The 144,179-nt window shown below is 38.1% G+C and overlaps 1 long non-coding RNA gene and 1 pseudogene across 1 annotated transcript; one reads left to right on the top strand and one right to left on the bottom strand.

Annotated features, from left to right (window-relative positions):
- Window positions 1-55,639: 55,639 nt before the first annotated feature.
- On the top strand, window positions 55,640-143,418 carry LOC149196602 (chromatin remodeling protein EBS pseudogene; annotated as a pseudogene).
- Window positions 128,295-128,810, bottom strand: LOC149196603 (uncharacterized). Its single transcript, XR_016254145.1, has 3 exons — window positions 128,785-128,810; window positions 128,652-128,696; window positions 128,295-128,567 (listed from the first exon to the last, which is right to left on the bottom strand). It is a non-coding gene; the product is annotated as an uncharacterized LOC149196603 (long non-coding RNA).
- Window positions 143,419-144,179: the final 761 nt, after the last annotated feature.

Below are 144,179 nucleotides of genomic sequence, written 5' to 3'. Positions count from 1 at the left end.
CACCGAAACTCCAAACGATTACCATGTGTAATTACCTTCCTTAAGGATGAAATTTATGTGAAGGGATGCAAATTTTGATGAGGAGGAAGCGATGCGGTGCTCTCTTGAGAGGGAGCTTCAGATGCCACTAGAAGAGAAGACTTTAGCTACGAAGGAGGAGCCTTAGGTAGCTGTGGAACAATCACAAAAAGAGGATAAGAGAGGAGGCAGAGTGGAGACATCCACTCAATCATAACCACCCAGAGAAAGTAAAAAAGGAACTAGGGAAGTTGATAGATTAGTGCAGGATGTGAGGGAGAATGTGGGAGCTCCTTCAAATTTGTGCAGGAAAAGAAGGTCACCTAAGAGGTACACTAGCTACATGGCTCTAATGACTGAGTTGTAGAGACTGAGCCATCCTCTCTTGGAGGAAGTTGAGAAACTTGTTTGGGTTGATGTAATGGGGGAAGAATATGAATCCATCATCAAGAACAGTGTTTGGGAAGTGGTCCCAAGACCAACACATAAATCAATTGTAGGTTCAAAATGGATCCTCAAGGTTAAGCATGCAAAAGATAAAAGCATAGAGAAGTATAAGGCCAAATTTATGGCTAAATTATTATCTCAAGTCGATGGAATTGACCATGAGGAAACATTTGCTCCCATAGTAAGGTATTCATCCATTAGATTAAATCTCACACTAGCTACACAAAAGGGGTGGAAAATCCACTAGATGGATGTAAAAATGACATTTCTCAATGGTGTTATTAAGGAGGAGGTGTACATTGAGAAACCATAAAGTTTTGAAACATTTGATCAAGATTTTAATGTGTACAGCCTGAGGAAATCATTCTATGGTCTCAAACAAGCACCCTGTGCTTAGTACACCAAGATCGATAGTTATCTCATCGGTTTGGGATTCACCAAAAGTGAAGCAGATGCGAACCTTTATCATATCTTGGTAGAAGGTAAATTTCTTATCATTGTTTTATATTTTGATGATTTAATATTGACAGGTAATAAGCAAGTGTTCATCTCTTACAAAGAAGACCTTGCCACAGAATTTGAAATGAAGGACATGGGTCTCATGCACTACTTCCTCGATCTAGAAGCATGGAAATATGACGGGCGATTATTTGTGTCTCAACGAAACTATGCCATCGAGATACCACAGATATTTCACATGGACAGTTGTAAACCCATGGGGACTCCTCTAGTGACCAACTAGAGGAAGGAGATTGTCATTTCAGGTGAAGAGGTGGATGCTACCATTTATTGTCAGTTAGTGGATTAACTTATGTATCTTGTGAACACATGACTAGATATTTGCTATGCAGTCAATTAGTTGAACCAAGCTATGGTTAGGCTAACTAAATTATATTGGAAGGAAACTAAACATGTTTTACAGTACCTAAGAGGCACTAGCCATGGATTATGGTACAAATAGACAGAGCGAGTGAAGCTATGTGGCTTCACATATGCATATTGGGTAGGGAGTCCATCTGACCGAAAGTGTACATCAAGTGGAATTTTCAATGTTGGGTACACAACAATTTCCTAGTATAGTAGGAAGAAAATATTTGTGGGGCTCAACTCAGTAGAAGTAGAATACATGGTTTCAATTCAAGAAACATGTGAGGCAATCTGGATGAGAAAGATACTCTTGGGACTATTTTTGCAAATGATGGATCCAACTGTGATCTTTTGTGATAATCAAATTTGAATTAACTTGTCTAAGAATCCTGTGTTTCACGATCGATCCAAGCATATAGATATTTGGTATCATCACTTACGGGACTATGTGCATAGGTAGATAATGTTGCTACAATATATTCTGGCAGAGGAACAAGATACATGCACCTTGACAAAGGCTTTGTCATGGGGGAAGTTGTAATTCCAAAAGTGCAGGATATGGGTGGTTGATAATCCCTTTATTGCTAAGAGGGATTGTTGAAAAGTTTAGCAAGAAAGGCTCAATTTGACTTTTCGTTGGTCAAATTGAGAAAATTTTAATTTCCACATCAGCAGACAACTTGGAGGCAATTAACTTTGTTGAAAATTGGATAAACCAATGCACCCCATGTGTTGTGTGACATGAACTAACCACCTATCGTGGATCCTTATCTCTAGTGATGCAATCGTTAACTAATTCCTTCGGGTTTTGGTCTAATGACAATCGTGATTCCCAAGAAATGGTATCAAAGCATAGGTCACGAGTTCGATACACACTTGGCTCGCATTCCGGGGAAGATTGTAGGAAATTGGATAAACCAATGCTCACCATGTGTTTCGTGACATGGAAAAACTGCCTCTCTTGGATCCTTATCTATGGTGATGTGATCATTGATTATCACCTATGGCTTTTGGTCTAATGACAGTCGTGATTCCTTAAAAAATTGTGTGACATGGCTCTTGTCACTCAATTAGCTCAGTAAATTTGAGTTAGAGGGCTTGGAGTTTAATTAAGCGTGTCTGATTGCTAAATTTTAGTAATCCAATTCAAATATGTATAGTTGTGTTCAGTTAAAATAGTTCTAATAGTTAAAGGAACTAGTGGAAGGTCAGTTGTGCAATGGGACAAAAGTCTAACTCAGTAGTCATCCAATTAACTGATGAATCAACCAAAAATGACTAATGCATGCAGAGAATTCGAGTTCCCAACTGTGGAGATTCCAAGGCTGTTTAACATGTAGTTGTAAACTAGTTTAACTGTACAAGCATTGCATGCAGTCAGGTGAATAATCCTTGGGAATTGTGCAATCAACTGGATGAAAATTCCTAAAAATAGGGGCTAATTCTTCAAGATTTGTGCAAGGAAATATGGGCTCAATAAAGGAGGAAATTGACTAAGTTTGGATTAGAGCTTCTCAGTGAATAGAGAGAAAGGTTATTGATTTGAAGGTTGAGCTCAATGTGGGCAAGAAATTATAATACACTATTTATTCATCTAATTAATTCAAAGAGGCTTGAAGTGTATTCCCTTGTTTGGTTCCCCTAGAAAAATATTTTTCATGTGTGTTATCTCTTATTGCATGTTTGTGAATGTTGTTCTAAATTGTGAATTAAATTTCGCAGATCAATAGAGTAGAATTGTGTCTCTTGATTTTAGATTAAATTTCTTGAGAAATTGCAATTCTATCACCAAATTTCTATGGGTCGGGGACTTAGAGCCTTGCTTCTTGGTTGATTTTGTCTGACACTCATGGTACCTCTATGAATTATTGTTTGTGCCTCTTTTTCAATATGTCATTTTCAGCTCTTAAATGGTATGTGGTTTGTGACTTCTTCCTGGATGATGATTTGAGGCTCGTAGCTGCTTAGTGGTTGGTAACTCCTCATTGTCCCATGGCTCATTACTCCTTAGTGGATGATGGTTCATTTCTTCTTGCCTGGGATTTGTGGTTTCCTGCTCGTCCCAAATCATATTATCATCCACTGTTGTCTCAATTAAACATTGTTGGTGTGCAAGATTCTGATAGATTGGAAATTTGTGACACAATGGCAAACGAAGACCCAAGTAACATCGTCCCTTTTGACAACACCCATGAAGTGAGTGAAGTATCACTAGAGACGATAATTGGTGACTTCCAAAACTAGGTTTCTACAATCTAATAGGATTTTCTTATGACTCACAACACACTACTCTTGACTAACACATGATACAATGGCTAATTGTTACTACACATTGCACATAGTGTTAAACCTGTTTACCCAAGCCACAATGCAAGTCCGCATCAATTATGTGTGGTATATGACACCATATACAAACTCAATTTATTGAAGGAAGAGTCAACAATGAACTCTCTCAACTCTAGTATTAACACACAACATTAATTAACACATGGACTCACTAACATTCAATTGTCCCTTTACACCCATTCAAAAATATTAAGCCCATAAAACATTATAGGTCCATAACAGATCATGTCATTGCCATACACAACAATTCCATAGCATACCATTAACGTAAACATTGAGTTTATAAGCCAGAGTTAATAACCATCAACTTATCACAAATGATAACGTAAACTAACAACAAACAAAAAAACTCACACTGATATGCAACAAAAGGATAAAGTAACTACACCAACCACTGGTTTATATTCATATTAGCAGAGAGGCATGCTATCCAAGATTACATATGTTAACTCAACCAGCTTGTCAGTCTTCCATGATAGCTCTAAATACCAAAATTAACTAGACTGTAACCATCAATACTAAGATCATATAACCAGAGACCAAAACCATTACAACAGAGTTACGATTCAACAATAGACTTAACTACATACACACAAGTTACATCTAAAATAAACAGGTTTCACATACAGATTCTATGACTCACCTTATTTTATGCTCAGATGTCCAAAAACCACTCAACATTCCACTACCCTCCAATGTTGCTAATACTTCTGCCCAACCCCTTCTTTGTCTTCAACAAGCTGTCTTATAGCTACTTGGAACCCTCTTGAATCCATTCAACTTCCCGCCTAATCATTCCATTTTTCCTAAGAAACTGTTAAGATATTTCCTTTGTCCCCCTGAGCTATCCCATGCATGTTAACCATTGTCAAAAATATCTCTTCCACCATTTGGCTCCACTCCACTCTGTCTCTTCCTTATTCAAAATTATCTCTAACCATGTGCTCATCACAATCTCCCTAGTCGAGTCCATCCTTTGCAAAACCATAACCATCAATATTCATTTTCATGCATCCCCCTTCCTCAGGTGCCATTGTCACTTTTCTATGTGGCGTCTATCTTTTTCATGCCCTACCTGGTGCACCAACCCCATGGTATGCTCCATTCACCATGCCATCCCTATGTTGCACTTTATCTTGTCCATCCCATTCTCCTCATCCCTGCTACACAATCCTACAATTCCAAAAAAAATAAAAAAATTTATGGGCTTCAATAGGTCCCTAACATAAAAATATGGCTCGTCCTTGAGCCACTCAGTCCTTATTTTAACCTCATGGATCTAGGACCTCCAATGTCACTAAGGTTGTCTCCTTTCCTTTGGTACTGCAACACCAAGAAGAAACATAATGCTTGATCACCTTGTATCTCTTAAAACAACCGAAGAGGCGTCAACCATGTTCCCCTCCCCCACAATAGTAATCTTAGAAAAAGAAACTTGGTCATCATTGTTGCTTCAGGTCTAATATTTATGTCTATCCATAACATCTATCTCATTCATGTAGTTATACCCATTTTATCCCTCGACGAGTGGAAAATACCTTGAGTTAGTTGTCTTCTTCATGATATAAGCCTCAACCTTATCCTTGGGCTAAGACGTGGGAATTTTCCTATGCGTATTCATGCTTCACTATCATGCACCGAGACAAAATATCATCTTACTTCTACTCCTTTTGGTGTGAATTGTAGTGAAACCATCCTTCCATATGAGGTTACGAACTAACTAGTCTGTCTATATCCTTATGTGAGAACCATCCTTATGAGTGACGAGGATTATCCCTTGTCCAGAGTCCCTAAATGAAATCCTTCCACCTCTCTGTACTTATATCTCCCATTCCCATTTTTCTTACATAGGCCTTTTTTCCATAATCTCATTTTCCATACCCACATCATATTTTCAACATTCATGCCTAGGATTGTTCCTTCCGTCATTCCTTGAACTTCCTTTTCTCTTTCTTTCATGTTATCTATGTGTACCTACAACTATCCTCTCTTCATCATGCTACCCTTACATGATTTTCTCCTTTCTACTTCACATTTCTCCTTACTCCAACTATTCACCTATGATTCTCAAACTTATCCTTAAACTCTTGCTTGTTCTCCTTAAGGCCCATGAGTGGTAACTCATACAATTTCTCCCTCCCACTACATCGTCACGTGTCGTGGTGATTTCAACCTAGTCATCATAGGTTTCTGATCTGAATCACCTCAATTGGCATCAACCTATTCCATGGTCATTTCCAATCTTAGACTTATATGATGGTTCACATGAGTGATATGACACACTAGTCAGTCCCAAGTGAGTTAGATCTCTTCACCTCAGTACTAACTCTCCTTGACCATCTTTCCCCAACAATCCATTGGTGGATTGATAGTTTGTAGGTTGTCTCCTACCACCAAATGAGATTTGGTGATCTGTTTAGTTGCTTTCTTCCCTTTCCCCAAATATTTCCTTAAGTGGATTGGTCATTCCAGTGAAAGTTTTATCTTGCGACCTTGTCCTTCATTGATGTCTCTAAGCTTTCACATGCCAATCTACATTGTCATTAATGCTTGGTATGAAAACTCATTTTCCTTCATGACTTTTTCACAATATTATTTGTTAACAATCTTTCCATCAACATAGTGCATTGCCTATCTCTGACCATACTCATGTAACTTATGGCTTAGCCTCCTTCTTTCCAACACATTGGATAATTTCGCCCCTCTTCTCCCTAACAACTCCAGAATGAATTTAAACATTATTCGTATGCATTTTGAATTTATTTATATAAATCTTACATATGTACATAAGGAATGTCAGACCCCTCCCCCTTCCTGCTGTTACTTAATCATTTAGCTTGCTTCTTCAAAGGTGTGGTAGCCACAAATCGTTCCCATCCTTTCCCCGTACATAAGCATTCTTCTGGCCTCCATATCATTGACCTAGGCTTCATCGGCGCTTCCCATTCACCTAGCATCACCAACAGCTTGATCCCAATACAATGAGCCTGTAACCCTTTTAATGATATTGTTGTTCTAGTAAATTCACAGTAGCCAGCATGTTGGTACTTTCTTTAGTCTTCATATTTACCTTCCTTGCCTTGATTGGTTTTGTATACTCCTTGAACAGCAATGTCAGTCCCTCCACTGTGTGCTCACCTTCAACTTCCATAGTTTGAATATTTTATAGATCATCATTGTCCTCTTCCTCTTCTTCCACATTGTATCATTCCATTAAAATCTAGTACCTACTGCGAGTGTTAATGTCCGTCACATAGTGGTCCATCCATGGTCATGTCTAGATCAACAATAGAAAATATATTTCCTCATAACACATTTAGAGATTCCTCCAATGTTGGATAATCTACTTCAAAGTTAAATGTCACCCTAAAATTTTGCGCCACTTCATCCTAATCTCGTGTTCCACTGCACACCTCCAATTATATATACTAGTTTGCTCGGATAACATCTAGGGTGTGAATAAATCAATGTGGCCATTCTTACTATGGTACTCATCCCCTAGTTCATGCTAAGACACACTATTTCAAATGGAACCTAGGGAAGTTTGTACATGAGTAATTCTCCCTAGGGACCCCATAGTTAGTCTTGAACTTGACTTTCAAAAGTTTTTTATATTGTCTCTGTCCCACAACTTTCTCCTTCTGTGAAACCCATCATTTGGTTGTTGTAGCACACAACAAAACATCTAGCACAAGACTCCTCATACTCTTAAACATAAATATCTACGTTGATAGCCCTTAAAAGCGACGTGGATTATGCATGTCAGTTCCTATACATTGCACCATCCTCGTAACATGTGTGCGTCTCATGGTGTTGACTTCATGCAGTTGATTCTCCCAATTCTCCAAGGCTTCTTCTGACTAAGAGGCATAGGACCTAATGATGCATCATCTCAACACTCTATCAGAGATCATATTTACATAGTCACTGGTCGAGCTTTGAAATTATAAATATTATCCAGGTTCTCTCAACTAAGCTCACCTATCACAAGATCGACATATTGATCCCCTTCACATGGTTCTAGTGGTGCAATGACTGAAATGTCTCTAGCCTTGAATATGATCTACCTCCTCTTTAAATTGATAATTACATAGTTATCAAAGGCCTGGATGACCCCCAAAAGGTTCAAATATGGATTGATATAATTTACAATTTTGATCACCTTGAAATTTCCAGTGGTTGTCACCTCATAAATGTCCATAGGCACTCCTCAAAACCATTTGATAGGAAAAATATGATTTTTATTGGCCAATTTAAGAGGGGGACTAGGTACTTCCCTGTTGGTGCAAATTCTTTAACACCTATTGCTAGGAATGCTAGCAAAAGAAAATGCAAAACTTAAATCTCCATTATGTAACAACCACCAAACATTGAAAACAAAACAATTTTAGAAATACAACACAAATAACATCTACTCTTAGTAAACTAGGAATAAGCTACATCACATAGAACCTACTATAACTTAAACAAAACATAACCACTCTCAATAAAACAAATAACTGCAATAAACACAAATTGACATAAGGTACAACCATCCCTACATGGTCGCAAGCAGGCTACATTTCTTTCCACCCACTCCTTCTTCACTTAGACCTTACGCAACCTCTAGAAAAAATAAGACAAACCTGAGATATCTTGAATTCTTCTTACATAATCCATAACCCTAGAATCGAGAGGGGAATATTTTAATCATTTCCAGGAAATATATTCTAACAAACTTTCCCTCCATTCTACTTACATCACGTGTCATTTAAATTTCATCACATTTCACATTTACATTTATTTTCATAATTAATCTTCTAATTAACACTTAGGCTCCAACAAAGATCGATAATATCTCCTAGTTTTGATATTGTCTAGCTAGCTATGTTGAAAAGAGTCAGTGCTTTTGTAACTCTCTGCATAATAGCTTCAGCTCTAGTCATCTTTTTGTTGTGTCAGAAATTCTTATCAAGAGAAACACTTGTAATTTGAAGCAGCTCAATCCCTGTTACTGGGCCGGTTTCCCTACTGGGTGGTCTGTAAGATAGAGGTAAACTATATGTAATGTTTTGAATCAATAATAGTTTGGGCTCCTACCTTAGCCAAATATTCAACAAACCTAAGCAGGGTGGACTTTGTAAACCACTCATGCAACAAATCATTAGGAAACTTGGTTTTAAAGAGACATCGTCTTCTTCTCCACTCATGAATATGATAAAAAAACATGGGTGGAGGTGTCCTGATAGAAGTTAATGAGAATGTCGGTTCTAGTTTCATACCTAATAGGAAGTTGATAATGATTAACAAATTCTTGTTCTAAAGATATGAATTTATCATAAGTGATTCTCTCTACATCAAGGTACCATTTGGAGGCACCACTAGTAAGAGTCCTCTAGAAAATATGAAGCCTAATTCTATAATCCATGAAAGAGTTGGATGAGCACCATAAGTGGTAAGTGGTGGTATGAGTTCTAAGGTCTTATTTAAGTTTACCATTAAACTTGGGTATGCATGCTTGCAATTTAGGTGGGACCTGGCACCATGGATGATTGTGCTTAATGGGATCATTCATCAACTTTGAAATATCAGGTAGTGCAAGGGTTTCCAAGCAGGGTGAATTGAATGATGCATTGGGTGGGGCGGGGTGTAGGTTGCCCCTATGACCTAGGTGGAGGAGGTGCTCCACCCATAGCATGGTTTCTAGTGGTGGTTTGACTCAAGGAAGTGGGTTGACTAGAGGTGTTAAATCTAGCACCCATGTAAACATGATGAAGGTTAGTGCCCCTAGTAGAAAAATGATTCTTAAAAGGTTATTGACCTCCCGTGCCAAAGGGTGTGCCAAAAGGTTGATAAAAAATATTGGTACCCAAAGGATCAAATATGTTGTTAGGAAAAGTGTTCCAAACCCCGTGGACATTCCAAGGATAAGGTATGCTCTCTTAGAATTTAGATCCCCTTAGTGGTTGATTTCCCCAAGGAGGTGTGAATACACTAGAAACCAAGGTGCCCCCAGATGTGTTAGGGAATGGAATGGACTAGTTAAAATGACTCCAACCAAATGGAAACCCACCATTGGATATGAACATACTCCCTATTGATATGTCAAAACCAATAGTGGGCACTGAGGACACATATGTGAATGTGGAGTTCAAACCTATGACTTGTGAAATAGGTATGATACTCATAGTAGAGATAGATCCTCTACCAAATATGAATGGAGGGGAATGGTCAATGATGTGGAGGTACCTGTAGTGGATGTACTAAGTGGAGGGAAAAGGATCTCAGAATATTCTACCAGAAGGAGAATATATTCTTAGTGAACACAGTGTGGATAGGAGTTGTGGTCATAGAGGATAGTGTAGTAATAGTAACAATACGTGTGGACACACTAGGTTCTACCATGGATGTGGTACTAGTCACAATGGACTCTAGGTAAGGTATGTGAAAAATCTAAACAAATCTACACCCCCACCTGAGGAGATGGCTTATAAGGTATGAGTAATGGGAGGATGAAGATGACGTGGAACACTTTCGTCACCACCAAGTGAAGGAAAGGTTCAACCCCTTGATTATCACCCAAAGTTACCCTTAACACAAGTGTGTCTATGGTGGTGGAAGGGTTAAGTCTATGTCTATGGGTAAGAAAACCATCCTCATGAGGAGTGTCAAACACACACATGGCAATAATAGAATATTAAAGATAAGCAGGAGATTCCATCTATTATTTGACAATGATATACATTTATAGTACATTCGTGTGACCATTGGGTTCCACATCCCAAGGTCTCTTGGACTCTCATGGTTGTTCACATTCTACACCAACCCATAGAGGATTAGGTGTCCAACATTCCCCCCCTTAATCCCAAGGGGTATGTATGAGTCCAAGAAGGGAGATGTAATACAAAATGTTCAAAAATGCATGGCAACACTAGGATGAATGTGCTCTCTGAAATGTTGGTATAAGGGAGTTGGTTTAAGGATGACCACCAACACTAGAATTCTTAGTGCAGTTCCTAGAACTCTTCCAAGTATGGCATGAAGCTTAGGTCTTCTGCTAGATGAAGTGCTCCTGATGTTTTGAAGAGGGAAACCTTCAATCGATAAAGGGAGGTCTCTCCCCACATAAATTGGAGAACCTCAACTTGAAAAGGGAGATATCAACCTGTGATGGTTTAAGTATGACCAACAACTCTAGAATGCTTAATGCAATTCCTAGAACTCTTCTGAAACTAGCAAGAAGTTGAAGTCTTCTGCTAGAGGAAGTGTCCCCAATTCTTTGAAGAGGTATCACCGACTGAAGGCATGCTCAGGCTCGCTTGAAGTGGCTTTGAAGCTTGTAGATGACCATCATTTCCCCCCTGTTAGATACAAGGTGAGATGATGGAGAAAACTCAACTGCAAGACTGTTCAATACTCTAGAACAAGTTCTGACATATGACTGGAATATCTTCTTAGTTGTTGATACCCATTTCCAAGAATCGATCCATCCAAGATGAATATTTGTTCTTGCTGGAAGTTTGTTTCTGAAGCATCTGTTTGAAGAATGACTGGTTTTATGATAGTTTTTACATGGATGAAGATCAAAACAGTGATCTTTCATATGACCAACTCGGTCACAGTGTTGCCATTTCACAATTTGTTGTTGTTGCTATGGAAGAGGGGCAGAAGCTGAAGGTGCACTGTCATGAAGGAATCCAACACTCTGAAACTGAATGGGCTTTGAGTAGTCTGGAATGTGAAAGGACACATCCTTGCCATATCCAAGACCAGTTCTGTGCTTGTTGTGGACAAGCTCTTCCCAAGGTCTGATGATGGGCTTGGGAAGTGACGACTAAATTTCTGCTTCTGTATGAAAATCTGCTTCTGAAATGAGCACTTGATCTGAATCAACATTATCGACTTGATGACTTGCTGGCTGCTAATAGGATCCTGTTTCAAAGTGAGATAGGGATTGTTCTGAATAAGAACAAGTTCAGAAAGATGCCTTTTCTGTTGTAACTCATCTTGCTGAAGTTGAGACTCCAGTTGCAAAAAATCAATGTTTTCTTGTGCATTTTGCAAACTATTTTTAATGTCAGAAAGAACGTTTTTGCACATCACTGTAAATCAATTCCTTGTCTCTGCCAATCACAATCTATGCAATCGACTTCTTATGTCCTATTAACAACTTGTTTCACCAGCATATCTTTGAGTTCTTTCCATCCTCAAAATGTCAACGCACCAAGGATGCACCAGAATTAGCTCCAATACATTTTAATGCACAAAGCCAGTCAATGAACTCACTTCAATAGTCGTAATGATATTCACTTAAGGATTTGGTATATCTCACTGGCCCCTTCAATTAAGGATTCTGGTGGAAACAATCAATAACCACTGGATATTGTAAAACCAACATTCATACCTCGCACTCGCAAGAAGAAGAGTTGAGATTTGGTATACCTCACCACCTTTACAAAGTTCATATAAGAGTTCATGTCTACCGTAATCTTAGCCACAAACATGAAATTTCGATATGCCCCAATCAATAACATAAGTAAAACAATGACACAAGTATTAGGAGTCAATTCTTTGGAAAATCCCAAACGTTAGACTATATAAAATCATTTGAATTCTTTTGTTGTCATATCCATGATCATTCTATAATAATGCTACCAAAAATCTTCACAGCACAAGCCTACAACGAACCTGGTTGCTCAAAGCCAAGGTAATTAATACTATGAGTAAAAAGGAGACCGGGCGCAACAACTCGTGGACGTAAAAGAATATAGAGCTCTCAATAAGTCGTGGAGACAAAGGTAACAAAGACATTATGTCAGAGCTAACAGGCTAGCCAGAAAAAATTTCTATATATTCCAAACTTCTACACCACATCTTGGAGAAATCGAAGGTCTTAGCGGAACTTGATGAGCACTTCCTTTCAGGGATTCCAAAGAAACATGCAATTACAAATGGATTTTCCTTCCCTATCTCATGATTCTATGTTTGTTTTAGGGGCCTTGGATAGTTTACCTCATCAACCTATTCCAAGGCTTTAGAACCAAAGAAATTGTGGGTCTGTTACTAGAGAAAAGAAAAATATTGAATTATTTTTACTATGCATTGATTTTAATGGTTGCTGATTAAGTCAGAGGTAAACGGTGTGAAACTTGTATGGTGTTTGTGACTTGTCTTAAAGGAAAATAGTGCACAAAATTCTCATGCAATCTCTTCTTTTCAATGAAACCTACATAAAGGAAGGTAAGATCTTTTTTAAATGTAGATATGAATACAATCCTTACACCCTCCCATTGATTACTTAGACATACAATGTAGATTACAACCATAACTGCAAAAAAACAACAATAGAAACCAAAGGAAACACGTAAATGCCTACTCAAAACCAAAACCCTCGGAGTAGATAAGTATGCACTAAAAGGAAATATCCAATGATTTAGACACACTTACAAGCAATCACAAAAGAAAAGAGTAGTAGGAAAACAGTGAAAAAGAGTTATCTATCCTCCAATGTCCCATTTTCTTCAATTTCCATATTTTCCTCCATTTCCTCCTCACATGCAACTTGTGACCTTTCACCTTCCTCTTATCCTATTTTCCATTATTTGTATAAATACATGCCAATAAATGCCACTTTGCATTTCCAAAGTCTTTACCATTTCCTTTGCCAATTTCCATAGCCTTTAATTAATCACAAGTGATCCCCATCACTATGTTTTTTCCCATCATTCAACTTGGAATGTGTGTCCCATGACCATGGTTATTATTTTTCCTTTATTAACTTTATTGCATGGATTTTTAACCAGGGATGTTACATAGAGAATGGGGGCTTAATGAAAGAGAGAGAGAGGGATATAGGAGTGAGACTTAAGGATAAAGAGGGTATGAAGAGAGAGAAAAGGTTAAATAAGGGGGATGGAAGGGAGGCAAGGTGAGAGGGAGAAAGGATGGAGAGATAGGGAAAGAGGAACAAAGATAGACCTAACACATTGTTTTCAAAAAGGGGTCAAATGAAACATTAGAAAGTGAGTTTGAAAAGCAAAATATAAAACTCACTCACCTATAAATGACTTCTTGGCTTCAAACACACCTTCATTTACCTCTTAGCACTCATTGAGCAAACCCCAAGAGATCCTTTTCATAGTTCTAGGCGAAATCAGCAGAAACAGGCTAGGTGTTGCGCATTTCCTTTGGGCGTTGCGCATTCTCTTTTGGCGCTATGCATTTACCTGGCACTGCATGTTTCCTTAGGGTGTTGTGCATTCCCTTAAGGTGTTATGGGTTTTCCTGAGGCACTGCATACTCTACATTGGCGCTGCGCGTTTGTCCAGAAAGGCTACAGTCACCTCCTCAACTCCACCAAAGTGCATTCGACCTCCAAACAAGTAAGTAACAACTAAGGATAGTGTGTTTGTTCCTCCTCAAGTCACTCCCTAAGTGTTTGAAAGAGTTAATTGAATATTTGGTTTAAGTTTGTATCTAAACCCTAGATCTGCACCCCCCCAACCCAAAAAAGAAAACTTCCTTACACTCTCAATCCCTTTCATACACTCCCCTACACCTTCCTTCCCTTTCCGTAAATCATTTTATCCCAGATAACCTCTAACCCTTTTTCCCAAAACCCCAAGTCCTAGGTGATACAACCACCTGGGCTCACAAACACCCTATATTGCAAACGATTTCCCCCATCCCCAAGCTATCATACTACCATATATCCCTCTCCAATACATATATCCCTTTACCCATCATCTTCACATTTTCTCTTCCCCATACACCATATTTCCTAAAAACTACATTCCCACTACCTTACACATCCCTAGGCTTTGATACTAAACACCATGGAAGATGGGGAATAAAAACCACACAATGAGGAAGAGGAAACTAATAGAGAAGAAACAGAGGTAAAGAAAGCTCACAAAGGAGGTTGGATACACAGATTTGAGCCCACAGATGTTAGGGAACTTGTTATGAAACCAGCTCAAGGAAAAGATAGAAAAGATAGATCAATGCCTTAGAATTCAGCCTCTTCGAGGGGGAAACCTCCTTTACATTACATAAATGAACAATTCTTGGATGATTCAAATGAAAAAACTTCCTTTCTATATATAGGAGTCTAAGGAGTCACAATATAACCCAACCAACATAACAATAATAATATAAAGCCACAAAAATAACAATAGAGGGATTCTATGGGGCACAGTAATAACAATATGGGGACAATAGGGGCACAACAATATTAATAAGGGATACAACTACAATATTTTTCCCCTGGGAAAAAGTCTTAATTTTTATTAAAGGTAAGAAATTACATTTTGTATATGCCGAAGCATTCAAGTACAGGCAGTTGTGCCTACCATGATCAGTCTGTAGTAAAATATAAACAAAATTTGAACATGTTGTCTCCTCGCAGGGAGCTGTTCCATAGCTGTTCATTAACAGAGTTCAAAATAGGAGTCCATTGCTCTACGCAGAGAGCCATATATAACAAAAATAAAGTGCAGTAAATATATAGAGTTATGTACATTTATAGACAAAAATAAGCAAGTGAAAAAACTGTGGGTGGGCTTTTATAGCCCATTGTCCATCCGATCATCAAAGGGTCTATGATAATGCTGGTAGTAAGACCCTTCAATCTCCTCCTGTATCAGCCAGTTGTCTCCTTGTCTGTGCGCTGCCTCTTTGGAGAGTTGATCTGCAATGGTGTTTTGTTCCCTGTAGATATGACGACAAGCAAAAGAGTCAAATGATGAGATCAGCCTCTTTGCCTCATCTAATATGTGCCTTAATGAAAATGCATGACATTGTGATGCATCAGACAGCCAATTGCAAACAATTTTGGAGTCACCAAATAATTGGAGATGTCTGCATTGTTTTTGAATGGCATAGTGTATAAGGTGCTTGGCAGTACAGAGTTCAGCATAGTTGTTCGTGCCTCTGCCAAGGTTTATTTGAAGTTTGATGCAATGTGTTTCATTGAGGTATAGGACTGCTCCTCCCCCACAGCCCGTCTCTTGTGCAGAACCGTCAAAAAAAGCCCACGGCTTGGTCTTGTCAATATCTAATTGTTTGTGGATGCGGACAGGACCTGTGTGAGTTTCATCAGGAATCATGTTGTAATCTGCGATGGTGTGGAGTAGGATGGTAGGCCAGTGGGGAGCTCTGAGGTTAAAAATGGCCTGGTTCCGGGCAATCCAGATTGCCCAGCATACAAGAAGCGGAATATTGATGGCTTTTCCAGAGTGTTCTTGGTTCCAGTTCACCCATGCCTCCATGATACTCTGACCATGCCAGGTCTTCAGATGCGGGAGTTGTGAGGAGAGGTCGCGCCAAAATTGAGAAGTAATGCTGCAGTTCAGAAATAAGTGTGTAGTACTTTCTTCCTCCTGGTGACAGAGATGGCAGCGGAAGGGTCCATAGAAGGATCGTTTCATGAGATTGGTGCCTGTTGGTACTTTGTCAAAGATAATGTTCCACATGAGCAGACGTGTACGAGGAGCAGATCTGAGTTTCCATAGAGTCTTCCATGTGGGTTGTATAATATGAGGCTTATGTGACTCCATGAGCTTCAGGTAGCCAAGCTTCGGGGTGTATGCACCATGCTTTTCATATGCCCATATGATTTCATCGGGTCCATCAATGAGTCTAATGTGCGCCTGTGTGAGCGCGTCCGTGTACTCAGCCCATTCCTCATGCCACTGAGCCGGAATATCTAAGGCTTGTGCGCTGATCCATGCTTGCTGGAGGAAGGTAGAGTTTGCTTGGTCACCAATATGCCTGATGTGTGTGATACCTCTACCTTTAAGATGTTCAATGAGACCCTCAGACAGTCTGTGGGTGTTCCCACATCCAACCCAAGGATCCAGACCTATACGGACTGCATTACCCGCCTTGATGCGCCAAGTTAGTTCTTCTCGCAATAAGGGAAGTGTACCAATGACAGCCTTCCATATGATGGAATTGTTGTGATTATTTCTTGGTTGACTGCATAACCAATCCAACACGTTCATAGGTCTGATGTATTTTGCATATGCAACTCTGGTCCAGAGACCTTCAGAGGTAAGGAGTTTCCATCCGAGTTTGGCAGCCAGAGCTCTAGAGAATAAGTCAAGCCTTTTGATGCCCCATCCCCCCTAGCACTTGGGTTTTGCAATAGTATCCCACTTCACCCAGGCAAAGATTCTGCCAGGCTGGTGGCCCTTCCATAAAAATTTGCTGCAGATGTGTTGTAATCTGTTGAGTATACCCCTGGGAATCCAAGTAAGAGCCATCCAGTATACTGGAGTGGCTTCAATCACCGCTTTTATCAATATCAGTCTGCCAGCTCGAGAAAGGTATCGATGATACCAAACCTGAAGTCTCTTCTCTACCTTGGCAATAAGCCATAACCAATCAGCTATTCTGTACCCATTAGGTTTCAGCCTGAATCCAAGATATTTTATACCTTCTGATAAGGTCAAATTGTTGTAAGGAAATCGTTGATTGGCATATGCAATTTCATTGATTGTGCATCCAAAGGTAGTGATGGTAGATTTTTGTACATTGATCTTCATACCAGTAGCATGTTGAAATAGAAGAAATGAGTTATGGAGAGTCGTGGCATCTCCAATGCTGCCATTTAGGAAGATAAGTATATCATCTACAAATAAAAGGTGAGTGAGGAAAAGATGGTCTGCAAGTTTGATACCAGATAACTGGTGTCTTTCTCGTGTAGATGATATAATTCTACTCAATCCTTCCATTATGAGTAAAAACAACAGAGGGGAGAGAGGACATCCCTGTCTGAGTCCTCTTTCTGATGTGAAGAAAGAGGATGCTTCTCCATTTAGTAAAACGCTATAGGATACATCAGTAATACAGCTCATGGTCCATTTGATGAAAACATAAGGGAAGCCCAGGTGAGTAAGCAATAGCCGTAAGTATAACCAGTTTGTTCTGTCAAAGGCCTTGGACAAATCCACCTTGAGAATCATTCCTTTTTGTTTTTTGATCTGCATAGTGTGCATGAGCTCTTGAGCAGTAGCAATGGCCTCATGGATCTGTCTGTGGTGCAGGAAAGCAAATTGTTCAGCAGAAATATGATGCGATAGGATGGGCTTGAGACAATTGGAAATAGTCTTGGCAATAATCTTATAGAGGCAGTTGCAGAGTGATATCGGCCGGAAGTCATCAAAAGAATTTGGTGCATTTGATTTAGGGATAAGAGCAATGAATGTGGTTTTGATCGCTGAGGAGATACGTCCTATTCTTCTGCTGTCTTCGACTATATTGAGGAGATCATCGCCCAAGAGATCAAAGAAAGCAAGATAAAATTCAATGGTCCATCCATCAGGGCCAGGGCTCTTATCCTTTTTGAACCATTTCAGGGTAGCTTCTAATTCTGCCATCGTCACTTCTTTTTGCAATTCCTCGGCATCTTCTTGTTCAATGAATCTGGGAAAGAGCTCGGCTACCCTCATGACTTCCATGATGTTAGCTTCTTCAAGTGCCTTGTATATGCCTCTAAAGTGTTCTGTGGCCAACCTGGCTAGATTCCGCTGGGTGGAGACTGTGTTCCCTTGATCATTCTTTAATTCCCAAATGGTGTTAATGACTTTGTGACCATTTGCGAATTTGTGATAGAATTTAGTATTTGCATCTCCTTCAGTGAGCCATATAGCTCTACTTCGAAGTCTCCAGCTCTCTTCCCTTTCCTTTAGGATTTGAGTACATTTGGCAATTAGGGAGGTGTAGTTCTCCTTGCTTTCAGGGGATAGGAAGGTCCCGTCTGATGCATCCTCAAATTCAGCAATGACCCTTTCAGCCTCTTTAATAATCTGATCATCCTGAAGGCGTTTTTGGTGAGCCCAGGTTTTAGTGATCTGCTTAAGTTCGGTGAGTTTTCTAACGAAACCCACAGATATATCCTCTCCTTCCCTGATGGCATTGGATTGCCAGTAATTATGCACCAACTGTATATATGAGGGATCTTGTAACCATGAGGCATTGAATTTAAAGGGACTCTTAATCTTCTGAGATAGGTCTTTAGCTTCCAAGTAGATTGGCCGATGATCTGAAATGCCTCCCGTTCCAACCCACTGCCTCACTCTAGGGAGAGCATTCACTAGGGGCTCCTTAATAAGGAATCTGTCCAGTCTTCTTGCCAGGCTTTGGTCCCCACTTCTATTGTTTGTCCATGTGAATTGGAGCTTGGCAGACGGTATATCGACCCAGTGATGGTCCTCTAGGAGGCTGGAGATAGTATCAGTGAGGGAGTCCACCTGGGCTAAGTGTCCCCATGACTCACTATATCCAAGCGAGAAATTGAGATCCCCTCCAAGAATGATGTTGTCAGCCTGGAAAAGCTCAGATGCAAGTAATGAGCTCCAATAATTTGCACGGTCTGTACATGGCCCATATACGTTGATAATCCTGATGTCGTTTACAGCAGAGTGGGCACAGATGTCAAGACCGATAAACCCTCTTCCTCCAAATGCATTTTTGATCTCTGCGATTTTATTATTTACCCCAATGGCCATACCCCCAGATCGACCAGATGCATCCAAAGCATGGAAGGTCCAGGATGGGAACCAGGCTGTAAGAGTGTGGATGAGGGGTTCTGCTTGACAGAGGGTTTCTTGAAGAAGAATGAAGTCCATCTGAGATGTGAGGAGTAATCCCCTCAGAGCTAGTTTTTTGGCTGAACTAGCAAACCCCCGACAGTTGAAAGAGAGGAACTTCATTGGGGAAGGGGGGCTGGGCCATTCCTCGCTCTAAGGGCCCGGAAAATAGTCTGTTGTCGCCCATGGGCGACTTCTTCATCAGCGGTATGCCTAGCCTTGGTAATGCGGGAGGGTCTGCCTCTGGAGTTCTTGAGGGTCATAGGCATACGGGTCAAATCGAAACCAACAGCATCAGGGCCCCTGTCCTTCATGCGGGGGCGGAGAGAGTACCGAGGGGGAGACGGAGATGAATTGAGAGAGAGAGAGGCTAGAGTCGAAGTGATTCTGGATGGTGGTGCCACAGGTGAAGGAAGAGGAATGGTACAAGAGAGTGAGTGGCTGATGTGATTATTCAGTGGGGGCGATGCAGGGGATGCCGAGGGAAGAGTTGTAACGATGGATGCAGATGCAGTGCAATGAGATGATATGCCAATCGTCATGCATGAAGGAGAAAAGGATGGAGAAACGGAAGTGTGCTTACCCGAATGCTCCAAGTCCTCTCGATCAGGTGCCCGATGACGAGGCGGTGAGGCCGAGGGCGGATCAGAAGGATCCCCAGCATTTGTAGGTGCCCCATTTGACTCCGGCTCCGCCACGTTCTGAGGGCGATCCAGCTCTTCTTTAGTCTGCGCGGGCTGAGACTCAGGGGGATTATTCTGCGGCTGTGGGATAGCTTCCTCAGTGCCATTCGGAACAGATTTCTTGAGGAGCGGGCAATCTCGGTAAAGATGAACAACTTGGTGGCATCTGCGGCATCTGTATGTTACTCCTTCATAATCAATGATTTGCTTGCATTCAGTATCCCTCCATTGTATAGTGATATATTCCAGAAGGCCACCTCTTGTGTCCAGATTAATGAGTATTCTGGCGTATGCCATCATTCCTGACTGCTGGTAGGATTTGTCGTAACCCATATATCCGCCGATGGCATTACCAATCCTCTTAAATATGTCCTCAGACCAGTACTGGAGTGGAAGCCCAGGTAACCGAATCCATACCGGTCCAATGCCGATTTGTTCCGTCTCTGGGTCGAATAAGGGCGTCCATCTCTTCAGTAGCACCGGAGCTTGGTCAAAATGCCAATATGATGAAAGGACCCAGTTAGTATGGTCTGCACGCGCGAACCGTAGAGCAAACCATCCCCGCACGAAGGTCTGCACAAATGAGATATCCACCAAGTGATGGCCCCATACGACAGCTGCCCATTGTTTCAAACGTTCAGCCGTATAGTTCCGGCCCCTAATGCGACCGACCAGAACACGATCCGCGAAATCCATGGCCTCACCCTAGCGGATGTCTTCTTCCAGTCGAAGAAAGACATTCTCCTCCCGTGATTTGAAGCACTTGTATTTGCGCTTAGGGCCCCGAGGAGGGGGCTGGCGGAAGGGATGTGCAGATGAAGGGGGGGGGACTTGCTGCGTTGCTTGAAATCCGGTCTGGTGGGATGGGCCGGGAGGGTCAAATGGCAAAAGAGGTCCAGTAAGAGGAGGAACCGCGGTGAAACTGCCGGAAGAGTGACGGATGGTGTCAGGAAATCCGATGGAGGGTCCGGGAAGTGAGGGGTTTTGATAGTGAGTGGGTAAAGTGCCCGTGACCAGAGGGAGTGACCCAGGGTTAGAGGAGATGCAGCTCGATACAAACCCTAGGGTGGCAGGGGAGTGAGGAGGCGTTGAAAGAGCAGGCCAAGTCGGCGGGTCGTCCGGGAGGATAACCGGGGGGTGAGTATGCGGTTCACCAAACGGAAATGGCGAAAATTGAACAGGAAAATCCGAGCTGTACATACCTCCGGATGATTCTGCTGGGGTGTGCCAGATGGAGACCCCCTCCAATGGGTCCGCAGAGTAATCGACGGCCTCAATGTCCTCCATTGACAGCTGCTCCCAGTAACAGCAGACACCTCGGAATGGAGTAACAGTCGGGGAAAACGACAGTAGCGGTTGAGAAGAGAAACGGTCCGTGAAGCTGCGGAGTCTCCGTCATAGGATTCGTCGTTAGTCGCGGGTCGGGGCTCAGATGTCCAAGAAGTTACCAGTTGCGATGCAGCAGCTCGCGGTTAGGAGAAAACGGAAACAGGGTTGTCGGATGCGGCGCCGGAACAGGCTCTTGACTGCAGAAACCCTGAATGCCCTAACCGAAGCCCTCTCTAACCCTAGTTCGCATGGACGCCATCTCTCCCAACTTCGATACAACTACAATATTAATGGGGTAATCACTAGTATTATAGGGACCCAACATGCCCCTCTCCTTCAAAAAAAATGTTGTCCTCAATGCTTGAGTAGTTCTAGATGCTTATGTATAAAATTCTCATCATCCCATGTGGAATCTTCAACGGATAAGTTCTTCCACTTGATTAGATACTCCAAAATTGATCGATTTTGTAGCTGTCGAGTTCTTGTTTTTGTGACTGCTTCCGGTTCCAATATAATTTTTCCTTCCTCTTCAAGTTCTGGAAATATTGTTTGAACTGGGAGCTTGTCACCTATAACCTTCTTTAAACATGAAACATGGAAAACTGGGTGCAATCAAGAAGCTGCAGGAAGCTCCAATTTTTATGCCATAGTACCAATCTTTTGCAACACCTTGTATGGACCATAATACTTTGGTGATAATTTATTATCCTTCTTAGCTTGCTTGAGGGACATTTGCTTATATGGTTGTAGCCGCAGGAATACCCAATCGCTTACATCAAAACTTCTTTTGCTGCGATGTTGATCTGTCTATTGTTTCATTCTATTCTATGCCAACACGAAGTTATCCTTTAAGAGTTGGAGGACTTGTTGTTGATGTTTGATGTGATGTTCCACTTCTTGAACCTTAGAACTTTCTCTTAAATATGATGTGATGGATGGTGGCTGATATTCATAAAGTGCCATAAATGGGGTCATTTTTGTTGTTGTATGGAAGGAAGTGTTATACCACCATTCAGCTAGAGGCAACCATTTGACCCATTGTGTCTGTTTATCAGATACAAAGCAATGAAGATATCCTTCCAAACATTTGTTTACTATCTCAGTTTGCCCATCAGATTGAGGATGATAAGATGAGCTATGAGCTAACTGAGTACCAAGACAAGAAAATAATTCTGTCCAAAAATTTCCAGTGAAAATGGGATCTCTGTCACTTACAATAATCTTTGGGTTTCCATGTATCTTTTGAATTGTTTCCATAAATGCAATAGAAACTGTACTAGCTTTAAATAGATGTGATAATGCACAAAAGCGTGCATACTTGATAAGTCTATCAACTACCACCATGATGACACTCTTTCCCTCAAACTTGGGTAAACCTGTGATAAAATCCATTGAAACCTCGTCCCAACATTGGCTTGGAATGGATAAAGGTTGTAATAGACCCGATGTCTTAATTGTTTCAAATTTATTTTGTTGGCAAACCAAACATTCCGCAACAAACTTTTGAATATCCGATTTAAGGCCATCCCAAAAAAATTCCTTCTTAACCCTGTGGTAAGTTTTTAAAAATCCTGATCATTTTGCCAGCTAAATGTATCAAACGTACTGGAATCTTGTTGTAACTTTCAAATAAGTGCCCACACTTCTTCGTCATTCTTCCATTCCTCCCTTGCTTCATTTATCCAATCTGGTTGGATAATAGAAATGGTGCACAACAATGCTCCACATCCTCATTATTTCTTGAGAGTGCATCTACCACCACATTTTTCTTCCCTTTTTTGTAGATGATTTCAAAGTCATAACCTCACATCTTTGTGACCCACTTTTGTTGCTCTTCAGAGGATAATCTTTGTTCTAAAAAGTATTTAAGGCTATCATGATCCATTTTTACCTTGAAGTGTCTTCCCATTAGGTAGGGTCGCCATTTATTAAGTGCATGGAGTATTGCCAACATTTCCTTCTCATAAATAGCTTTGTGTAAAAACTTTCCCTTTATTGGACGACTTTCAAAAGCAATGGGTATTTCATCTTGCATTAAAACAACACCAATCCCATTTCCTGAAGCATCACATTCCACAGAAAAGGTTTTTGTGAAGTCCGATGTAGCTAAGACCGGTGCTTGGCACATTGCCTCTTTAAGATGTTCGAAGGCGTTTGTTGCTTCTGGAGTCCATGAAAATGCATCTTTCTTTAATAATGTTGTTAGAGGTGCTGCTATTCTCCCATAATTATTAACAAACTTGCGATAATACCCTGTTAACCTAAGAAATCCTCACAGATGCTTTATGGATGTGGGGATTTTCCATTCATTAATGGCTTTAATTTTGCTAGGGTCTACCTTAACTCCTTGATGAGATACGATATTACCCAAATATTCCACCTCTTGTACTCCAAAGAAACATTTGGATCTTTTAACATATAATTGTTTCTCCTCCAATAGTTGTAGCACCCCGTCAACATGTTCAACATGAACCCACTTGTTGTAGATTAGTATATCATCAAAAAATACTAACACAAATTTTCTAAGGAATGGTTTGAAAATGGAATTCATCAAACCTTGAAATGTTGAAGGTGCATTGGTAATGCCAAAAGGCATGACCAAAATTTCATAATGACCCTCATGAGTTCTAAACGTTGTTTTTGGAATGTCTTTAGCCTTCATTCTGATTTGACGATATCCTGAACGAAGAGCTAACTTGGTGAAGTAAATTGATCCATGCAATTCATCTAGTAATTCATCAATGGAAGGAATGGGAAACTTATCTTTAATAGTGAGCTTGTTGAGCTCCCTATAATCTGGACACATGCGCCATGATCCATCCTTCTTGTGCAACAATACTACTGGAGCAGAGAAAGAACTTTGACTCAGTTGAATTATACCAGCCTCTAGCATTTCTGCAACCATATGTTCAATTTCACTCTTTTGGGCATAGGGATATCTGTACGGCCTGATGTTTGGAGGAACACTTCCTGGAATCAGATGAATAGCATGATCATGATCACGAATAGGTGGGAGACCTTTGGGAGTCTCAAATACCTTGGAATGATTGTCCAAGGCTTTTTGGAGATCTGGAGAAGTATTCCAATGTGGAAACATCTAGCAAACATAATTGTGCAATTAAACCTCTTTGTTCCTTTTTTAGAAGCTTTGTCATACCTTTAGAGTTGAATATCTTTCCCGGTTTCCCTGCAATACCCCTTAATTTAACTTCCTTTCCTTCCACAAAAAATTTCATGAAAAGTTCTTGAAAATTAAAAGCTATTGTACCCAAGGATTATAGCCATTGGACTCCTAGTATAACATCAGCACCTCCCATTGGAATGGAAAGCATTGAGCTAGTCAATGCATTTCTCCCATGGATAGCTTGATATTATGGCACTTTCTAGAGAAATTTATTGTTCCTCAATTTGCAGCCATCACTTGACACTCTGGTGCGGGATATAAGAAGCAATTCAATTCTTTTGCTACCTTACAATGAATAAAATTGTGGGTACTTCCTGAATCAATCAACACTATTACCTTTTTCTTCTTGATTTGTCCTTCTATCTTAATTGTTTGAGGAGCGGTAATTGCCGCCAATGCATTACAAGATATGGTTGGATTCATTTCTTCTTTATCTAGGCTTTGTTCCTGGAGTATATCCTCTTCTTTTGACCTTTCTTGTTCCTTTTCTTCTTCCTCTTCACAATCTATGTAGAATAATTTCTTCTCAACACACTTATGACCTTTAGTGTATTTGCTATCACAACAGTAACAAAGCCCTTTTGCTGTTTTTTCTTCCAATTTTTGTGGTGTCAACCTTATAGGTTGTGGAAGACTAGGGGCAACAACACTTCCATCTTTATAGTTGTGAGTGGTATGCTTCCTGGTTGCCATAATTTTGCTTTCCATTTTTCTTGCTAACCTGAATGCCTTCTCTAATGAATCAAGTTCCCAAAGGCGAACATCATGTTGGATATTATCCTTTAAACTCCCTATGAACACATCAATCCTATGCTCCTCTGGAATATTTTTTACCATTATGTTCAATTTTTGGAACTCCTCAATGTGCTCCATTATTGAACCCTTTTGTTTGAGACTTATCAATTGGCTAAAAAAAGTGTTGCTTTTTGTATCCTCATAATGTGCTATCAATTCTTCCGTAAAAATTGCCCAAGTGATAATTTGTTTACGAGGGAAAATCCATTAATACCATACAAACTGATTTGGTTCCAAATATAAAGTTGCAATACGTACCTTTTGTGTGTTTTGCACATTTTTGAGATCGAAAAATTGCTCCATGTGTAATATCCATGTTGCTGGATCCTTGCCATCAAACTTCCTTATAGCGATTTTTGGAATATGGTCGGTCTTCGATCCCACATTAGAGTCTATGAAATCATGATTAACATTTCTTTTGTTCGCATCATGAGTTTCCTTTACTACCTTTTCACCATTAGTAAGTATTTCTTGTAGAAAATTTGTCAAATTTGTCTTCAAATCTGCCATGTCTGTCTTCAAATATGTCTTCAAATCTGCCATGTCTCTCTTCAAATCTGTCTTCAAATCTATCTTCAAATCATCCATCTTAGCTTCCACACCCTTTATCTTAGATTCCACGCCATTTATCTTAGCTTCTGTTAGCTTTTGTGCAAGTGACACTTGTTGCACTTGGTCTTGTAATTTTGATATATCATGTAGCATTTCTTCCTCTTCTTCATGAGTCATGCTAGAGCTTTCAGGTTGCTTACTAGGTGTTTGCATTTTCTTTCCTCGGGGAATCAGTTACTGATAATAATGCTCTACTATGCCCTTTGAATTCCTTCAAAATAAATTTTCAAACCAAGCTTAAGCAAAAATTTAAAAAAATCTACACACCTTTTTTCACTTTGTAGGAGCTTGATATTGTCTCTGATCATCTAGCTCTAAAATTACAACCTGTAGTAGCCCTCTAGGTCCTCTTTCCAATGCCACCAGTCTGATCCAAATTTGATTCTCCAAGGAAGAGTTATGTGAAATCTCCCACAGCGACCTGATTATAGACTAGTTTAGTAGAATGAACTTGTACAATGTGCCATGAGTCACTATTTCGACCTTTGGCTCTAAAAAATATATAAAAGAAACTATAGTCCGTCCTCTTTTTGTACCTTCTTACAAAATTTCAATCTAATGCTCAGAGAGAAAGTTATGATGATTTTCCCCAGGTCACCTATTTGGAATGTAATTCAGGAGTCTGCAAAAATACCAACTTCCTCAAATCATATCTCCGCAAATATAGCACAAAAAGCTCTGAAATTCAGATTCGAGGTTCAACAAGATTTATTCTCAAATGGGTTTTTTGTTTAGCTTCTGAAACATTGCAGAAAAAAGTTATAGTGAAAATTCCACGATGACCTAGTTGGAGCAGGGAAACCCTAGAATCCAAAGCTCTGATACCAAATGTTATGAAACCAGCTCAAGAAAAAGGTAGAAAATATAGATCAATGCCTTAGAATTTAGCCTCTTCGAGGGGGAAACCTCCTTTACATTACATAAATGAACAATTCTTGGATGATTCAAATGAAAAAACCTCCTTTCTATATATAGGAGTCTAAGGAGTCACAATATAACCCAGCCGACTTAATAATAATAATATAAAGCCATAAAAATAACAATAGAGGGATTCTATGGGGCACAATAATAACAATATGGGGACAATGGGGGCACAACAATAATAATAAGGGATACAACTACAATATTAATGGGGTAATCACTAGTATTATAGGGACACAACAAAACTCTTAGCATCCCCTATGACTGTGGCCTCCTTCAAATGGCTAGGTTGTTATGATTTCTGTGAGCAAGTTCAGGCAATCCAACACAATCCAAAGTTGACTAGGCTCTTCATACCTAAACTTCAAGACAACCAAGTCACTCTAGCAGGTATCACTTTCACTTTATCTACTGCCATTATATCAGCTCCCACCGGAATCCCAGATGTTGGGGAGAAATGGTTTAAGCAAGGTGATTTGGAAAGGCATTATTATGAGCCTTACATGAAACCAAGGTAATGAAATGAAAGAAGGGGCTATTTTCCTTTTTCACACCTCCTTGATAGATATGCCCCAATGGTGAAGATTATTATGAAATATTTTTCATGTGAAGGTAGCTTTTCTAGGCTCTATTCTTATCACATCCGGCTTTTAATGCATTTCACTAGGGTAAAAATGCTCAATGTACCCTACTATATTTTTCGGAGTGTTGAGAAGATGGCCCACATTGCCCAAAAGAGGGAGTATAAATATCAAACGAAGAGTCTCTTTCATCATTCCCTCATTAAAACTATAGTCCTTTATCATCTCAAGGAACTCAACATTGCTTGGAGTACCTTCATAGCTAATCCGATATTCACTCATTGATCTACTCAAAATGTTCAAAGAATCCCTTCATCATCTTATCCTTCCACCTCCACTCCTCCATCTCATCCCATAGATCATTCATCCTCATCTAATGAGTCAGCCTCACCATCACCTCCATCTTTGCCATTACATGAGCATATTCATTCACCTAACAGAGATGAAATTAGAGAGCAAGAGCATATTGAACAGGGTGAGGTCATCAAGCTTAAAGGGGCTGATTTGGGAACTTTGACACATACTTATTAGAGGGGGTATAGGCAAGTGTTTTACCCACAGATTGTGGGAGGGGCCTTGCCTTCTTCATCAGCAAATCAGGTACATAAGGGCAAGGAAAAGATGATAGAGATAGAGATTCAGCAGCAGGAGGAGGACGTCCATGAGACAGAGCTAAATTTTCACTTAGTTGACCTAAGTGAGTATGATGACAGTGAAAACACAAGAATTATCATCAAATAAAATGATGCACTCATAGGGGAACTCTAGGACAACTTGTAGATGGAAAAATACATCATTTCATACTATGAGCAGGAAAACAAGCAGTATGAGACCAAACATGAGCTCATGGAGACTCAGCTCATCAAGGAAAAGAGGGGGGCTGAAAAAGCTAAGGCTTTACTTGATGAAGCATATGGGGAATATAGTGATCAGCTAGAGGAACAGGTACGAAGAAGAAGGCCAAGGACTAGAGGCCTAAAAAGAGCATTGGAGCTAGAAAAATAGAGAGAGGCTGAACTAGCTAATGAGCTCACCCTAAGTGAACAATTTGCCAAAATGGTCAATGAGAACCGGGAGCATTGGCTTGAGAGGGTGAAAAACCATCTTTAAAACCTCCTAGACAAGGCCAAAAGGGACAATAACATTCAGAGAAAGACGACAAAGTATTATTTCCGAAGAAATAAAATAGCCAGGGCGAAGCTCAAGGCTACCAATGTAAGAATTGAAGCTTATTTTGAAAAACAAGGGAATTTTTGGAAACTAGACAGGATAATATTTCCAATGAGTTATCCTGGGCTAAATTTGGACAACATGAAGGCAGGTAAAAGTCAACTTGAAGATGGCACTACGTGTTTGACAGTTAGCCGATTTTTTCACCGTTTCTCTCAAAAATTGGTTTTTACGTATGGGAAATCATTGTTTTACTGATGTAATTGATGTGGTTTATGTCATTATTATGTTTTTACTTTTACCTAGAGTAAATACATTAGGTAAATGGCCTCCATGGCTTGTAATGCATCAGTTTTCTTAAGTTAGGGATGAGTCACTTTGACAACCCTACACTCTAGCTATGAGTTCAGTTTTTGTTTTAGCTGCTCCTCCTCTCCTGGATTCGACCCATGAGGTTAGAATGAGTTTTTTTGAGGCCTATATCATGTAATTTTTCAATCATTCTATGGGTTGGACTCAATTGGATGTTGTATTAGTGTTTCAAACTTTAGCATGAAATATATTGGATGAGTTGCAGTTATTTTGGTGGGATTCCTGTTGCATGGTATTTTGATATTGTTTCCTCTTTAGTTACATATGTGTGAATGTTTTGTACCTTTCATGATCCATTTCACTTTAAATATCTTTGATTTTCAAGGTGTGATAAGCAGAATTCATCTTCTATGCTCTCTTTTGGGAAAATCATCCTAATTTGTTTTATTTCTTCAGTTTAAAAAGAATACATGATTTTCATGCTCTTTTTAGTACCTCACCAATCTAAACCATTTCATCACTATACTACAACGTGTTAAAGTAACTTGCCTACCTTGCCCCATCAGATGTCTGCAATTATGATTCTCTTTTGCCCTGACCTAGTTCACTCTCTGACCTAATTCACTCATCTAGTGACTACCCCAATCAAAATCAAATCAAACAACCCTCTGCACTTTATATCTAGCCTAGAACCCTAATCTATCCAACCCTCTTGGTTGTGATCCTTTGGAGAGAGCCCTCTCCAGCCTGGTAGGGCTAGCTACCAAATCAAAAGATTGGTCTGTGGTTACCTCTGTTGGATTCTTCCTCAGCCTTGGAGATCCAAAGGAGTGATAATAGTAAGTATGCACTAAAAGGAAATATCCAATGATTTAGACACACTTACAAGCAATCATAAAAGAAAATGGTTGTAGGACAATGGTGAGAGTAGTTATCTATCCTCTAGTGTCCCATTTTTTGACAAAGCTATGAACTGATCCTCATAAGCCTTTTTTTAATCAATGAAGCCTCTATTTTCTTCAATTTTCATTATTTTCCTCGTTTCCCTCCTCACATGCAACCTGTGACCTTTCACCTTCCTTCTAGCCTATTTTCCATTATTTTTATAAATAGATGCCAATAAATGCCACTGTCTTTCCAAAGCATTTACCATTTCCTTTGCCAATTTCCATAGCCTTTAATTAATCACAAATGATCCCCATCACTATGCTTTTTCCCAACATTCAACTTAGAATATGTGTCCCATGACCATTGTTATTATTTTTCCTTTATTAACTTTATTGCATGGATTTTTAACCAGGGATGATACATAGAGAATGGGGGCTTAATGAAAGAGAGAGAGAGGGATATAGGAGGGAGATTTAAGGATAAAGAGGGTATGAAGAGAGAGAAAAGGTTAAAGAAGGGGGATGGAAGGGAGGTAAAGTGAGAGGGAGAAAGGATGGAGAGATAGGGAAAGAGCAACAAAGATAGACCTAACACATTGTTTTTCATCCAGTGCTAAATTCCTTGAACTTTTAAAGACATTTCTCTTATTACTCGAGAAGTATAGCCAATTATATATGGAAAAGTAATTAATGAAATTCAAGACATTGTTTGCATCAATGAGTCTAATTAAGACTTTGTTCTCCAAGACTTTCCTATTTGAGAGGCATCCCAATGATGCTTACCAAGTATACATGTTTCAAATACTTCATTTGGAGGTGCAACCTTAGGTGGTCTAGTAACCATGTTATGTTTCACCATCAATTTCACACTCCATTCATTTGGATATTCGAGTTGTTCATGCCAAAATTTGCTAGAAATATTGATTTAAGTCATAAATGGAATGGGTATTAGATCTTTCTTGGGAAACTCTTATAACTTATAAAATAGTATGCTTAGGGTAAATAAACCCTATTGACACCAATAAATTTGTTGTAAGTATCTTTTACAAGAAATCAACTTGGTAAAAATTCTATTTTTTTGCCAACCCCTGGTACAAGCAACAAACTGAGAGGCGAAACACATGAATAATCATACAATTTTAAAATTCAAACTTGCTACAACAAACAATAGTAATTCCACATCATTTACTACAAAAATTTAGAATTAAAAGTATTTTTACCCCTATAGTATATGTAGATATATATGAATCATACATTAAATTTAAATAGCAATTTTATTTATAATTATAAAAATAACTAAATATTTTTCAATTTATTAAAATTAAAATGATTTATTTATATTTTAAAATTAAATTTGTTTTTTTATAAAATTGCCAATATAATAAATTAAAAAATGTTATATTTAAAATAATTATTTAATAAAATTATAAATTTATTTTAAATATAATATATATATATATATATATATATATATATATATATATATATATATATATATATATATATATATATATATATATATATATAATAAAAAAAAAAAACAAGGGATAATACGGTTACAATGTAAACTCCGGGAAACAAATAATGATATACTTAATCATAAAATTGCCAACCAAGAAAACACAGAATAAATACGAGAAATCATACTAATTTTGTTTTAATAACTGAAAAATACAGTGACAATTGTAAACAGTAAGATGAAGAGTCACAATTGTACAGTGGCAGGAGCCTACAAATATAGATTCAGTGCAATGGCAGAAGCCTACAGGAGCGCACAAACTAACCGGCGGGCTGCTAAAGCACTCGCCCTACAGGTTTTGAAAAATAAAAGATCATCTAGTTTAGTGGGCCAACAACTCCCAGATTTACAAGTTGTTTATCAATACAACACTAACGAAAAGCAGGCTAACTGTTAAAAGTTCCCAGCCAAAGCTTTTTCATGCAAATTTATGTTCCTGCTAATGCATGTCAGTTCCTATACGTTGCACCATCCTCGTAACATGTGCGCATCTCGTGGTGTTGACTTCATGCAGTTGATTCTTCCAATTCTCCAAGGCTTCTTCTGAGTAAGAGGCACATGCCCTAATGATCCATCAGCTCAACACTCTGTCAGCGATCAGATTTACATAGTCATCCGGTCGAGCTTTGAAATTATAAATATTATCCAGGTTCTCTAGACTAAGCTCACCTTTCATAAGATCGACATATTGGTCCCCTTCACATGGATCTAGTGGTGCAATGACTGAAATGTCTCTGCCCTTGAATATGGTCTTCCTCCTCTTTAAATTGATAATTACATCATTATCAAAGGCCGAGATGACCCCAAAAAGATTCAAATATGGATTGATGTCATCTACAATTTTGATCACCTTGAAATTGGGAGTGGTGGTCACCTCATCAATGTCCACATGCACTCCTCAAAACCATTTGATAGGAAAAATATGATGTTGATTGGCCAATTTAAGAGGGGGACTACGTACTTCCTTGCTGGTGCAAATTGTGAACACCTATTGCTAGGAGGGCTAGCAAAAGAAAATGCAAAAATTAAAATCTCCATTATGTAATAACCTCCATACATTGGAAACAAAACAGTTTTAGAAATACAACACAAATAACATCTACTCTTAGCAAACTAGGAATAAGATACATCACATAGAACCTACTATAACTTAAACAAAACATAACCACTCCAATTAAAATAAATAACTGCAATAAACACACAATAAGGAACTATTGAAACTAACCCAAATAACATTAGAATTCAAATTCCTTTCATTGACTGGAACGCAAATTGACATAAGGTACAACCATCCCTACCATGGTGGCAAGGAGGCTACGTTTCCTTCCACCGCCTTCTTCTTCACCTAGACCTTATGCAACCTCTAGAAAAAATAAGACAGGCCTTAGATATCTCGAATTCTTCTTACATAATCCCTAACCCTAGAATCAAGAGGGGAATATTTTAATCATTTCCTAGAAATATATTCTAACAAACTTTCCCTCCATTCAATTTACATCACTTGTCATTTCAATTTCATCACATTTTACATTTACATTAATTTTCATAATTAATCTTCTAATTAACACCCAGGCTCCAACAAACATGGATAATATCTCCTACTTTTGATATTGTCTAGCTAGCTATGTTGAAAAGAGTCAATGCTTTTGTAACTCTATGCATAATAGCTTCAGCTCTAGTCATCTTTTTGTTGTGTCAGAAATGCTTATCAAGAGAAACACTTGTAATTTGAAGTAGCTTAATCTGTGTTATTGGGCCGATTTCCCTACTGGGTGGCCCGTAAGATAGAGGTAAACTATATGTAATGTTTTGAATCAGTAATAGTTTGGGCTCCTACCTTAGCCAAATATTCAACAATCCTAAGAAGGATGGACTTGGTAAACCACTCATGCAACAAATCATTAGGAAACTTGGTTTTAAAGAGACATCGTCTTCTTCTCCACTCATGAATATGATAAAAAAAAGTGGGTGGAGGTGTCCTGATAGAAGTTAATGAGAATGTCGGTTCTAGTTTCATACCTAATAGGAAGTTGATAATGATTAACAAATTATTGATCTAAAGATATGAATTTATCACAAGTGATTCTCTCTACATCGAGATAATATTTGGAAGCACCACTCATAAGAGTCCTCTAGAAAATATGAAGCATAATGCTATAATCCATGAAAGAATTGGATGAGCACCATAAGTGGTAAGTGGTGGTATGAGTTCCAAGGTCTTATTTAAGTTTACCACTAAACTTGGGTATACATGCTTACAATTTAGGTGGGACCTGGCGCCATGGATGATTGTGCTTAATGGGATCATTCATCAACTTTGAAATATCAGGTAGTGCAAGGATTTCCAAGCAGGGTGAATTGAATGATGCATTGGGAGGGGGGTACGTTACCCCCATGACCCAGGTGGAGGAGGTGCTCCACCCATAGCATGCTTTCTAGTGGTGGTTTGACTCAAAGAAATGGATTGACTAGAGGTGTTAAATCTAACACCCATATAAATATGATAAGGGCTAGTGCCCCTAGTAGCAAAACGATTCTTAAAAGGTTATTGATCTCCCGTGCCAAAGGGTGTGCCAAAAGGTTGATAAAAAATTTTGGTACCCAAAGGATCAAACATGTTGCTAGGGAAAGTGTTCCAAACCCCCTAGACATTCCAAGGATAAGGCATGGTCTCTTAGAATTTAGATTCCCTTAGTGGTTGATTTCCCCAAGGAGGTGTGAATACACTAGAAACAAATGTGCGCCTAGATGACTCCAACCAAATGGAAACCCACCATTGGATATGAACATACTTCCTATTGATATGTCAAAACCAATAGTGGGAACAGAGGACATATATGTGAATGTGGAGTTCGCACCTATGACTTGTGACATAGGTATGATACTCATAGTAGAGATAAATCCTCTACCAAATATGAATGGAGGGGCATGGTCGATGATGTGGAGGTACCTGTAGTGGATGTACTAAGTGGAGGGAAAAGGATCTCAAAATATTCTACCAAAAGGAGAATATATTCTTAGTGAATGTAGTGTGGATAGGAGTTGTGGTCATAGAGAATAGTGTAGTAATAGTAAAAATAGGTGTGGACACACTAGATTCTACCATGGATGTGGTACTAGTCACAATGGACTCGGGTAAGGACTGTGAAAAATCTAAACAAATCTACACCCACACCTAAGGAGATGGCTTATGAGTTATGAGTAATGGGAGGATGAAGATGATGTGGAACACTCTCGTCAATCACCGGGTGAAGGAAAGGTTCAGCCCCTTGAGTATCACCCAAATTTACCCTTATGTGTGCCTATGGTGGTGGAAGGGTTAAGTCTATGTCTATGGGTAAGAAAACTATCCTCATGAGGAGTAAGGTCTATAAGGCAACAAAAATGACACAAAGTAAAATCTTTCATGGTGGCGAAAGGGGCTATGTACAACTATGTAAAACAAATATCCTAAGGCCACTAGATGTGACTAAACAACAAACACCTATCAAATCTAAGGATCAAACACACAAACTAATCATCAAAGGGACATTCCTACAACTAAAGCTTGGTGAATCAATGCCCATGTTGATTGTGAAAATATGGTTCAACCACTTGAGTAACACCCAAAGTGATCCCTGACATAGGTGTGTTTATGGTGGTGGAAGCATTAAGTGTATATCTAGGGGTAACGGGACCATCTTCATGAGGAGAAAGGCCCTCAATGTGACAAGAATGACACAAAATAAACTCTATCACAACGGTGAAAGGATTTGTGCACAAGTACTTAAAACAAATATCCCAAGGCCATTAGACATGGCTAAACAATGCACACCAATCAAATCTATGGATCAAACACGCAAACCAATTATCAAAGGGATATTCATGTAGCTAGAGCTTGGTTAATCAATACCTAAGTTGATTGTGAATATATGGTTGGAACAATTCTGTTGGCCTCCTTCTTAACAACTCTTATGCCCCCTACAAGTACGCTTAATTATGTGCAGGAACCCTCCAGGAAAATTGAGTGAGTATTGATCAACGTCTACCTAAGTAAATCAAGGACATCCCCCCCACTCTCACCAATGTAAGGTCCCTAATATTACGACCACTAAGGTTACCACATATAGTTACTTGAATTTGGGAACAGCTATTATTTGAGTCTGCTAAAAAGGGCAAGGTATCGAGCCCAAAGCCTCCCTAAAAGGACCCCTCCCAAGTACGTGTAGACCAATGTCACCAAGACCTAGTGAAGTAGGGTAGATCCCTCCACTAGCACCAATATCATGTCGTAATTGACCCTTTTGTTAGAAGGGATTCAAAAGAAATATGCAACTACAAATGGATTTTCCCTCCCTATCTCACGATTCTATGTTTGTTTTAGTGGCCTTGGATAGTTTACCTCATCAACCTATTCCAAGGTTCTAGAACCAAAGAAATTGTGGGTCTGTTACTAGAGAAACGCAAAATATTGAATTACTTTTACTATGCATTGATTTTAATGGTTGTTGATTAAGTCAGAGATAAATGGTGTGAAACTTTTATGATGTTTGTGACTTCTCTTAAAGGAAAATAGTGCATAAAATTCTCATGCAATCTCTTCTTTTCAATGAAATCTACATAAATGAAGGTAAGATCTTTTTTAAATGTAGATATGAATATGATCCTTACACCCTCCCATTGATTACTTAGACATACAATGTAGATTAGAACCATAGGTGCAAAAAAGCAACAATAGAAACCAAAGGAAACACGCAAATGCCTACTCAAAACCAAAACCCTAGGAGTAGATAAGTATGCACTAAAAGGAAATATCCAATGATTTAGACACACTTACGAGTAATCATAAAAGAAAAGGGTTGTAGGACAATGGTGAGAAAGAGTTATCTATCCTCGAGTGTCCCATTTTTCAACAAAGCTATGAACTGATCCTCATAAGCCTTTTTTTTTTATTATCAATGAAGCCTCTATTTTCTTCAATTTCCATTATTTTCCTCATTTTCCTCCTCACATGCAACTTGTGACATTTCACCTTCCTTTTATCCTATTTTCCATTATTTTTATAAATAGATGCATATAAATGCCACTTTGCCTTTCCAAAGCCTTTACCATTTCCTTTTCCAATTTCCATAGCCTTTAATTAATCACAAGAGAGCCTTTTCACAGTTCTAGGCTAAATCAACAGAAACAGGGTGGGTGTTGCGCATTTCCTTTAGGCGCTATACATTCTCTATTGGTGCTATGCGTTTACCTGGCACTGCACATTTCCTTAGGGTGTTGCGCATTCCCTTAAGAAGATACGCATTTTCCTGAGGTGCTACACACTCTACATTGGCGTTGTGCGTTTGTACAGAAAGGCTACAGTCACCTCCTCAACTCCACCAAAGTGCATTCTACCTCCAAACAAGTAAGTAACAACTAAGGATAGTGTGTTTCTTCCTCCTCAAGTCACTCCCTAAGTGTTTGAAAGAGTTAATTGAAGATTTGGTTTAAGTTTATATCTAAACCCTACATCTCCACCCCACCCCCCCCTCCAAAAAAAAAAAAAAAAACTTCCTTGCACTCTCAATCCCTTTCATACACTCCCCTACACCTTCCTTCCCTTTCCGTAAATCATTTTATCTCAGATACCCTCTAACCCTTTGTCCCAAAACCCTAAGTCGTAGGTGATACAACCACCTAGGCTCCCAAACACCCTATATTGCAAACAATTTCCCCCCATCCCCAAGCTATCATACTACTACCATATATCCCTCTCTAATACATATATCCCTTTACCCATCATCTTCATATTTTCCCTTCCCCATACACCATATTTCCTAAAAACTGTATTCCCACTACCTTACGCCTCCCTAGGGTTTGATACTAAACACCATGGCAGATGAGGAATAAAAACCACACAATGAGGAAGAGGAAACTGATAGAGAAGAAATAGAGGTAAAGAAAGCTCACAAAGGAGGCTAAAAACACATATTTGAGCCCACAGATGTTAGGGAACTCTTAGCATCCCCTATGACTGTGACCTCCTTGAAATGGCTAGGTTGTTATGATTTCTGTGATGAAGTTCTGGCAATCCAACACCATCCAAAGTTGACTAGGCTCTTCATACCTAAACTCCAAGACAAGCAAGTCACTCTAGCAAGTATCACTTATACTTTATCTACTGCCATTATATTAGCTGCCACCAGAATCCCAAATGTTGGGGAGAAATGGTTTAAACAAGGTGATTTGGAAAGGCATTATTATGAGCCTTACATGAAACCAAGATAAAGAAATTAAAGAAGGGGTTATTTTCCTTTTTCACGCCTCCTTGACAGATATGCCCCAATGATGAAGATTATTATGAAATATTTTTCATGTGAAGTTATCTTTTCTAGGCTCTATTCTTATCATATCCAACTTTTAATGCATTTCACTAGGGTAAAAATGCTCAATATACCCTACTATATTTTTCAGAGTGTTGAGAAGATGGCCCACATTGCCCAAAAGAGGGAGTATAAAGAACAAATGAAGAGTCTCTTTCATCATTCCCTTATTAAAATTATAGTCCTTTATCATCTCAAGGAACTCAACATTGCTTGGAGTACCTTCATAACTAATCCCATATTCACTCATTGATCTACTTAGAATGTTCAAGGAATCCCTTCATCTTGTCATCCTTCCACCTCCACTCCTCCATCTCAGCCCATAGATCATTCATCATCATCTGATAAGTCAGCCTCACCATCACCTCCATCATCACCATTCCATGAGCATATTCATTCACCTAATAGAGATGAAATCAGAGAGCAAGAGCATATTGAACAGCCTGAGGTCATCAAGCCTAAAGGGGCTAATTTTGGAACTTTGACACATCCTTATCAAAGGGGGCATAGGAAAGTGTTTGTCCCATAGATTGTGGGAGGGGCCTTGCCTTCTTCATCAGCAAAGCAGGTACATAAGGGCAAGGAAAAGATGATAGCTCGACAAAGATTCAGTAGCAGTAGGAGGACCTCCATGAGACCGAGTAGGATTTTCGCTTAGTTGACCTAAGTGAGCATGATGACAGTGAAAACACAAGCATTGTCATCAAAGAAAAGGATGCACTCATAGGGGAACTCCAGGTCAACTTGCAAATGAAAAAATACATCATTTCATACTATGAGCAGGAAACAAGCAGTTTGAGACCAAACATGAGCTCATGGAGATTTAGCTCATCAAGGAAAAGAGGGAGGCTGAAAAAGCTAAGGCTTTACTGATGAAGCATATGGAGAATATAGTGATCAACTAGAGGAACAGGTACCAGGAAGAATGCCAAGGACTAGAGGCCTGAAAAGAGCATTGGAGCTAGAAAAACAGAGAGAGGCTGAACTAGCTAATGAGCTCACCCTAAGTGAACAATTTTCCAAAATGGTCAATGAGAACTGTGAGCATTGGTTTGAAAGGGTGAACAACCATCTTTCAAACCTCCTAGACAAGGCCAAAAGGGACAATAACATTCAGAGAAAGACGGCAAAGTATTATTTCCGAAGAAACCAAATAGCAAGGGCAAAGCTCAAGGCTGCCAATGTAAGAATTGAAGCCTTAATTCAACAAGGAGAGAAGAAGAAGCTTGATATACTTGCAGAGGTTTCACTCCATGCCTAGCAACATCAAGCATCAGCTTCTTTCCTAATTCTAAAGACTTTTGGCTCATTTTTTGTAACTCTGTCTTTCCTATCTTTTTTCAGGCAATTTCATTTCAGCAGTTTGGTTAAACGCACAATGTCGTAGGCACTATGCACTTTTTTGAGGCATTTTTTGGAGGAATGGAAACCACCAATGGATTCAGAGTGACCAAGACATCCATGAAAATCATGTTTCCAGCCCTGGAAAGCAAAACTGGTAGGTGAAAAAGGTAAAAAAACCACCCAAAAATCATGTTTCTGCCTCTTCTCTAGACCAAGCACTGTGCGTTTGAGTAGTCTTGGTAAAATGAAATTTTGAGGGGGAAAATCAAGCACATTTTGAAAAACAAGGGAATTTTTGGAAACTAGACAGGATAAGCTTTCCAATGTGTTATCCTGGGCTAAATTTGGACATCATGAAGGCACGTAAAAGTCAACTTGAAGATGGTGTTATGTGTTTGACAGTTAGCTGAGTTTTTCACTGTTTCTCTCCAAAATTGGTTTCTACCTATGGGAAATCATTGTTTTACTAATGTTATTGATGTGGTTTATGTCATTATTATGTTTTTACTATTACCTAGGGTAAATAAATTAGGTAAATGACCTCCATGGCTTGTAATGAATTAGTTTTCTTAAGTTAGGGATGAGTCACGTTGACCACCCTACAATCTAGTTATCAGTTCAGTTTTTGTTTTAACCACTCCTCCTCTCATGGATTCGACCTCTGAGGCTAGGATGAGTTGGTTTGAGGCCTATATCATGTAATTTTTCAGTCTTTCTATGGGTTGGACTCTATTGGATGTTGTATTAGTGTTTCAAACCTTGGCATGAAATATATTGGATGAGTTACAACTATTTTAGTGGGATTCCTGTGGCATGGTATTTTGATATTGTTTCCTCTTTAGTTACATATGTGTGAATGTTTTGCACCTTTCATGATCCATTTCACTTTAAATATGTTTGATTTTCAAGATGTGATAAGTAAAATTCCTCGTTTATGCTCTCTTTTGGAAAATCATCCCAATTTGTTTTATTTCTTTAGTTTAAAAAGACTTCATGATTTTCATGCTCTTTTTAGTACCTCACCTGTCTAAACCATTTCATCACTATACTACAACGTATTAAAGTAACTTGCCTACCTTGCCCTATCAGATGTTTGCAATTTTGATTCTCTTTTGCCCTGACCTAGTTCACTCTCTGACCTAATTCACTCATCTAGTGACTACCCCAATCAAAATCAAATCAAACAACCCTTTGCACTTTATATCTAGCCTAGAACCCTAATCTATCCAACCCCCTTGGCTATGATCCTTTGGAGATAGCCCTCTCCGGTCGTACAAGCAACAAATTGAAAAGTGAAACACATGAATAATTAAACAATTTTAAAATTCAAACTTGCTACAAAAAACAATAGTAATTCCACATCATTTACTACAAAAATTTAATTTTCTGTAAGTTCATTTATTAATGAAAAAATTAAAAACATTTTTACCCTTTAATATATGTAAATATATATGAATCATACATTAAATTTAAATAGCAATTTTATTTACAATTATAAAAATAACTAAATATTTTTGGATTTATTAAAATTAAAATGATTTATTTATACTTCAGATTTTGAAAAATAAAAGATCATCAGTTTACAACATTCAGATTTCACAGCAGACTTCTCCATGCAAATTTTTGCTCCTCCCAATAATTGTGCTTCTCCGACGTGGGTACTTTAGCAATTGGCAGCAACAGCAAATCCAGATCCAAATTGATCTCCTCAGGCAGGTGCAGTAGGAACTGTAACAATTCTTCAAAAGGCAAATTCAACAAATCATCTTCAAAGTGCTTTAGCAGTGCCAAGCCCACTCTGAAAAGAGTCTTTTGCAGGCCCTCAGAGAACAATGCATCCCAGATCCTAAGAGTGAAGGGAAAAGGCAAATATGCAGAAAACAGAGTCATAAACCATCCGCTGGCATAATTTACTGTTTATATATATATATATATATATATATATATATATATATATAATATTTTAGAACTTAATTTTTACATTTTGTCATTTTATAAGATATTTTAGTATGTTGAAATATCTTGATATGCATTTCTATATTTTTTTATAATCATATTGATGTTTTTCCAAATTTCCATTTCATCAAAATATTATAAAAGAGAAACATTAACATGTACTTACTTAACAATAAAAATTAATATTTATATCAAGTGCAAAATTACTATTCTACTAAGATTGAAAAAAATAAACATTTTATTAATAAATAGCTTTAATCTAGGTATTTATTTTATGTTGTTGCCATAGATAAATTATGGAATATTAAAAAGTAAATACAAATGATATGCATTATGGAATTAAAATGAAGAAATTAATAATTACAAAAGAATTGGTGTGTTAAACTATTGCTTATTATTTTTTTTGTTATACATGGACAACATTGTTCTATAGGAATAATGGATAACTAAAAAATGCAACTTTCAAAACATGGTTATATTTCAATATTGTTTTGTATAATTAGTTATTGGACATTCATAACATTTAGTCATAAAGATGTAAATTTTAGAAATTCATTTTCAAAATATTGTTGTATTATCTGGTCCCTAAGTTTATCAACTCTTAGCTAGACATTTTGCAAAAATACTAATTAATTATAGAAATAGAAAATGAAAAATATTTAAACTTTAAAATCTTAAGTTTAATTTGTCATGATTACCAATTTTGAACTATAAATTATGAAAAAATTAGAATAAATGATATTAACTAATAAAAATTAAAAAACTCATCCTCAAAATACAACTATATAAATGAACAATATTTAAATACAAAAATAAAAAAAATAAAAAAAAATTATATTTTTAAAATTTATAATATATTTTTATTATTACTCTGGCTTCAATTGTGCATTGGATGGCTGAATTAGGCATCCAGAGCATGTTCAGGAGGCAATTGGTGGTCAAATTTGGTTGCAGAGGCTCAGGGTGGTGCATGAAAGCTTAGGAGGCTTTCACAAAGCAAATGAGCAAAAAGGGTGAAAATGGGTGTCTTTTGCCTTTTAACTGGAAATAGTTAGAAATTGGTGGGGAATTTCATAATGAACAGTGATGGTTTTGGGCTTTGTAGGGGAGGTGGTTTTGGGGGCCATTGCACCACTTTTGGCCATGAGGCGGTATTTTCATGAGAGCACGCGAAATAGTGTGGAGCTACCATGTAACCAAAAGGGGCCCGAGCAAAACCATCCATTTTGCGTGCTATCGGGCGAGTAAAGGTCAATAAGGAAATCAGCCATATATGGATGCAGGTCGTCAGATTTGGGGGTAGTAGGCCAGACGACTGTCTAGCGGTGGAGCTGCACGGTGGGAACTCAGGCAGAGATATGCGGGCCTCAGGGGTTAATTACAAATGATTTGTAATTAATTTAATGAATAAAGTGTGGGGTTTAAATATAATGTGGGTTTAGTTAAATGGAACTAGGGTTGTATGCGAAGTTAATTAAATAAAGAGGAAGGGAGAGAAAACTTAGAGTAAAGGGATTTTAAGGGGTAAAAGGGATTATATCAATAAATATAGGAATGGGGGAGTTAATAAAGGAATGCGGGGTGGGAAGGGGGGCAATTTAACCATAGGATAAAGGTTTCTAGTGGATTTTTAGGCAAAATAGGGAAATTAATAAAAGAAAAGTGGTTTCTTCAAAGGGGAAAGGGTTTCACACTAGGGAAGGGGGGTTTTTGGATAGGGGGATGAGTTTGGAGGGTAAATTGCTAGGGAAATGTGTGAAACCAAGGGGCAAGGGTGAAAATTAAGGGAAAAGGGTATTTTCTTAGGAAATGATGGGAATATGGGGAAATTAGTAAGTATTTAGCGGGGGGTGAAATGGAATGATGGGAAGTTAGCCAAATCAACTTGTGACCATCCTTTCAATTTCCTAACTGTTCCTGCACACTGAAACATATGATTAAGCATGATAAATGTGTTTTTTCTTTTAATCAACTTTGTACTTCTGCAACCTTTATTCTAATTACCCTTTACTTACCCTAACATTTTTTCTTCACTTTATTGGGTGCATTTAAGCTAGCAGACCATTTCTTTCCTTTTTCTTTTGAAAAGTAAGCTATCTAATTCTAACCTTATATCTTCTAATGGCTCAGATTAATCTTATGAGCACATTTTATTTATCTACCTAACTTTTGATCTGCCAAGATGAAACAATTTGGCTAGATCTTTATTCTCTATCTATAAACATGAAATTTAAAGCATGAAGTGGTCAAGATTAAGCAGTTTGACTATCATGGGTTGTGGCATTTAAGACAAGTTGCACACAACCATTATTTTGGACAATAAAGTAAAAAGTAGCGGCACTTAGACTTGCACACTTTCATGATCCATTTTTGTTTAGGTTTGTATATTTTCACTTTTTTGATCTTTTCTTATTCTTTTTGTCCTTTGATATTTGTTTTAGGACATACCCTCTTTACATTTTTAAAATTTTTAATATGGAAAACATTAGTAGAAAAGAAAAGCTATGTACAATATTACAAGATCAACCACAGTCAATTTAAAATTATGAATCCTATTAATATAGGACCCTAACAGGGCCAAGCATTCACAGATGGTCGAGCTGAAGGCTTCTGAGTTAGATGCATCTTCTGACTTTGAGTCAAAACCAAAAAAGGGGAATGACAAAGGGAAGAAAATCATTTACGCAGAACCCAGTGCCACTATGGCCACCACCAAGATCCATATGATTGAGCCTGAAGATCTAGAGGAAGGGTAACACCTATTCCACTCACATATGTGGGTGAAGGGTTCTTCGTTGTAGATCATTGTCGATAGAAGGAGCCAAAATAACCTCATTTCAGCAGAGGTCGTGAAGTGGTTAGGCCTACCAACTACAACACATATAGAGTCGTACACCACTGGGTGGCTTCACCAAGGACAAGATCTTTGCATCAATGAGCAATGTCGCCTTCCCTAGAGCATCAAGCCCTTCACAAATGAGGTACTATGTGATGTTGTTCCTCTTGAAGTTTGTGATGTATCATTAGGAAAACCATACTTGTGGAAGTAGCATGTTGTATATGAATTTAGACCCCACTCTATTATTACTTCTTTGGGTAGTAAGTTATAAAGGATACCAAAGGTATCCCTGCCTACCACCATCTCTTTGATCTCTGCTAAAAAATGCAGTAAGATCATTTCCTAGCCAGGGAATTTTTTTTCTTTCTAATTCCTTCTTAAAATAAGGGGAAGATCGTAGCCACATCCATGGCCCTAGGGAAGGGTTCCTCCACACAGTAGAAGTAGGTGTATATGGTCTTGGAAGAATACAAGGACATATGTATATGGTCTTGGAAGAATACAAGGACATATTCTCCTCACACATAGGGGTACCCTTGTAGTGTGAGGTCAAACATTCGATCAATATGACTCCCTGAGCACCTCTACCCAATGGGTCGATATATCTTCCCTCCATTCTAGAAAATGAAGAGATCAAGCAGAAAATTGAGGATTTGCTGCAAAAAGGGAACATCTGACCAAGTTCCTCACCTTGTGGGAGCTCAATTGTACTTCTACAAAAGAAGGATGGGACCTGGAAGCTCTACATTGATTATTAGGCACTAAATAAAATCATTGTGAGGAACATGTATCCAATCCCACAGATTGATTACCTTCTGGACCAACCCAAGGGGGACAAGTATTTTAGCAAGATCGATCTGAAGTATGGCTATCACTAGGTTCCAATAGAGCCTATCGATGTTTGGAAGACTGCATTCAAATCCAAGGAAGGCCTTTTTGAATGGTTGGTTATGCACTTCTGGTTGACAAATTCCCTACTACTTTTATGAGGCTAATGGATGACATCTTCTGGCCCTTCACCAACTCATTCATGGTTGTTTATCTAGATGACATCCTCATCTTTAATAAGAGTTGGGACAAGTAATTCAAACCCTTCGACAACACAAATTGCGTGCCAACTTAGAGAAATGCAACTTTGGCGTGAGCCATGTCCAATGTTTGGGTTACATCATTGATGAGCATGGCGTGCATGTGGATTGACTAAGATTCAAGTCATTCGGGATTGGCCAGCCCCGACCACTCTAACGAATCTTCGTATCTTTTTGGGTCTTGCAAATTTTTATTAGAGGTTCATGTTGGGATTCTCCCATATCACTTGGCCTTTGAGTCAGATTACAAAGGGTGGGGCGAAAGCAAAGTTTTCTTGGTCTAAGCCCCAACAGAAGGAATTCGTTGAGTTGAAGCACCAACTCTTCTCTACATCAGTACTCACATTGCCAGACTTGCAACAACCGTTTGAAATCAAGATAGATGCCTTAGAATATGTTATTGGTGCATTCCTCACCCAACACGAGCATCCAGTAGCCTATCGTAGTGAGACACTTTCTAATATAATTTAGACTTATGATCTGAAATGATCATAAGTTAAAACTGATGTAGAATTGATTATCCATTATTGAATTGATTGTTAACTGCAAGTGCGAAAATCAAGGAAACTGCTTGAGAAGAAAGATTTTACGACATTGATTAAACATAAGTAAGATACATAACATAAGTGAAAATAGTAAAAACATAGTGATACCAGACAACCAAGTTCATTACGAAGTTTGTCCCTGATGGACTACGTGTCTGGGTCTGCTTTCAAGATGGGCGACCGCTTTATTAGGATTGAAACCAAGGAGTTCTATTACACAAAGAATAGATGAGGTTGAATGTGCATGCAGGCACTTTTGGTCACTTTCAAAGGATAGATCTCTGAACCATCTTTCCAACGCCTATCACATTTCCCAATTCTGACTCTAGATGCTCCTGTTACATTGAAAACAAAACTACCTATAACCTCCAGAATCAGCATACAAAAACCAAAATCACTCTCCCCCTCTTCAATGAACAAAAACTACCCCTTATAGGCTTTCAAGTACATGTGAACTCCTTTGGGCTAATCATGGCATGAATTTACTGAATTTAAGGGTTTTAGGTTTCAGTCTAACCATGAAATGACACTTAGGGTCATTAGGCATGGTCCTCGAATTAACATAACCCAATTTAAACAATATAAAACCCAAAATAGACTTTGGGTTATCTTGGTGGTTAATAAACAATGTGTTGGCTTAACTACCCATGTGAACAGTTGTTTCTTCTTGGCAGTCGATTGTCTAACTGCCACCCAGTGGCTTATCTGCTTAGCAGTTATGGTAGTGATAGTTGGCTTATCCAACATGTGTCCACTTACCTCTGACCATTGCAGTTCCGAAACAGTTATGTGCTGGGGTCACGACTAACCCTAACAGTTATTCAAACTCTATTTCACTGTTCACATTACAATGGTATCTCCACTGCGGTGAACTCTAACCTTCACTAGCTGACTCTGCTGACTAACACTGCCTTTGTTCACATGCCTCATGGCCAAGGTTTTCTTCGATGCAATTAGAGGTTGGCACTTAGGGAGTTGTGGTATGTATTTATATTGTTTATAACATATGCTGAGAGTATTAGTTAGGGTTTTAGACTTAGGAAATGTATTTTTAATACATAGTTTTGTATTCGTAATATGGTTAGGGTTTTGAACTTAGGTTTAGGTATAGCATAGGGTTTTAATGGTTTAATGTGTATTTGTTAACACATAGTTTGATACCATCTTGATTCATGGGTTTAGGACTAGGACTTATGATTAGGTTTAGATGTTTAGTTTTGCATTAGGGTTTGACATTAGGTTTTTAAAATACCCATTTACGATCTAATGTCACAAAGAGACATTAAAAACGTTTTTCACATGATGACAAACCCATCGACATAAAAACCTACGAGTGGACAACAACATATGTCGATGAAAAATCCTGTAAAGTGGATGACAACATCATGTCGACAACCCAGATCCTACGAGGCAAACAACAAACACATGTTCTTGACCAAATCCTAGTGGAACTGATGACAGGCACATGTCGACAGCTATGTACAACACCACAGCAACTAAACACCATGAAAAACCATAAACATCACTTGAACAACCTGAACCATAATCAACACTGTCGAAACTAAACGACATCGGATTGAATTGCTGTCAATGAAACTGAATACTAACGATGACCTATGCAATTGATCTGATGAGATCCTCCTGGATCACAACCCACCTATGATAACAATATGTATTCCATCGTGTAGGATTTCCAAGAATAGAAGAATTACATTCTGGGGAAGGAGACGATCATCCACACTGATCATCGGCCTCTTAATTTTATACAGACACAAAGGAAGTTGTAGAATGATCACCATCAGAAGTGGTCTACATATCTGTAAAAATTCCACTTGAACATTAAATACAAAAAGGTTAGTACCAATAATGTTGCAAACTTCCGTAGCTGACCCCCTGTTGCAACATTGACTACCATTCTCAACTTGTGGCCACGAGACCTCTGGTTGGCTTCAACTATAAAAAAATGATCCAGAGTTTTCCTCCATATAAAAGCATAGCCATGTCCATGGATTCAATAGAAAACCTCATAGATTATTAAATCAAGTAGCTAACCAACAAAACTAATAAGCAATTTGAACGATAATTTACATTATGTTGAAGAATATATAATCTATTACCTGGTCTAGATACAATGGCCAATCTGGTGGTGAATGGTTTAAAAATAGAAAAACGTCTTTAAAAAATAGCTGAAAATACAAAATCTAGAACTTACCCTATGTTGTCTGAAAGTGACACTGTCACTCACTTCTTCTCGCCTTCCAGTGCAGTGGCTTAAGCTTATGCTGTCTGAAAGTGACACTTCATAACAGAGTAATATTTTTCTTGGGTCTATATCAATGTTTGCTTGGCTTATCTAAAATCAAATTATATGATTAAAAAAAATAAAATTTCTTAAGTCTAAGATGGAAGTATTATAATTAATATGATTAATGAAAATATCAAAATCTCTTAATTTTAAGAACTAAGTTTTATAATTAACATTATATAGTGATGCATAAATTAACTATCTGTAAATTTATTTTAACAAATTTTACCATTTAAATAATAAACTAACATTTTAATACAAACATATATGTTTATTATCTTTTAAATAAAAAGAAATAATTTATTGTTAAAAAGAATATAATTATATATATGTGTATTAAATATTTTAAAACTTAATTTTTACATTTTGTCATTTTTAAGATATTTTAGTATTTTGAAATATTTTGATATGCATTTCTATATTTTTTTATAATTATATTGTTGTTTTTCCAAATTTTCATTTCATCAAAATATTATAAAAGAGAAGCATTAACATGTATCTACTTAACAATAAAAAATAATATCAAGTGCAAAAGTACTATTAAGATTGAAAAAAATAAACATTTTATTAATAAATAACTTTAATTTAAGTATTTCTTTTATGTTATTGCCATAGATAGATTATGGAATATTAAAAACTAAATACAAATGACATGCATTATGGAATTAAAATGAAGAAATTAATAATTACAAAAAAATTGGTGTGTTAAACTATTGCTTATTGTTTTTTTGTTAGACATGGGGAACATTATTTTATAGGAATAATGGATAATTATAAAATGCAATTTTCAAAACATGGTTATATTTCAATATTGTTTTGTATAATTAGTTATTGGACATGCATAACATTTAGTCATAAAGATGTAAATTTTAGAAGCTCATTTTCAAAATATTGTTGTATTATGTGGTCCATAAATTTATCAACTCTTAGTTAGACATTTTGTAAAAATACTAATTAATTATAGAAATAGCAAATGTAAAATATTTAAACTTTAAAATCTTAAATTTAATTTTTCATGATTATCAACTTTGAACTATAAATTATGAGAAAATTAGAATATATGATATTAACTAATAAAAATGAAAAAACTCATCCTCAAAATACAACTATATAAATGAACAATATTTAAATACAAAAATAAAAAATAAAAATAAAAATATATTTTTAAAATTTATAATATAATTTTATTATTTTATATGATGATGATGATGATGATGATGATGGTTAACGTCCGCTGAGACCAAACAATGGTCTATCGGACCTAAAGAAACAACTTATTTATTTTGATTTAAGATTTTATTCCTATGCTCAAAAAGCTTGGAGAGAAGCCTCCCGAGCTCACTATAATTTTGACATTGTAAAAGGCTAGGAAGGTCAGTATTGTTACAAAGCTTGTGAAACTGAGATCTAATGTGGTTGTACGCGGGGCACTCTAAGAGGAAGTGGTTTTCATCCTCGATGTTCCTATTCTCACATATATGGCAGATCCTTTCCATCCATGGCGTTTTAGGAACTGCTCAACGACCTGTTTCACTATGGAGCTCATGAGAATTCGTTCTAATCTTTGCTATACTAATTTTATTCTTTGAGCTAGTTAAAATAGAGAGATACTTTTGATCTTCTAGGGTGGGGTTGATGACCTTCTTATAATAACTTAATTTTCTTTTAGCTGCTAAATCTTTCTCACACCACATTTTTTCTTTGAACTTAGAAGTAACAATATCTTTAATGTTATTTATGTTTTGCAATGCATCATTTTCGTTGGTCTCCCAATAGTTTAACCAGGCCCTTGTGTCTTTATGCCACCCTCGATTGAGCCTTAGGTGGTTTTGGCTAGAATTTAAAGCTAGCTTAGGAAGTCTATAATCATCTATGTTATTGATTTTATGCTTGTACAACAGAAACCTAAGCATAGCTAGGCTCTCAATAGTGGAAAGACCTGCTTCTATAAGGAGAATAGGATAGGGTGTATTACTTTTAATTTTCAGGTTATAAGTTATAAAACGCTTCTAGATTTGCTCAATCTTTCTCCATGATTCTCTGGAGATGCTACAACCCCAAACCTCATAGCCATATAAGATAACAGGAGTGACTAAAGTTTCAAAGATGAACTTCTTTTTATCCCACATTACGAGGTTTGCTATTTTACAATTATTTTCAAGACCAAAATAAGCTTTCCACCCCCCATTAATCCTTTTCTCAATGCTATGGTTCCAGTTGAGCTTGTGATGAATATCAATTCCTAGGTACTTGTAAGAATACACTTCCTCCAAGTTATTATTGTCATACATAAAATTAGCGTAAGTGTCCTTCTTGGATTTGATAATCATAACTTTTGTTTTGTTAGTGTTAACAGTCATACCCATGGTAGAGCAGAAATCCTTAAGAAGCCTGAGTTGCTTATCAAGATCAGATGGGCACCTTGCCAAAAGAACAATATCGTCAGCATAAAGAAGAAGGATGACAACTATCCCAGCTAAGATCGTGCCATCACATCCTGCTTCCTCTAAATAGCCTTCGAGCTTATCGATGTAAATGCCAAATAGGGTAGGGGAGAGGGGGCAACCTTGTTTAACTCCGATGTTACACTTAATATCTTTCGACCACCCCTCATTGCTCTTTAGCTTGGCAATTACATTCTCGTATAACCTTATAGTGGCAGCTCTCAACTCGAGAGTAACCCTTAGCTCTTCTAATCTATTCCAAAGGTTGTATCTAGGAACCGTATCGAAAGCCTTTCTAAAGTCCACAAAGCAACAAAATAAATTGGATTTATCATTACGACATTCCTCCGCAATGATCCTAAGCATAAAAAGGTGGTCTGTTGTTGAGTGATGCCTTCTGAAACCTACTTGGCCTTTAGCCCGCTTACCTTCACTTTCAAGCCATATGCTTAAATTCTTTTCCAAAATACTACCATATAACTTGGCTAAGAGAGGGCTGATCATAATTGTTCGACAATTAGAGGGGTTATTTGTATCCTCACTTTTAAAAATAGGGATAATGAGGCTCTCAGTCCAAGGTTTAGGGAACCCTTGCTTGACTGCTTGATTGAAAAGCTTGTGGATGTGGCGGATGAGGACATGACCTCCAATTTTTAAGATTTCTGCTTGGTAACCTTCAATGTCCTTAGCTTTCCCATTAGCGAGGCGATTAACCCCAAACTTAATGTCTTCTAAAGAGAAAACTTCTTTCCTTGTGAGAAGGGTTTCCAAATTATCCATGACATTTGGAGATTCATAAAGCTTTTTAAGATAGGAATTCCAATCGTGAAGAGCAATTTTATTATTATCCTTAGTCTTCCTAGTTAGAATCTGCCTCCAAAATTTCTTAGGAGCTACCTTAGAGAGGTGTAAGAGATTCTCCTGTCTTTAACGAATGTAATTCCTCTTTTTCCTTTTAGTTAGGGCTTGTATATTTTTATCTTTTCCATTTTAAGAGATTCATCAACAGCTTCCTTAATTTCTCTCCTCGCACTTTTACAATCTTTGTCATACCATGGATTGGTTTTGCTATTTATTTTATTATTTGAAACTTCAATTGAGAACTTGTTAATAGAATATGAGAGGGTTGTAGTAAAATTATGATAGAGGTCTTCTATGTTGTCTATACTAGATAAAGGAAGCAAATTAGTTTTTAATTCATTTAGAAAGAGATCATTTTTATTTCTATCAAATATTAAGTTATTTTGGCTATAAGTATTATTTTCTATGGGAACTCTATGCATGACAAAATTGAGAGTTATAAGTAAAGGCCTATGATCAAAGTCAGGTTCGTGGTCGTTTAAGATGTCAAAATTTATTATTTCGTTGTATAATGGGAGATCGTAAATAACGGAGTCTACCACACTGCTACCAAGTCCATGGATGCATCTTGCTAGAATTGGGCCACTTCTTTATACCGTTGCAAATTATGAGAACTTGAGCACTACAGAGCTTGACTAGCTCTGACCCAAACAAATTCTCCCCGAGGTCTTCAAAGCTCCTTTTGTACCTGCTAGCCAAAGTAGGGTCTTCGTCTAACCAAAGAGGATTAGAGTTGGAATGATTGCTTAGAATAATAGCTTGGTTGTTTGAAGTTCGAGCATTAAAGTCACCTATTAAAAGGATATTACCGTCATTCCTTAGGCTAGAAATATCATTCTCTAAACCACTGTAAGGGTTAGTTTTATCTAGATTCTTCTTCTTATAGAAGTTAGAATTAATGGGGGGAAAATAACATATTGCTATGTAGGACTTTTTATTATTAATGTCTTTGATCTCTATCCAACTATATTGGTTGTGAGGGTCATTTTTATAAATCCTAACATGGGGGGAGATGTTCTTCTTAATGTAACAAGTTATTCCCCCAATGCCTCTACAGGAGGATCGCTTGTTCCAGGTAGACCATAGCGTAAAGCCATCTATGTTAGGGACCTTAGATTCTTCGTGCTCCCATGTTTCAACAAGCAAAATAATATCAACATCATTTGAAATCCAACTTAGCTTGGGGCCTTTGTTCGACGGGAAGCCCCGACAATTCCAAGAAAGGATCCGGAGCATGTTTAATTGCTATTGATTACTATCTTTTTGTTTTCTATCTCGAATAAAGGCTTTTCTATTTCTAATTATTGCCTATTTTCCTTCCTTTCTAGCTTCTTTTACCTTTTGAACCTCCTTTCTTAATTCTGCTTGATCTTATGGAATGAGATCTTCATTTATGAATATTCCCGTTCCTTTTAGACTTGAGGTTTTACTAAGTATGTCGTGCTTATGATCAATGGAGCTCAACTTTATGTGGATTAGTCTTCCTTTATTCTCGGTTAATTTCCCCAACCTTGTTGCTTCTATGAGACACATTGTTTCAATTTGTAATCTATTATGTAGTTCTGTCTGGGCTAAGGCTAAAGTATCCTAATCTACTTCCTCTTTTAAACTGAATATTATAAGGTTTAAGGCCCTTTTGTTACGTTCGTGGTCTAATTCTATTAATTTTTCATTTCATCTTTAATTGGTTTGATATCTAACTTATCTACCACATTATTTAGGGTGAGGCAGCTATTAACTTTTTCTTCTAGTTCTTTAATCATGTCTTTCTGATTTTAAGACTCTCTAAAGTATCATCATCTCCTTGCTGGGATGGTTGGTTAGTATCTTGGTTTTGTTTTTTTATAACCTGCAGTCTAGTCTCCATTGCCTCCATTTTATTCTCCAGTAGTTCTATTTTATTTTCTATTTGTTTTTGGATCGTGTCTTCAAGAGATGCAAATTTATTTTCCAGCATGGCTTCTAACTCTTTTTGTAGCTTGGCTTCTCTTTCTTCTCTACGTTTCTCTAAAGACTCTATATACTCATAAAGGCCTTGTAGAGTAACTGTGCTAGGTCTTCCCTTGGTAATCTTTGGTAACTGTGGTGAAATATTCATACTTGAAATTATATGAGCAAATATGTATTAGAAAAAGAAAAAGATAAGGAATGTGTGCACCTGATATCAGCAAACCTAACTGCAGATCGCCCGTCTGCCCTTGGTAATCTTTGGTAACTGACTGCAGATCACCCGTGCCCACCGCAGCCCGCAGACTGAAGAATATATGCGAAGAATATATAGAGTACGTTTTTAATTCTTTCACTGAGCCTTAGAACTCTTTCACTGAAGAATATATGAGAAGAATATATAAAGTACGTGTTTAACTCTTTCACCGAAATATATATAGAGTATGTGTTTAACTTTTTCACCGAGCCTCAGAACTCTTTCACCGAAGAATATATGCGAAGAATATATAGAGTAAGAATATATGCCAAGAATATATAGAGTATGTTTTTAACTCTTTCACCGAGCCTCAGAACTCTTTCACTGAAGAATATATGCGAAGATCAATATATAATAATATTGATCTTAGTTATACAAATAACAATATAGTATTATTACAATAATAATAATAATAATAATAATTGTTACATCTCAAAATTATATTTTTTTATACCCCGATTGGGGTGGAGAACTACGGCCAATACAGGGCAGTGATGGGATGGGGAGGTGGTCGGCAAGCGTCATACAGAATGACGATCATTAATAGAGCTGAGGTGAAGGGTGGTGGAGCAGTACGCAAACCAAGGAAAGGAGCGAAACAAATCATGGCAAGGGCAGGAGAAAGGTCCGGCGGCGATTATCTGCAGCTTCAGATGCTAGGTGGCGAAACTCATTTAAGAAGAAACGCAGGCGGAATGACAGATAACCGGAAGGCAGGGAAGGTGGAGAGGGAAGAATTAGTCTGGCAGAGAGACGTAAATCAACGACTCAGACGCTGCCTAAGTATTAGGATGGAGGGAGGAAGAAGGGGAAGACAGGAGAAGGAGGGGGAAGGGAAGACCACCGGGAGAGAGCAGGAACATATGACGGTGGCGACCGATAGCTCTGATGAAAAGGATATGGAGATAGGGAAGGAGGATGGCAGGGTGAGAGTGACCTTTGAAGTCGGGCAGAGCAGTAGAAATAGCAACAGAGGTAGGCCGGGTAAAAGAGGGAAAGGAAGGAGACGCAGAGGGCGAGGGAGAATGAGGCAGGAGGATTATGGTGGAAGGGAAACTCCAGTTTCTGATCAGCCGAAGAGAGGACGACGCTCTATCGGGCAGGCAGCTCAGGCAGCGGAGGCAGCCTACAACAAGGAAACAAACGTAGACGTAAGGAGGATAATCGATGCGTTGGAGAACAAAGTGTTGGAAGAACCTTCGGACCCTGAAATGGAAGAGTGGGATACCCTGCTGCCGAACCCTGGGAACACGAGAGGGAGATTAATGTTGTACAAGCAGGCATTACATATGTACTGGGTAATGAAGCATCTGCTTGCCAGGGCCATGGAGCAAGTTGCAGTTGAGATGACAGAGATTTCCCAAGGGGTGCCGGACATGAAGAAAGAGATGGCCAGCCTGCAGTTTATGACTCGGAAACAGGACATCAAAATAGAGGAAATAAGAGGTATGCTGAAGGATCTGATAAAAGCAAAGTGAGAAGAGGAGCCCAAGCAAGAAATTACGGTAGATTGAAGTGTCTGCCCAGTCTCTCTTTTTGTTTCTTGCATGCTGTTATAAACTGTAGTGTTCCTATGTTTAAGGTAGCTTGTCAAGTCTCTGATTATAGACAGCTAGGAACAAATTGCAGACAGAAAACTGTAAGGATTTTTGGATAGACGATGGTTTTATGTGGGATAAGTAAACAGCTCCAGACAATATTTTTGAGGGACCAACAGACCTGGTTTCCCTTCGAGGCAGGTTGAGGTCGTCTTTGCATGTATATTTTATTTTCGATGTATATAATAGAAATGGAAACGCCGTAGCTTACAAAAAAAATTATATTCATTTAAAAATTATGATAATGACTTATCAATTTTGTTTATATATTTTGATTTATGTGTATGATAATTTTTTAAATTCAAATGATATAGTAAATTTAGATTTATTAACAATTTTCCTTGCATATAAAAATGTATTTAAATAAAATTTAAATAACCATTTTTAATTTAAAAAAATAAAATTTTAAAATGATTAAATCATTACTAAATTATTAATATTATCAAAATTAAAAAGATTTATTTATATTTTAAAATTATATCTAATACAAAATCATATCAATAAAAATGAAAATTTTAGTTTAAAATAATTATTTAATAAAAATATAAATTTATTATGTTAGCTAGGAGTTAGGAATGGAATTATTGCACCTAAGTTCAATTATTGTAAGTGATATGAAACATAAATATCACTTTTGAAAAAAGGAAAACAATTAATTGTAAAATATATATATTAAAAAAATAAAATAATATATCTATATATATATAATTCAATTTTTTGACTAAGTGTTTCATGGGTTCTTGATAATGGTTTGGAACTACCAATGGTTTGCTCTGAGTTAAGATATTCAGGGATGGTTTTACATAAAGGAACGTGGGTTTTACAGAGTATTATGGATAGGCGCTAATTATGGTAGAAGCGACAGTAATATGGCTAAGACGCAACCTACTCAAAAATCCTTGGATGCGTATACCATCAAGGGAACTAAAAAGTCATCAGAGCGCGAGATTTGCTTATTGAAGCACATGTCGCATTCCAATAAGCCTTTGTATGTAGTTAGAATCGAGAAAATCAAGAGCAATATTTGGAATAATTTTTGTGGTACTATTTAAAAAGAGTAAGTTGTTTGGTGCTTTTGGTAATCTCTTTGTAAAATCATACAAAGTTCTTATGCATAAAAAAAATACTACACGTGTGTATGTGTATATCTTGCTAAGTTTTTAAAAATGCTGGCTTAGTTTATGCACAATAAAAATATAAGTTAGGGATGTTTTTATGCACAATAAAAAGATAAGTTAGGGATGTTGTTTTCTTTTAAGGAAAACATAGATAAAAATATTAAATAAATCATGATATTTTTTATGAAAATAATATATGTAAAGTTTTCTTATGAAAAGAGAAAGAAATAATCTATTTCATTAAAAAACTATTTCCAAGAAATTATGAGAGAAAATTAGATTATTAATTTCCTTGGAGATATTAGCATGATTCCTATTACACTTAACATCACAATAATAATATCCATTATATTTGAATTCTTGAAATGAATTTCTATGTTAATTTGTGAAAAGGAAATATTAATTGCATGCATCATTGTATTATATTTCAAAGTGAAATGTCCTTGCATACATTATCGTATTAGACTCTTGGATCAGGGAAAATATTTTGCATACATTATTGTATTAAATTCTTGGAAAATAAGAATGTGTGGTTATGCATGAAATAATGGTGCTTTGCATTAGGCCTTTGAAAAAATATTATTTAGTGAATGCACAAAGAACAACCAATGTGTTATAAATATATGTATTTACATACAAAGAAAATATTGATTGTGTGTTAGAATTCTTGAAACTGAAACTTGTGTTTAATGGCTATTATGTTTAAACTCTCCTTTTGAGAACATAGACGTGTATTTGCATGAAAAAATAACAATAGTTGATGAATTGGATTTCTTGAAAATAAATATGTTATTTCCTTGCATAAAAAATAGAAATATTGTGTTTGATCTCTTAAACGGAAATTTGATATTTGCATCCATGAAAAGTACAGGTAGGATGTAGGATCCTTGAGAAGAAATATGCATGGAAAGGAAATAATTATTGTGTTGGACCCTTTAAGGAGAAAGATGGATTTATGTATATAAAAAGAATAATTATTATGTTAGACCTTGGAAAGAAAACAAGTTATTGCATGTAATAAATGCATTAGCTTTCCTTTAGAATATCCACATACAAGAAATAATAACTAAGACATTAGTTTTATTTTAAGAAGAAAGCACATAATTGCAATTACAGTAGACATTATAAATAGCCCTAACTTGGAAAAGATGTTTTTTGAAAAAGGGACCTCCATTTTCATTCATGATAATGGTGTCTATTATGAAAGGTATATGCAGGTCACTGTTTCCCTACCAAACATTGAACATTCAATCATAAACATAACAATGTGTAACATTGGGTAATAACTATAACAACAATCATAGTAACAACAAGTCAAGTCTTGTAGAATTTCTAACTGTAGATCAACATATTATGCAGTATACTAAAGCAAAATACCATATCTACTTCTACCACAAACTTGTAGAAGCTTAATCGATTATGAGAAAGATAAAATAGAACCCATATAATTTAGAATGAGAAAGAAATCACACATGAAACACATAAGAATACTCTGGGGAAAGCCTCAGCTAAAAACCCCGATCTTTGTAATATCACACAAGTGGAAATATCTCAGGATTACACAAAGCTTTAGCTCATAAGATATCCAACTCTCAGTACAATCCCTCAATGTTGCTCATAGACTGAATAGACACAACATATGCCTTCCCTTAGTCCTCCAAGCCTCCTATTTCCTTGCGCAGTTTCTCCTGTGTCCTCAAGCTGCCACTGTGTGTAATAATCCCTCACACACTGCTCTCACCTCTGAAATAACTGCACAAACTTGAAGGAGATAATTCCTTCTGCGTGGATGAGTTTCCTTTATAGGAAAATTCCTCCAACTGAGAGTACACTATCCCTACCTCTGATCTCAACTAGGTCCCTAACTGAATTGACATGCATGCGTTATTTATGAGAGAATATCCAGTTATCTGAAGTGCAGCAGTTACATGCATGCATGCATTAACTAACTGAACTCGCAATCAATTCCACAAACTGTTGGAACTAATCTAACTAGACTTAACTAAGATAACTGAGCTAACTAATTACAACTCAAAGTACAACTCATCTTGATCTCCTTAATCAAGGGATAACTTCCTCAATCAATGGAGAAACTGTTGCATGTCTTGACATAGACTTCAAGTTTGATTTCCTACAACTAATTAACTCAAGATGAATTAATTAATTATTTTACAAATAGCTACTAAGATCAAATTCAAATTTTACTTGTCAATTTTAGTTCAGGGACTAACTAAAATTGGAATCTAACCCAAAATTCTATTTATAGCAATGCTATTTTTAGCATTTCCATTTTTCATTCCTTGTTGTTGTGTCTGACACTAGTACCTGAAATGATATTTATAGCAATCTTATTTATAGAATTTCTATTTTTAGCATTTCTTGTTTCTATTTTCAACAAGTCTCACAACAACACACTGATAAATCATTTCACAACAAGGAAATAATGCAACAGAAATAAACCTACACACACAACTAATCCAACAATGTTTGGTCAGGAGAGTGGGCCCAACTACCTGATCAGGGTTGTGGCAATATCAAGAACTATGAAATGCTTAGAAGATCAGAAATTGCATTAATCAAAATAAAATTACATAGGTATGTTGTTACAACTCATAATTCTCATGTATCTCTTAGCAGTGGCTTTCCCAGCCCCATAACACTACTTATAAATTTCATTTAACAACTGGAAATTCCTAAGATTATGGTAGATGTATGCCTACAAATACATAGCAATTCTCAAGATACAACATAATATAAAGATAGCACTTGTGTTGGTCGATAAGTTGAACCACTGTTGCAACTGATATCCAAAGATAGTGCTACTAGCTCGATAGTCATCATACGCTGAATCATGGTCTTGATCATCATTCCTTCGAATTTGCAAGGAAACGTAAGTTAACAAGTCGATTTAGGCAATAATCCCCTATGACTACGCTTCATCAATTAATAATTCACAAAGACATAATAATAGGTATACCTTTGTTGTTTAGAATACAAATTGACCAACAAGGACATGAGTTGAGTACACGAAAGGGATAAAAAGGTAGGTAAAAAGTAGGAAAATTTAGCAACCAACAACGACATGCTCAGGTTTAATATTAGGGTGATGGGTTTGGGCTCAAAATGTCATTCAATTCAAAATGTTTGGCAATTATGAATCATGGAGTGGTTTTATGACATGAGTTGTTGGCATTATGCTTACTCTCATTATCCATATGAAAAAAATGGCCACTCAAACACAACCGAGATATTATGGCTAGAGGGAATTGCATCCCATCAAAGGCACCATCTGGCTCACAGGTTGCTATCATTTATAGTTGGGCATCTTTGAAATAATTCAATGTGGTTCTCGATGGAGAAATTTTGGCATTCAAGTGCAACAAGTGACTCGAGACCTCATTTCAAGTAATGCTTCACATGGTCTTGTTGAAAAGTGTAGCAAGAAAGGATTAATTTGACTTTGCCTTGGTCAAATTAAGAAAATTTGAATTTGCACATCAACAGACAACTTGGAGGTAGTTAACTTGTGTGACATGGCTCTTGTCACTTATTTAGCTCAATAAATTCGAGTTACAAGGCTTAGAGTTTAGTTAAGAATGTGTCATTGCTAAATTTTCATAATCACATTAATTTATATCCAGTTGTGTCTAGTTAAACTATTTCTAACAATTAGAGGAATTAGTGGAAGGTTAGTTGTGTAGTGCGACAATAGTTTAACTCAGTGATCATCAAGTTAGTTGATCAATCAACCAAAAATAGCTAGTGCATGTAGAGAATTATAGTTCCCAACTGTGGTGGAGATTCTAAGGCAATGTAACAAGCAATTGTAAAGTAGTTTTATTGTACAGGTATTGCATGCATTCAGATGATAAATCCTTGGAAATTTCACAAACAATTAGAGGAAAATTCCAAAAAAATAGGAGCTAATTCTTCAGGATTTGCGCAAGGAAATAGGGGCTCAAGTAGAGGCTGAAATTGAATAAGTTTGGGTCATAGCTTCTTAGTGAATAGAGAGAAAGGTTATTCAGTTGCATGTTGTGCTCAGTGTGGGAAAGAAATTGTAATACATTATTTGTTCATCTTATTAATGCAAAGAGGCTTGATTTGTTTTCCCCCAGTTGGGTTCCCATAGAAAAATATTGTGTATGTGTGTTATTTCTTATTGCATGTTTTTTAATGTTGTTCTAGATTATGAATTAAATTTCGGAGATCAATAGAGTAGAATTGTGTCTCTTGAATTTAGATTAAATTTCTTGAGTAGTTTCAATTCTATAACTAAATTTCTACATGGTATAAGAGTGAGATTCACATTAGAAAAAGAATTTCGACGTTGTTTCTCAGGAGGTTCGAATTTGAAGCTTCAATGTAGCATGATCTCTTCAAGGTTGGGAGAATGGACTTCAATGGATTGAGACTAGAGTATGCCTTCGAAGGCAGCTCTAATTTCATTGCATGGAAACATAACATGGAGGTGGTGCTTTGATGATAATGGCTTGCTGGAATATGTGAAGAAAAATATTCCAAAACCAAGCTCAGTTGGTGCCAAGAATCGAGCCCAATGGAAGAAATATGTCACCAAGGTGAGGAGAATTGGATAGAGTGCAAAACTACATTGTCTCAAACCTCCATGAGAAAGAAATTCCTTTCACAACTTGCAAGGAACTAATAGAGTTATTCGAGAATAAAAGTGACCACAGAAACCTAGTCCTCAAAGAAAAACTTCAAAACATCAAGATACAAAAGAATGATACTATTCTAGAGTATCTCACCAGATTTACACAAGTTTAGGATGAGCTTGGAGGGGTTGGTGTCAATGTTAGAGAAGATGACTTGCTAAGCCTAGCTCTTCTAGGCCTTCCCAAAAGTTGGCATAACTACCAGGACTCGTGAATGGGAGGGAGAGAATTACTAAATTGGGAATGCTTGTTGTCTGATTTTGTACAAGAAAATATTAGGCAGAATACCAGAGATGGAAGTTCATCCAAGGGGGAGGATGAAGAAATTTTTTCATTGGTTGGAAAAGGAAAGAAGGGAAAAGGGAATAAGTCTCAAACCAAACTAGAATCTAGCCAAGGGGATAAGAAGAAAGACTTGTCCAAAATAAAATCCTTCAATTGTCATGAATTTGGGCACTATGCTACAAAATGTCCACACAAAAATTTTGGAAAGAATAACTTAGGAGGAGAAGTAGGTGAGCCATTCGCTTCATAGTTTGAGCTAGTCTTTACCCTTATCACATGCATGGCCAACACGATGATGGGGAGTGTGTGGTACTTGGACTCAGTTTCCTCGTTCGACATGGTAGGGTGTAGATTTTTTTCAGTGACCTAGAGGAGAAAGATATCCAGATGTATACTGAGCTTGGGGATGACAAAAGGTAGAGTGTTGTTGGGATTGGTACAATAACCTTTAAGAGGGTATCGAGATCCCCTCTTCAGCTCAAAGATGTCATGTTTGTGCCAGGACTAAAGAAGAATATCATCTATGTAGCATTTTGGGAAGACCGTGGTTATGATGTGATCTTCATGATTCTTCTATGTAGCATTTTGGGAAGACCGTGGTTATGATGTGATCTTCAGCAAACATAAAGAATTCCTAAGACACATAACCACTACACAGGTGAAGCAGATCGAGGTTTGTGAGAAGAACCTATATAAATTTGATGTGGAATATTGTGATGCATTAAACAGTAAGGAAGAGAAAATGCAGAGTCGCGATGTCAATGGACTTTGGCATAGTAGATTGGGCCATTTACATCATGGCGCCCTGAAAATTATGCAAAAAATAACCACTAGCCTCCCTAAAGGAGCACTTGTGCAACAGGATTTCTGCATAGGTTGTACCTTATGGAAGTATGTGAAATACACATTCCATGAATGAGAGAACAAAGCACATGTAGTCTTGGAAAGAGTCCACTCTAATGTTTTTGGACCTTTATCGACAACCTCTACTATCAGACACAAATATTTTGTTATTTTTATTGATGATTTCTCAAGGAAGTGTTGGATATTCTTTATGCAGAAGAACGATGGGACATTCTCAAAGTTTGTAGAATTCAAGGCACTAGTTGAGAAAGAGACCGATAAGAAGGTGAAGGATCTTAGGAGTGACAATGGAGGTGAGTATGTTTCAAATGAATTCAAGGAGTTCTATGTGAAATAAGGAATTCAAAGAGAGCTAGTAAGACCCCACAAACCACAACAAAATGAGGTAGCTGAGAGGAAGAACCGAAGCATTATGGAAGTTTCGAGCGATATGCTACATGACCAAGGCCTGCCACTACATTTGTAGGTAGAGGCATGTAACAAATTAGTCTACTTGAAGCACCAGAGTCCTCATCAAATTCTTGGTATGATTACACCAAAGGAGGGTTTCTTAGGGAGAAAGTCGAATGTGTCTCACTTTAGGATTTTTGGAGCCTCTATTTACTTCCATGTCTCTAGAGATTCGAGGAAGAAAATTGAGCCGACAACAGAGTTGAGAGTTTTTGTGGGTTACACCGAAACTCAAAACGATTACGATGTGTAATTACCTTCCTTAAGAATAACATTTATGTGAAGGGATGTAAATTTTGATGAGGAGGAAGTGATGCGGTGCCCTCCTGAGAGGAAGCTTTAGATACCACTGGAAGAGAAGATTTTAGCTACGAAGGAGGAGCCTCAGGTAGTTGTGGAACAATCACAAAAAGAGGATAAGAGAGGAGGCAGAGTGGAGACATCCACTCAATCATAACCACCCAGAGCAAGTAAAAAAAGAACTAGGGAAGCCGATAGATTAGTGCAGGATGTGAGGGAGAATGTGGGACCTCCTTCAAATTTGTGCAGGCAAAGAAGGTCACCTATGAGGTACACTAGCTACATGGCTCTAATGACTGAGCTGTAGAGACTGAGCCATCCTCTCTTGAAGGAGGAAGTTGAGAAACTTGTTTGGGTTGATGTAATGGGGGAAGAATATGAATCCATCATGAAGAACAGTGTTTGGGAAGTGGTCCCAAGACCAACACATAAATCAATTGTAGGTTCGAAATGGATTCTCAAGGTTAAGCATGCAAAAGATAAGAGCATAGAGAAGTATAAGGCCAAATTTATGGCTAAATGATTATCTCAAGTCGATGGAATTTACCATGAGGAAACCTTTGCTCCCATAGCAAGGTATTCATCCATTAGATCAAATCTCACACTGGCTACACAGAAGGGGTGGAAAATCCACTAGATGGATGTAAAAATGACATTTCTCAATGGTGTTATTAAGGAGGAGGTGTACATTGAGAAACCATAAGGTTTTGAAACATTTGATCAAGATTTTAATATGTACAGCCTCAGGAAATCATTCTGTGGTCTCAAACAGGTACCCTGTGCTTGGTACACCAGGATCGATAGTTAACTCATTGGTTTGGGATTCACCAAAAGTGAAGCAGATGCGAACCTTTATCATATCTTGGTAGAAGGTAAATTTCTTATCATTGTTTTATATTTTGATGATTTAATATTGACAGGTAATAAGCAAGTGTTCATCTCTTGCAAAGAGGACCTTGCCATGGAATTTGAAATGAAGGACATGGGTCTCATGCACTACTTCCTCAGGCTAGAAGCATGGAAATATGACGAGCGATTATTTGTGTCTCAACGAAACTATGCCATTGAGATACCACAGATATTTCACATGGACAGTTGTAAACCCATGGGGACTCCTCTAGTGACCAACTAGAGGAAGGAGACTGTCATTTCAAGTGAAGAGGTGGATCTGCTACCATTTATTGACAGTTAGTGGATTAACTTATGTATCTTGTGAACACATGACTAGATATGTGCTATGCAGTCAATCAGTTGAGCCAAGCTATGGTTAGGCTAACCAAATTATATTGGAAGGAAACTAAACATGTTTTATAGTACCTAAGAGGCACTAACCATGGATTATGGTACAAATAGACAGAGAGAGTGAAGCTATGTGGCTTCACATATGCATATTGGGTGGGGAGTCCATCTGACCGAAAGAGTACATCAAGTGGAATTTTTGATTTTGGGTACACAACAATTTCCTAGTATAGTAGGAAGAAAATATTTGTGGGGCTCAACTCAGTAGAAGCAGAATACATGGTTGCAATTCAAGAAACATGTGAGGCAATATAGATGAGAAAGATACTCTTGGGACTATTTTTTCAAATGATGGATCCAATTGTGATCTTTTGTGATAATCAAATTTGAATTAACCTCTCTAAGAATCCTGTGTTTCATGACCGATCCAAGCATATAGATATTTGGTATCATCATTTACGGGACTATGTGCATGGGCAGATAATGTTGCTACAATATATTCTAGCAGAGGAACTAGATACAGGCACCTTGACAAAGGCTTTGTCATGGGGGAAGTTCTAATTCCAAAAGTGTAGGATATGGGTGGTTGATAATCCCTTTATTGCTAAGAGGGATTGTTGAAAAGTGTAGCAAGAAAGGCTCAATTTGACTTTGCCTTGGTCAAATTGAGAAAATTTTAATTTCCACATCAGCAGACAACTTGGAGGCAGTTAACTTTTTTGAAAATTGGATAAACCAATGCTCCCCATGTGTTTCGCGGCATGGACTAACCACTTATCATGGATCCTTATCTCTAGTGATGTGATCGTTAACTAACGCCTTTGGGTTTTGGTCTAATGACAATCGTGATTCCCAAGAAATGGTATCAAAGCATAGGTCACAAGTTCGATACACACTTGGCTCGCATTCGGGGGAAGATTGTAGGAAATTGGATAAACCAATGCTCACCATGTGTTTCGTGACATGGAAAAACTGCCTCTCTTGGATCCTTATCTATGGTGATGTGATAATTGACCATCACCTATGGGTTTTGGTCTAATGACAATCGTGATTCCTTAAAAAATTGTGTGACATGGCTCTTGTCACTCAGTTAGCTCAGTAAATTTGAGTTAGAGGGCTTGGAGTTCAATTAAGCATGTCTGATTGCTAAATTTTAGTAATCCAATTCAAATATATATAGTTGTGTTCAGTTAAACTAGTTCTAATAGTTAGAGGAACTAGTGGAAGGTGAGTTGTGCAATGGGACAAAATTCTAACTCAGTGGTCATCCAATTAACTGATGAATTAACCAAAAATAACTAATGCCTGCAGAGAATTCAAGTTCCCAACTGTGGTGGAGATTCCAAGGTAGTTTAATATGTAGTTGTAAACTAGTTTAAGTGTACAAGCGTTGCATGCAGTCAGATGAATAATCCTTGGGAATTGTGCAATCAATTGGATGAAAATTTCTAAAAATAGGGGCTAATTCTTCAAGATTTGTGGAAGGAAATATGGGCTCAATAAAGGAGGAAATTGACTAAGTTTGGATTAGAGCTTCTCAGTGAATAGAGAGAAAGGTTATTGACTTGAAGGTTGAGCTCAATGTGGGCAAGAAATTGTAACACATTCTTTATTCATCTAATTAATTCAAAGAGGCTTGAGGTGTATTCCCTTGTTTGGTTCCCCTAGAAAAATACTTTGCATGTGTGTTATCTCTTATTGCATGTTTGTGAATGTTGTTCTAAATTGTGAATTAAATTTCGCAGATCAGTAGAGTAGAATTGTGTCTCTTGATTTTAGATTAAATTTCTTGAGAAATTGCATTTCTATCACCAAATTTCTATAGGTCGGGGACTTAGAGCCTTGCTTCTTGGTTGATTTTGTCTAACACTCATGGTACCTCTATGAATTATTGTTTGTGCCTCTTTTTCAATATGTCGTTTTCAGCTCTTAAATGGTATGTGGTTCGTGACTTCTTCCTGGATGATGATTCAAGGCTCGTAGCTGCTTAGTGGTTGGTAACTCCTCATTGTCCCATGGCTCATTACTCCTTAGTGGATGATGGTTCATTTCTTCTTGCTTGGAATTTGTGGTTTCCTGCTCGTCCCAGGTCATATTATCATCCACTGTTGTCTCAATTAAACATTGTTGGTGTGCAAGATTCTAATAGATAGGAAATTTGTGACACAATGGCAAACGAAGACCCAAGTAACATCGTCCCTTTTGACAACACCCATGAAGTGAGTGAAGTATCACTAGAGACGATAATTTGTGACTTTCAAAACTAGGTTTCTACAATCTAATAGGATTTTCTTATGACTTGCAACACACTACTCTTGACTAACACATGATACAATGACTAATTGTTACTACACATTGCACATAGTGTTAAACATGTTTACCCAAGCCACAACGCAAGTTCGCATCAACTATGTGTGGTATATGACACCATATACAAACTCAGTTTATTGAAGGAAGAGTCAACACTGAACTCTCTCAACTCTAGTATTGACACACAACATTAATTAACACATGGACTCACTAACATTCAATTGTCCCTTTACACCCATTCAAAAATATTAAGCACATACAACATTACGGGTCCATACCAGATCATGTCATCGCCATACACAACAATTCCATAGCATACCATTAACGTAAACATTGAGTTTATAAGCCAGAGTTAATAACCATCAACTTATCACAAATGATAACGTAAACTAACAAACAAACAAAAAAACTCACACTGATATGCAACAAGAGGATAAATTAACTTCACCAACCACTGGTTTATATTCATATTAGCAGAGAGGCATGGTATCCAAGATTACATATGTTAATTCAACCAGCTTGTCGGTCTTCCATGATAGCTCTAAATACCAACGTTAACTAGACTGTAACCATCAATACTAAGATCATATAACCAGAGACCAAAACCATTACAACAGAGTTACGATTCAACAATAGACTTAACTACATACACACAAGTTACATCTAAAAGAAACAGGTTTCACATACAGATTCTATGACTCACATTATTTTATGCTCAGATGTCCCAAAACCACTCAACATTCCACTACCCTCCAATGTTGCTAATACTTATGCCCAACCCCTTCTTTGTCTTCAACAAGCTATCTTATAGCTACTTGGAACCCTCTTGAATCCATTCAACTTCCCACCTAATCATTCCAGTTGTCCTAAGAAACTGTTAAGATATTTCCTTTGTCCCCTTGAGCTATCCCATGCATGTTAACCATTGTCCAAAATATCTCTTCCACCGTTTGGCTCCACTCCACTCCGTCTCTTCCTTCTTCAAAATTATCTCTAACCATGCGCTCATCACAATCTCCTTAGTCGAGTCCATCCTTTGCAAAATCATAACCATCAATATTCGTTTGCATGCATCCCCCTTCCTTACGTGCCATTGTCACTTTTCTATGTGGAGTCTATCTTTTTCATGCCCTACGTAGTGCACCAAACCCATGGCATGCTCCATTTACCATGCCATCCCTATGTTGCACTCTATCTTGTCTATCCCATTCTCCTCATCCCTGCTACACAATCCTACAATTCCAAAAAAAATCAAAAAATTTATGGGCTTCAATAGGTCCCTAACATAAAAATATGGCTCGTCCTTGAGCCACTCAATCCTTATTTTAACCCCATGGATCTAGGACCTCCAATGTCACTAAGGTTGTCTCCTTTCCTTTGGTATTGCGGCACCAAGAGGAAACATAATGCTTGATCAACTTGTATCTCTTAAAACAACCGAAGAGGCATCAACCATGTTCCCCTCCCCCATAATAGTAATCTTAGAAAGAGAAACTTGGTCACCATTGTTTCTTTAGGTCTAATAGCTATGTCTATCCCTAACATCTATCTCCTTCATGTAGTTATACCCATTCTATCCCTCGACGAGTGGAAAATACCTTGAGTTAGTTGTTTTCTTCATGATATAAGCCTCAGCCTTATCCTTGGGCTAAGACGTGGGAATTTTCCTATGCGTCTTCATACTTCACTATCATGCACCGAGACAAAACCTCATCTTACTTCCAATCCTTCTGGTGTGGATTGCAGCGAAACCATCCTTCCATATGAGGTTACGAACTAACTAGTCTGTCTATATCCTTATGTGAGAACCATCCTTATGAGTGACGAGGATTATCCCTTTTCCAGATTCCCTAAATGAAATCCTTCCACCTCTCTGTACTTATATCTCCCATTCCCGTTTTTCTTACATAGGCCTTTTTTCCATAATCTCATTTTCCATACCCACATCATATTTTCAACATTCATGCCTAGGGTTGTTCCTTCCGTCATTCCTTGAACTTCCTTTTCTCTTTCTTTCGTGTTATCTGTGTGTACCTACAACTATCCTCTCTTCATCATGCTACCCTTACATGATTTTCTCCTTTCTACTTCACAGTTCTCCTTACTCCAACTATTCACCTATGAGTCTCAAACTTATCCTTAAACTCTTGCTTGTTCTCCTTAAGGCCCATGAGTGGTAACTCATACAATTTCCCCCTCCCACTACATCATCATGTGTCTTGGTGATTTCAACCTAGTCATCATAGGTTTCTGATTTGAATCACCTCAATTGGCATCAACCTATTCCATGGTCATTTCCAAGCTTAGACTTATATGATGGTTCACATGAGTGATATGACACACTAGTCAGTCCCAAGTGAGTTATATCTCTTCACCTCAGTATTAACTCTCCTTGACCATCTTGTCCCAATAATCCATTGGTGGATTGATATTTTGCAGGTTGTCTCCTACCACAAAAATGAGATTTGGTGATCTGTTTAGTTGCTTTCTTCCCTTTCCCCAAATATTTCCTTAAGTGGATTGGTCATTCCAGTGAAGGTTTTATATTGTGACCTTGTCCTTCATTGATGTCTCTAAGCTTTCACATGCTAATCTACATTGCCTTTAATGCTTGGTATGAAAACTCATTTTCCTTCATGACATTTTCACAATATTATTTGTTAACGATATTTCCATCAACATAGTGCATTGCCTATCTCTAACCACACTCATGTAACTTATGGCTTAGCCTCCTTCCTTCCAACACATTGGATAAGTTCACCCCTCTTCTCCCATCGTTCCCATCCTTTCCCCACACATAAGCATTCTTCTGGCCTCCATATCTTTGACCTAGGATTCATTAGTGCTTCCCATTCCCCTAGCATCACCAAGAGCTTGATCCCAATACAATGAGCCTGTAACCCTTTTAATGATATTGTTGTTCTAGTAAATTCATAGTAGTCAGCATGTTGTTACTTTCTTCAGTCTGGATATTTACCTTCGTTGCCTTGATTGGTTTTGTATACTCCTTGAACAACAATGTCAGTCCCTCCACTGCGTTCTCACCTTCAACTTCCATAGTTTGAATATTTTAGAGATCATCATTGTCCTCTTCCTCTTCTTCCACATTGTAGCATTCCATAAAATCTGGTACCTGTTATGGGTGTTAATTTCCGTCACATAGCGGTTCATCCATGGTCATGGCTAGATCAACAATAGAAAATATCTTTCCTCATAACACATTTAGAGATTCCTCCAATGTTGGATAATCTACTTCAAAGTTAAATGTCACCCTAAAATTTTGCGCCACTTCATCCTAATCTCGTGTTCCACTGCACACCTCCAATTATATATACTAGTTTGCTCGGATAACATCTAGGGTGTGGATAAATCAATGTGGCCATTCTTACTATGGTACTCATCCCCTAGTTCATGCTAAGACACACTACTTCAAATGGAACCTAGGGAAGTTTGTACATGAGTATTTCTCCCTAGGGACCCCATAGTTAGTCTTGAACTTGACTTTCAAAAGTTCTTTACATTGTCTCCATCCCACGACTTTCTCCTTCTGTGAAACCCATCATTTGGTTGTTGTAGCACACAACAAAACATCTAGCACAAGACTCCTCATACTCTTAAACATAAATATCTATGTTGTTAGCCCTTAAAAGCGAGGTGGATTATGCACGTCAGTTCCTATACATTGCACCATCCTCGTAACATGTGTGCATCTCATAGTGTTGACTTCATGCAGTTGATTCTTCCAATTCTCCAAGGCTTCTTCTGAGTAAGAGGCACATGGCCTAATGATGCATCAGCTCAACACTCTATCAGCGATCATATTTACATAGTCATCAGTCGAGCTTTGAAATTATAAATATTATCCAGGTTCTCTCAACTAAGCTCACCTTTCACAAGATCAACATATTGATCCCCTTCACATGGATCTAGTGGTGCAATGAATGAAATGTCTCTGCCCTTGAATATGATCTACCTCCTCTTTAAATTGATAATTACCTAGTTATCAAAGGCCTAGATGACCCCCAAAAGGTTCAAATATGGATTGATATCATTTACAATTTTGATCACCTTGAAATTGCCAGTGGTTGTCACCTCATCAATGTCCACAGGCACTCCTCAAAATCATTTGATAGGAGAAATATGATGTTGATTGGCCAATTTAAGAGGGGGACTAGGTACTTCCCTATTGATGCAAATTCTTTAACACCTATTGCTAGGAAGGCTAGCAAAAGAAAATGCAAAACTTAAATCTCCATTATGTAACAACCACCATACATTCAAAACAAAACAATTTTAGAAATACAACAAAAATAGCATCTACTCTTAGTAAACTAGGAATAAGCTACATCACATAGAACCTACTATAACTTAAACAAAACATAACCACTCTCAATAAAACAAATAACTGCAATAAATACACAATAAGGCACTGCTAAAAATAACCCACATAACATTGGAATTCAAATTCCTTTCATTGACTGGAACACAAATTGACATAAGGTACAACCATCCCTACATGGTGGCAAGCAAGCTACATTTCCATCCACCTACTTCTTCTTCACTTAGACCTTACGCAACCTCTAGAAAAAATAAGACAAACCTGAGATATCTAGAATTCTTCTTACATAATCCATAACCCTAGAATCAAGAGGGAAATATTTTAATCATTTCTAGGAAATATATTCTAACAAAATTTCCCTCCATTCTACTTACAACACGTGTCATTTCAGTTTCATCAAATTTCACATTTACATTAATTTTCATAATTAATCTTCTAATTAACACTTAGGCTCCAACAAACATGGATAATATCTCCTAGTTTTGATATTGTCTAGCTAGTCAGTGCTTTTGTAACTCTCTGCATAATAGCTTCAGCACTAGTCATATTTTTGTTGTGTCAGAAATGCTTATCAATAGAAACACTTGTAATTTGAAGTAGCTCAATCCGTGTTACTGGGCTGGTTTCCTTACTGGGTGGTCTGTAAGATAGAGGTAAACTATATGTAATGTTTTGAATCAATAATAGTTTGGGCTCTTACCTAAGCCAAATATTCAACAAACCTAAGCAGGATGGACTTTGTAAACCACTCATGCAACAAATCATTAGGAAACTTGGTTTTAAAGAGACATTGTCTTCTTCTCCACTCACGAATATGATAAAAAAACATGGGTGGAGGTGTCCTGATAGAAGTTAACGAGAATGTCAGTTCTAGTTTCATACCTAATAGGAAGTTGATAATGATTAACAAATTCTTGTTCTAAAGATATGAATTTATCATAAGTGATTCTCTCTACATCAAGGTACCATTTGGAGGCACCACTAGTAAGAGTCCTCTAGAAAATATGAAGCCTAATTCTATAATCCATGAAAGATTTGGATGAGAACCATAAGTGGTAAGTGGTGGTATGAGTTCCAAGGTCTTATTTAAGTTTACCATTAAACTTGGGTATGCATGCTTGCAATTTAGGTTGGACCTGGCACCATGGATGATTGTGCTTAATGGGATCATTCATCTACATTGAAATATCAGGTAGTGCAAGGGTTTCCAAGCAGGGTGAATTGAATGATGCATTGGGTGGGGCGGGGTGTAGGTTGCCCCTATGACCCAGGTGGAGGAGGTGCTCCACCCATAGCATGGTTTCTAGTGGTGGTTTGACTCAAGGAAGTGGGTTGACTAAAGGTGTTAAATCTAGCACCCATGTAAATATAATGAAGGTTAGTGCCCCTAGGGAGGATGCCCCTAGTAGAAAAATGATTCTTAAAAGGTTATTGACCTCCCGTGCCAAAGGGTGTGCCAAAAGGTTGATAAAAAATATTGGTACCCAAAGGATCAAACATGTTGTTAGGAAAAGTGTTCCAAACCCCCTGGACATTCCAAGGATAAGGCATGGTCTCTTAGAATTTAGATCCCCTTAGTGGTTGATTTCCCCAAGGAGGTGTGAATAAACTAGAAACAAAGGTGCCCCCACATGAGTTAGGGAATGGAATGGACTAGTTAAAATGACTCCAACCAAATGGAAATCCACCATTGGATATGAGAATACTCCCTATTGATATGTAAAAACCAATAGTGGGCACTTAGGACACATATGTGAATGTGGAGTTCAAACCTATGACTTGTGACATAGGTATGATACTCATAGTAGAGAGATATCCTCTACCAAATATGAATGGAGGGGCATGGTCGATGATGTGGAGGTACCTGTAGTGGATGTACTAAGTGGAGGGAAAAGGATCTCAGAATATTCTACCACAAGGAGAATATATTCTTAGTGAACGCAGTGTGGATAGGAGTTGTGGTCATAGAGGATAGTGTAGTAGTAGTAAAAATAGGTGTGGACACACTAGGTTCTACCATGGATGTGGTACTAGTCACAATGGACTCTGGGTAAGGACTATGAAAAATCTAAACAAATCTACACCCCCACCTAAGGAGATGGCTTATGAGGTATGAGTAATGGGAGGATGAAGATGATGTGGAACACTTTCATTAACCACCAAGTGAAGGAACGGTTCAACCCCTTGAGTATCACCCAAAGTTACCCTTAACACAAGTGTGTCTATGGTGGTGGAAGGGTTAAGTCTATGTCTATGGGTAAGAAAACCATCCTCATGAGGAGTGTCAAACAAACACATGGCAACAACAAAATATTAAAGATAAGTAGGAGAATACATCTATTATTTGACAATGATATACATTTATAGCACATTCATGTGACCATTGGGTTCCACATCCCAAGGTCTCTTGGACTCTCATGGTTGTTCACATTCTACACCAACCCATAGATGATTAGGTGTCCAACATTCCCCCCCTTAATCCAAAGGGTATGTATGAGTCCAAGAAGGGAGCTGTAATAAAAAATGTGCAAAAATGCATGGTAGCACTAGGATGAATGTGCTCTCTGAAATGTTGGTATAAGGGAGTTGGTTTAATGATGACCACCAACACTAGAATGCTTAGTGCAGTTCCCAGAACTCTTCCAAGTATGGCGTGAAGCTCAGGTCTTCTGCTAGAGGAAGTTCTCCTAATATTTTGAAGAGGGAAACCTTCAATCGATAAAGGGAGGTCTCTCCCCACATAAAAGGGAGAACCTCAACTTGAAAAGGGAGATCTCAACCTGTGATGGTTTAAGGATGACCAACAACTCTAGAATGCTTAATGCAATTCCTAGAACTCTTCCGAAACTAGCAAGAAGTTGAAGTCTTCTGCTAGAGGAAGTGTCCCCAATTCTTTGAAGAGGTATCACCAATTGAAGGCATGCTCAGGCTCGCTTGATGTGGCTTTGAAGCTTGTAGATGACCATCATTACCCCCCTGTCAGATACAAGGTGAGATGATAGAGAAAACTCAACTGCAAGACTGTTCAATACTCTAGAACAAGTTCTGACATATGACTGGAATATCTTCTTGGTTGTTGATGCCCATTTCCAAGAATCGATCCATCCAAGATGAATCTTTGTTCTTGCTGGAGGTTTGTTTCTGAAGCATCTGTTTGAAGAATGACTGGTTTTATGACAGTTTTTACATGGATGAAGATCAAAACAGTGATCTTTCATATGGCCAACTCGGTCACAGTGTTTCCATTCCACAATCTGTTGTTGTTGCTGCAGAAGAGGGGCAGAAGCTGAAGGTGCACTGTCATGAAGGAATCCAACACTCTGAAACTAAATGGGCTTTGAGTAGTCTGGAATGTGAAAGGACACGTCCTTGCCATATCCAAGACCAATTCTATGCTTTTTGTGGACAAGCTCTTCCCAAGGTCTGATGATGGGCTTGGGAAGTGCAGACTGAATTTCTGCTTCTGTATGAAAATCTGCTTCTCAAATGAGCACTTGATCTGAATCAACATTATCGACTTGATGACTTGCTGGCTACTGATAGGATCCTATTTCAAAGTGAGATAGGGATTTTTCTGAATAAGAAAAATTTTAGAAAGATGCCTTTTCTGTTGTAACTCATCTTGCCGAAGTTGAGACTCCAGTTGCAAAAAATCAATGTTTTCTTGTGCACTTTGTAAACTGTTTTTAATGTCAAAAAGAACGTTTTTGTACATCATTGTAAATCAATTCCTTGTCTCTGCCAATCACAATTTATGCAATCGACTTCTTATGTCCTATTAACAACTTGTTTCACCAGCATATCTTTGAGTGCTTTCCATCCTCAAAATTTCAACACACCAAGGGATGCACCAGAATTAGCTCCAATACATTTTAACGCACAAAGCTAGTCAATGAAATCACTTCTTTAGTCGTAATGGTATTCACTTAAGGATTTGGTATATCTTGTTGGATACCTATACCAATAGGTTTCATATTTCATGATTGGCAAGAGAAAAGCCAAATATGCTCTGCTCTGGTATCCCAAAGATCCCATATTTCCTAGAAAGCAAGAGCTGGGTAAAGTGTTTCAAGTATTGAGGACCTTATTTCAAATTTTGTGGATGATTCAACAGTCTAAACTGGATCATGCCATGTTTCAATTTTGAGTTGTAGAATAGAGAAAGAGGTCTGTCCAAACAGCTTAATCTTGGCAGACAAGTAGTTCAGGTAGAGAAGCAAAGGTTCCCAAAAGTTTAATCTGGGACCTTGGAAGACATAAGGGTAGAAGTAGATAGAGAGAAAAGGAAAAAGCCAAAGAAAAGAAAAGGCAATTGAGGGTTGCAAGTCCAAGTGCCCCTCCAAGAAGAAACAAAAAATGCTAGGCAAAATAGTTGGGTAGGCAGTTGTGGTTGCAGAAAGAATATGATCACCATTACACAGGTATCAATAGGTCTCTTGCCAAGGCAATAAATCTATCAGCAAACAAAGTGGTGAATTCCATGAACTCACAGCAAAGAGGATCACTAACTTCTTTTTTTTTTTTTTTTTCCCTCTCTAGTCCATCACTAACACCCCCTTTCTAATTCCCCTCCTTCATTCATATAAACTCCTAATTCTACTATATAACCTCCCCTATCTTACCCCCACCCCTAATAATACTAACACTAAGGTGTATAAAACCCCAAATCTTATGTATATTCCCTCCCCTAGGCATAATAGCCGTGTATTTTTCAAAAGGGACCAAAATGGCATCTGGCCACTTTGGTGAACCTATTCCACTCTATTCCCCCTTTGCTGCAAGCTAATTTACCCTCAAATCACCTCTGCATTGATAAAACCCCCTCTCCAAACCCCTTTTGCCTATAAAAACCTTTGCAAAGGTTAATACCCGCCTCTGGCACGTTCCCCAATCCTACCACATTATTGGTTAAGCGAAAACATTTGAAAAACCCATAAAAACCCACAAACTTTAATCTTTTCCGCCCGCAGTATGAAGCGCGCATCTTTCTCCTCCGCCAGCCGTCGGATCAAGCCCATCAGATCAGACGGTCCACATTAATATCGGAGCGCATCCGTTGGCGGCACTTTAACCTCCGAGAAAGTGACGTTGCGCCTTGTCACGCCTCCTCCACGCGTCAATCGATCAACCATCTCGGAGCCGAGTCTTACAGCTTCTGCGCCGTACCTAAACCGCCCCGAGAAACCGCGGCGGTTAAGGCCTTAACCGTGACCGCTGCGGTTTGACTGCCACCTACCCGTCGCTGACTCGCCGCCACGTCCTTATCTGCTCGTACCTGCCTTTGTTATTGGTCCACCTCACTGCTGACTGGGTTGCCACCTCACCGCCCCTTTGACCAGTCACCCACTGCCACGTCGCCCGATGACGTCAGCAGATAAAAGCGCCAAATTGGTAAAATAACCCATATTAACCAATTTTCCCGTGTTTTTTACCACTTTCACTGTTATTACTGTTGGACGCTCTGCATGACCGTTTTCACTCTAATTTTCGCCAACCAGTCTATTAGCCCGGGCGACCTCCTCAAGCAGCAACTGTGCACCTTTGCTTCAACCTCTGCTCATCGAATTACAGGTATTTAGACCGTTTTGCCCTCCATACGACCTTCATTAAGCTTGAAATTGCTCAGAGGGATAGTAGAACCATAAAAACGGTATTTACACCGTTCATTTCCATTTGTTCATCAACCATTGTCATTGTGAGGGCCAAGAAGTACCTGCAGAGCTTTAGAAACCTGCAATTCACATAAAACCACTGTAATTCTGCGTTTTCCCGGCAGAGTTCTTAATAGATATAATTCACCCGATTGGAGAGTTCAGTTAGACCACAGAGAAGTTCTGTCACTAGACTCCAGTAGTATTTCAATTGCTATTGAGAGAATTCCCCTTGGATACTCAAAACATCAACTGTTTCCACAGAGAACTGCCTCCAGACTGTGTTTTTACCATTCCACCTGTCCACCTGCAATTCTTGCAACTTGAAGAGCTATGGAGACCCCTATTGCACTGAATACTAAGCCCATCAATGCTCCTCACCAGGAATTAGCATGGAAAGCCCTGGGAGACATGGACTACCAAATGCTGGATTGGTTCCCCATGGGAACCACGTACAATATTCAAATGTTGAATGAATTAAGAGCCCAGCACCTCAGTGGGGCAGATATCTTGGGGATTTGGGAGTCAAATTTGCCCATATACAACCTTCCCCAAGTCAATCCTATGCCAGAGCTCATTTATAGCTGCCAGGAATGCTATGACCCCAGCCAAAGAGCAGTCATGAGCCCCACAGGCCTAGTCCTGTTCCAGATCACCCCAGAGAGCATAAACCAGATGCTGCGCTTCAAAACAGCCAAGAAATTGACCCCTCTATCCATGCAGAATCTGATTAACAGAGGGATCAAGTTGTCCAGTGACCAGATTATCAAAATCAACCAACTGTTTGTCACACCAGGCTCTGAAACAGTTAGAACCCCTCCTATTGGGTACCAATATCTAAATGAGTTGGGCAGAATGTTGGTGGATCTAATTGGCTATGTCCTAGGATTCAAGGGGTTGGAAGATGTAGATGACAGCATAATGGCAATGCTGTCTATATTTGCCCCTGGTAAGCCTCCAGCTGTGCAGTATGATTATGCAACTTACATAGCAGAGAAAATCCATGAGCAGTTCATGAATTTGAAAAGGGAGAGACTGTTCAGGTACACCTCCTATATATATCATTTATTCCTTTTCAACCAGCCAGCTACCTTCTCTGTTCCTTTGAGGCCACTCAATGCCCAAGGAAGCCCAAGATCAGTTGTTTTCTGGACCTCTGTTTTTCATTCTACCTCAGTATCACCCTATACATACTGTGAGTTTATTGATTTATTTGTTCATCTAGCCCTAACAGCGCTGCAAGGTACTCCTCCTCCTAGATTAACCGATGATATGAAGAGGATTCTACATTTGAACAAATCTTACAATATTGGCAACTGGTACTTCTACCAGAACCACACAGACATTAGGATATATGGCTGTGAATTGAACCCATTTAGGTTGCCGAGGTATGTCCCCATGAGGCTTTTTGCCTTAGAATATTTCAGGCAGTTTGGGAACTCAGATTACCTTCACTTTCAGAGTAGAAACAAGAAGTCACAATTGAAGGTAAGAAACCAGCTAGGTTCCTTCCTATATAACAGGAAAGAGGAAGGGTGGAAAGAGGCAGACAGCATCCTGGAAGGCCTCAGATTGCAGACCAGTTTTGAATGGATTCCCTATGACCCCAATCATTCTATCTCCCTCAGGAGAATTAGATACAAATTGGGCAACTATGCACATAAAAGACAACCTGAAATTGAAAAGTATGCCAATGCACTAGATTGGGAAGAGGGTACACTAGTAGAACAAGTCACTAAGGAAGAATTACTTGAGAAAGAAGCTAGGAATGTGCAAAAAGAAGCTAACTTGGAAACTTGTGGACAGGTGCCCCTCTCCTACAGAAAGCAAATTGGAACAGCTGCTAAATCTTCAGCAGCACAGCAGCAAACTACTGAGAAGACACCCCAGGCAGCAAGCAAAGACAAAGGAAAACAGGTGGAACAGCCACCTATATTGACAGAAGAACAAGTTGACACCTTGCTACAGCAGCAAGAAGAAATGGAACAGCAAGAACTGGGGCAGCAACAAGAAGAAGCACAGTCCAGTGAACAACAGCCCTTGCAGCAGGAAAAGGGGACAGATCTACCTAGTTACACTGAGCAGCAGCCCCAAACAGAGGTGCCTCCCAGGACAGACACCAATGTAGACACCTCAGTCCTCCAAACACCACAGAAGGAGGACTTGACCAGGAAAAGGGAGAGAGAGACCCCCCACACCTCATCCTTCATCAGAGGAGAGAAGAGACAAAGACTGAATGACTCCCAAGAGGAGGACATAGCAGTAAGGCAAGCCATGGGCATGGGCCCACCCAGTGGAGAACTTTCGGCCAGCTCATCTCAGCGTGGACATGACATGACTATGGGAGGAGAGGTCAGCTCCTCCGGTCAACATAGAGAAGGGCAGTCAAGTATAAAGCAGCAATTCATTGACATCAAAAGGAGGAGTGATCCCATAAAAGTGCAGCTGTATAATCACTTGTTAAACCTAGCTCCTAGCAACCAGCAGAGACTCATGTCTGCTTTCGATGTGAGCGAAGGCAAAATGATAATGAGCCACTTCATGCCCACAACTTTGCATCCTCAGTCCACCTCGGACTATCTAAGAACCAACATGGAGGTTCTTGCCAAAGACATACACCCTATGGACAAGATTGAATTACATAAACAAACTGGTGAAATGGTGTATGCCTCCCTGGCAGATGAGACATTGGAGAACTACAAACTAAAGAGCAGCCTGGATAACACAGCTTCTCAGCTGGAATTAGAAAGAGCATCATCACAAGCCAAGGACAATAGGATCAAGTCCTTGGAAGAGGTAATTATAGATATAGGGCATGATCCTAAAGATGTCAAAGGCATCCAAGAACTCCTGAAGATAAGGGATGCAGACATGGCGGCCCTAAGAAAGAAAATCAAACTCCCGGCCACCATCCATCCACAAACAGATGAAGTTGCCCAGCAAAGGCAAGAAAAGGATACTACAGACCTGCTGGTATCCCTATACAAAGAGCTGGTTAGGACTCAAGACCAGCTAGGACAAACTGAAGCTGCAAAGGCAGCACTACAAGAAGCACTGAAGCAAAGAGAAGAGGGCCAACCCTCCCAGCCTCCTCCTGTGATAATAAATCTTGAGGAAGTCCCTCCAAAGACTACTCCTCCTCCTCAGCAAACAGAAGCTACAGCACCAACTACAGCGCCATCCACAGCAACAACAACTACAACATCGGAACAGGCTACTAGTTTAGACATGCAAAAGCTGCAAGCTGAGATCCAAGCCATGGAATCTCAAATGAAAGAGCTGGATGAACTTAAGAAAACCTTGGCTAAGGTAAATGAAAAGTTTGACAAGAGCAAACAGAATGAGGCAGCCAAGGAGAGAGAGGTAAGAGCTCTTAAGAGGAGAATTGCTGAACTAGAGAAAGAGCTTGCACTAGAAAAAGTGACAGCTCAAATGAAAGCAGTGCTATGGAGCAACATTGGGCGGTCCATTGCCAACCAGTGGCAATATATTGAGACCATGGATGAGCAAATGGTGCTCATCACTAAAGCAAACAGAGAAATACAGAGAGCCAGGGCAAGCCTTGGACACATGCCAGAAGCTGCTACTAGGATGATCAATATTCTGAACTATAAGACTAGCTCTCAATTAGCTGTCATGGGAATCACCAACAGGACAGAAACAATTGCTGTAGCCAAAAGAGTCATAACATTGAGGAACTTGGTTGGAACACTGGAGAGGAGGACACAGGATATGCAGACTGAAATCAACAGATTCCTGGAAAAATTCGTGGCACTACAGAACAGAGGCCTCCCCAGCATTTTAAGCAGTGTAGGAAGACTGCTCACCCTAGACAATTACAATAAGAGAATTGATGCCCATGCAGTAGCAGAGATTGCAAAACCGCCCAGCACTTCAGCAGACGCAGGGCCAGCCACCGGGCAGACTATGTATGACAGGGTGGAGAACCTATTTTTCCTCATGAATGAAGTTGAGCATTTGTTTGATACACCACCTAACTTCTTCAAATTCACAGAAGCAGATGAAACTCTAGGGGCAATCTTAGCACACCAACTGCCCACACAGGATGTCTGGAGAAATTTGACACAGACAATTTTGTCAGGCCAGAATCAGTAGCGCTAATTCTCCAGGCAAATGAGCATACATGCGCAGGCACAATTTTGAAGAAAGATATCTACAAGGAAGAGGCAGAGGCTGAGCCAACTCAGCAGGACCATTGACTCACCACAAGCAGCAGTCACAATCACAGGTGACAAGTCCAAGATACAGCGTACAAGCCTTAAAGACAGGTCTTCCAGCATTTATTCAGAATATCTCGACCGACTTAGCTGTTTCCAAAGGCTAAAATATCTTCTGACAGAGCATTAAAATGCCTGTACTCTGTAATCAATGCTGTATTAAATTTTGGTCATAATATCTTAAGTGGTTGGTAAGAATGTAAAATCTGAGATAACTCAGAACTCAGATATTTTGTAAATCACCGCAAGTATATATTCACCCTTCACAGCAGTTGAAAAGGGTTGTTGTAATTTTCCTTTGAAGAGCTCTCGCTCGTTGTAAAATTCCCAGAGAGAAATAATAGAAAAGGAGAATGGAATTTCCAAAGCATGGTGTATCTGGTGCGTTGTGATGAAGGGTGAATGTTGCAGGATTCCAGTTGTTTCATAAAACAATAAGTCTTCTCATATCTCTGTATTACATGTTTTCAAGTCTTTGTTCTCTTTTATCGTTTCAGATATTTTACACTTAATAGCAAAGTAGAAGAATAGTTCAGGACTTAATCCATGATTACCCTGAACTCAAACTGAGCTATTATCTATGTTTTCCTCAGATATAGTAACAGAAGTGTAATTCTTAGTTGCTGCACTTTGAATCTATATCTTTCACTGTGATAGACATTCCCAGGGATTCAAAGTTTGCCCCTGTGACATCTGTCTTTTCTCGTAACCAGTTTGGTGGAAACAGTTAACAACGAGTGAAAATTCTTGAATGCTTTCATTTGTTTGCCTTACCTGTTTCCTGTTTTTAATCAAAATTTGTTCTATGAAACATCCAAATGGCCCTGTAAGTTTCACCAGTTCATCTCAAAGTTTCTAGACACCTATAGCTACAGACTCCATTGCCCAATGATATTTGACTCTCTGAAAATCACATCACAAGAGATCTGAAGGATATTCTTCAACCAAAACATAAACAAAACCAGTGCATAATAGCTAGCCTAAAACCCTATCATAAACAGTTACAAATCATAAAGAGAGAGCGCTCTCTGATCACAGTTTGGCTAGAAACAGTGATCCAAAGATTGGTTAGTGGTTACCCCGGCCGTATTCCCTTGGGAGTCATAGGGAACAACCTGGGTGTTAACATAATTGGCGACTCCACTGGGGAACTTAAGATTTTTTCAATTACTATCTATTTTCAAAAGCTACCATCAAGCCTGAAACTAGCCAAGAGGCCTTGGACTGTTTCTGTAAACACAGGGACAGCTTTAGGGAAGAGCTAGCTAGGGAAACTTCATCTTAGCTTTGAGACCTATATAGTCATTCCAGAATGCTTGTTCAGTCCTTGTACACAAAACCTTCTGTATAAAGTTCTAAAGGCTACTTAGAAGCTGGCTCCCAAAAGAAACCCAAGGCACACTAGGGCAAACCCTGACCCTGATCAACCCATCATTGTTGATAATCCAAATATCATTCCAAAGAACATAAGGAGACAGCAAAAGCAGGAGAAGCCTGCTGATTCAGATATAAGTTCAGACCAACCAATCCTCATTCCAACTCCTTGTAAAGTCCTTTTCCATTCCACACCTAATTCCCCTAGTTCATCATCAACACCTCAAAGCCCTCCTCTCCCATCTTCACCATCTGCACTTACTCTTTCAATCAGTTTCCCGCTTGTTACCCCTGTTATACCTGTGATCCCAGCTGTCCCGTTTGTTCCTATTAACCCTATAAATCCCATAAACATGGCTAACAGATATGCACCTCTGCAGATACCAGCCAATGCACCGGCTCTACCTCAAGACTACCAAACCAAATTCTCATTTTTTGACTCCCAGGGCCCTTTGACAGCTGCCCAGCATGCTAAGAAGATGCAAGATCACTTTGAGACCTTTGAGATAGATGATGACAGTGTCAGGATGAGAATTTTTGTCCAAAGCTTAACCGGGGATGTCAGAACTTGGTTTAGATCCCTGAATGCAAATTCCATTGCAACCCCTGAGTTCCTGTACCAAGAGTTCACCAATAGATGGGAGAAAAAGAAAGATCCTCTACACATACTCGGTGAATATAACACTATCAAAAGAGGTCCCCAAGAAACAGTCTTGGAATATTGTGCTAGGTTTAACAATGTATATAATGCTATCCCCCAGAACTTAAGGCCCCCTCCTGATTTGGCCCTGTATAACTTCCCTGATGGTTTTGACTCTGATATGGCCTATCAGCTGAAAGAAAGAGATCCTCCAACCCTTGCAGAAGCTCAAAGAGTTGCAGTCACTGTAGAGGCCAACCTAATTGCCAAGAGAAACAGGGCAAAGCTGGAAAAGAAGGTTGGTTTCAGAGAAGAGCCCTCAGGCTTTGATCAAAAGTTGGATGCAATACTAAACAGCATGAAAAGACTAGGTGAAAGAGTGGAATCAGTTGAAAGAAAGTCATCATGGGAGGCACCACAAAACAACCCTCCTAGAAACCCAAATTTTAGGAGAACACAGAACCCAAATATAGGAAAAACAAGTGCAGACCAAGATATCAGACCCCCTTTTCAAGAAAATTATGCAGAAACTTCCTCAGCTAATCAGCTCAATGAAGATCCTGAGATCAACTTAATAGGTCTGGATGGTAAAAGCCAGGTTTTCTTAACACAAGAAGACCATGAGGAAGATGAAAACAAAACATTCCAAACACAATCAGGAGAATCTTTTGACTTTAAACAAGGGTATGATACTGCTGTCTATGAAGTCCATAAACAATACAAACTAAGAAGTCGGACTGTAAATGCAAATCAGCCTGAGAAGGTAAAGGAGAAACAGCAATCTAAAGAAACCTTAGTCACTGAACCTAATGACAAAACAAACTTACCTACAAAAGAAGTAGTGGTTGAGGAAGTCACTGAATTACTGTCCACACCACAACAGCCCACGGCAACCTCATCCTCCCACCCAAATCCGAACATTACCCCTCAAGACATGGGCATGAGGGGCAGGTTCCAAAATCAAGATGAAATCCAACAAGAAGATTTAATGAACAGAGAAAGGACTGCTATCCGTGACTCTAAAATTCAGGTGGACAAACCCTTTGACCTAGGAGCAGAGATTGGCAAGTTAAAGATAGCAATTCCCCTTTCAGAGCTAGCCAAGCATGACATATATAAGCAACAGATCAAAAAATCCCTTCAGCTCACCAACAGCAAAGATGATGTAAATGTGCTAGATGACACTCCAGAATTACTGTTTGGCCCAGAGGTAGATGGAAAAACAGTAGTCACAGGGGTTTTACCTTTTTATGTCAGCTTGCATGTTCATGATAAAATACTGCATAATGCAATGTTTGACTCAGGTGCCTCTCACAACCTTATGCCAAAAGCTGTCATGGAAAGATTAAACTTGGATATAACAAGACCATACAAAGACCTGTTTTCTTTTGATTCTAGTCAAGTCAAATGCTTGGGCCTAATTAAGGATTTATGTGTGTCCTTGGTTCAATTTCCCAACAAAACCATTTTAATGGATGTTGTAGTTGCTGATATCCCACCCAAATATGGGATGCTCTTATCAAGATCATGGGGAGCCAAACTCCAAGGCTCCCTGCAATTAGATATGTCATATGCAACCATTTCTGTATTTGGGCAACCAAAAAGACTTTATAGGGAAACACTCATGAAGTATATGGTCAGCAGTGAAGAGAAACCCCAAAATTTTCCAATATATGCTGTCCATTCGGACATAGACTCCTTCATCCTCTTCAATGACAGCGCAAGCTTCTCAAACAATGACATTAAGACCGAAACACTCATACAAGAACAAAACATTGATCAAACAAGTAGCACCTGCCAAATTTCAATCAGCCCAACAATACCCATTAACCCTCCTCTAGTTGTCAAAGATTGTCAAACAAATGATGAAATTATCCTAGAAGACAAATGGGAAAAGAAACCTCAACTCATGCTCACATTGCCATCCCATGACAAGAATGTTAAATCCCCTATTCAGCAAGATAGTCTGTGGGTCCTAGAGTTTGATGGCTCAGTTAACAAGTTAGGGGCAGGAGCTGGAGTATGGATACATAACAAAGAGAAAGGCTATGCAGAAGGCAGGGCTTACAGATTAAAGTTTAGATGCACTAACAACATAGCAGAATATGAAGCGCTGCTATTGGGTCTAAAGCTAGCAAAATCACTACAAGCTCCTAAACTCTCCATCATGGGAGACTCTGATCTAATAATTCAACAAGTGAAAGGAAATTTTGTTACCAATGACAAAAGATTAAGGTCCTATAGGTCTGCTGTAATTGAAATACTAGAGACTTTCTCCGAGTTTGTTATCACAAAGATTCCAAGGGGCCACAATCTCCATGCTCACAGCTTGGCAACATTTGCCAGCACCTTCAAATTCCCACTACAACCCAACAATTGTTTCACAGCAGAGGTCAAATATAGGCCTTCTATTCCAAACAATGTCAAAGAGTGGCAAGTATTTGAGAATGACATGCAAATAAACAACTTTTTAACCTTGCAACAAGAGTTTACAGGATTAAATATTGACCTTGAGACAGCAAGTCAATCTCAAATAGTTGATGGAGCAAGTCAATCACAATTACAGTTTCAACAGTCTGCCCACCCAATGTCACCTAGAACAGCCAAACAATTACTCAGTCCAACCATTTTCAACAAAGAAAACATTCAGCAAATTCACCAAATTGACTGTGAAGAGGTGAGCAACGCTGAAGATGAAATCATACAACTCAAAGACAATCTTCTTCCAGCAGGCCTTACCCCACTAGAGGATATTTTTGACTCAAATGATGTCCCCAGGAAACCAAAGATGCAGCCATTAGATGCAACAATTGAAGAATGTAACATTGGTACCACTGACAAGCCTAAAATAATAAAGCTATCTGCTGCTTTGCCCCCTGACCAAAAACCCAAATATATTGATCTCTTTAAAGAGTTCCAAGATGTCTTTGCCTGGGGTTATGAGGACTTGAAGTCTTATGATACCTCTGTTATCCAGCACACCATTCCCCTCAAGCCTAATCAAAAACCATTCAAACAGAAATTGAGAAGAATCAATCCTGTGCTCCTTCCTTCCATTGAAAAGGAATTACAAAAAATGTTCAAAGCTGGTATCATAGCACCAATCAGGTTTTCTGAGTGGATTTCAAATTTGGTCCCTACAAGAAAGAAAACTGGTGAGATTAGACTTTGTGTAGACTTAAGGAATTTGAACCTAGTGTCACTCAAAGACAACTACCCCTTACCCAAAATGGATCACATCCTTCAGAGGGTAGTAGGGGCTTCAAGGATATCACTGCTTGATGGATTCTCAGGCTTCAATCAAATCCTGGTACACCCTGATGATCAAGACAAAACTGCATTTACTACCCCATGGGGAACTTTCAAGTATGTGAAGATGCCCTTTGGATTGAAAAATGCAGGGGCAACGTTTCAAAGAGCAATGGACATTGCTTTTGCAAAGGAAATTCATGATTTCTTGGTCATTTACTTAGATGATCTTACACCCTTTTCAAAATCTGACCAAGAACACTTGAAACATTTAAGACAAATCTTCATAACATGCAGAAAATATGGCATTTCCTTAAACCCCAAGAAGTCATTATTTGGTTTGGAAGAAGGGAAACTTTTAGGACACATCATTTCGAAAGATGGCATAAGAATTGATCCAGATAGGATACAAGCTATCCTACAAATGCCTCACCCAAGGAATGTCAAGGAGCTGCAAGGATTCTTAGGAAAAATCAACTTTTTGAGAAGGTTTATCCCAAATTTAGCAGAGTTAATCAGATTACTAAACAATATGCTAAAGAAAGATTCAAAGGTCAAATGGACTGTTGAAGCAAAACAAGCTTTTGAAAGTATAAAATTGGCCTTGACTCAAACCCCAGTGTTAACTAACCCTCAGTTTGACAGAGACTTCATCATTTTCTCCTTTGCTTCCCAACATACTATTGCTGCTGTTTTATTACAGAAAGATGACCAAGGGAATGAAAAGCCCATTGCTTTTTTCAGCAGAGCTCTTAGAGATGCCCCCCTAAAGTACCAAATAATGGAGAAACAAGCCTATGCCTTGATCAAAGCTATCAAAGACTTTAGGATTTACATCCTTTACTCCCATGTTGTGGCTTATGTACCAAGTCCTATTGTCAAAGACATTCTCACACAAGAAAACTTAGAGGGTAGAAGAGGAAAATGGATTGCAAACATACTTGAATTTGACATTGAAATAAAGCCTACAAAGCTGATAAAAGGGCAAGGTTTGGCCAAGTTAATGACAGAAGCAAATTTCCAAGCCTTAGATATCAACCAACTGGACAGTGAAACAGAGCTGGCGACTCCAAAGATCAATGTAGCCTTTGAACAATCTCCTTGGTATTCTGATGTCTGTTATGTATTACAAAACCTGTGTGCTCCCCCAGGACTGTCCAGAACTAAGTCTAGGTTCCTAAAAATGAAAACATCTAAATTTTGTGTGATAGATGAGAATCTACTCTGGAAAAACCATGAAGGTATTTTGCTGCACTGTCTTCTTGAGAGTGAAACTGACAATATCATGCAAGAATTCCATGCTGGAGACTGTGGTGGACATTTGTACTGGAAGTCCACTGTAGACAAGATATTAAGGGCTGGTTATTACTGGCCCACTATGTTCTCTGATGTGAAGAAATTCACAACATCATGCCACAAGTGCCAACTGTTTGAAGGCAAAAGACAGTTGCTGCCACTTCCTTTGAGGCCCATTGCAACAGAGAGACCTTTTCAACAATGGGGCTTGGATTTCATTGGAGAAATTCATCCCTCATCTTCAGGACAACACAGATGGATCTTGACAGCAACAGACTACTTCACCAAGTGGATTGAAGCTGTCCCATGCAGACAAGCAAATGATTCAGTAATCATTCAATTTTTGGAAAACAATATACTGGCTAGATTTGGCTGCCCAGACAAGATAATAACAGACAATGCTGCTGCCTTCAGATCCAAGAAAATGGTGAACTTCTGCCATAAATTTCACATTACCCTGGGCCATTCTACAGCTTACTATCCTCAAGGAAATGGTCTTGCTGAATCATCAAACAAAAGCCTGATAAACATCATAAAGAAAGTGCTGGAAGAGAACAAAAAGAACTGGCATAAGAAACTAGTAAATGCTTTATGGGCAGACAGATTAACCACTAAAAGATCAATTGGGACCAGCCCATATGAGTTAGTCTATGGATTAGAGGCCAGATTTCCTTCATCACTAGGAGTGCCGGTTATGAAACTTCTGCAAGAAAGTCAAGCAGAGCCAAATAATATGCAAAGAAGGATTAACCAGATAATCTGTTTACAGCAGACCAGAGAACAAGTTTTCAGCAGAGTGCAGATACTACAAGAGAAACTAAAAAAGGCCTTTGACAGAAGAACTAAAGCAGAAGATTTCAATGTAGGGGACAAAGTTTTAAAGTGGGATGCAAGAAGAGAAGAGAAAGGAAAACATGGGAAGTTTGATTCTTTATGGAAAGGACCATTTTCTGTCCAAGCAGTACAAGGTAATAACACCTACTTCCTAAAAAGTTTGACTGTAACTGAACTGGATGAAGGTCCTGTCAATGGCAGGATGCTGAAGCACTATTTTGACTGTTCACTATGATAGAAATTCAGAGGTTCATTGTATATATGCAGCCTTACATATTATCTTCTATTTTAGAATGTAAAAAGAGGTTTTCCCAAATGCTGCACCTAGCAGCAACAGGCAGATAGAATCAGAGGTTCTCCAAGAAAGAAGCACACTATTTTGACACATTCATGCAGCAGATTTCAAAGACAAAGATGGGCAGTCAAGGAACAAGGCAATCTGACCTGCTGTTCTTGGTCTTTCAAAAGAAAAACCATCCCCATGTGGAGCCACTGTTGGATACCTATAGTAATAGGTTTCATATTTCATGATTGGCAAGAGAAAAGCCAAATATGCTCTGCTCTGGTATCCCAAAGATCCCATATTTCCTAGAAAGCAAGAGCTGGGTAAAGTGTTTCAAGTATTGAGGACCTTATTTCAAATTTTGTGGATGATTCAACAGTCTAAACTGGATCATGCCATGTTTCAATTTTGAGTTGTAGAATAGAGAAAGAGGTCTGTCCAAACAGCTTAATCTTGGCAGACAAGTAGTTCAGGTAGAGAAGCAAAGGTTCCCAAAAGTTTAATCTGGGACCTTGGAAGACATAAGGGTAGAAGTAGATAGAGAGAAAAGGAAAAAGCCAAAGAAAAGAAAAGGCAATTGAGGGTTGCAAGTCCAAGTGCCCCTCCAAGAAGAAACAAAAAATGCTAGGCAAAATAGTTGGGTAGGCAGTTGTGGTTGCAGAAAGAATATGATCACCATTACACAGGTATCAATAGGTCTCTTGCCAAGGCAATAAATCTATCAGCAAACAAAGTGGTGAATTCCATGAACTCACAGCAAAGAGGATCACTAACTTCTTTTTTTTTCCCTCTCTAGTCCATCACTAACACCCCCTTTCTAATTCCCCTCCTTCATTCATATTAACTCCTAATTCTACTATATAACCTCCCCTATCTTACCCCCACCCCTAATAATACTAACACTAAGGTGTATAAAACCCCAAATCTTATGTATATTCCCTCCCCTAGGCATAATAGCCGTGTATTTTTCAAAAGGGACCAAAATGGCATCTGGCCACTTTGGTGAACCTATTCCACCCTATTCCCCCTTTGCTGCAAGTTAATTTACCCTCAAATCACCTCTGCATTGATAAAACCCCCTCTCCAAACCCCTTTTGCCTATAAAAACCTTTGCAAAGGTTAATACCCGCCTCTGGCACGTTCCCCAATCCTACCACATTATTGGTTAAGCGAAAACATTTGAAAAACCCATAAAAACCCACAAACTTTAATCTTTTCCGCCCGCAGTATGAAGCGCGCATCTTTCTCCTCCGCCAGCCGTCGGATCAAGCCCATCAGATCCGACGGTCCACATTAATATCGGAGCGCATCCGTTGGCGGCACTTTAACCTCCGAGAAAGTGACGTTGCGCCTTGTCACGCCTCCTCCACGCGTCAATCGATCAACCATCTCGGAGCCGAGTCTGACAGCTTCTGCGCCGTACCTAAACCGCCCCGAGAAACCGCGGCGGTTAAGGCCTTAACCGTGACCGCTGCGGTTTGACTGCCACCTACCCGTCGCTGACTCGCCGCCACGTCCTTATCTGCTCGTACCTGCCTTTGTTATTGGTCCACCTCACTGCTGACTGGGTTGCCACCTCACCGCCCCTTTGACCAGTCACCCACTGCCACGTCGCCCGATGACGTCAGCAGAAAAAAGCGCCAAATTGGTAAAATAACCCATATTAACCAATTTTCCCGTGTTTTTTACCACTTTCACTGTTATTACTGTTGGACGCTCTGCATGACCGTTTGCACTCTAATTTTCGCCAACCAGTCTATTAGCCCGGGCGACCTCCTCAAGCAGCAACTGTGCACCTTTGCTTCAACCTCTGCTCATCGAATTACAGGTATTTAGACCGTTTCGCCCTCCATACGACCTTCATTAAGCTTGAAATTGCTCAGAGGGATAGTAGAACCATAAAAACGGTATTTACACCGTTCATTTCCATTTGTTCATCCACCATTGTCATTGTGAGGGCCAAGAAGTACCTGCAGAGCTTTAGAAACCTGCAATTCACATAAAACCACTGTAATTCTGCGTTTTCCCGGCAGAGTTCCTAATAGATATAATTCACCCGATTGGAGAGTTCAGTTAGACCACAGAGAAGTTCTGTCACTAGACTCCAGTAGTATTTCAATTGCTATTGAGAGAATTCCCCTTGGATACTCAAAACATCAACTGTTTCCACAGAGAACTGCCTCCAGACTGTGTTTTTACCATTCCACCTGTCCACCTGCAATTCTTGCAACTTGAAGAGCTATGGAGACCCCTATTGCACTGAATATTAAGCCCATCAATGCTCCTCACCAGGAATTAGCATGGAAAGCCCTGGGAGACATGGACTACCAAATGCTGGATTGGTTCCCCATGGGAACCAAGTACAATATTCAAATGTTGAATGAATTAAGAGCCCAGCACCTCAGTGGGGCAGATATCTTGGGGATTTGGGAGTCAAATTTGCCCATATACAACCTTCCCCAAGTCAATCCTATGCCAGAGCTCATTTATAGCTGCCAGGAATGCTATGACCCCAGCCAAAGAGCAGTCATGAGCCCCACAGGCCTAGTCCTGTTCCAGATCACCCCAGAGAGCATAAACCAGATGCTGCGCTTCAAAACAGCCAAGAAATTGACCCCTCTATCCATGCAGAATCTGATTAACAGAGGGATCAAGCTGTCCAGTGACCAGATTGTCAAAATCAACCAACTGTTTGTCACACCAGGCTCTGAAACAGTCAGAACCCCTCCTATTGGGTACCAATATCTAAATGAGTTGGGCAGAATGTTGGTGGATCTAATTGGCTATGTCCTAGGATTCAAGGGGTTGGAAGATGTAGATGACAGCATAATGGCAATGCTGTCTATATTTGCCCCTGGTAAGCCTCCAGCTGTGCAGTATGATTATGCAACTTACATAGCAGAGAAAATCCATGAGCAGTTCATGAATTTGAAAAGGGAGAGACTGTTCAGGTACACCTCCTATATATATCATTTATTCCTTTTCAACCAGCCAGCTACCTTCTCTGTTCCTTTGAGGCCACTCAATGCCCAAGGAAGCCCAAGATCAGTTGTTTTCTGGACCTCTGTTTTTCATTCTACCTCAGTATCACCCTATACATACTGTGAGTTTATTGATTTATTTGTTCATCCAGCCCTAACAGCGCTGCAAGGTACTCCTCCTCCTAGATTAACCGATGATATGAAGAGGATTCTACATTTGAACAAATCTTACAATATTGGCAACTGGTACTTCTACCAGAACCACACAGTCATTAGGATATATGGCTGTGAATTGAACCCATTTAGGTTGCCGAGGTATGTCCCCATGAGGCTTTTTGCCTTAGAATATTTCAGGCAGTTTGGGAACTCAGATTACCTTCACTTTCAGAGTAGAAACAAGAAGTCACAATTGAAGGTAAGAAACCAGCTAGGTTCCTTCCTATATAACAGGAAAGAGGAAGGGTGGAAAGAGGCAGACAGCATCCTGGAAGGCCTCAGATTGCAGACCAGTTTTGAATGGATTCCCTATGACCCCAATCATTCTATCTCCCTCAGGAGAATTAGATACAAATTGGGCAACTATGCACATAAAAGACAACCTGAAATTGAAAAGTATGCCAATGCACTAGATTGGGAAGAGGGTACACTAGTAGAACAAGTCACTAAGGAAGAATTACTTGAGAAAGAAGCTAGGAATGTGCAAAAAGAAGCTAACTTGGAAACTTGTGGACAGGTGCCCCTCTCCTACAGAAAGCAAATTGGAACAGCTGCTAAATCTTCAGCAGCACAGCAACAAACTACTGAGAAGACACCCCAGGCAGCAAGCAAAGACAAAGGAAAACAGGTGGAACAGCCACCTATATTGACAGAAGAACAAGTTGACACCTTGCTACAGCAGCAAGAAGAAATGGAACAGCAAGAACTGGGGCAGCAACAAGAAGAAGCACAGTCCAGTGAACAGCAGCCCTTGCAGCAGGAAAAGGGGACAGATCTACCTAGTTACACTGAGCAGCAGCCCCAAACAGAGGTGCCTCCCAGGACAGACACCAATGTAGACACCTCAGTCCTCCAAACACCACAGAAGGAGGACTTGACCAGGAAAAGGGAGAGAGAGACCCCCCACACCTCATCCTTCATCAGAGGAGAGAAGAGACAAAGACTGAATGACTCCCAAGAGGAGGACATAGCAGTAAGGCAAGCCATGAGCATGGGCCCACCCAGTGGAGAACTTTCGGCCAGCTCATCTCAGCGTGGACATGACATGACTATGGGAGGAGAGGTCAGCTCCTCCGGTCAACATAGAGAAGGGCAGTCAAGTATAAAGCAGCAATTCATTGACATCAAAAGGAGGAGTGATCCCATAAAAGTGCAGATGTATAATCACTTGTTAAACCTAGCTCCTAGCAACCAGCAGAGACTCATGTCTGCTTTCGATGTGAGCGAAGGCAAAATGATAATGAGCCACTTCATGCCCACAACTTTGCATCCTCAGTCCACCTCGGACTATCTAAGAACCAACATGGAGGTTCTTGCCAAAGACATACACCCTATGGACAAGATTGAATTACATAAACAAACTGGTGAAATGGTGTATGCCTCCCTGGCAGATGAGACATTGGAGAACTACAAACTAAAGAGCAGCCTGGATAACACAGCTTCTCAGCTGGAATTAGAAAGAGCATCATCACAAGCCAAGGACAATAGGATCAAGTCCTTGGAAGAGGTAATTATAGATATAGGGCATGATCCTAAAGATGTCAAAGGCATCCAAGAACTCCTGAAGATAAGGGATGCAGACATGGCGGCCCTAAGAAAGAAAATCAAACTCCCGGCCACCATCCATCCACAAACAGATGAAGTTGCCCAGCAAAGGCAAGAAAAGGATACTACAGACCTGCTGGTATCCCTATACAAAGAGCTGGTTAGGACTCAAGACCAGCTAGGACAAACTGAAGCTGCAAAGGCAGCACTACAAGAAGCACTGAAGCAAAGAGAAGAGGGCCAACCCTCCCAGCCTCCTCCTGTGATAATAAATCTTGAGGAAGTCCCTCCAAAGACTACTCCTCCTCCTCAGCAAACAGAAGCTACAGCACCAACTACAGCGCCATCCACAGCAACAACAACTACAACATCGGAACAGGCTACTAGTTTAGACATGCAAAAGCTGCAAGCTGAGATCCAAGCCATGGAATCTCAAATGAAAGAGCTGGATGAACTTAAGAAAACCTTGGCTAAGGTAAATGAAAAGTTTGACAAGAGCAAACAGAATGAGGCAGCCAAGGAGAGAGAGGTAAGAGCTCTTAAGAGGAGAATTGCTGAACTAGAGAAAGAGCTTGCACTAGAAAAAGTGACAGCTCAAATGAAAGCAGTGCTATGGAGCAACATTGGGCGGTCCATTGCCAACCAGTGGCAATATATTGAGACCATGGATGAGCAAATGGTGCTCATCACTAAAGCAAACAGAGAAATACAGAGAGCCAGGGCAAGCCTTGGACACATGCCAGAAGCTGCTACTAGGATGATCAATATTCTGAACTATAAGACTAGCTCTCAATTAGCTGTCATGGGAATCACCAACAGGACAGAAACAATTGCTGTAGCCAAAAGAGTCATAACATTGAGGAACTTGGTTGGAACACTGGAGAGGAGGACACAAGATATGCAGACTGAAATCAACAGATTCCTGGAAAAATTCGTGGCACTACAGAACAGAGGCCTCCCCAGCATTTTAAGCAGTGTAGGAAGACTGCTCACCCTAGACAATTACAATAAGAGAATTGATGCCCATGCAGGAGCAGAGATTACAAAACCGCCCAGCACTTCAGCAGACGCAGGGCCAGCCACCGGGCAGACTATGTATGACAGGGTGGAGAACCTATTTTTCCTCATGAATGAAGTTGAGCATCTGTTTGATACACCACCTAACTTCTTCAAATTCACAGAAGCAGATGAAACTCTAGGGGCAATCTTAGCACACCAACTGCCCACACAGGATGTCTGGAGAAATTTGACACAGACAATTTTGTCAGGCCAGAATCAGTAGCGCTAATTCTCCAGGCAAATGAGCATACATGCGCAGGCACAATTTTGAAGAAAGATATCTACAAGGAAGAGGCAGAGGCTGAGCCAACTCAGCAGGACCATTGACTCACCACAAGCAGCAGTCACAATCACAGGTGACAAGTCCAAGATACAGCGTACAAGCCTTAAAGACAGGTCTTCCAGCATTTATTCAGAATATCTCGACCGACTTAGCTGTTTCCAAAGGCTAAAATATCTTCTGACAGAGCATTAAAATGCCTGTACTCTGTAATCAATGCTGTATTAAATTTTGGTCATAATATCTTAAGTGGTTGGTAAGAATGTAAAATCTGAGATAACTCAGAACTCAGATATTTTGTAAATCACCGCAAGTATATATTCACCCTTCACAGCAGTTGAAAAGGGTTGTTGTAATTTTCCTTTGAAGAGCTCTCGCTCGTTGTAAAATTCCCAGAGAGAAATAATAGAAAAGGAGAATGGAATTTCCAAAGCATGGTGTATCTGGTGCGTTGTGATGAAGGGTGAATGTTGCAGGATTCCAGTTGTTTCATAAAACAATAAGTCTTCTCATATCTCTGTATTACATGTTTTCAAGTCTTTGTTCTCTTTTATCGTTTCAGATATTTTACACTTAATAGCAAAGTAGAAGAATAGTTCAGGACTTAATCCATGATTACCCTGAACTCAAACTGAGCTATTATCTATGTTTTCCTCAGATATAGTAACAGAAGTGTAATTCTTAGTTACTGCACTTTGAATCTATATCTTTCACTGTGATAGACATTCCCAGGGATTCAAAGTTTGCCCCTGTGACATCTGTCTTTTCTCGTAACCAGTTTGGTGGAAACAGTTAACAACGAGTGAAAATTCTTGAATGCTTTCATTTGTTTGCCTTACCTGTTTCCTGTTTTTAATCAAAATTTGTTCTATGAAACATCCAAATGGCCCTGTAAGTTTCACCAGTTCATCTCAAAGTTTCTAGACACCTATAGCTACAGACTCCATTGCCCAATGATATTTGACTCTCTGAAAATCACATCACAAGAGATCTGAAGGATATTCTTCAACCAAAACATAAACAAAACCAGTGCATAATAGCTAGCCTAAAACCCTATCATAAACAGTTACAAATCATAAAGAGAGAGCCCTCTCTGATCACAGTTTGGCTAGAAACAGTGATCCAAAGATTGGTTAGTGGTTACCCCGGCCGTATTCCCTTGGGAGTCATAGGGAACAACCTGGGTGTTAACATATCTCACTGGCCCCTTCAATTAAGGATTCCAGGGGAAACAATAAAAAACCACTAGATGTTGTAAAACCAACATTCATACCTCACACTCGCATGAAGAAGAGTTGAGATTTGGTATACCTCACCACCTTTACAAAGTTCATATAAGAGTTCATGTCTACCGTAAGCTTAGGCACAAACATGAAATTTCGATATGACCCAATCAATAACATAAGTAAAACAATGACACAAGTATTAGGAGTCGAATCTTTGGAAAATCCCAAACCTTAGACTATATAAAATCATTTGAATTCTTCTGCTATCATATCCATGATCATTCTATAATAATGCTACCAAAAATCTTCACAGCACAAGCCTACAACGAACCTGGTTGCTCAAAGCCAAGGTAATTGATACTATGAGTAGAAAGGAGACCAGGCGCTACAACTCATGGACGTAAAAGAATATAGAGCTCTCAATAAGTCATGGAGACAAAGGTAACAAAGACGTTATGCCAGAGCTAACAGGCTAGCCAGAAAAACTTTCTATATTTACCAAACTTTTGCACCACATTTTGGAGAAATCGAAGGTCTTAGCGGAACTTGATGAGCACTTCCTTTCAGCGTTCGAGAGCAATTATGAGGTGATACCCAAATCAGTTAATAGATAAATATGCCAAAGGATCTTGAGTAGTCCAATAATTTGGTTTCATGCAATACTAGGTGTTCCAAATGAGCAGCAATCATAGGATTTTAAGAGACAAATATCTTAATGTATAAAGCTTGATAAAAAGAGAAAGGGAACAATGCTTCGAACTATGGATTCAAAAGCTCCATCGATGCAATGGAAATGGGCAAAGCGACATTTGTGATTTCTGTGCTCTTTATACTTTTCTGTGGCATTCCTAATAGTTTTGAGTGACAGGCTTCACTGAATTCAACAAGATTAGCAGAGAAGACCTTCATCCTGACAATCACATATATTTATGGAGGACAACCATCCAGCGAAACTCATACTGTCGGATTGTGTATGCCACGTACCATCGTTTGAATGAAGGAACACAGAAATTCATTTGTTATGCATCCTCCTAGACTGCACAACATCTATAAATAGCAGAAGTGCCCAACGTTTCTAAACTTTAAAGCAAGGAAGGTAGATATATATGCTTCAAAGGATCTAACATGACGATGTTCCGACCCTACATTCCCATACTCCAATCAAATTCTCCTGGAACAAGTAACATATTATGATACACTGACCTCCAGAAAATTGTGCAAAATGCTTGTTGTCTACTGTTTAATTTAGGTAAGGGAGAAACCCTCGCGACCTTGGAGAAATTCCAATGGAGCTCATAGCTCGAAGCAAGAAACCCTCGAACCAAAAAAGGTCCTTTGTGGTGAACAAAATTGAGCGCTTCGGGGCTCGATCACGAACAAAACGACTCCGAATTTGAGATGGCAATCATATGAAGGAACTGGAAAATGATATTTCAAGGACTGGAATGGCTCCGGAACTAATAAGAAAACCATGCTTTCACTGTATCTAGATATCTGAGTTTTGAGATTTTATTTTTCTTATCCCTCTCGCTCTTTCCTTTGAACCCCTCCTGTTCTTGGTATATAAAGAGTTCTTTAACTTGGGCAGAGGTAGCAAGTGAAACATTCAATAATAGTGTTCAACCTTGGCCTTTGTACCCTTCATCTTCACCATATATGAACAAAATCTAAGAAGACAATAGCTTAGGCATTTTGAAGCAAGTGGTAGAGAAGAAAGCTGCAAAGCAGAAGCCTGCAACCGAGGCCCAAGCTCAACGGAAAAATGATTTAGTTATAGATTTGCAGGAAGGAACTGTGGAGACCTGTTACGATCCCCTGAATTGCATGAGTGAGATGGAACTTTATTCTGAGTATAAAGATGCCTTCCTTGAAATGCATGGTATGGCAACAACAAAGGGAACCGCATATGGAAAAGATAGTGTAGTGAGAAGGCGTGTAAGAGGAGTTTACCAATGGAGACACAATGAATTTACCAACACACCATCTTGCAAAGCAATGTCTCAATGCAACAATACATCTCCTTCATCAGTAAGATTATTGTTGAATACAACATGCAGTAATGCACTCAAGGCAAAGAAAGGTTTCAGTCTGCAAAAGATGCACAACAGAGGGACAAATATGATAGGAGTTATAGTACAAAAAATTAATTTGAGACCTACGCACTTGGGTATGAGGGAAAGATGTCAGTTTTTCTATATCAGGAAAATGGGCAAAGTTGCAAGAAAAGCATGCACAGAAGGGCCACAAAAACAAGTGGTTCACAATTGAGCAAGGCAGGAGATTTCCTACTCTGGTACCATGTCAAAAACACACATGGCAGTAACATAATATTAAAGATAAGTAGGAGAGTATATCTATTATTTGATAATGATATACATTTTTAGTACATTCATGTGACCGTTGGATTCCACATCCCAAGGTCTCTTGGACTCTCATGGCTTTTCACATTCTACACCAACCCATAGAGGATTAGGTGTCCAACAAGGAGTAAGGCCCTTAAGGCGACAAAAATGACACAAAGTAAAATCTGTCATGGTGGCGAAAGGAGCTATGTACAAGTATGTAAAACAAATATCCTAAGGCCACTACACGTGACTAAACAACAAACACCTATCAAACCTAAGGATCAAGCACACAAACCAGTCATCAAAGGGACATTCCTACAACTAAAGCTTGGTTAATCAATGCCCAAGTTGATTGTGAAAATATGGTTCAACCACTTGAGTAAGACCCAAAGTGATCCCTGACACAAGTGTGTTTATGGTGTTGGAAGCATTAAGTCTATATCTATGGGTAAGAGGACCATCTTCATGAGGAGAAAGGCCCTCAATGTGACAAGAATGAAACAAAATAAACTCTATCACAATGGTAAAAGAATTTGTGTACAAGTACGTAAAATAAATATCCTAAGGCCACTAAACATAGCTAAACAATGCACACCTATCAAATCTATGGATCAAACACATAAGCCAATCATCAAAGGGATCTTCATGTAGCTAGAGCTCGGTTAATCAATACCTAAGTTGATTGTGAATATATGGTTGGAACAATTAGGTTGGCCTCCTTCTTAACAACTCTTATGCCCCATACAAGTACCATTAATTATGTGCAAGAACCCTCCAAGAAAATTGAGTGAGTATTGACCAACGTCTGCCCATGTAAATCAAGGACATCCCCCCCACTGTCACCTATGTAAGGTCCCTTATATTACGACCACTAAGGTTACCACATACAGTTACTTGACTTGGGAACAAGTATTATTTGAGTTTACAAACAAAGGCAAGGTATCGTACCCAAAGCCTCCCTAACAAGACCCCTCCCAAGTATGTGTAGACCAATGTCACCAAGACCAAGTGAAGTAGGGTAGATCCCACCACTAGCACCAATGTGATGTTGTAATTGACCCTTTTGATAGAAGGGATTCCAAAGAAACATGCAACTACAAATGGATTTTCCCTCCCTATCTCACGATTCTATGTTTGTTTTAGTGGCCTTGGATAGCTTACCTCATCAACCTATTCCAAGGCTCTACAACCAAAGAAATTGTGCGTCTGTTACTAGAGAAAAGAAAAATATTGAATTATTTTTACTATGCATTGATTTTAATGGTTGTTGATTAAGTCAGAGGTAAATGGTGTGAAACTTGTATGGTGTTTGTGACTTGTCTTAAAGGAAAATAGTGCATAAAATTCTCTTGCAATCTCTTCTTTTCAATGAAACCTACATAAAGGAAGGTAAGATATTTTCTAAATGTAGATATGAATACGATCCTTACACCCCCCCCATTGATTACTTAGACATAAAATGTAGATTAGAACCATAGGGGCAAAAAAACAATAATAGAAACCAAAGGAAACACGCAAATGCCTACTCAAAACTAAAAACGTAGAGGCATCAACCACGTTCGCCTCCCCCCACAATATTGCTCTTAGAAAGAGAAACTTGGTCACCATTGTTACTTCAGGTGTAAGATCTATGTCTATCCCTAACATCTATCTCCTTCATGTAGTTGTACCCATTCTATCCCTTGACAAGTGGAAAATACCTTGAGTCAGTTGTTTTCTTCATGATATAAGCCTCAGCCTTATCCCTGCTCTAAGATGTGGGCATTTTCCTATGTGTCTTCATGCTTCACTATCATGCACCGAGACAAAACCTCATCTTACTTATACTCCTTTTGGTGTGGATTGCAATGAAACCATCCTTCCATATGAGGTTAGAAGGTCTCTTTCCAAATGTTGTCAGGACGAACTAACTAGTCCATCTATATCCTTATGTGAGAACCATCCTTATGAGTAATGAAGATTATCCCTTGTCTGAAGTCCCCAATGAAAGCCTTCCACCTCTCTGGACTTAGACCTCCCATTCCCATTTTTCTTACATAGGCCTTTTTTCCATAATCTCATTTTCCATACCCACATCATATTTTCAACATTCATGTCTAGGATTGTTCCTTCCGTCATTCCCTTAACTTAATTTTCTCTTTCTTTCATGTTCTTTGTGTGTACCTACAACTATCCTCTCTTCATCACGCTAGCCTTACATGATTTTCTCCTTTCTACGTCACGGTGCTCCTTACTCCCACTATTTACCTATGAGTCTCAAACTTATCCTTAAACTCTTTATTGTTCTCCTTAAGGCCCTTGAGTGTTAATTTATACAATTTCTCCCTCCCACTCCATCATCATGCCTCTTGGTGATTTCAACCTAGTCATCATAGGTTTCTGATTTGAATCACCTCAATTGGCATCAACCTATTCCATGGTTATTTCCAAGCTTAGCCTTATATGATGGTTCACGTGAGTGATATGACACACCGGTCAGTCCCAAGCGAGTTAGGTCTCTTCACCTCAGTATTAACTCTGCTTGACCATCTTGTCCCAACAATCCATGGGTGGATTGATAGTTTTCCGATTGTCTCCTACCACCAAATGAGATTTGGTGATATATTCACATTATTATTTGTTAATGATGTTTCCCTCAACATAGTGCATTGCCTATCTCTGACCACACTCATGTAACTTATGGCTTAGCCTCCTTCCTTCCAACACATTGGATAAGTTCACCCCTCTTCTCCCTAACAACTCCAAAATGACTTTAAACATTATTCCTATGCATTTTTGAATTTATTTATATAAATCTTACATATGTACATAAGGGATGTCACACCGCACCTCCTTCCTACTGTAACTTAATCATTTAAATTTCTTCTTCAAAGATGTGGTAGCCACAAATCGTTCCCATCCTTTCCCCACACATAAGCATTCTTTTGGCCTCCACATCTTTGACCTAGGCTTCATCAGTGCTTCCCATTCCCCTAGCATCACCAAGAGCCAGATCCCAATACGATGCGCCTATAAGCCTTTCAATGATATTGTTGTTCTAGTAAATCCGCAGTAGCCAACATGTTGGTACTTTCTTCGGTCTTGATGTTTACCTTCCTTGCCTTGATTGGTTTTGTATAGTCCTTGAACTGCAATGTCAGTCACTCCACTACATGCTCACCTTCAATTTCCATAGTTTGAATATTTCAGAGATCATCATTGTCCTCTTCCTCTTCTTCCACATTGTTGCATTCCAGAAAATCTGGTACCTGCTGCAAGTGTTAATGTGCATCACATAGTGGTCCATCCATGGTCATGGATAGATCAACAATAGAAAATATCTTTCCTATAACACATTTAGAGATTCCTCCAATGTTGGATAATCTACTTCAAAGCTAAATGTTACCCTAAAATTTTGCGCCACTTCATCCTAATCTCGTGTTCTGCTACACCCCTCCAATTATATATACTAGTTGGATGGGATAACATCTAGGGTGTGGATAAATCAATGTGGCCATTCGTACTATGGTACTCATCCCCTAGTTCATGCTAAGACACACTACTTCAAATGGAATCTAGGGAAGTTTGTACCTGATTATTTCTCCCTAGGGACCCCATAGTTAGTCCCGAACCTAAATTTCAAAAATTCTTTACATTGTCGGCATCCCACGACTTGCTCCTTCTACGCAACCCATCATTTGGTTGTTGTAGCACACAATGAAACATCCAACACAGGACTTGTCATACTCTTAAACATAAATATCTACTTTGATAGCCCATAGAAGGGAGGTGGATTATGCATGTCAATTCCTATACATTGCACCATCCTCGTAACATGTGCGCATCTCGTGGTGTTGAATTCATGTCGTTGATTATTCCAATTCTCCAAGGCTTCTTCTGAGTAAAAGGCACATGACCTAATGATGCATCAGCTCAACACTCTGTCAACAATCAGATTTACATAGTCATCCGGTCAATCTTTTAAATTATAAATATTATCTAGGTTCTCTCGACTAAGCTCACCTTTCATAAGATCGACATATTGGTCCCCTTCACATGGATCTAGTGGTGCAATGACTGAAATGTCTCTCCCCTTGAATATGATATGCCTTCTCTTTAAATTGATAATTACCTGGTTATCAAAGGCCCAGATGACCCCCAAAAGATTCAAATATGGATTGATACCATCTACAATTTTGATCACCTTGAAATTGCCAGTGGTTATCAACTCATCAATGTCCACAGGCACTCCTCAAAGACATTTGATAGGAAAAATATGATGTTGATTGGCCAATTTAAGAGGGGAACTAGGTACTTCCCTGCTAGTGAAAATTGTTAAACACCTATTGCTAGGAGGGCTAGCAAAAGAAAATGCAAAACTTAAATCTCCATTATGTAACAACCACCATACATAAAAACAAAACAGTTTTAGAAATACAACACAAATAAAATCTACTCTTAGTAAACTAGGAATAAGATACATCACATAGAACCTACTATAACTTAAACAAAACATAACCACTCCAAATAAAACAAATAACTGCAATAAACACACAATAAGGCACTGTTGAAAATAACCCACATAACATCGGAATTCGAATTCCTTTCATTGATAGGAATGCAAATTGACATAAGGTACAACCATCCCTACCATGGTGGCAAGGAGGCTACATTTCCTTCCACCCCCTTCTTCTTCACTTAGACCTTATGCAACCTCTAGAAAAAATAAGATAGACTTGAGATACATCAAATTCTTCTTACATAATCCATAACCCTAGAATCGAGAGGGGAATTTTATAATCATTTCCAGGAAATATACTCTAACAAACTTTCCCTCCATCCGAAGTACATCACGTGTGATTTCAATTTCATCACATTTCACATTTACATTAATTTTCATAATTAATCTTCTAATTAACACCTAGGCTTCAACAAACATGGATAATATCTCCTACTTTTGATATTGTCTAGCTAGCTATGTTGAAAAGAGTCAATTATTTTGTAACTCTTTGCATAATAGCTTCAGCTCTAGTCATCTTTTTGTTGTGTCGAAAATTCTTAATAATTTGAAGCATCTCAATTCATGTTATTGGGCCAGTTTCCCTATTGGGTGGTCCGTAAGATAGAGGTAAACTATATGCAATGTTTTGAATCAGTAATAGTTTGGGCTCCTACCTTAGCCAAATATTCAACAATCCTAAGAAGGATGGACTTGGTAAACCACTCATGCAACAAATCATTAGGAAACTTGATTTTAAAGAGACATTGTCTTCTTCTCCACTCATGAATATGATAAAAAAAAGTGGGTGGAGGTGTCCTAATTGAAGTTAATGAGAATGTCGGTTCTAGTTTCATACCTAATAGGAAGTTGATAATGTTTAACAAATTCTTGATCTAAAGATATGAATTTATCATAAGTGATTCTCTCTACATCAAGGTACCATTTGGAGGCACAACGGGTAAGAGTCCTCTAGAAAATATGAAGCCTAATGCTATAATCCATGAAAGAGTTGGATGAGCACCATAAGTGGTAAGTGGCGATATGAGTTCAAGGTCTTATTTAAGTTTACCATTAAACCTGGGTATGCATGCTTGCAATTTAGGTGGGACCTGGCGCCATGGATGATTGTGCTTAATGGGATCATTCATCAACTTTGAAATATCAGGTAGTGCAAGGGTTTCCAAGCAGGGTGAATTAAATGATGCATTGGGGGGGCGGGGGGTGGTGGAAGGTGCAGGGCGTAGGTTACCCCTATGAACTAGGTGGAGGACGTGCTCCACCCATAGCATGGTTTCTAGTGGTGGTTTGACTAAAGGAAATGGGTTGACTAGAGGTGTTAAATCTAGCACCCATGTAAATATGATGAAGGTTAGTGCCCCTAGGGTGGATGCCCCTAGTAGCAAAATGATTCTTGAAATGTTATTGATCTCCCATGCCAAAGGGTGTGCCAAAAGGCTGATAAAAAATATAGGTACCCAAAGGATCAAGCATGTTGCTAGGGAAAGTGTTCCAAACCCCCTGGACATTCCAAGGATAAGGCATGGTCTCTTAGAATTTAGATCCCTTTAGTGGTTTATTTCCCCAAGGAGGTGTGAATACACTAGAAACAAATGTGCGCCCAGATGACTCCAACCAAATGAAAACCCACCATTGGATATGAACATACTCCCTATTGATATGTCAAAACCAATAGTGGGCACTGAGGAAACATATGTGAATGTGGAGTTCAAACCTATGACTTGTGACATAGGTATGATACTCATAGTAGAGATAGATCCTCTACCAAATATGAATGGACGGGCATGGTTGATGATGTGGAGGTACTTGCAGTGGATGTACTAAGTGGAGGGAAAAGGATCACATAATATTCTACCAGAAGGAGAATATATTCTTAGTGAACGCAGTGTGGATAGCAGTTGTGGTCATAGAGGATAGTGTAGTAGTAGTAACAATAGGTGTGGACACACTAGGTTCTACCATGGATGTGGTACTAGTCACAATGGACTTTGGGTAAGGACTGTGAAAAATCTAAACAAATCTACACCCCCACCTAAGGAGATGGCTTATGAGGTATGAGTAATGGGAGGATGAAGATGATGTGGAACACTCTCGTCAACCACCAAGTGAAGGAAAGGTTCAACCCCTTGAGTATCACCCAAAGTTACCCTTGACACAGGTGTGCCTATGGTGGTGGAAGGGTTAAGTCTATATCTATGGGTAAGAAAACCATCCTCATGAGGAGTAAGGCCTTTAAGGTGACAAAAATGACACAAAGTAAAATCTGTCATGGTGGCGGGAGGAGCTATGTACAAGTATGTAAAACAAATATCCTAAGGCCACTACACGTGACTAAACAACAAACACCTATCAAATCTAAGGATCAAGCACACAAACCAATCATCAAAGGGATACTCCTACAACTAAATCTTGGTTAATCAATGCCCAAGTTGATTGTGAAAATATGGTTCAACGACTTGAGTAACACCAAAAGTGATCCCTAACACAAGTGTGTTTATGGTGGTGGAAGCATTAAGTCCATATCTATGGGTAAGCGGACCATCTTCATGAGGAGAAAGGCCCTCAATGTGACAAGAATGAAACAAAATAAAATCTATCACAATGGTGAAAGAATTTGTGCACAAGTACGTAAAACAAATATCCTAAGGCCATTAGACATGGCTAGACAATGCACACCTATCAAATCTATGGATCAAACACGCAAACCAATCATCAAAGGGATCTTCATGCAGATAGAGCTTGGTTAATCAATACCTAAGTTGATTGTGAATATATGGTTGGAATAATTCTGTTGGCTTCCTTCTTAACAACTCTTATGCCCCATACAAGTACCCTTAATTATGTGCAGGAACCCTCCAGGAAAATTGAGTGAGTATTGACCAACGTCTGCTCGGGTAAATCAAGGACATCCCCCCCACTATCACCTATGTAAGGTCCCTAATATTATGGCCACTAAGGTTACCACATACTGTTACTTCACTTGGGGAATAACTATTATTTGAGTCTACAAACAAAGGCAAGGTATCGAGCCCAAAGCCTCCCTAACAAGACCCCTCCCAAGTACATGTAGACCAATGTCACCAAGACCAAGTGAAGTAGGTTATATCCCTCCACTAACACCAATGTGATGTCATAATTGACCCTTTTGTTAGAAGGGATTCCAAAGAAACATGCAACTACAAATGGATTTTCCTTCCCTATCTCACGATTCTATGTTTGTTTTAGTGGCCTTGGATAGTCTACCTCATCAACCTATTCCAAGGCCCTAGAACCAAAGAAATTGTGGGTCTGTTACTATAGAAAAGAAAAATATTTAATTATTTTTACTATGCATTGATTTTAATGGTTGCTGATTAAGTCAGAGGTAAATGGTGTGAAACTTGTATGGTGTTTGTGACTTGTCTTAAAGGAAAATAGTGCATAAAATTCTCATGCAATCTCTTCTTTTCAATGAAACCTACATAAAGGAAGGTAAGATCTTTTTTAAATGTAGATATGAATACAATCCTTACACCCTCCCATTGATTACTTAGACATACAATTTTGATTACAACCATAAGTGCAAAAAAAAAACAATAGAAACCAAAGGAAACATGTAAATGCCTACTCAAAACCAAAACCCTAGGAGTAGATAAGTATGCACTAAAAGGAAATATCCAATGATTTAGACACACTTACAAGCAATCATAAAAGAAAAGAGTAGTAGGAAAATGGTGAGAAAGAGTTATATATCCTCCAGTGTCCCTTTTTCTTCAATTTCCATTATTTTCCTCCATTTCCTCCTCACATGCAATCTGTGACCTTTCACCTTCCTCTTATCCTATTTTCCATTATTTGTATAAATACATGCCAATAAATGATGCTTTGCCTTTCCAAAGTCTTTACCATTTCCTTTGCCAATTTCCATAGCCTTTAATTAATCACAAGTGATCCCCATCACTATGTTTTTTCCCAACATTCAACTTGGAATGTGTGTCCCATGACCATGGTTATTATTTTTCCTTTATTAACTTTATTGCATGGATTTTTAACCAGGGATGTTACATAGAGAATGGGGGCTTAATGAAAGAGAGAGAGGTGGATATAGAAGCGAGACTTAAGGATAAAGAGGGTATGAAGAGAGATAAAATGTTAAATAAGGGGGATGGAAGGGAGGAAAAGTGAGAGGGAGAAAGGATGGAGAGATGGGGAAAGAGGAACAAAGATAGACCTAACACATTGTTTTCAAAAAGGGGTCAAATGAAACATTAGAAAGTGAGTTTGAAAAGCAAAAGATAAAACTCACTCACCTATAAAGGACTTCTTGGCTTCAAATACACCTTCATTTACCTCTTAGCACTCATTGAGCAAACCCCAAGAGAGCCTTTTCACAGTTCTGGGAGAAATCAGCAGAAACAGGCTAGGTGCTGCGCGTTTCCTTTGGGCGTTGCATGTTCTCTTTTGGCGCTATGCATTTACCTAGCACTACAAGTTTCCTTAGGGTGTTGCGCATTCCCTTAAGGTGTTATGGGTTTTCCTGACGCACTGCATACTCTACATTAGCGTTGCGCGTTTGTCGAGAAAGGCTACAGTCACCTCCTCAACTCCACCAAAGTGCATTCGACCTCCAAACAAGTAAGTAACATCTAAGGATAGTCCCACTACCTTACACATCCCTAGGGTTTGATACTAAACACCATGGAAGATGGGGAATAAAAACCACACAATGAGGAAGAGGAAACTAATAGAGAAGAAACAGAGGTAAAGAAAGCTCACAAAGGAGGCTAGATACACAGATTTGAGCCCACTGATGTTAGGGAACTTGTTATGAAACTAGCTCAAGAAGAAGATAGAAAAGATATATCAACGCCTTAGAAATTAGCCTCTTCGAGGGGGTAACCTCCTTTACATTACATAAATGAACAATTCTTGGATGATTCAAATGACAAAACCTCCTTTCTATATAGGAGTCTAAGGAGTCACAATATAACCCAACCAACTTAACAATAATAATATAAAGCCACAAAAATAACAATAGAGGGATTCTATGGGGCACAGTAATAAAAATATGAGGACAATAGGGGCACAACAATATTAATAAGGGATACAACTTCAATATTAATGGGGTAATCAGTAGTATTATAGGGACCCAACATGCCCCTCTCCTTCGAAAAAATGTTGTCCTCAACGTTTGAGTAGTTCTGGATGCATTTGTATAAAATTCTCATCCTCCCATTTGGAATCTTCAGCGGATAAGTTCTTCCACTTGATTAGATACTCCAAAATTGATCAATTTTGTAGTTGTTGAGTTCTTGTTTCTGTGACTGCTTCCGGTTCCAATATAATTTTCCTTCCTCATCAAGTTCTGGCAATATTGTTTGAACTGGGAGCTTGTCACCTATAACCTTATTTAAACATGAAACATGGAAAACTGGGTGCAATCGAGAAGCTGCAGGAAGCTCCAATTTGTATGCCATAGTACCAATCTTTTGCAACACCTTGTACGAACCATAATACTTTGGTGATAATTTATTATCCTTCTTAGCTTGCTTAAGGGACATTTGCTTATATGGTTGTAGCCACAGGAATACCCAATCGCCTACATCAAAACTTCTTTCACTGCGATGTTGATATGCCTGTTGTTTCATTCTATTCTATGCCAACATGAGGTTATCCTTTAAGAGTTGGAGGAATTGTTGTTGATGTTTGATGTGATGTTCCACTGCTTGAACCTATAAACTTTCTCTTAAATATGATGTGATGGATGGTGGCTGATATTCATAAAGTGCCATAAATGGGGTCATTTTTATTGCTATATGGAAGGAAGTGTTATACCACCATTCAACCAGAGGCAACCATTTGACCCATTGTGTCTGTTTATCAGATACAAAGCAACGAAGATATCCTTCCAAACATGTGTTTACTATCTCAGTTTTCTCATCAGATTGAGGATGATAAGATGAGCTATGGGCTAACTGAGTACCAAGACAAGAAAATAATTTTGTCCAAAAATTTCCAGTGAAAATGGGATCTCTGTCACTTACAATAATCTTTGGGTTTCCATGTAGCTTTTGAATTGTTTCCATAAATGCAATAGAAACTATACTAGATTTAAATAGATGTGATAATGCACAAAACTGTGCATACTTGGTAAGTCTGTCAACTACAACCATGATGACACTCTTTCCCTCAGACTTGGGTAAACCTGTGATAAAATACATTGAAAACTCCTCCCAAAATTGGCTTGGAATGGATAAAGGTTGTAATAGACCCGATGTCTTAATTATTTCAACTTTATTTTGTTGGCAAACCAAACATTCTGCGACAAACTTTTGAATATCCGATTTAAGGCCATCCCAAAAAAATTCCTTCTTAACCCTGTGGTAAGTTTTTAAAAATCCTGAGTGCCCTCCTAAGGGAGAAGTGTGCAATTCCATAAGAATCTTTTATTTAGCTAGGAATTCTTACAGAGGTATAAGCGATCTTTGTACCATAACTAATCATTTTGCCAGCTAAATGTATTAGACGTACTGGAATCTTGTTGTAACTTTCGAATAAGTGCCCACACTTCTTCGTCATTCTTCCATTCCTCCCTTGCTTCGTTTATCCAATCTGGTTGGATAATAGAAATGGCACACAACAATGCTTCCACATCCTCATTATTTCTTGAGAGTGCATCTACCACCACATTTTGCTTCCCTTTTTTGTAGATGATTTCCTATTCATAACCCAACATCTTTGTGACCCACTTTTGTTGCTCTTTAGAGGATAATCTTTGTTCTAAAAAGCATTTAAGACTATCATGATCCATTTTTACCTTGAAGTGTCTTCCCATTAGGTAGGGTCGCCATTTCTTAAGTACATGGAGTATTGCCAACATTTCCTTCTCATAAATAGCTTTGTGTAAAAACTTTCCTTTTATTGGATGACTTTCAAAAGCAATGGGTCTTTCATCTTGCATTAAAACAACACCAATTCCATTTCCTGAAGCATCACATTCCACAAAAAAGGTTTTTTTGAAGTCCGATGTAGCTCAGACCGGTGCTTGGCACATTGCCTCTTTAAGATGTTCGAAGGCCTTTGTTGCTTCTGGAGTCCATGAAAATGCATCTTTCTTCAATAATGTTGTTAGAGGCGCTGCTATTCTCCCATAATTCTTAACAAACTTGAGATAATACCCTGTCAACCTAAGAAATCCTCGCAGATGCTTTATGGATGTGGGGATTTTCCATTCATTAATGGCGTTAATTTTTCTAGGGTCTACCTTAACTCCTTCATGAGATACAATATGACCCAAATATTCCACCTCTTGTACTCCCAAGAAACATTTGGATCTTTCTGCATATAATTGTTTCTCCTCCAATAGTTGTAGCACCCTGTCAACATGTTCAACATGAACCCACTTGTTGTAGATTAGTATATCATCAAAAAATACTAACACAAATTTTCTAAGGAATGGTTTGAAAATGGAATTCATCAAACCTTGAAATGTTGAAGGTGCATTGTTAAGGCCAAAAGGCATGACCAAAAATTTATAATGACCCTCATGAGTTGTAAATGTTGTTTTGGGAATGTCTTTAGTCTTCATTCTGATTTGATGGTATCCTGAACGAAGAGCCAACTTGGTGAAGTAAATTGATCCATGCAATTCATCTAGTAATTCATCAATGACACATAAAACGGACACATGTGCCATGATCCATCCTTCTTGTGCACCAATACTACTAGAGTAGAGAAAGAACTTTGACTCGGCTGAATTATACCAGCCTCTAGCATTTCTGCAACCATATGTTCAATTTCACTCTTTTGGGCATAGGGATATCTGTACGGCCTGATGTTTGGAGGAACACTTCCTGGAATCAGATGAATAGCATGATCATGATCACGAATAGGTGGGAGACCTTTGGGAGTCTCAAATACCTTGGAATGATTGTCCAAGACTTTTTGGAGATCTGGAGAAATAGATGATTCCAATGTGGAAACATCTAGTGAACATAATTGTGCAATTACACCTCTTTGTTCCTTTTTTAGAATCTTTGTCATACCTTTAGAGCTGATTATCTTTCCCGGTTTTCCTGCAATACCCCTTAATTTAACTTCCTTTCCTTCCACAAAAAATTTCATGAAAAGTTCTTGAAAATTAAAAGCTATTGTACCCAAGGATTGTAGCCATTGGACTCCTAGTACAACATCAACACCTCCCACTGTAATGGAAAGCATTGGGCTAGTCAATACATATTCTCCCATGGATAGCTTGATATTATGGCACTTTCTAGAGCAATTTGTTGTTCCTCCATTTGCAACCATCACTTGACACTCTGGTGCTGGATATAAGAAGCAATTCAATTCTTTTGCTACCTTACAATGAATAAAATTGTGGGTACTTCCTGAATCAATCAACACTATTACCTTTTTCTTCTTGATTTTTCCTTCTATCTTAATTGTTTGAGGAGTGGTAATTCCCGCCAATGCATTACAAGATATGGTCGGATTCATTTCTTCTTTATCTAGGCTTTGTTCCTGGAGTATATCCTCTTCTTTTGACCTTTCTTGCTCCTTTTCTTCTTCCTCTTCACAATCTATGTAGAAAAATTTCTTCTCAGCACACTTATGACCTTTAGTGTATTTGCTATCACAACTGTAACAAAGCCCTTTTGCTCTTTTTTCTTCCAATTGTTGTGGTGTCAACCTTATAGGTTGTGGAAGAATAAGGGCAACAACACTTCCATCTTTATAGTTGTGAGTGGTATGCTTCCTGGTTGCCATAATTTTGCTTTCCATTTTTCTTGCTAACCTGAATGCCTTCTGTAATGAATCAAGTTCCCAAAGGCAAACATCATGTTGGATATTATCCTTTAAAGTCCCTATGAACACATCAATCCTATGCTCCTCTGGAATATTTTTTACCATTATGTTCAATTTTTGGAACTCCTCAATGTGCTCCATTATTGAACCCTTTTGTTTGAGACTTATCAATTGGCTAAAAAAAGTGTTTCTTTTTGTATCCTCATAATGTGTTGTCAATTCTTCCGTAAAAATTGCCCAAGTGATAATTTGTTTACGAGAGCAAAGCCATTAATACCATAAAAACTGATTTGGTTCCAAATATAACGTTGCAATACGTACCTTTTTTGTGTTTTGCACATTATTGAGATCGAAAAATTGCTCCATCTGTAATATCCATGTTGCGGGATCCTTGCCATCAAACTTCCTTATAGCGATTTTTGGAATATGGTGGGTCTTCGATCCCACATTAGAGTCTATGAAATCATGATTAACATTTCTTTTGTTCGCATCATGAGTTTCCTTTACTACCTTTTCACCACTAGTAAGTATTTCTTGTAGAAAATTTTTCAAATCTGTCTTCAAATCTGCCATGTCTCTCTTCAAATCTATCTTCAAATTGTCCATCTTAGCTTCCAAACCCTTTATCTTAGATTCCACGCCATTTATCTTAGCTTCTGTTAGCTTTTGTGCAAGTGACACTTGTTGCACTTGGTCTTGTAATTTTGATATATCATGTAGCATTTCTTCCTCTTCTTCATGAGTCATGCTAGAGCTTTCAGGTTGCTTACTAGGTGTTTGCATTTTCTTTCCTCGAGGCATCAGTTACTGATAATAATGCTCTACTATGCCCTTTGAATTCCTTCAAAATAAATTTTCAAACCAAGCTTAAGCAAAAATTTAAAAAAATCTACGCACCTTTTTTCACTTTGTAGGAGCTCGATATTGTCTCTGATCATCCATTTCTAAAATTGAAACCTATAGTATCCCTCTACGTCCTCTTTCCAATTCCTCCAGTCTGATCCAAATTGGATTCTCCAAGGAAGAGTTATGTGAAATCTCCCACAGTGACCTGATTATAGACTAGTTCAGTAGAGCGAACTTGTACAACGTGCCATGAGTCACTGTTTCGACCTTTGGCTCTAAAAAATATATACAAGAAACTATAGTCCATCCCCTTTTTGTACCTTCTTACAAAATTTCAATCTAATGATCAGAGAGAAAGTTATGATGATTTTCCCTAGGTCACCTGTTTGGAATGTAATTCAGGTGTCTGCAAAAAGACTAACTTCCTCAGATCATATCTCCACAAATATAGCACGAAAAGCTCTGAAATTCAGACCCGAGGCTCAACACGATTTATTCTCAAATTTGTTTTTTGTTTAGCTTCTGAAACATCGCAGAAAAAAGTTATAGCGAAAATTCCACGATGACCTAGTTGGAGCAGCGAAACCCTAGAATCCAAAGCTTTAATACCAAATGTTATGAAACCAACTCAAGAAAAAGTTATAAAATATAGACCAACACCTTAGAATTAAGCCTCTTCAAGGGGGAAACCTCCTTTACATTACACAAATGAACAATTCTTAGATGATTCAAATGACAAAACTTCCTTTCTATATATAGGAGTCTAAGGAGTCACAATATAACCGGGCCGACTTAACAATATTAATATAAAGCCACAAAAATAACAATAGAGGGATTCTATGGGGCACAATAATAACAATATGGGGACAATAAGGGCACAACAATAATAATAAGGGATACAACTACAATATTAATGGGGTAATCACTAGTATTATAGGGACCCAACAGAACTCTTAGCATCCCCTATGACTGTGGCCTCCTTCAAATGGCTAGGCTGTTATGATTTCTGTGAGCAAGTTCAGGCAATCCAACACAATCCAAAGTTGACTAGGCTCTTCATACCTAAACTCCAAGACAACTAAGTTACTCTAGCAGGTATCACTTTTACTTTATCTACTGCCATTATATTAGCTCCCACCGGAATCCCAGATGTTGGGGAGAAATGGTTTAAACAAGATGATTTGGAAAGGCATTATTATGAACCTTACATGAAATCATGGTAACGAAATGAAAGAAGGGGTTATTTTCCTTTTTCACGCCTCCTTGATAGATATGCCCCAATGATGAAGATTATTATGAAATATTTTTCATGTGAAGGTAGCTTTTCTAGGCTCTATTCTTATCACATCCGGATTTTAATGCATTTCACTAGGGTAAAAATGCTCAATGTACCCTACTATATTTTTCGGAGTGTTGAGAAGATGGCCCACATTCCCCAAAAGAGGGAGTATAAAGATCAAACGAAGAGTGTCTTTCATCATTCCCTCATTAAAACTATAGTCCTTTATCATCTCAAGGAACTCAACATTGCTTGGAGTACCTTCATAGCTAATCCCATATTCACTCATTGATCTACTCAGAATGTTCAAAGAATCCCTTCATCATCTCATCCTTCCACCTCCACTCCTCCATCTCATCCCATAGATCATTCATCCTCATCTGATGAGTCAGCCTCACCATCACCTCCATCTTTGCCATTCCATGAGCATATTCATTCACCTAACAGAGATGAAATCAGAGAGCAAGAGCATATTGAACAGGGTGAGGTCATCAAGCTTAAAGGGATTGGTTTGGGAACTTTGACACATAATTACTAGAGTGGGCATAGGCAAGTGTTTGCCCCATAGATTGTGCGAGGGGCCTTGCCTTATTCATCAGCAAATCAGGTACATAAGGGCAAGGAAAAGATGATAGAGATAGAGATTTAGCAGCAAGAGGAGGACCTCCATGAGATAGAGTAGGATTTTCACTTAGTTGACCTAAGTGAGCATGACGATAGTGAAAACACAAGAATTATCATCAAAGAAAATGATGCACTCATAGGGGAACTCCAAGACAACATGTAGATGGAAAAATACATCATTTCATACTATGAGTAGGAAAACAAGTAGTTTGAGACCAAACATGAGCTCATGGAGATTCAACTCATCAAGGAAAAGAGGGGGGCTGAAAAAGATAAGGCTCTACTTGATGAAGCATATGGAGAATATATTGATCAGCTAGAGGAACAGGTACCAAGAAGAAGACCAAGGACCAGAGGCCTAAAAAGAGCATTGGAGCTAGAAAAATAGAGAGAGGCTGAACTAGCTAATGAGCTCACCCTAAGTGAACAATTTGCCAAAATGGTCAATGAGAACCGGGAGCATTGGCTTGAGAGGGTGAAAAACCATCTTTAAAACCTCCTATACAAGGCCAAAAGGGATAATAACATTTAGAGAATGACGACAAAGTATTATTTCTGAAGAAATCAAATAGCAAGGGCAAAGCTCAAGGCTACCAATGTAAGAATTGAAGCCCTAATTCAACAAGGAGAGAAGAAGAAGCTTGATATAATTGCAGAGGCTTCACTCCATGCCTAGAAACATCAAACATCAGCTTCTTGCCCAATTTTGAAGACTTTTGGCTCATTTTTTGTAAATTTTTCTTTCCTATCCTTTTTCAGGCAATTTCATATCAGCAGTTTGGTCAAATGCATAATTCCCTAGGCGTTGTGCACTTTTTTGAGGAATTTTTTAGAGGGATGGAAACCGCCAGTGGATTTAAAGCGACCAATACATCCATGAAAACCATATTCCCAACCCTAGAAAGCAAAAATGGTAGGTGAAAAAGGAAAAAAACCACCTAAAAATCATGTTTTTGCCTCTTTTCTGGATGAGGCGCTGTGGGTTTGAGTAGTCCTCGTAAAATGGAATTTTGAGGGGGAAAATCAAGCTTATTTTGAAAAACAAGGGAATTTTTGGAAACTAGATAGGACAAGCTTTCTAATGAGTTATCCTGGGCTAAATTTGGACAACATGAAGGCAGGTAAAAGTCAGCTTGAAGATGGCACTACACGTTTGAGAGTTATCCGAGTTTTTCACCGTTTCTCTCCAAAATTGGTTTTACGTATGGGAAATCATTGTTTTACTGATGTAATTGATGTGGTTTATGTCATTATTATGTTTTTACTGTTACCTAGGGTAAATACATTAGGTAAATGGCCTCCATGGCTTGTAATGAATCAGTTTTCTTAAGTTAGGGATGAGTCACTTTGACCACCCTACACTCTAGCTATCAGTTCAGTTTTTATTTTAACTGCTCCTCCTCTCCTAGATTCGACCCGTGAGGTTAGGACAAGTTGTTTTGAGGCCTATATCATGTAATTTTTCAATCATTCTATGGTTTGGACTCAACTGGATGTTGTATTAGTGTTTCAGACTTTGGCATGAAATATATTGGATGAGTTGCAGTTATTTTGGTGGGATTCCTGTGGCATGGTATTTTGATATTGTTTCCTCTTTAGTTACATATGTGTGAATGTTTTGTACCTTTCATGATCCATTTCACTTTAAATATCTTTGGTTTTCAAGGTGTGATAAGTAGAATTCGTCTTCTATGCTCTCTCTTGGGAAAATCATCCTAATTCAGTTTAAAAAGAATACATGATTTTCTTGTTTTTTTTTAGTACCTCACCAGTCTAAACCATTTCATCACTATACTACAACGTGTTAAAGTAACTTGCCTACCTTGCTCCATCAGATGTCTGCAATTATGATTCTCTTTTGCCCTGACCTAGTTCACTCTTTGACCTAATTCACTCATCTAGTGACTACCCCAATCAAAATCAAATCAAACAACCCTCTGCACTTTATATCTAGCCTAGAACCCTAATCTATCCATCCCTCTTGGTTGTGATCCTTTGGAGAGAGCCCTCTCCAGCCTGGTAGGGATAGCTACCAAGTCAAAAGATTGGTCTGTGGTTACCTCCGTTGGACTCTTCCTCAGCCTTGGAGATCTAAAGGAGTAATAATAGTAAGTATGCACTAAAAGGAAATATACAATGATTTAGCCACACTTACAAGCAATCATAAAAGAAAATGGTTGTAGGACAATGGTGAGAGTAGTTATCTATCCTCCAGTGTCCCATTTTTTGACAAATTATGAACTGATCCTCATAAGCCTTTTTTTTTATCAATGAAGCCTCTATTTTCTTCAATTTTCATTATTTTCCTCATTTCCCTCCTCACATGCAACCTGTGACCTTTCACCTTCCTTCTAGCCTATTTTCCATTATTTTTATAAATAGATGCCAATAAATGCCACTGTCTTTCCAAAGCATTTACCATTTCCTTTGCCAATTTCTATAGCCTTTAATTAATCACAAGTGATCCCCATTACTATGTTTTTTTCCCAACATTCAGCTTGGAATATGTGTCCCATGACCATTGTTATTATTTTTCCTTTATTAACTTTATTGCATGGACTTTAACCAGGGATGATACATAGAGAATGGGGGCTTAATGAAAGAGAGAGAGAGGGATATAGGAGGGAGATTTAAGGATAAAGAGGGTATGAAGAGAGAGAAAAGGTTAAAGAAGGGGGATGGAAGGGAGGCAAAGTGAGAGGGAGAAAGGATGGAGAGATAGGGAAAGAGGAACAAAGATAGACCTAACACATTGTTTTTCATCCAATGCTAAATTCCTTGAACTTTTAAAGACATTTCTCTTATTACTCAAGAAGTATAGCCAATTATATATGGAAAAGTTATTAATGAAATTCAAGACATTGTTTGCATCAATGAGTCCAATTAAGACTTTGTTCTCCAAGAGTTTCCTATTTGAGAGGCATCCCAATGATGCTTACCAAGTATACATGTTTCAAATACTTCATTTGGGGTGCAACCTTAGGTGGTCTAGTAACCATGTTATGTTTCACCATCAATTTCACACTTCATTCATTTGGATATTCGAGTTGTTCATGCCAAAATTTGCTAGAAGTATTGATTTAAGTCATAAATGGAATGGGTATTAGATCTTTCTTGGGAAACTCTTACAACTTATACGATAGTATGCTTAGGGTAAATAAACCCTGTTGACACCAATAAATTTGTTGTAGGTATATTTCACAAGAAATCAACTTGGTAAAATTTTATTTTTTTGCCAACCCCTGATACAAGCAACAAATTGAGAGGCGAAACACATGAATAATTTAAAAATTCAAACTTGCTACAACAAACAATAGTAATTCCACATCATTTACTACAAAAATTTAGAATTAAAAGCATTTTTACCCCTATAATATATGTAAATATAAATGAATCATACATTAAATTTAAATAACAATTTTATTTATAATTATAAAAATAACTAAATATTTTTCAATTTATTAAAATTAAAATGATTTATTTATATTTTAAAATTAAATTTGTTTTTTATAAAAATACCAATATAATAAATTAATAAATGTTATATTTAAAATAATTATTTAATAAAATTATAAATTTATTTTATATATATATATATATATATATATATATATATATATATATATATATATATAAAGTGTATCTACATGTAAAATAAAAAAGGCATTCCATTGGTTTGCTATTCTATACCATCACAATGTAAACTCCGGGAAACAAATAATGATATACTTAATCATAAAATTGCCAACCAAGAAAACGCAGAATAAATACGAGAAATCATTCTAAAATAGCTTGTATATTAACTTGGATTGAAATAATAAGTGAAGTCGATTGACCAAGTTCAAAAGAAGCATAGGACACATGACTAACCAAGTATTACTTTCCAGTTTGACCATACATTGCAAGTCTTCGGCTCGGCTGCTTCTTAGACTGGAACTTCATTAGTCCAGTGAATAAATCCAACGAGAAGCGTAAATGTATCTACCTAGTCAAGAGGCGAAATTGTTTCCACAACAGGGCTCTCTCTATGAACGGAAGCATTCAGCCCACCATTGCGAGACACCCAGACATCCAGCAACATGCAAAACACACAACCACTGCGTGTGCCCGTCTGCCCACGTGTTCGCACAAGACATTAATAAAGGTTTTCATTATCAGTTAAAGCTTAACAAATCTATATATTGTGTTAAATCCTACTATTTCAAATTTTAGTTAACCTTTTTTTTTTCGGATAAAGCTGAACAAATTTATATATCGTGTAAAATACAACAACGATGGGAACAATATTTAATCTGTACCATTTCCCCTTTTAACAAACATATATGGCATGCAAAATTTAAATACAATTGGAACACTATTTTCTTTGACATTTTGTTTTTTCTCGAACTATATCAATCACATTGTGTAATAGACAAAAAAACAATAATTCATCGAATGCATCTTGTTGCAAAATGTAATCCATGCACGTGAAATGTAATCCATACACGTGAAGGCTTTTGTATTTCAAACAGAAACAACGAGATTAATTCTCGGTGTGGCGCTAGGCATAGGCATGTTCACCATGGCATAATAAGACGAGTTGAAAATGCATGCTATGGACCAGATCGAGGGGTGGGTTCTATATATTGGATCACTTGCCCTTTAACTTTCCAACGGGAAAAGTGTCTGGCTTGGCAGCTCTATTCGGTTTTCGTTTCACCTTATTCAGCTATGATGTAAGTCATTAATTTCCTTAACGTAGCTATTATGCACTAAATTGATTTTTCTAGGCGAGAATACTAGACATTGGATTGACGAGCTTGTTCGGCTGCAGACTAATGGCTTCGTTACACAACATTGCGTTAAGTTCATTGAAGAAATTACTATGGATGGTTGCTCAAGGTTAAGGATATGGTAGCTGGAAATTTGGTTGCTCAAGGTTAAGGATATGGTAGCTGGAAATTTGGCCATGCCATCGTAGATGTGGTTCACTATTTATGGGGAAAAATAAAATTCACTACACTATTTATGGATTGAATGCTAATTTGTGGTCAAATAAATTGACCTAATCCTTAAAACTTAATAAAAACCAATTTCTATTTCTATAAAATTTTATTCTCAGCTAATATGTTTCTAATCAATTTCTTTGACAACAATGTAGATCTATTAAATGCAATGATTCTATACTAGGCAACACAGACCCATCTAAAACCATGTCTGATATTCACCTAGACTGTATGAACCTGGTGGACTTTTGTCTCGCAATCAGGTGCGGAGATGGTTTAGATGGGTCTATGTGCTATTTTATCATGTTCTGACCCTGTACATGGATCTATGGATCCTTCAATGTAACACTCCTTGAAATAATGGCGGCCTTCGTCGTCACACAGTGTATCCTGCGCACCATAAAATCCACACCCCAGGAAATAGGTCTTGTCCCCAGATATTCTGAATGCAACTCCTTGCCATCCTTCCATTTTCTGTAGGTTTTACCTACCAAAAAAGAAAAATAATTAGCATGATTAGTGTTTTTTTTAATATATCAATTCCAAATTAAATATAAAAAAAATTACACATCTCTTTGTAAAACAGAGAATACATAAATAATAAAATTTAAAATTAATTTATAATTTACCGACTTTTAAAACTTTTACATCCGGACACTTTACATAAAATTAATTAAAACAGATTACTTATGAAAATAAATTAGGCACATTACATACAGCTAATAACTCGCATCTCATGCCTATATTGCATAGCATCTGACTCAAAACAACCATGACAATATTTACACTCATCTGAGTCAAATGAACCATGAAAGTATTTTAGTAAATATAGAATAACAAAATGTCAGCTTTCACAATTTTCTCTTGACAGTCTATAATCAATGACACTTTCCAATTAGATAGCTATGTGATTAGCTTGAGCTTGTGTCCCACTGAGGTTACATCTGCCCTCTCCTTTCTCTCCATTTTTTTTTGTTAGTGATTTGTGCGATCATGAAAACCTCTAAGGAGCCAACAGAGGCCTTCGACTCGGATAGAAATTAAGTCGCTTCTCAATGTTGGATATTTTTAATGGGGAAAATACCAAAAACCAAATAAACAAACACACAGAGACAATGCTCTGTTTCTTTTGCTCCAAGATCTTTTGTGCACACAGAAGACTTAAAAGAAATTTCACTGAGAGACAGAGTATTTCACCACAAAAAAAACTTTCTATTCATTAAAACCTGATACAAAGATTTACCACTGTAAAATCATTTTCATATTCACTGCTGTGAAAAACAACTTACTGCTGTAACAAAAGTTTACATGAGCTTACTGGTAAAACAAAATTTACATTCACTGGTGTAAAAACAACTTAGGCTTCACCATTTTCTTTATGCACTGCTTGTGGAAAACCACACATGGTTTTTTCTATTCCAGAAATTACATCACCTGGTTCTATCTTTTTACACACTGCTGTGTGTTTCACCTTTTACTGCGCCATCATCAATCTTTCGTTGCTGTGAACACCTATGTATTTTACCTCCCGTGTGCAATGCATAATAAAAGTCAACACACTCAAAAACATAAAAACTTATTACATATGTTTTCACATTTAATACATGCCGTATATAAGAAATATATATAAAAGACATATATTATACGTGCCCATACCCATAATAAAAAGGCCCACCTAAATCTACGTAGCACCATTAAATTCAATGACTCTCTCTCACCTACGGCGGTCAACCATAAACCTTTTACTCCACGCAATGCATTGAATTTAATATTTGCCGTATGCAGGTTTGGAGCAGCTTCGGGCAATCAACGGTTGAAGAAGGTGGAGCACATCCGACGGTGGAGGGCAATATCGGAAGACCAACAAGTGCTGAACTTTATCCTCCGAGAAAATGACGTTGCGTTACGTCAGGGCTGAACCACGTGTCAGCTCCACATTTTCTCGGGCCCTTGTGTACGAAAACCATTCTCTGCAGGTAGGCGGTCCGAGAAATCTTTAAACCGGTTTGTGGTTTTTGCTGGCGGTTTTGGGGAGCGTACGACTGCGTTGAAATTAGATTTCAACACTCCCCTTTAATTTCAACAGCTGGGCATTCGGTCATACCGAGACACTTTCTCAAAAATTCAAAGCTCTTCTGATCAAGTGGCTTTGTCAAGATGTCTGCTACCTGCTCTTGAGTCCTGCAATGTTCTAGGACAATTTCTCCATTGTTCACTAATTCTCTGATGTAGTGAAACCTTGTATCAATGTGTTTCGTTCTCTTATGAAACACTGAATTCTTTGACAGTGCAATAGCTGAGCTATTGTCACAAAAGATCACTGTCGCTTTTGCCTGCTCTTGGCCTAAGCTTCTCAACATTCTTCTCATCCACACTGCCTGACAAGCTGCTGCTGTCGCTGCCACATATTCAGCCTCTGCTGTAGACAATGCTACAATGGACTGCTTCTTAGAAGCCCATGAAATGGCTCCTGAACCCATATTAAAAACATAACCGGAAGTGCTCTTCCGATCATCTACACTTCCAGCCCAATCGCTATCTGTGTACCCAACCAAATCTGAATGTTCTGAGGCATGATATAAAATTCCAAACATTTTGGTGCCTTTGACATACCTCAAAATTCTCTTTGCTGCCTGCCAATGTGCCTCCTTTGGCCTCTCCATGAACCTGGAAATTAAACTAACAGCATACATTAAATCAGGCCTAGTTGCTGTTAAATACATAAGGCTGCCCACAATACTTTTATACAAGCTAGGATCAAAATCCTTGCTGCTGTCCTCTCTGCTGAGCTTTAATCCCATTACTGTGGGAGTGATGGCTACCTTGCATTCTTGCATGTTAAATCTGTCCAAAACTTGATTTACATATCTTGCTTGAGATATAAAAATTCCTTTTTCATTTTGATCTACTTCTATGCCTAAGAAGTATCTCAAGAAACCCATGTCAGTCATTTCAAATTCATTCTTCATGACTGATTTAAAATTTTTAATGAGCTGATCATCATTACCTGTGAAAATCACATCATCAACATACAAAACAACAATTAAAATTTTACCATCTTTTTCCTTGATGTAGACTGTGGGTTCTCCTTCACATTTGTCAAATTCATTATCCAATAGATATGAATCTATCCTGCTGTACCATGCTCTTGGCGCTTGCTTCAGCCCATAAAGAGCTTTCTTCAATTTGCACACTTTGTGCTCTTCACCTTTCTTCTCATAGCCGAGAGGCTGTTCCACATAAACCTCTTCCATTAACACTCCATTTAGGAATGCTGATTTCACATCCATTTGGTAGACTTTCCATTTGTTTTGTGCTGCCATGGACAACACTGCTCTCACGGTTTCCATTCTTGCAACCGGGGCGAAAGTCTCCTCATAATCTCTCCCATACTGCTGCTTGTAGCCTTTGACAACCAGCCTTGCCTTGTGCCTTTCAATCTTGCCTTCAGCATTGCTCTTGGTCTTGTAGACCCATTTCACACCAATGACTTCTTTGCCTTTTGGTAACTCAACCAAATCCCATGTTTTGTTTCTCTCTATGGCATTCATCTCCTCATCCATAGCTTCTATCCATTTCTTATCTTTAATAGCTTCTTCAAAATGAATAGGATCATCAACATGACAATACAAGGCAAATAAGGAATTCATTCCTTCTTCATAAATTTCACTTAGATTTCTAAACTTCTTACCTCGTTCACTTGGTGTGCAAGTGCTTGAAGATGCACTTGAATTTCCTCCTTGTGGTGTGCTTGGAGAAGCACTCTCATTGATCCTCAATGGTGTACCTTGCTGTCCTTGTGTTGGCGTTGTTGTTTGGGGATTCATTTCAGCCACCTCCTCTTCATCTTCATCATGAGACAAACAGTTCTTGACATTGACTGTTTTCTCTATGCTTCCATCCCAAGCTTCCTCTTCTATGAATTGAACATCCCTGCTGACAAAGAACTTCTTGGTAGATGGAATGTACAGCCTGTAGGCTTTGGATTCATCACTGTATCCAATGAAGATGCATTTCTCCCCTTTGTTGTCCAACTTCCTCCTTAGCTGATCTGGTATGTGTGCATAGCCCACACACCCAAAAACTCTCATGTGGGTGACTCCTTGCTTTCTCCCACTCCATGCCTCTTCTGGCACTTTGTTCATGACTGCTTTTGTAGGACACCTGTTCAATATATAAACTGCACAATGTACAGCTTCAGCCCAATACTCATTTGGCAAATGCTTTGCCTTCAACATGCTCCTTGCCATCTCCATGATGGTTCTGTTCTTCCTTTCAGCAACTCCATTTTGCTGTGGAGTGTACCTTGCTGTAAACTGTTTATGTATTCCATTTTCTCTACAAAATCTTAGGAATTCCTTGGAGATATATTCACCTCCTCTATCAGTTCTCAAAACTTTAATGTGCAGCCCGCTTTGGTTTTCAACAAATGCTTTGAAGTTTTGGAATTTCTCAAAGACTTCACTTTTGTTCTTGAGGAAATATATCCAAGTCTTTCTTGTAAAATCATCAATTAATGTCAAGAAATATAGGCTGCCTGCTAATGATGGAGCTTGCATTGGTCCACACAAATCTGAGTGGATAATCTCTAAGGGTGTCTTTGCCCTTATGCTCTTCCCTGATGGAAAACTTTCTCTGTGTTGTTTTCCCAAAATGCAGCCTTCACATAGGCTGTCCGGTTTCTCTATCAATGGTAATCCTCTTACCATTCCTTTCCTACTCAACAAGTTTAGACCTCCAAAATTGAGATGACCAAATCTCAAGTGCCACAACCAATTTTCATCCTTTGGCACGCTTTGGAAGGCCTCTTCGGTGACTGCTGCCATTTCCCTTTTGTTCTTCATGTCTGCCCTGATCCGGAGAGGGAACATCCTGTTCCTTGTCATCTTCACTTCAGCAATGCATCTTTTGCTGGGTGGTATATCCATGATGGTGCACACATCATTTTTAAAGAAAACATTGTAGCCCTTATGGACAAGCTATCCAATACTCAAGAGATTACATCTCATTCCGGGGACATAGTATACATCTGCTATGGTTTTCCTTTCTCCTTGCTTTGAAAGTATTTTTATTTCTCCTCTTCCCATAACAGACACTTTACTATCAGTTCCTAGTGTGACTTCTGATTTCACATTTTTATCTAGGGCAGAAAAGAAGGCTATGTTTCCGGTCATATGGTTGCTGCAACCTGAGTCTGAAAACCATATGTCCTCACTATGTGTTTCAGCCATGTTACAAGCTAACAGGACATTTTCTTGACTGCTGTTTTCTCTTGTAACTTTTGCATTTTGTCTGTTGTTCATATCATGCTGTTTCTTTCTACAATCACTAGCATAATGTCCATACTTTTTGCAATAATAGCATTGAACATTAGATTTATCATACCTTTGTCCTTGAGCATGATGTTGTCCTCCTTGTTGGCTGCTGCCTTGGCCTTGGTTCTGATTTGGATTGTTGCCTCTTCCTTGTGCATTTGATGAGTTGTTCCTTCCACCTCTATTCTGGCTTCTGCCTCTTCCTCTTTTGTTTCCTCTGCCTCTTCCAAAGGACATCTGGGTCTTGAAGGCTTGCTCAAGAGATGAGTTTTCATTCCTACTCAACCTCTGCTCATGTGTTATCAGTGATGCATGTAGCTCATCAACTGAATAGCTTGAGAGATCCTTTGTCTCTTCAATGGTGGTGACTATGGCATCAAACCTTGAGGGTAAGACCCTCAATATTTTCTCCACAATTCTTCTGTCTTCAATGGTTTCTCCATGAGTTCTCATTTGTGTGATTACACCAATCACATGAGTGAAGAATGAGTCAATGTTATCTGACTCCTTCATGTTCAAGTTCTCAAAATCCTTTCTCAGCAATTGTAGCTTTGCTGTCTTCACTCTCTCCATGCCTTGATAGGCTGTCTTGAGGGTTTGCCATGCTTCATTGGCTGTCTTAGCTGCTGCTAACCTTGGAAACATACTCTGGTCTACTGCTAGATACAACAACACACGGGCTTTTGAATCTTTCTTCCTATTGTTCTTCAGCAAATCCTTCTCTCCTTGAGTTAATGCATTGAACTCAGTTTCATCTGCTGGTTCTTCAAAGCCTTCTTCAACTATTTCCCATAAATCTTGGGAAGCAAGCAGAGCTGTCATAGTTATTGACCAGTAGTCATAGTTCTTCCCATTAAACTGTGGGAGCTGGGTGTTAAACAAACCCATACCAGTGCTTGTGCTGGCCATTCCTTGATTGTGTATTTAAAACACTGACTATCTCTTCAATAACAAACAAGATAGCTATGAAGAATACCTGAATCCTTTGTTGTCTGAGTCTTCTGTCTGCCTGAGAAGTTTTGTTGCAGCAACAACCTTCTCCCTTCAGCTTTTTTTTGTCTCCTTCAAAGAGCCTAAGCCTGCTCTGATACCACTGTTGGATATTTTTAATGGGGAAAATACCAAAAACCAAATAAACAAACACACAGAGACAATGCTCTGTTTCTTTTGCTCCAAGATCTTTTGTGCACACAGAAGACTTAAAAGAAATTTCACTGAGAGACAGAGTATTTCACCACAAAAAAAACTTTCTATTCATTAAAACCTGATACAAAGATTTACCACTGTAAAATCATTTTCATATTCACTGCTGTGAAAAACAACTTACTGCTGTAACAAAAGTTTACATGAGCTTACTGCTGTAAAACAAAATTTACATTCACTGGTGTAAAAACAACTTAGGCTTCACCATTTTCTTTATGCACTGCTTGTGCAAAACCACACATGGTTTTTGCTATTCCAGAAATTACATCACCTGGTTCTATCTTTTTACACACTGCTGTGTGTTTCACCTTTTACTGCGCCATCATCAATCTTTCGTTGCTGTGAACACCTATGTATTTTACCTCCCGTGTGCAATGCATAATAAAAGTCAACACACTCAAAAACATAAAAACTTATTACATATGTTTTCACATTTAATACATGCCGTATATAAGAAATATATATAAAAGACATATATTATACGTGCCCATACCCATAATAAAAAGGCCCACCTAAATCTACGTAGCACCATTAAATTCAATGACTCTCTCAACCATAAACCTTTTACTCCACGCAATGCATTGAATTTAATATTTGCCGTATGCAGGTTTGGAGCAGCTTCGGGCAATCAACGGTTGAAGAAGGTGGAGCACATCCGACGGTGGAGGGCAATATCGGAAGACCAACAAGTGCTGAACTTTATCCTCCGAGAAAATGACGTTGCGTTACGTCAGGGCTGAACCACGTGTCAGCTCCACATTTTCTCGGGCCCTTGTGTACGAAAACCATTCTCTGCAGGTAGGCGGTCCGAGAAATCTTTAAACCGGTTTGTGGTTTTTGCTGGCGGTTTTGGGGAGCGTACGACTGCGTTGAAATTAGATTTCAACACTCAACGCATCTTTGTCAAACATGCAACGACTGTATTAACAGATACAACTGAATCATTTTCAAAAAGATTTCGTAAAGTCAAATCACATTCATAACAAATAATACGATATTCATCTTTTCTTTTTATTACATGTTGAACCAGATGAGTTAATTACTCTTTTTTTTTTAACTATTATCCAGCAGTCCACATCTGGCCCATTCGGTTTTCATTAAAAAAATTTCCTTCCTTCCTGTGGTTGTTGCACATATATAAGTACGATCAAATAAAATATAATGAGCTTGTTATCATTTTTTTGGGGGAATATCTATTGATATTTGATTTTTTTCTTAACCATGAATTGTGGACAAAGGCGTTTTACATGAAATCGAAGAGCAGCATAGCTGATAAAGCCATAAATAGGTAACAAACGAAAATATTAGGATATTATTAAAAATTGAAATAATTTTCTTTTAAATACTTAAAGAATATTATAAATTATTTTATACTAAATAGTTTGTTGTAATTTATTATCTAAAAAAGTTTATTAAATTAAATTATCAATATTTCTATTTAAAAATATTATTATTAGAAAATCTAATAAAATAAATTATTAGTTAATTTATTTATCAAAATTTAAAAAATAAGTGGTTTTGGATAGATGGTGATTGGGTGTTTTGTGAGACTTTTTTTATGTGAAATCATTTTTTCCATTCTCCATATGATGAATATGTAATCCTGCCAAATTTACTTAAAAATAACTAAAATTATAAAACAATTTATTTATTTATTTAATCTAAAATATTAATATATATATATATATAAATAATAAATACATATATACTGATATTATATTTAATATAAGGATAACATTAATATAAAAAATATAATTTTATGTAAATTATAATATATAAGATTATATAATGTTAAAAACATATTATTTTCAAAGTTTTACTAAAAATTATAAAGAAATATATATATATATATATATATGAATAAAGGCTTTTATCCCTAAATACATGCATACTGATATTACATTTAATATAAAAATTATAATTTTATATAAATTTTAATAGATAATATTATATAAACTAGATTTACATTGATTTCAGATTCAATGTATCTAATAAGAATAAGGCAAGCTTTCAGAGTTTTGAGAATTCTGAATAACTAACTAACATTCTGAATAACTACGTTAGTTACTTTTGTGTCGAAAGAATGAAAGGTAAAAAATATAGAATGGAGCGAACAAAGAAAAGAAAAAAACCGACCAGCAAACCTTAATAATAATAAGCCATGCTGGAGCTGTGTTCTGCATTGACATTGACAGCACCATTTAAGCATTATTTTTATATGAAGTCTACAATCAAATTAAGTTGTTATAACAATTATTAGAATTCACCATTAACCATTTCTGCACCTTGAAACTGATATCCCTGACAGAAAAATTGTTAGCCAGCACTGTGACAGAAGCGTTGTGGTATGTACGCAGCTGCCCCGTTGGGTCCAGGTCGCTGGCTCTGTTGTGCCATTCAATTATCGTGAATTCCTTTCCTGCACCTTGAAATGTAATGTATGGCTTTGTTGCAGGAATCAACCCGTACACTCTAATGCCTTTGGTCTTTCCTGTTTGCCTATTTTCCAGTTCCATGTTCACCCTATGGAAACAGTGAAATGTAATGTATGACTTTGTTGCAGGAATCAACCCGTACACTATAATGCCTTTGGTCTTTCCTGTTTGCCTATTTTCCAGTTCCATGTTCACCCTATGGAAACAGTAAATTGCATCTTATTTTAGTGTGAACGGTGAAATTCTGAACACGGTATTTGAATTGCAAATAAACACAAAGTACCTGTAAGAATGGAAAATATCTGGTTCAATGCATATACATATAGATACCACATAACATAACATCGATACATGAAGAAAATTACATAATCATTTCCCAATGAGAAACAATCAAACTGATAGAATAGTTTGCAATTTTTCATCTGAAAAACAACACACCAGATTAAGTCCCCCGGCCAATCGTGACGTCGGCCATGGTGACAGTTCTGATATGGATTCTACATATCTAAACTTGAATACAACCCTGGAGAGTATGAGAGAGGGAAACAACGCTATCAGATAACCACCAAAATATTTAAATAAGCGAACCATAGAAAACAAAATTGCATTTAGTTAATTAACTCGCTGTGGGTCTACGTTTAGATACAAACTGGAGTCGTAATATTATGCGGAACCCCTATAAATTTAAAAAAAAAAGAAAAAAACTAAGAGAAATTAACAAAACAAAACAAAATTACAGTCCTGTGTAAGTTAAACAAAAAAGAAAAGAAAATCCTCAGACCATTGAATGGTTCGCAAGACTACAACCGGTGGGATGCATAGATACCATCTGACAAAACTATATTACTTAAACAAAAACTAAGAAAACGCTGGTGGAAAGTAGCCATGACCATATAACTTAAGATTTCGATCAGACTATTCTGGTGATGGAGCAGAGCAAGAAAAGAACCTGGGAAAATAAGTTATGTGTTAGACAGAAACGAGGACATAGCCCTCAATGTACCCAGAATTTGAGCGTGGTAACCCTTACCTGCAACAAACAAGGGAGATGGGTTAAAATTAATGAACAATGCAATAGAAGGACCAAATTGGGCGTTTAAGAGTTGATGCTTACCTGTTGTTGCAAGAGGGACCGTGGCTCACACCCAAGGAGGGATGACTGTAGTCAACATCATTGCAGTTTGTGAGTTGGTTCACTATGAAGTAAAGAATATAGTAACAATTTCATAATAATTACAAACCCTCACCTTAGCACTTCGCAAGTGGTGGACATTGCTTGGACCATGCAGTCCTGGAGATTGCAGGTGAAATTGAAACAAGTGAAACCCTTGTTGCGAAAGTAAAAACCGTAAGGAACCCATTTCCAGACTTGATTCTTCTCCGGATGAGGGGGTGAGCTTGCAAACCTGGGTACACCTTCAACTGAACTAATGGCCGCACATTTCATGGTGTTAAGAGCCACCTACATTATTAAGAAGGATAGCATGTTAGCCATGTGGATCCTATTCTGTGAAATGAGTTACCAAGCCAACCCTAATGAGTGACATGTGTTAGATTTAGGGTTCTCCAAATGTAAGGCTAGGATCCTCGTATAGTTTTCATTGAAGATTCCTAAGATGAAAACAAAACCCAGCAACTTAGCATATGTTAAAAGGGGACAATTACATATGAAAACGAAACCATGCAATATGCAATAAGACCTGCGTAACAAAACTTTGGATAAAATTTTTGTTTGACGAAATTTTTTTTATATGATACTCCAAAAACTTTGGATAAAGGCCAAACTTCGCTTAAAAGCAAGTTCGACGTCGGCAATAAGACCCCAAAGCTGAATAGCCAATGAAAACCATCGAAAAATATTTAAATGATTTTAAAAATTCACTTTTTTGGATAAAACTTTGGTTAAAGTATTGAATAGCGGTTGATATTTAAAAAGTCAAACGTAGTCAAAGCGATATCGATCGCTATATACCTACTTCGGCAGGTATAATAACTGAAAAATACAGTGATGATATTATACGGTACATGCAAACCAGAAATGAATTTTGTAAATATAAACAGTAAGATGAAGAGTCACAATTGTATAGTGGCAGGAGCACACAAATTAACAAAATAAAAGATTTTCTAAAGGTTTTGAAAAATAAAAGGTTTTCTAAAGGTTTAGTGGGCCAACAACTCCCAGATTTACAGGTTGTTTATCAATACAACACTAACGAAAAGCAGGCTAACTGTTAAAAGTTCCCAGCCAAAGCTTTTTCATGCAAATTTATGTTCCTGCTAATGCATGTCAGTGCCTATACGTTGCACCATCCTCGTAACATGTGCGCATCTTGTGGTGTTGACTTCATGCAGTTGATTCTTCCAATTCTCCAATTCTGAGTAAGAGGCACATGCCCTAATGATGCATCAGCTCAACACTCTGTCAGCGATGAAATTATAAATATTATCCAGGTTCTCTCGGCTAAGCTCACATTTCATAAGATCGACATATTGGTCCCCTTCACATGGATCTAGTGGTGCAATGACTGAAATGTCTCTGCCCTTGAATATGATCTTCCTCCTCTTTAAATTGATAATTACATTATTATCAAAGGCCCTAATGACCCCCAAAATATTCAAATATGGATTGATGTCATCTACAATTTTGATCACCTTGAAATTGCGAGTGCTTGTCACCTCATCAATGTCTACATGCACTCCTCAAAACCATTTGATAGATGATGTTGATTGGCCAATTTAAGAGGGGGACTAGGTACTTCCCTGCTGGTGCAAATTGTGAACACCTATTGCTAGGAGGGCTAGCAAAAGAAAATGCAAAACTTAAATCTCCATTATGTAACAACCACCATATATTGAAAACAAAACAGTTTTAGAAATACAACACAAATAACATCTACTCTTAGCAAACTAGGAATAAGATACATCACATATAACCTACTATAACTTAAACAAAACATAACCACTCCAAATAAAACAAATAACTGCAATAAACACACAATAAGGCACTGTTGAAACTAACCCACATAACATTAGAATTCAAATTCCTTTCATCGACTGGAAAGAAAATTGACATAAGGTACAACCATCCCTACCATGGTGGCAAGGAGGCTACGTTTCCTTCCACCCTCTTCTTCTTCACCTAGACCTTATGCAACCTCTAGAAAAAATAAGACAGACTTGAGATATCTCGAATTCTTCTTACATAATCCCTAACCCTAGAATTGAGAGGGGAATATTTTAATCATTTCCTATAAATATATTCTAACAAACTTTCCCTCCATTCAAATTACATCACTTGTCATTTCAATTTCATCACATTTTACATTTACATTAATTTTCATAATTAATCTTCTAATTAACACCCACGCTCCAACAAACATGGATAATATCTCCTACTTTTGATATTGTCTAGCTAGCTATGTTGAAAAGAGTCAATCCTTTTGTAACTCTATGCATAATAGCTTCAGCTCTATTCATCTTTTTGTTGTGTCAGAAATGCTTATCAAGAGAAACACTTGTAATTTGAAGTAGCTCAATCCATGTTATTGGGCCGGTTTCCCTACTGGGCGGCCCGTAAGATAGAGGTAAACTATATGTAATGTTTTGAATCAGTAATAGTTTGGGCTCCTACCTTAGCCAAATATTCAACAATCCTAAGAAGGATGGACTTGGTAAACCACTGATGCAACAAAGCATTAGGAAACTTGGTTTTAAAGAGACATCGTCTTCTTCTCCACTCATGAATATGATAAAAAAAAGTGGGTGGAGGTGTCCTGATAGAAGTTAATGAGAATGTCGGTTCTAGTTTCATACCTAATAGGAAGTTGATAATGATTAACAAATTATTGATCTAAAGATATGAATTTATCACAAGTGATTCTCTCTACATCAAGGTACCATTTGGAGGGACCACTCATAAGAGTCCTCTAGAAAATATGAAGCATAATGCTATAATCCATGAAAGAGTTGGATGAGCACCATAAGTGGTAAGTGGTGGTATGAGTTCCAAGGTCTTATTTAAGTTTACCATTAAACTTAGGTATACATGCTTGCAATTTAGGTGGGACCTGGCGCCATGGATGATTGTGCTTAATGGGATCATTCATCAACTTTGAAATATCAGGTAGTGCAAGGGTTTCCAAGCAGGGTGAATTGAATGATGCATTGGGGGGGGGGGTATGTTACCCCTATGACCCAGGTGGAGGAGGTGCTCCACCCATAGCATGGTTTCTAGTGGTGGTTTGACTCAAAGAAATGGGTTGACTAGAGGTGTTAAATCTAGCACCCATATAAATATGATGAGGGTTAGTGCCCCTAGGGTGGATGCCCCTAGTAGCAAAATGATTCTTAAAAGATTATTGATCTCCCTTGCCAAAGGGTGTGCCAAAAGTTTGATAAAAAATATTGGTACCCAAAGGATCAAACATGTTGCTAGGGAAAGTGTTCCAAACCCCCTAGACATTCCAAGGATAAGGCATGGTCTCTTAGAATTTAGATTCCCTTAGTGGTTGATTTCCCTAAGGAGGTGTTAATACACTAGAAACAAATGTGTGCCCAGATGACTCCAACCAAATGGAAACCCACCATTGGATATGAACATACTTCCTATTGATATGTCAAAACCAATAGTGGGAACTGAGGACACATATGTGAATGTGGAGTTCAAACCTATGACTTGTGACATAGGTATGATACTCATAATAGAGATAAATCCTCTACCAAATATAAATGGAGGGGCATGGTCGATGATGTGGAGGTACCTGCAGTGGATGTACTAAGTGGAGGGAAAATGATCTCAAAATATTCTACCAGAAGGAGAATATATTCTTAGTGAATGCAGTGTGGATAGGAGTTGTGGTCATAGAGAATAGTGTAGTAATAGTAACAATAGGCGTGGACACACTAGATTCTACCATGGATGTGGTACTAGTCACAATGGACTTTGGTAAGGACTGTGAAAAATCTAAACAAATCTACACCCACACCTAAGGAGATGGCTTATGAGTTATGAGTAATGGGAGGATGAAGATGATGTGGAACACTCTCGTCAATCACCGGGTGAAGGAAAGGTTCAACCCCTTGAGTATCACCCAAATTTACCCTTGACACAGGTGTGCCTATGGTGGTGGAAGGGTTAAGTCTATGTCTATGGTTAAGAAAACTATCCCTGTGAGGAGTAAGGTCTATAAGGCAACAAAAATGACACAAAGTAAAATCTTTCATGGTGGTGAAAGGGGTTATGTACAACTATGTAAAACAAATATCCTAAGGCCACCAGATGTGACTAAACAACAAACACCTATCAAATCTAAGGATCAAGCACACAAACTAATCATCAAAGGGATATTCCTACAACTAAAGCTTAGTTAATCAATGCCCATGTTGATTGTGAAAATATGGTTCAACCACTTGAGTAACACCCAAAGTGATCCATGACACAGGTGTGTTTATGGTGGTGGAAGCATTAACTCTATATCTAGCGGTAAGGGGACCATCTTCATGAGGAGAAAGGCCCTCAATGTGACAAGAATGACACAAAATAAACTCTATCACAACGGTGAAAGGATTTGTGCACAAGTATGTAAAACAAATATCCTAAGGCCATTAGACATGGCTAAACAATGCACACCTATCAAATCTATGGATCAAACACGCAAACCAATCATCAAAGGGATCTTCACACAGCTAGAGCTTGGTTAATCAATACCTAAGTTGATTGTGAATATATGGTTGGAACAATTATGTTGGCCTCCTTCTTAACAACTCTTATTCCCCATACAAGTACGCTTAATTATGTGCAAGAACCCTCTAGGAAAATTGAGTGAGTATTGATCAACGTCTTCCTAAGTAAATCAAGGACATCCCCCCCACTCTCACCAATCTAAGGTCCCTAATATTACGACCACTAAGGTTACCACATACAGTTACTTGACTTTGGGAACAACTATTATTTGAGTCTACGAAAAAAGGCAAGGTATCGAGCCCAAAGCCTCCCTAACAAGACCCCTCCCAAGTATGTGTAGACCAATGTCACCAAGACCTAGTGAAGTAGGGTAGATCCCTCCACTAGCACCAATGTGATGTCGTAATTGACCCTTTTGTTAGAAGGGATTCAAAAGAAATATGCAACTACAAATGGATTTTCCCTCCCTATCTCACAATTCTATGTTTGTTTTAGTGGCCTTGGATAGTTTACCTCATCAACCTATTCCAAGGCTCTAGAACCAAAGAAATTGTGGGTCTGTTACTAGAGAAAAGCAAAATATTGAATTATTTTTACTATGCATTGATTTTAATGGTTGTTGATTAAGTCAGAGATAAATGGTGTGAAACTTTTATGATGTTTGTGACTTGTCTTAAAGGAAAATAATGCATAAAATTCTCATGCAATCTCTTCTTTTCAATGAAACCTACATAAAGGAAGGTAATATCTTTTTTAAATGTAGATATGAATACGATCCTTACACCCTCCCATTGATTACTTAGACATGCAATGTAGATTAGAACCATAGGTGAAAATAAACAACAATAGAAACCAAAGGAAACAAGCAAATCCCTACTCAAAACCAAAACCCTAGGAGTAGATAAGTATGCACTAAAAGGAAATATCCAATGATTTAGACACGCTTACAAGTAATCATAAAAGAAAAGGGTTGTAGGACAATGGTGAGAAAGAGTTATCTATCCTCGAGTGTCGTGTTTTTCAACAAAGCTATGAACTGATCCTCATAAGCATTTTTTTTTATAATCAATGAAGCCTCTATTTTCTTCAATTTCCATTATTTTCCTCATTTTCCTCCTCACTTGCAACCTATGACATTTCACCTTCCTTTTATCCTCTTTTCCATTATTTTTATAAATAGATGCCAATAAATGCCACTCTGCCTTTCCAAAGCCTTTACCATTTCCTCTGCCAATTTCCATAGCCTTTAATTAATCACAAGAGAGCCTTTTCACAATTCTGGGCTGAATCAACAGAAACAGGGTAGGTGATGTGCGTTTCTTTTGGGCTCTATGCATTCTCTTTTGGCGCTATGCGTTTACCTAGCAATGCGCGTTTCCTTAGGGTGTTGTACGTTCCCTTAAGGAGCTACGCATTTTCCTGAGGTGCTGCACACTCTACATTGGCATTGTGCATTTGTCCAAAAAGGCTACAGTCACCTCCTCAACTCCACCAAGGTGCATTCGACCTCCAAACAAGTAAGTAACGACTAAGGATAGTGTGTTTCTTCCTCCTCAAGTCACTCCCTAAGTGTTTGAAAGAGTTAATTGAAGATTTGGTTTAAGTTTATATCTAAACCCTACATCTCCACCCCACCCCCCCCAAAAAAAAACTTCCTTGCACTCTCAATCCCTTTCATACACTCCCCTACACCTTCCTTCCTTTTCTATAAATCATTTTATCTCAGATACCCTCTAACCCTTTGTCCCAAAACCCTATGTCCTAGGTGATACAACCACCTAGGCTCCCAAACACCCTATATTGCAAACAATTTCCCCCCATCCCCAAGCTATCATACTACTACCATATATCCCTCTCCAATACATATATCCCTTTACCCATCATCTTCATATTTTCCCTTCTCCATACACCATATTTCCTGAAAACTGCATTCCCACTACCTTACACCTCCCTAGGGTTTGATACTAAACACCATGGCAGATGAGGAATAAAAACCACACAATGAGGAAGAGGAAACTATTAGAGAAGAAACAGAGATAAAAAAAGCTCACAAAGGAGGCCGAATACACATATTTGAGCCCACAGATGTTAGGGAACTCTTAACATCCCCTCTGACTGTGACCTGCTTCAAATGGCTAGGTTGTTATGATTTTTGTGAGGAAGTTCAAGCAATCCAACACCATCCAACTTTGACTAGGCTCTTCATACCTAAACTCCAAGACAAGCAAGTCACTCTAGCAAGTATCACTTTTACTTTATCTACTGGCATTACATTAGCTTCCACTGGAATCCCAAATGTTGGGGAGAAATGGTTTAAACAAGGTGATTTGGAAAGGAATTATTATGAGCCTTACATGAAAACAAGATAACGAAATGAAAGAAGGGGTTATTTTCCTTTTTCACACCTCCTTGACAGATATGCCCCAATGATGAAGATTATTATGAAATATTTTTCATGTGAAGTTAGCTTTTCTAGGCTCTATTCTTATCACATCCGGCTTTTAACGCATTTCACTAGGGTAAAAATGCTCAATATACCCTACTATATTTTTCAGAGTGTTGATAAGATGGCCCACATTGCCCAAAAGAGGGAGTATAAAGATCAAATGAAGAGTCTCTTTCATCATTTCCTCATTAAAATTATAGTCCTTTATCATCTCAAGGAACTCAACATTGCTTGGAGTACCTTCATAACTAATCCCATATTCACTCATTGATATACTTAGAATGTTCAAGGAATCCCTTCATCTTGTCATCCTTCCACCTCCATTCCTCCATCTCAGCCCATAGATCATTCATCCTCATCTGATAATTCAGCCTCACCATCATCTCCATCATCACCATTCCATGAGCATATTCATTCACCTAACAGAGATGAAATCGGAGAGCAAGAGCATATTGAACAAGGTGAGGTCATCAAGCCTAAAGGGGCTAATTTGGGAACTTTGACACATACTTATCAGAGGGGGCATAGGCAAGTGTTTGTCCCATAGATTGTGGGAGGGGCCTTGCCTTCTTCATCAGCAAAGCAGGTACATAAGGGCAAGGAAAAGATGATAGAGACAAAGATTCAGTAGCAGTAGGAGGACCTCCATGAGACAGAGTAGGATTTTCACTTAGTTGACCTAAGTGAGCATGATGACAGTGAAAACACAAGCATTGTCATCAAAGAAAAGGATGCACTCATAGGGGAACTCCAGGTCAACTTGTAAATGGAAAAATACATCATTTCATACTATGAGTAGGAAACAAGCAGTTTGAGACCAAACATGAGCTCATGGAGATTTAGCTCATCAAGGAAAAGAGGGAGGCTGAAAAAGCTAAGGCTTTACTGATGAAGCATATGGAGAATATAGTGATCAACTAGAGGAACAGGTACCAGGAAGAATGCCAAGGACTAGAGGCCTGAAAAGAGCATTGGAGCTAGAAAAACAGAGAGAGGCTGAACTAGCTAATGAGCTCACCCTAAGTGAACAATTTTCCAAAATGGTCAAAGAGAACTGGGAGCATTGGTTTGAAAGGGTGAACAACCATATTTTAAACCTCCTAGACAAGGCCAAAAGGGACAATAACATTCAGAGAAAGACGACAAAGTATTATTTCCGAAGAAGCCAAATAGCAAGGGCAAAGCTCAAGGCTGCCAATGTAAGAATTGAAGCCTTAATTCAACAAGGAGAGAAGAAGAAGCTTGATATACTTGCAGAGGTTTGACTCCATGCCTAGAAACATCAAGCATCAGCTTCCTTCCTAATTCTAAAGACTTTTGGCTCATTTTTTGTAACTCTGTCTTTCCTATCTTTTTTCAGGCAATTTCATTTCAGCAGTTTGGTTAAACGCACAATGTCGTAGGCACTACGCACTTTTTTGAGGCATTTTTTGGAGGAATGGAAACCACCAATGGGTTCAGAGTGACCAAGACATCCATGAAAATCATGTTTCCAGCCCTGGAAAGCAAAATTGGAAGGTGAAAAAGGTAAAAAAACCACCCAAAAATCATGTTTCTGCCTCTTCTCTAGACCAGGCACTGTGCGTTTGAGTAGTCTTGGTAAAATGGAATTTTGAGGGGGAAAATCAAGCACATTTTGAAAAACAAGGGAATTTTTGGAAACTAGACAGGATAAGCTTTCCAATGTGTTATCCTGGGCTAAATTTGGACATCATGAAGGCACGTAAAAGTCAACTTGAAGATGGTGTTATGTGTTGGACAGTTAGCCGAGTTTTTCACTGTTTCTCTCCAAAATTGGTTTCTACCTATGGGAAATCATTGTTTTACTAATGTTATTGATGTGGTTTATGTCATTATTATGTTTTTACTATTACCTAGGGTAAATAAATTAGGTAAATGACCTCCATGGCTTGTAATGAATTAGTTTTCTTAAGTTAGGGATGAGTCACGTTGACCACCCTACAATCTAGTTATCAGTTCAGTTTTTGTTTTAATCGCTCCTCCTCTCATGGATTCGACCCCTGAGGCTAGGATGAGTTGGTTTGAGGCCTATATCATGTAATGTTTCAGTCTTTCTATGGGTTGGACTCTATTGGATGTTGTATTAGTGTTTCAAACCTTGGCATGAAATATATTGGATGAGTTACAGCTATTTTAGTGGGATTCCTGTGGCATGGTACTTTGATATTGTTTCCTCTTTAGTTACATATGTGTGAATGTTTTGCACCTTTCATGATCCATTTCACTTTAAATATGTTTGATTTTCAAGATGTGATAAGTAAAATTCCTCTTTTATGCTCTCTTTTGGGAAAATCATCCCAATTTGTTTTATTTCTTTAGTTTAAAAAGACTTCATGATTTTCATGCTCTTTTTAGTACCTCACCTGTCTAAACCATTTCATCACTATACTACAACGTATTAAAGTAACTTGCCTACCTTGCCCCATCAGATGTCTGCAATTAATCAAATCAAACAACCCTCCGCACTTTATATCTAGCCTAGAACCCTAATCTATCCAACCTCTTGGTTGTGATCCTTTGGAGAAAGCCCTCTCCGGCCTGGTACAAGCAACAAATTGAAAAGTGAAACACATGAATAATTAGACAATTTTAAAATTCAAACTTGCTACAAAAAACAATAGTAATTCCACATCATTTACAACAAAAATTTAATTTTTTGTAAGTTCATTTAATAATGAAAAAATTAAAAACATTTTTACCCCTTTAATATATGTAAATATATATGAATCATACATTAAATTTAAATAGCAATTTTATTTACAATTATAAAAATAACTAAATATTTTTCAATTAATTAAAATTAAATTGATTTATTTATATTTTAAAATTAAATTTGTTTTTTACAAAAACACCACTATAATAAATTTAAAAAATGTTATATTTACAATAATAATTTAATAAAATTATAAATTTATTTTAATTATAAACTATATATAAAGTTTATCTATATGTAAAATAAAAAAGACATTCCATTCTTTTGCTATTCCATACGATTACAATGTAAACTCCGGAAACAAATAATAATATACTTAATCATAAAATTGCCAACCAAGAAAACGCAGAATAAATACGAGAAATCATTTTAATTTTGTTTTAATAATTGAAAAATACAGTGATGATATTACACGATACATGTAGACCAGACATGAATTTTGTTTAAAGGTAAATATAAGCAGTGCAATGGCAGGAGCCTACAAATATAGATTCAGTGCAATGGCAGTAGCCTACAAATATAGATTCAGTGCAATGGAAGGAGCGCACAAAACCGGCGGGCTGCTAAAGCACTCGCCCGACAGGTTTTGAAAAATAAAAGATCATCAGTTTACAACGTTCAGATTTCACAGCAGACTTCTCCATGCAAGTTTTTGCTCCTCCCAATAATTGTGCTTCTCCGATGTGGGTACTTTAGCAATTGGCAGCAACAGCAAATCCAGATCCAAATTGATCTCCTCAGGCAGGTGCAGTAGGAACTGTAACAATTCTTCAAAAGGCAAATTCAACAAATCATCTTCAAAGTGCTTCAGCAGTGCCAAGCCCACTCTGAAAAGAGTCTTTTGCAGGCCCTCAGAGAACAATGCATCCCAGATCCTAAGAGTGAAGGGAAAAGGCAAATATGCAGAAAACAGAGTCATAAACCATCCGCTGGCATACATGTAAGGTGTGATCATCTGCTCCTCAAAATGCCGACCCAGTTCAGGCAGCTGCTCATTCACCAGCATTGCAAACTCATTCAGGTAATCCTGTAGCAAAGGCAAACCTTCCCAATACAAACCCAGGATTGGCATATTCACAGTTCCTTTGAGCAGTGCCACCATAACCCAAAATGCTTCTTCCTCCTTCATGTGAAGCAGAATGATGGCAGCTATGAAATTCATCCCCTGTGTATACCCCACATCTGTGTCATACACAGCATAGGCCTTCAACAGATTATGCAGAGATCTCTGTCCAGGCCCTTCTATTGTTTGAAATAATTCTTGTGATGGCAAAGTGCGATGTATGTCTTTCATAATGAGATTCTCCAATGAATCAGATATTTCCGTGGATAAGAGAAGTTGATAAATTCCAGGGTTGGCTGACAGAAGTTCCTGGCCACCTGAAATGAGTTGCCAAACTTTACCTCTAGACTCACCTGTATAAGTATCTGTGATAACCTTCCTTTTTAACCTTCTCTTTAGCGAAAGCATAGCCATGTCCATGGATTCAATAGAGAACCTCACAGCTTATTAAATCAAGCAGCGAACCCACAAAACTAATAAGCAATTTCAGCGACAATTTACATTATGTCGAAGAATATATAATACTATCTGGTCTAAAAATAGTTTTTTAAAGCATAATCTCATAGAGTTAACGCAACTCTAGATACAATGCCCAATGTGGTGGTGAATGGTTTAAAAATAGCTGAAAATACAAAATCTAGAACTTACCCTATGTTGTCTGAAAGTGACACTCTCACTCACTTCTGCTGGCCTTCCAATGCGGTGGCTTAAGCCTATGCGGTCTGAAAGTGACACTGCATAATAGAGTAATATTTTCTTTTTGGGTTTACATCAAAATTTGCATTGCTTATTTAAAATCAAATTATATTATTAAAAAATTTAAAATTTCTTAAGTTTAAGATGGAAGTACTATAATTAATATGATTGATGAAAATATCACTCTTAATTTTAAGACCTAAGTTCTATAATGTTAATTATAGAGTAATGCACAAATTAACTATCCGTTATAACATGTAAATCATGTAAATTTGTTTTAATAAATTTTAATATTTAAAAATTAAACTAACATTTTAATACAAACATATATGTATATTATATTTAAAATATATATATATATATATATATATATATATATATATATATATATATAATATTTTAAAACTTAATTTTTTTTTGCATTTTATAAGATATTTTAGTATTTTGAAATATTTTAGATATGCATTTCTATAATTCTTTAGAATCATATTGTCGTTTTTCAAAATTTTGATTTCACTGAAAATATTATAAAAGGGAAACATTAACATGTACTTAATGATGACTCACCCCAAAAGCTGAGGTGGATGCCTTTGTGGCAGCTGGCCCACGTGATCCCTTCCCACGCTCATATGCACTTGGGGTTTTTGGTGAGGTTTTAATGGATCACTAACTCCGCCACCTTCTCGAGGTTGTCTTGGTCTTTGTATTATGGTTCTATGGCACGGGTTTTGGCTATAGCTTAGGTTATTGTTGCTGCCGGTTTCGCTCTACTCCTCTGTGCCCTTACCTGGTTCCTTCCACTCGATGGTAATGACTCTCTGTCTCCCACTGTTTATTGGTTCCGGTCTCGGCTCTGGTTCTATGTTACTGGGTAATGTTAAGATGTTGTACCGATGAGTTTTGTGGTTGCTTCTTGCATGGTTTCACGAAACAATGTTGTCCTGGGTATGCGGTGATTTCTCTATAGTTTTAATCGGTTTGCTACACTTCTAGTTTGTTTCTATTGCGTTTGAATGAAACTACGGTGCACATTCTTATCAGGTCCTCAGCCCGACTTCCCTAGCGACCGTTTGGCTCCAGCACAAGGTAACCTCTCTGTTCCGATTTCAGGTTCCCTCTTTGCTTTTCTTCTGCTAACAATTCTGCTCCTTGTGAGCAGCTGGGGTTTCATGGCTCTGTGGCCGTGGCTCGAATGTTGTTGGTCTTGGGTTCGGCTATGGAACCAACTCTCCACTTCAAGTAACCTTCAGGGTACTCATCTTTACCCTTCTCTCAGTTTATTCTCCATATAACTGATTATGTTGCCTCTCTAATCGTTGTTTCTTGACTATGCAAGTGATTCGCTCCTCTGTGGTGGTGGCGAGGGTTTGGTCCTCGATGGTTTCTGTTCCTTCACTCTTTCGTTCTTGTCTCCACTTGAACCGGGTAGGGTCCTTCCTGTTTATCTTATACAGTTCATGTAGGTTGGTTTTTATAGAGATGAAGTCTCGTTTTTTTGTTGGTCCTCAATTCTGTCTGTCTGTCGAAAATTCTGGGTCGTTAGTTGGTCGTTGGTGTCTGTGGCTCTGCTAAGATTTTGGTTGAGAACTTGAACGCGATTTTGTGCAGTTCGGCTCTGGTTGTTGAGCGTGGTCTCGTCTCTGTTTGTTTAGTTGGTCTTGGGTCACAAAAACCCTTCTTGGTCTGCAATGAAATATCTGAGGACTTTTTGGCAATTATATATTTTTTGGAAGGCACTATGCCTTATGCTTTAAACATGAATGAATTCGCTTGCAGTGTTGAGTTGCTTGATGTGATGCACAGTCTCGTTAACAGTCCCTCAATCATGTAATTAATTTCATACACAGTACCAGTGATTCATAATAACAATTGTTGGATACCTGAAATGCTTCTCTTTACTGTTTTAAAATATTTTTTTTCAGATTTTACATTCTCTCGTGTCTATTCTCCTTTTTGGCAGCAACCCTTGGTTCATCTTTTGATTGTGTATTTAAGCTGCTAGTAGCCTCATTCAATTGAAGAACTACTTGCAGTTACATTCCTTTTTGTTGTTATTCAAGTATTAATCTATTTAAGACTATTCCCTAATCTATTTACTTTCAAAAATAAAAATTAACGACATTAGCTGTGACAACGTTCTTGAAAAGAAATATCAATAAAAGTAAATTTTAAAAGAATTCTTAAAACAACATGTCCAGTTGTCGCCTAATTGGATGCTCCTACATCACTTAATAATAAAAAATAATATTTATATCAAGTGCAAAAGTACTATTCTACCCAGATTGAAAAAAATAAATATTTTATTAATAAATAACTTTAATTTAGGTATTTATTTTATGTGATTGCCATAGATAAATTATGGAATATTAAAAACTAAATACAAATGATATGCATTATGGAATTAAAATGAGAAATTAATAATTACAAAAAAATTGGTGTGTTAAACTATTGCTTATTGTTTTTTGTTAGACATGGACAATATTATTTTATAGGAATAATGGATAACTAAAAAAATGCAACTTTCAAAACATGGTTATATCTCAATATTGTTTTGTATAGTTAGTTATTGGACATGCATAACATTTAGTCATAAAGATGTAAATTTTAGAAGTCATTTTCAAAATATTGTTGTATTATGTGGTCGCGAAGTTTATAACTTTTAATTAGACATTTTGTAAAAATATTAATTAATTATAGAAATAGCAAATGAAACACATTTAAACTTTAAAATCTTAAGTTTAATTTTCCATGATTATCAACTTTTGAACTATAAATTATAAGAAAATTTATTCTTTGAACTATAAATTAAAAGAAAATTAGAATAAATGATATTAACTAATCAAAATGAAAATTAGAATAAATGATATTAACTAATCAAATTGAAGGTTTTTTGGTATTACAGGCCCCAAAAATCGATCAGTTGGCGGAGGAAGTTCTATGGTGCCAAGGATCTCTTCCTCTCTAACCATTTTGATGTGTAGAATGCTGACACAATTGAGGGAAAAGTATTGTTCACAGCTTCAAGAACTACACCAAGCTCGAGAGTGTTGGTGTCGATGATTACTTCTATAAATTTTAGTGAAAATCTACTACCGGTGGGTTCACCTTAGACAAAGTGGCAATGTACTATAAATGTGAGATTCCCTACAATCTTGATAGCCTAATGGCGGAGTGAAAAGGATGCAAAGATTGTTGGGAGTTAAGGAATGACCATAGCACCATTCAAGGCGAGGCCAGACCACACCAAAGAGATAAGTAACTATATTTTTTTGGTTAAAAGAGTAGTTAATTTTTGTGATACTATTTGAAAAGAGTAAGTTGTTTGGTACTTTTGTTAATCTCTTTGGAAATCATGCAAAGTTCGTGCGTATTAAAATATTGCATGCATGTATGTGTATATCTTGCTAAGTTCCTAAAATTTTTTGCTTAGTTTATGTACAATAAAAAGATATGTTAGGGATGTTGTTTTTTAAAGAAAACAAACGTAAAACCGATTCACAAAAATATTAAAGAAATCATGATATTGTTCTTGAAAATAATTTATCTAAACTTTTCTTATGAAAAGAGAAACAAAATAAGTTATTTCATTAAAAAAACATTTCCAAGAAATAATGAGAGAAAATTAGATTTAATTTCCTTGGAGATATTAGCATGATTCCTATAGACACTTAAAGAAATATGTGCACAATAATAATATCCATTACATTTAAATTTTTAAAGTGAATTTCTATGCTAATTCATGAAAAGGAAATATTAATTGCATGCATCATTGTATTATATTTCAAAGTGAAATGCCTTGCATACATTATCGTATTAGACTCTTGGATCAGAGAAAAGATTGTGCATGCATTATTGTATTAAATTCTTGGAAAAGAAGAATGTGTGATTATGCACGAAAGAATGGTGATATGCATTAGGCCTTTGAAAAAACATTATTTAGTGAATGCACAAAGAACACCAATGTGTTATAAATATATGTATTTTCATGTAGAGAAAATATTGGTTGTGTGTTAGAATTCT

This window comes from Pinus tabuliformis, chromosome 2_2, assembly GCF_031772625.1.
Source record: "Pinus tabuliformis cultivar Carrire ecotype Pingquan chromosome 2_2, CPIR1, whole genome shotgun sequence".
In the NCBI taxonomy this organism is placed as follows: domain Eukaryota; kingdom Viridiplantae; phylum Streptophyta; class Pinopsida; order Pinales; family Pinaceae; genus Pinus; species Pinus tabuliformis.
This window is presented reverse-complemented; position numbering and strand designations above follow the sequence as displayed.